Source organism: Polypterus senegalus, chromosome 9, assembly GCF_016835505.1.
Source record: "Polypterus senegalus isolate Bchr_013 chromosome 9, ASM1683550v1, whole genome shotgun sequence".
In the NCBI taxonomy this organism is placed as follows: domain Eukaryota; kingdom Metazoa; phylum Chordata; class Cladistia; order Polypteriformes; family Polypteridae; genus Polypterus; species Polypterus senegalus.
The window spans coordinates 90,565,197-90,709,375 of record NC_053162.1 but is presented as its reverse complement, the minus strand read 5'-3'; the positions used below and the strand labels follow the sequence as shown (position 1 = coordinate 90,709,375).

At 38.4% G+C, this 144,179-nt stretch overlaps 3 protein-coding genes across 5 annotated transcripts; 2 read left to right on the top strand and 1 right to left on the bottom strand.

The window, feature by feature from the left end:
• Positions 1-35,604: 35,604 nt before the first annotated feature.
• Positions 35,605-60,696, bottom strand: cotl1 (coactosin-like F-actin binding protein 1). Its single transcript, XM_039763469.1, has 4 exons — positions 60,358-60,696; positions 59,907-59,989; positions 47,874-48,031; positions 35,605-37,064 (listed from the first exon to the last, which is right to left on the bottom strand). The coding sequence occupies exons 1-4, from the start codon at positions 60,432-60,434 to the stop codon at positions 36,954-36,956; spliced, it is 429 nt and encodes a 142-aa protein (XP_039619403.1). The 5' UTR covers positions 60,435-60,696; the 3' UTR covers positions 35,605-36,953.
• Positions 60,697-68,130: 7,434 nt separating this feature from the next.
• Positions 68,131-75,308, top strand: klhl36 (kelch-like family member 36). Its single transcript, XM_039763468.1, has 5 exons — positions 68,131-68,245; positions 69,079-69,158; positions 69,478-70,551; positions 72,395-72,552; positions 73,704-75,308. The coding sequence occupies exons 2-5, from the start codon at positions 69,099-69,101 to the stop codon at positions 74,251-74,253; spliced, it is 1,842 nt and encodes a 613-aa protein (XP_039619402.1). The 5' UTR covers positions 68,131-68,245; positions 69,079-69,098; the 3' UTR covers positions 74,254-75,308.
• A 3,223-nt stretch (positions 75,309-78,531) lies between these two features.
• Positions 78,532-125,147, top strand: LOC120535546. 3 transcript variants are annotated; one of them, XM_039763465.1, is made up of 7 exons: positions 78,532-78,773; positions 83,926-84,134; positions 98,283-98,381; positions 102,632-102,733; positions 108,942-109,052; positions 114,720-114,861; positions 123,207-125,147. In XM_039763465.1, the coding sequence occupies exons 1-7, from the start codon at positions 78,620-78,622 to the stop codon at positions 124,826-124,828; spliced, it is 2,439 nt and encodes an 812-aa protein (XP_039619399.1). In that variant the 5' UTR covers positions 78,532-78,619; the 3' UTR covers positions 124,829-125,147. The 3 variants fall into 3 exon arrangements, with proteins under 3 accessions (XP_039619399.1, XP_039619400.1, XP_039619401.1); XM_039763467.1 differs by lacking the exon at positions 78,532-78,773 and adding an exon at positions 81,968-82,032; XM_039763466.1 differs by lacking the exon at positions 108,942-109,052.
• Positions 125,148-144,179: the final 19,032 nt, after the last annotated feature.

The following is a 144,179-nucleotide window of genomic DNA, read 5'->3' as shown; positions in this document are numbered from 1 at the left end:
CACTAGGAGTACTAATCTGTGCTGGCAAGAAGTAAACCTTGATGGAATAACAGTCTATTGGAAAAGTCTTAAACCACCACCACTGGTCCAGTTTGGAGATATTATTCAGGACAGTAAAGTGCCCTGATGCAGAAGGGAACATTCAAACTTAACACAGAAGGTAACCCAAGGAGAAATAAAATAGGTGGCAACTGCACCTCTCTGCTACTAATATAAAAACAGAATTATCCATCCATCCATCCATCCATTTTCTAACCCGCTGAATCCGAATAGGGTCACGGGGGTCTGCCGGAGCCAATCCCAGCCAACACAGGGCACAAGGCAGGAACCAATCCTGGGCAGGGTGCCAACCTACCGCAGTTAAAACAGAATTATGGAATTAATAAAAAGTATACTACACATTTTAATACAATAAAAGGTACAAGTTGTGGCTGTCATGGATTTTAATTCCATCGTTGGCTGTAAATATGTCACTAAGCACAACATACAAAAGACAGGGAGGTTCTAGGGAGCCTGGGACCACCAGATTAAACCTTTAGACCCCCTGACAGCATCAAAATCAAAATGAGTGGGGCTGCCCCCTAAAAATCCATTTTAAAAAGTTTACATTATTATAAATCACTCAGTGCTCATTAACAAATTTTTAAGAACACATGCTCAAATACAAATTAAGAAGAAAATAACACTGGATAATAAACATTTTGCTTCCTGGATGCATCTAATAGGTTTTGGCCTGCTGATCACAAAAATCTCCTTTAAGTTTTCCTGTCACGTACTGCATAATTGCAAGTGCAATAAATTGTGCAATTTGCTCCCATATTACAAGTATGTATGGGCAGTGCAACAACTACAACTGGATAATCTATGGAGATCTAAAAGTAACACCACACCTACTAGGACAGCAGCTTGGATGTACCCAGTAATGATGTTTCATTTGCAAATGAAACATCCATACTAAAAAGTCTTGTTGAAATTAACTAACCACTCTGTAAGCATTTGTTTTAAGGACAGGTAAGTGTGGAACATAAACCACTCGCTCACCCAACAAAGATATTTTTCCCTCCCCTTCATATAAAACATCAACTAATGAAAAATTTTGAGAAAGCAATGAACTAGGAAGATGAAGTACAAGTGATGCCAAGATTAACGAAAGCATTTTTGTTGGTCCACGAATCAGACACATCGTCAATGACAAACTATTTGAGGACCTGCTAGTGGGGATAGCGGAAATTGCATGGAAGGCATCTAAGGATGATCTTAAGAATTTTCCTACCAACTACAGAGCATCAGACTATGTGCAGCTGGTTGACAACATGCTTCAAGCACACAAAACCATGAAGTGCATTTTCTGCCTTCACACTTGGACTTCTTCTCTACTAATCTTAGTACAGTCTGTGCCACCAACGATGGAAAGTGATATCAGGGCAAGCAGAATTCATCAATGCTAGCAGACTGTTGTTGGACACTGTCACAAGAACCAATAGAAGTAAATATTTTTAGTTTCAATTGAACCAATGCATTTTTTCAGCATCATTAAGTGATTAAACACACTAAACTCAATAAAAGTTAATCTCATGCTTCTCCAAATTCCTATATGATACAGTCAATCTGAAATTATATTTGTGTTCATCTTGAAGTTGTCTATCATAATCACCACAATTGTTCAGAAAGAAAAACTTCTGAAAAAATGTATTGTGCAGTGTAAATGTTCAGGTGGTTTCTGTTCATTTTGGCCTACCTTACCAACAAATGCCATATTTCTTCTGTGTTCTTAACTTAACAGACCTTGTAACCCCAGACACAATGTCATTCAACACAACTCTGGGTTAAATAAATGGTTTTTATTTGCTTTTAACACGTTCCAACAAAGCACCAACCAAAATCAACACGACAATATTACAAACACTCAATTTCTTCTGTCATTCCTTCCTTTAAGTGAGTGTCACCCGTTGCCTCCTGGCTTCTTTCAAACTGATCCTGGGACTGTTTTCGGTGTCATGAAATAGGTCTTCCAAAGCACTTCTGGGTCATGTGAAAACCAAGGTAGTCCTACTCCAGCACCACCCTCTGGCAGCACCCAAGGAACCCAATAAGGCTGTGTTTTCGGACTACAATTCTGGATTGAGCTTCTCTCAGCTTCTTGTTTGCTCAGTCCATTCTGTCCCATTTGGGATGAAGATTATCAAGCATTCTGGCCGGGTTATGTTTCCACTCCCACCGTCTTTCGGTTATTTCCGTTATGGCATCCTGGTCAGGTTGGAAGACGATTTCTTGCCTTCCTCCTTTGCACTTACAGCCTGTAGTGTTTGCCTATGCCCATGTGGCATCACATTGATTCAACTCATGCAGTCACTTTAATTAAAGAACTAGCCATTTTAGCTCCAGACATCATTTTGTTTAACCTATCTCTAATCTGAAATGAAAAGTCATCTGCTTGCAAATTAGAGGTTTACTTCTGAAAAGAATAAAGAGGAAAATGAAAAGACCTTTAATGACAAAATGAATGTTTGAGCAAATAAAAGTAATTAGTAATATTACTGTTTCTTGTCAGTAGTCTTCTATCCAATGCCATCATTTGAGGCAATTATACATTTACTCTCCAGTACTAAAAACAGAGTTATAATTTATGCCAATTTTAATTGTATGATACCTAATCATCTTTATAACATTACAGAATTTCAATTATAAACTTTTGGTATTGTCTTCTGTAAAAGAGAGTAGTCAATCCCTCACTCACAACTCTGGTCCCATGTGCCCCCTATTGCAGTAGATAACTTTCAAGGAGCAACCACAACATTATGCATCGTTATATCAGCATTGAATTTATAATGCTACAGAACAGTTTGCACTCAGAGATATTTTTTTGCCTCATCAATGTACACTACAACCAAGCTCTTTCATATGCCACAGACAAAAGAGACGGGCTGCAGAATTTAATCACGGCAGGATATCTCTCGAAGCTGACGTAAAGGCTGTCCTCGCTTCGATATTGATGGCAAGAAGAAGACATATGTAATCACTTTAGAATGGAATAGAGTGGAAATCAAAAAGTAAGATAGCAGACACTATAGTGATTGATTCAAAGTGACAGAAATTTAAGAAGTGTTGCATAACTGAAGATAAATTTGAATTCACTATGACCCATCATTCAAATTACTTTACTTTTGCAAAATATGTGTTTGTTTCTATGTCTGTTAATTCCTTTAAGGTAAGCTCTGTTTTCATTATGAAGCATGTCTTTGTCAAATATCTGCCTTAACTGTCGAATGTATACAGTATTTGGAATTGACTTTGTCAGGCATTCCCCTACACCATCCTATATAGACTGGAAGTGCAAAACAATGGTACCTTAATCTTAAATTTCATTTTAAGAGCTTATAATAGCCAGGAATATTTTGAAAATCAATGTTCTGGTAGAGTAAATAGCAAATATTTAAACAGAAACCTGATGATGAAATTTTAGTCTGAAGTTCATTAACCAAAATCAGATCAATCTGTCCTCAAGCTAAAATCCGAAACCCTACATTTGTGCTTAAAATGAAGAGCCAACGATTAACCAAAATCCACTTATTACATTTAATTTAATCGCAGTTTAACCAAAACCCACTTTCAAAAACGTGTAGCAATGGTTAATTAGATTCACATTTTGTCTGCACACATTATTGCTTTTGTTTAGGCATGCAAGAGTCTGATTAATATATTGCATTACAGTTTAAAGGAACAAATCTTATGACACCTGCTGCCTAAATAATGACGGGAGAGGTCCAATAGGAAACATATATTAGCATAAGGGGAGGAGTCTAGGCAGGAATTGAAATGTTAAATATAGTGTTGGTAAGAAAGGAAAAGCGGCTGTTTTTATGGAAAAGTTATGACAGTAAACAGATGTAGAGGAGAAAAATTCAGACTACTTTAATAAAAATTAAGGTGAAGTCCTCCAGGACTTTGGATCACTTTGAAGATCACTTGGAATTTAAGTAAACCCTACCAATAGGGCAAACTGCTTTTCAAGTGTTTATTATCTGGACATCTGCATACACATTTCTGCTATTCTATACATTGTTTTTTCAGTCAATGCACTTATAAGAACTTTTTCTAATCAATGTTCATCATTTCACTAAGGATTGTTTATTTTTTAATGTTTTTTTTTATGTAGGTGTTAGGTGTTGGGGAAGATCTTGCTTAGGGGATATTTATTATATTACACTGTGTGTTATTTAACTTTCATTCTTTCAGTTCAACCTTACTTAAACCTAACTGTAATATGGTCAGTACATTGTGAAGTCAGTAAGGAGGTAGCACTGGTTACCCATTCTCTCTGTTATTTTTATTTTATATAATCATAGAGTTCCATATTACTCTACTTTCCCCTTTGTATTATTCATTTTGTAGCCGTTGTCAGTCTGCCTCAAATCCCATAGATTTCCCACTGTTTCTAAGGTATTGAACTTTATAACTTCTCCCCACCTTCCATTCTACATCTATAACCACAGGTAAATTACATAGAGTAAAAAGACAAGAGGAGTTAAGTTACAACTTAAATAACATATTATTTATAATATTCATAATATGATAACAATAAGCAAAGTACATTTGAATATTGGCAACCACATAACCTGATAAATGCTGATATGTAGTTTCAGGAGGCACATAGATTTGCAGTTACTTTAAATGTCTCTAGTTAAGTCATCATGGGCCACATGCCTGTCTTAAAATGGATTAGAAGTTCTGCTTCACAGTGTGGTCTTCTTTTCAGTTCATGGTGTGTGAGATTCCTTTTCATCATGATGGTGAATGAGAGATAGGGAGGGAAAAAGCAATTAGATTTATACATTCTTTGTCTAAAACTAGTGCTACAGAATGGCCTCTGAATTAGGCCAATCCCAAACAGCCATACTTCAGACCAATGGGGGCACACAATACCTTTCACACCTGCCACCTAAAACCATTTGTTGAGCTGATGCATGCCAGCTTGGTCGATTGACATTCCTGCGGTGGTTGATTGAGAGAGTCCTGCAGAGAGTCACTTGCCAAACTGGTTATTGGCACTTCCCCCAACCCTGTCATAAAATTACAAAGACTCAGTCCTAAAAGGTTGGTTAACCAAATTTCAAACCACCACTGCTCCTATTAATAATATAACATTAATAGTACATTGCTTTATCTAAGTTACAAATAAAGACTTACACAATATTCATCAACTTATATACAAAATTTCACACCACAACAAGTGATCAATGCAAACCTAAGGATCTATCTGTAATTCTGCATGACCAGAGAGTACATGATGTGACATTTAAACTACTGAAATAGTGATATCGCGTGCTACACACTTCCAATGTACTTTCCCAAGCAACATGGTGGCAACTGCACCACAAAATGGTGGTGTCTATGAAAACAGAATTGAGTTGGAAACAGACATAACTATTCTTTAACCACATTTAAAACAAGCCAACTGACAACTGAAATGAATGTAATGACCTGAAAAACTACAAGATCCTATTAATTATTCAAAGAAAGTACTGTATTGCCAATAATGAATTAAAAATGAAAAACATATTGGGTGCATATTGGATTTTCACAAGTTAGAAAAATGATTAGCTATTGGGCTAATAGAACTCTCCTTTAACTCTCCTTTAACAAAGTGACAAAAAATATATATCATTATGCAGTCCAACAACCTGAGCTCTGGCTGTTCTTATTTTTTTTTTTTTCCCAAAACCCAAAACATTCCCAGTTTAGTCGAATAATGATTCTGAATTGGCCAGGTATGATTGAGTGGATGTCCTATGATAGACTGACATTCAATGCTGGGTCGGTTACAACTAGGAACTCTAAGATCTTGTTATGAATGACCCAGAACTGGATATATAGTATAGTGATTAAAAAATTTGAAGTTACCTGTGTCTATTTAGTATATGATCACTTTATGTTCCAGTTTCTGCCTACATTAGAGGCCCTGTGATAAAATGCTACATCAGGTGAGTGACTTCACTTGAAAATACAAGTGCAAGCATGATGTCTAAGGCAGCTGTCCAACCGTTGCTGAAATATGTAGCATTATATCTAATTTAAGAAAACGCAAAGGAATGTGCCTATGACAGAAAAAAGACAGTATCTCATGGGAAATGACAGGTTGAGACACATACCCCCCTCTTCTAGAATTCTTCAGATTTAGACTTTGCACTTACTAGATTTTCAGTTTCAAAGGCTTCAGCCTCTCATCTTAACCACATTCGCTACAATTACGCTATGAACAGCATGTGTGGAAACAAAGGTCTTTTGCTCTCGCCTTGTGCCAGGAAATATATTTTCTGAACCCATTTTCTGCCACAGGATCTACAGGATCATGAGAAAGTAAGAGCCTATCTTGGCCATATTTGACATAAAGAAACAAAAATGTTTGTTTTGTGTTTTTCTGTATCATTCTCCATCATATGTCATTCTACAATAAAAGTCCAAGTGTGGTATAGTGGGTCTGTGGTTCAGAAAGAGTGAAGTTTTAATGAATAAATAATTAATTGGCCTACTCATTCTCCATGGGTTTTGTGTGCTCATGTAGCTGTGGGGGTTGGTGGAGTAATGGGGGCAAGATGCACCTGCACGTGAGGGTACAGTCTGTCTCAATTGCTTCATCGGCTTCCTGTGGTGTGTGATTGAAATGCTGCACCCACTGAGGCTGTAAATGCCACAACGGTTGGACAGGTAATCCTGGCCAGGGTGAAGAAGGGGATCAGACCAGGAAGAGAGGGCCAGAAAGGATGGACAGACAGCCCACCGGAAGTGGAAGATGTTGCCACGGATGGCATGCAAGATGTCAGCGGCCCCGGATATCAGTGCCCAGTAGGACATTCCGAGAGATACAGTCCGGCAGAACAGCCCTGCTGGGGTCAGTGGGTGCCACAAAATGGTGTTCCAAGGAGACATGCTCCCTGCTGTATAGGACTTCTGCATTACCAAGAAGTACTTCCAACGGACAGCAGGTCCTTAATAAAAGGGACCGCACTCCCTTAGTCAGGCGAGTTGGAACTGGGAGGATGGACAGCAATACTCATCTGGAGGAAGGTAGTGCAGTGGTGAGAGGTGAATTGTGGAGAGAGAATAGAGTAACACAAATAGAGTAATAGATCATGACAAAAGAGGAGAAAGAAAAAAGGAAAGGAGGTTAAAAGATGGAGAGACAAGGCAAAAGTGAGAAAGAGCTGGTGCTTATGGACGAGAAAGAGAGAAGGCAAACAGCCGGGAGGAAAACCCTTGAGGGAGCATGCAGTCAGTGCTCAGGGGCTGATGGTAACTCCAGCTGAGCAACCTACTCGGTTAGGGCAACTTGCCCGAACAGAGGCAGTGTGGCTGCAGAGGAAAGAGAGGCTCAGTGAAATGTCTTGCGAGTGAAGCCATGGCCTGGCAATATGAGTCGTAGGCTTTGGTATAATGCCCTGCCGGGGCCACAAATGACAGCAGGTTGGCTGCAATGACCTGACAGAGTTAAGCTAAGGAGACAGCCATTTTAAAGGAATGCACCCAGGCTCATGGTTTTTATGCACAATTTCCTGCCACATTTTTAACCTTGTTTTAAAGGACTCTTATTTATCTGATCTTAACCTTCACCAGCCCCTTATTGGATTATTTATTTATTGTAGTATTGCACTGCACTGTTGTGTCCTCATCTGCCGGCTCATCTGGTTACATTATTGATGGTATCTGGTTCCAAATGCTCCTAAAACAGAAGTGGGAGTGGGGAGCTGACTTGCACCATCACACCAAGTATAATATTTTGCAATTTTGCGTCACTCTGAGATTTTTGAGTCAGTTAGGGCAATTTTCCTACTCTAAGATGCTTATTAAAGACGACACAGAAATCATATCTAACATTGACCATTGCACTACTGTGCCACTCATTAATTTTTCAGGGTTTAGTTTGTTAGTTATCTTGGACATGCTTGAGTTCCCAGTGATATGCTTTTACTATGTTTATGTCTCTCTGTGATTAGTTTGATCAATTCTAAAAGCACTTGATTAGTTTCCTTTTGTTTCCCACTTGTATACAAGTTAAACAGAAATGGCTGCAAATTCAGATGTGGTTGCACTTTCAGTGTTCCCTCTTTACCCTCAACTTTTCAGATTAAGGAGCTGCCCTGTGTGGATTGCAAGCAAAGCAAGAGGGCACCATTTCAACTCTGTCAGGCTACACATGTTGCTTTGGGAGTGCGGACAAAGATATGGCAAAAGTTAAAGAGGCACGGCTATTTCGGCCAGGGGATGGAAAATTTGAAAGGCCAAGGGCAAGTTGAAAGACCAGAAAATGTAAAAAATGCAAAAAAAAACCACACACACACACACACACAAACACAAACACTGCCTTTACTAGAGGCTTGACAAATTTGCTAAAATCAATGATTTCTCAAATTGGAAGGCCAAGGGCAAGTTAAAGGACGAGAGGATGAATGTCAGCCTATTAGCTATAAGATGGCCAGAAATGGAGAGACAAAACTCTGTACATCAAAACATCATTGTTATCCATAATGTATCATCAATAGAAATCTAGCCAAGAGTCAAATTACCAGAGTAAACTACACACAAAAGTCCTTGAAAATATTGCACGGTATGTCAGCTTTTAAAATATCATGTATGAAATGTCACATACATGGCACAACTTATAAAAATCATATCCCTAGCAAAGGGGCACTGGACTATGGCAACCATAGAAAAACAAAAAATGGAAGAAAGTGTGAAGAGACCTTCAAATAACACAGATCACCAGGATTCTCTGCTTGTGAGCCTTATATACAGGCCTCACCCCAGGTAACCTAGTGTTGTGATGTGAAAGTTTGCATACAAGTTGATATTTTGTGTGTCTTTATTTGTAACTTAGGCAAAGCAATGTAATATTAGTGTTACATTAGTGAGAAGCATTCATGTTTACCTCCCCTTTTAGGACTGAGTCTCTTATCACCATTTTATCAGGTTGTATGGTTGCCAATATTCAAATATACTTTGCATATTGTTATTATTTATGAATATTATCAATAATACATTATTTAAAGTGTAACTTAACTCCTGCTTGTCTTTTACTACACCTAATTGCCTGAGGTTATAAATGTAGAAAGGAAGATGGGGAGAAGTTATATGGTACAATACCTTATAAACAGTGGTAAGTCTGTGAGATTTGAGGTATTCTGACAAAGGCTACATATTAATAATACAAAAGGGGAAAATAGAGTAAAATATTGCTCTACCAAGACAAAACACCTAGTCTCAAACTTAAAAAGGCAGGCTCTAAGGCCTGCATAGGCTTTTCAAGTTCAAAAACCTCTAAAAGCACAAAATACACAAAAAAAGCCTTTCAAGGGAGATGATGCCCACAAACCTCTGGCTTTAATTAACAAAGGCAAACAAAGAATCTTTATCAATAAAGAATGTATTTATATAAACAAAAAGATACATGGGCGGCATGGTGGCACAGTGGTATTGCTGCCGCCTCGCAGTAAGTAGACCTGGGTTTGCTTCCCAGGTCCTCCATGCATGGAGTTTACATGTTCTCCCCATGTCTGTATAGGTTTCCTCTGGGTGCTCCGGTTTCCTACCTCAGTCCAAAGACATGCAGGTTAGGTGCATTGGTGATCCTAAATTGTCCCAAGTGTGTGCCTGGTGTGTGCTTGATGTGTGTGTGAGTGTGTGTGTGTGTGTCCTTCGGTAGGCTGGCGCTCTGCCCAGGATTTGTTCCTGCCTTGCACTCATTGTTGGCTGGGATTGGCTCCAACAGACCCCCGTGACCCTGTAGTTAGGATATAGCGGGTTGGATAATGGATGGATGGATGGATAATGACAGACTAAAAAGATACATAAAACTGCCAAATAGGTAAAAAGGCAACCAATGCTAAAATGTCCAATCACAAAGAATCTAAACATAAAGCTAAAAAATGAACAATAACCAGAAAATCAAGATAAGAACGGCAATCCACAATGACGTCATGGTGTATTACCCTTAACATGCAAGAAAGTAGCTTTGAGGCACAAAAAGTAGAACATGTAATAATGAAACAATGCTTATGTGACAGAATATTGTTTTAATATTCATTACAACCACAATAAAAATAACACTTCAAATTAACAGAAACAAAAATAATAAAAAAACATGCATAAGCCATGGAACAAACCCTAGCTGTAGCATAACTGCAAAAATAGCAGCACCCAAAAACAAAAATGGGATGCGATAAACAGAAAAGCTAGCATCATCAAAATACAACTATTGTTCCAGATAAAAAAAATATGTTAAAATACTAGCACATTTATATTCTCTATGGTCAAAAATGTATGTATAACTGCACAATAAAGAATGTTTCTCAGTAAGAAAGTGTTCTCACAGTTTACTAAATCATAACAATGACAAACAGATAAAAAGTTTGCAACCAAGGACAAACAGGCAGAAAAACTTGCATAGGCAAAGCGGGCAAAAGGCAATCACAAAGACGCAAGATAAATGTAATCCAAAAAACAGGTAAAATGATAACACTGCCTTTACTAGAGGCTTGACAAAGGTGCTAAACTCAGTGATTTCTCAAATTATTGTTCTTGAATCATGTGACTGTAGTATAATTAGTGTTGTACAGCAACAGTCACAGATAGGCGGGGCCAGGGCAAAGGGCAGGACTTAGCTTCAGTTCATTCCTAACAAAGTAATGGTGGAATGCACTCTGCATAAACGACATTTCCAACTCCTCCTTTTAACGAAGATTTAGCCCACCTTCTTTCTGATTGTAACAAGATGTAGAGTGGCTAATGTGGTTAATGACTTAGCTCTGTCATTTTACAAATTATTTGTATTTTATTCATAATATTCTGCTCTATTAGTGTTTTTCTCCATTATCTTCTTTATTAGTTGGAAGCAATTTTGTTTACTTCCTTACTCTTTGTAAGCTGTTCCTGTATTTGTCTAATTCTCCCAGGAAGTATTGGAAGTCAATTAGGCAAAGTTAGAAAATTCAAGACAGTATATGGCAGTTCTCCAAAATAGTAACATTCTTCAACATAATTAGTCAAATTCATGGTTATGTAGGTTGGTGAGTATCCCAGCTGACTCAAACTCAAGGCAGTGATCAACCTTGAATTAATCCATCACAGTAGTCACTCGCACACTCAGCTACAAGGGGCCAATTTCAAATCAAGCTACCATGACACCATTGGGTTGTGGGTGGAAAAAAGGAATCTCCAGATTAAAAAAGCCATGAGGATGCAATGAGAACATTCACTATCCATTGTAACAACTCTAGGGGGCATGCCAGCTACCCATCCCGACACAGACCGACGCAGGAGGCACACTTATAAAAACACAAATGGTTTTTATTTTTATTTTCTTCACCTGTGGACAACGCCTTCCCCGTTCCCATAGGCACAACAGAGTCCCAATAAGCACAAGCCCACACAATTCTTCTTCTCTTTCTCTTTTCTCCACCACTTCTATCTGGCAAGCTTTGTCTCCCTCCTCCCTCCTCTGGCTCACCGAGTACTGTCCACTGGTCCCTTATATAAGGCACCCAGAAGTGCTTCAGGTCCTCCTTGCCCGACTTCCAGCAGTACTTCCGGGTGTGGCAGAAGATCCATTCACATGGGCTCAGGAACAGCTGCAGCGTCCCCTGGCATCACCCCCGGATCCCAACAGGGCTGTATCGTATTCCATCTCCTAGGAATCCATACAGGAGTCAGAGGTACGGCTGCCACCCAGGGGGGGCAGCCATCTAGTGTTTTGGGGGAGGTAGTGTTTTGTCCACACTGGAACCCCAAGTCCTTCCATAGCATTGGTCATCTATGACACCATACAGACAACAACCAGCTATGGAATTTTGACCTTGGACACTGAATCCTTAAAGTAGCATTACTAACCACCACCATGCCAATTTAGTTCTCTAAAGTCAGCCCATAAAATACATAAAATTAAAACTGAGACAAATTAGATACCGAAATTGTGCACATTTTTTGCATATCAAAATAGATGAAAAAACTGTTTAGAATAATTGAATTGTGAAAACATGCTGAACAACTTAACACATACTATCTTTAACTTACTTAAGAAATTTCAGCCAACACAGTTAATGCTTTGAGCAAAGCAATTGTGCTATAAAAATACATGTTGTTGTTACTGATGTTATGTTGCTAACCCCGAATGATAGGCTGAATGACAGATCAAAACAAGTTTTTCATGGTTTGTTCCTAACATTATCCAAATTTTGCCATGTGTTGATTTACCAGAGTGAAGTGAATTGTGAAAACACATTGAGAAATTGTTCTCACCCAATTTTATTTTAAATTTATTAAAGCTTGCATTGTCTAGAAGAAACCATTGAAAAGTTACAAATTGGAAGTAAAATAATCCTTAGATTAGCTTGATTAAACTTAAGGTGGCTTTGATTTCTGTTTTTATATATTAAAAAGGTTACAGTCAGCGAGTATAACCCTCACTCTAGTCATTCAGGACTGTTCAGTCAGTTTTAGAGGAAAAATTGCATTTCAGGCTCCATTTGTACTTAATGTTTGCACAGTGGCAATTCTTTCAGAAGATATGTTTAAACTTGAGACAGAGTAACATGCTGATAACACAGGAGCACAACTCACAAAAGCCACAGTGACATTAATCAAAGTCGGGTTATAAATGACATCATATAGGAAAGAGACATGGTTAAGTCAAAACAAGTAGTAAAAAAACTGATGCATATCTTGCAGAGAAAATTCATAGCCTACACGAGTCATTGACAAGGAGTTTTTTTAGTAAAGTTCAGAAAATATGTGAGCTAAAAAATGGGAATGAAAATAAAATTAAAAGTAATGGATACTCTGTATATGAAAATCTTACAGACATCCGGACAACACATAACTATATATTTTAATGATATCTTAGGCAATCCGGAATTTGAGTTATGTGTGACTTTAGACTTATTTTCTATGCTGAGACCTAGGATTTTAATTAGGGAATCCATTTCCGTATGTCATTCACGGGAATCCTGGGCTCTCGGGAATGACACAGTGCACGGGCATCTCACATGTCAATGATTTTAGAATGACCGACACTTATTTTTAATAAAACTATTGCAATATGTTGACACTAATAAAAGACTAACCTTAACTACAAGCAGTTCATGCTGTCAAATAAGTACATGTATCTAGTTCAGGGGTGCCCACACTTTTTCGGCTTGCGAGCTACTTTTAAAATGACCAGGTCAAAATGATCTACCTACATTAAAAATGCTATACTGTATATATATATATATATATATATATATATATATATATATATATATATATATATATATATCGTGTCACGCACACGCAGTAGGGACTGAGGACCTTAATACGCTTGGGAAGACATACGCCAGCAGGGAGTGGCGGGTACTAACCTTTCTCCGTTTATTTCTTACAGAAAAAAAGACGCACCGCCGCCATAAGCCTCCTTCCTAAAGCTTCCCGCAGTACGTTACTTCCGCCCTTCCTCCATCCACTACTCATGACGTCATCAATCCCATCTTCCACCATGGTTCCTTCCCAGCATTCCTCCACTTCCATCTCCTTCTCCATAAAATGTCCGCCGATGCCATCTTTGGTTGTCATGCACTTTGGGAATATTATTTCATGTACATTGACCTGTTTTTTTTAAACTAATTGTGGATTATACTTCAGTATACGGGGCCGGAATCCCCAAACCTTTATGTTGTCTCTTGCTTTATCTTTTACAATATATATATATATACTATACATATATATATATATATATATATATATATATATATATATATATATATATATATATATTGCATAGTTTTACTGTCAAATAATGCAAAGAGTATGCGACTAGTGTTTCGCCCTTTACGTTGCGCCATGGCGTGTGGTTCGTTTATTTGACAGCATGTAGATCGGTGTAATTACATTCATGGCATTCGTAGTCTGAATCACAATCTGAATGTATGTGTGCATGTGGGATAACCAGTATGTTAGAAGGAAAGAGATCTCAGACTGACCGCCCTGTATGTCAATCAAGTGGCAAATGCCATAGGGAGAATATATGATAGACTAATGTTTAAAAAAAAATTTTTTTGAATGCAACGCGATCTACCTGATCAGATACTGATACACTTGTTCTAAACAACGCCCGTGCTTGCCGTTGCTCTGAAACACCGCCATTTCAGCTTTTACTGATGTATCCAGTTTCTTGTCATCATTCTGTGATGGCAAGTTTCTTGGCACAGATAATGCGGATGCAACAGACTGACACATTGCAATTTATTTCAAGTTGCTGTTAAAAGCTGTTGTCTGACAGACGTCAATGAAGTCTGCCCTGTCCCGACATTCGTGAGCTGCCGAGTGCAGACTCCTCCCAGTCCACTGTACTCATTCTTAGTTGGAGCCGGGAGACTGACGATTGCTGCTGGTTGACTAAATTAATCTGCAAAACACTACACCATGGGCCAAAAAACCGTGCCATTTAATTATTTTCAACTATAACTCTGTTATTTCTTGATCGATTTTTACACTTTTACATGCTGTATATATGCGAGCTTGGCCATTCCCGATTTCCTGGAATGAAAAATGTATGGATTCCCTAATTTTAATATTGTGCACCTTAACAGAGTCACCATTCTTTATTTCTGTGAATACTTTATGGACCAATTAACACCTTATTATGATTGCTACAATACATTAGGTATGGTATTAAATTGAAAGAAGTTCTATATTTAAACACATTCTTGCTTATCATGGCACTAAAATGAGGTGATGTGTTGCATGTAGGCTGGGCATGCAAGCAAATACTTCACTGTATTCTGTGCACACACAGTATATTAAGTTTATTGGGAAATTATTGTCACATGTACAGAATCCAATTTAATATCTTCCTTGCATGTGCTAACTGACATCCTTTAATGATTTGTGCAGTGTTTCTTTGCAAAAAACAAAATAGCTTTTGCTTCCAGCAAAATTCATGCCATTGACACAAGAAGAAAGGTGTTGAGTTCCTGTCTGGAAGCGTTTTCATTTATTAATTGCATATGGGTCTGTCTGCCATTTAGCATTTAAACAGATCTTTAGTGAAGACTAAAAAAAAAATCACCAGACTCCTTTCCTGTCACACATAGACATTTTATTAAGCCATCAGACACGTGTCGTGATTGTTCTGGTAATATGATGCACACTTTGCCAATCCCAATGACAATATTGGTGATCACAATCCTAAAGGTGCATTGGAGATAGAAGTGAAAGTTGGAGCTCCACAACACTTGATTCCTGCAGAGGAGAATAAGGATATGAACGCTTCAGGAAAAAGAACAGGTGGGTTGGTAGATAATGGCCAGAGGATTGGCTTTCCATGTACTGCTTCTACTTATGGAAAAAAATCAAGTAATATGCATCATAATGCATATTGGTGTGTCTTAAAGTGGAAACATGTAGCATGTCTGTCTTGTGCCACTGCAGTGATGTGAACAAAGGAAATAAATTGAATTTTTGTGGCTGGTGTGCTTCAAAGAGTCAGGCCTACGGTTTTGGGCCATGACATTTGAACTGTTATGGGGCCCCTTTGCAACTAGCATCAGAGTCTTGGTAATCACTGTTATCTTCTTTAATGGTGTTATTCCATGGTACATCACAAATTTTTAAATAATTTAACCACTATATGTAGGGGTTTTAAAACCCCCTTCTCATACAGTAGGCACCCAAAAGTGTTTAAGTAATGTGGACTAAAGTTACTTCTGGGGTCCTCCGGGATTAAGGTGCCTGAAGTTTAAGCTTCATTAGTTTTATAATGTGTTTGCCGCAACTGCTTTAAAAAAATACAGAAGTGCAAATGATGTTTTAGTTAACAGTATTCCTTTTTTCCATTGAAATATATCTTTTCAGTGAGTTTTGCATTAATCAATTGTATAATTGTCTGTGAAACAAGTTTAAGTGATAGTTTTACAAAACTGTTTGGAAAATGGGATGTGTCTGTCTCACTCATCACTAGTAACCTTACTTTGAAACCTCTGTCTCCTTTAACTGAAGAATCTCAGAACACACCTACAAAGTTTGAAAAAAATCCAAAAGCCGGCTTTGTTTTGTTGTCCTAGATGCTTAATGATGCAGGCCTCTCCAGTACACTCAGATTGATTGTTTCTTTAAACGGTTATCTAGTTCGTAAAAAAATATGTCACGCTTCATCTAGTTTGGATTGCAGGTATTAACTGCTCTAGCTGCATACAAGTATCTATGCTGTTAATTTATTTTGATGACAATATTACTACTACTTCTTTGAAACATCTTCACAGAGATTCTTGATACAATTTAATTACCATTGTTAATTGCAGCTGCAATTTGAATTTTACCTCCTGAGAAATTAAGCTGTGTAAGGATAACACTCCTTGAGGTGCAGAATTACCTAACTCCCAAAAGCTGGACTGCTTTTTAATTCCAGCCAACATCTTCATCTTGTCTGCTGGCACAGTGAATTGTGAGCAACAGCAAAGGCGAGATTAAAAATGAACTGGAAAATGTACATGTTTTTGAGAAAATGAAATAAAATCAGTTTTAACAAAAGTTAAAAAAAAAATTCAGAAGGCTAAACTGTAAGTGATGTCAAAACAAGAATTGCCAAGAGTTTTTACCAAAACTATAAAAATATCACCAGAACCAAAATGCAAAGACTATGAACCGAATCAAGGAGTAGGAAGCTATGAGGAATTTACCACAATATCTAAAACTATGGGTTCATGACTAACACTAATTAGCTAAGTAACAACTAACAAGATTTAAATCAGTGGTTCCCAAACTCGGTCTAGGGCTGCAGGTTTTTGTGTTTTTACCTGGACCCGTAGCCTAATTAAGTGAGCTGTTATTTCCCAGTTTCTGTGTTTTGGGGTCAATGAAGAAATTACAGAAGTAAGTGTGTTACTACATTTTAATTAAAATTCAGTTATATTTGGATAATGTATTTATTTGTTTTTATATATATATATATATACGAGGGGTGTTCAGTTATAAGCATAAGCATAAGCTTATAAAGAGTGCAAAGCAGATCTAACTCATTGGACAAACACATGCATGTTTGAACTTGTTGTTAGTAGTGCTAGCTGCTCTTTCCCCCCCTTCCTGTCAGTTGTAATCAATATGTTGGAGCAGGAGGTACAAAGTAGTGTTATGCAACGGATAATTATTAGATGTTTGACAATGAAGGAATCATTCCATCTCAGATTTATTCCAGACTTTGAGGATGAGTGTCTCTCTCAGTTGTCGCAGATAGGGGGCGCTATCGCTCCCTTGAACCCCTGTCCAAGACTCCAGACACCAAGTAAAAATCCAAAAATTGAATTTATTCTTCTGCAACAGTGCACAAAGCACCCTCTCTTCCACAATACTCATTCAATTCCACAATAATCACAATAATAAACACTCCTCCGAATCCCAGACACGTTGCCCTCCTACCACACAGCTCAACGCAACGCTCTGGTGTCTTTCTTAGTCTTTTATATCCCTTGACCCAGAAGTGTTCCCACAGTCCTTCAGTTCATGAATCCTTATTACTTCCAGGTCAGATTAAAAGTCTTTCTTCACCCCGGAAGCACATTATTTCCGCAGTCGCTTTGTCTATGATGCACTTCCGGGTTATAGGGCACATGTGACTCTCTGGGCCTCCCTGCAGCATCCTCTGTTAGCCCCTGGGGTATCCAGCAGGTTTGTAAAGGAAAACTCCATAGTCCATGATTCCCTGCTGACATCTGAGGCACCTCCATGCTGCAGGGAGAGCTCCATCTGGCGGCCTGGGGTATTGGCCGTGATGACAAGCCGCCCATAGACCACACAGTCTAGAGTGTATGATTGGTGCAAGTCATTCAGAAAGGGACTATCATCTCTTCAGTCCACTTAAGGAATTTTTAGGAGGGATGAAATTCAAGTCGAATGAGAAGGTTATTGATGCTGTACGAGGATGGGTCAACATGCAGTCAAAAGACTTCTACTCTTTTGGAATTTAGAAGCTTCCTGAGTGCTGGAACAAGTGGATTGCAGTGGCAGGAGACTACACAAAAAAATAGTGTGTAAGTCATCTAATTGTATTCAATAAATAAAGTGCAGCTCATATATTCCTGTTTATATTTGAACACCCCTTGTATATACAGTACAGGCCAAAAGTTTGGACACACCTCCTCATTCAATGTGTTTTTTTTATTTTCATGACCATTTACATTGGTAGATTCTCATGGAAGGCATCAAAACTATGAATGAACACATGTGGAGTTATGTACTTAACAAAAAAAGGTGAAATAACTGAAAACATGTTTTATATTCTAGTTTCTTCAAAATAGCCACCCTTTGCTCTGATTACTGCTTTGCACACTCTTGGCATTCTCTCGATGAGCTTCAACAGGGAGTCACCTGAAATGGTTTTCACTTCACAGGTGTGCCTTATCAGGGTTATTTAGTGGAATTTCTTGCTTTATCAATGGGGTTTGGACCAGCAGTTGTGTTGTGCAGAAGTCAGGTTAGTTGGACGATCATTTATTTTTCAACAGGACAATGACCCCAAACACACCTCCAGGCTGTGTAAGGGCTATTTGACCAAGAAGGAGAGTAATGGAGTGCTGTAAATGGTCATGAAAATAAAGAAAACACATTGCATGAGGAGGTGTGTCCAAACTTTTGGCCTGTACTGTATATATATATATATATAGGCCTATGTATGTTCATCTATTTGTGTCCAATAGGACAAACTTTAAAAATCAATACACCTTGTCACTATATCTGATCTTGTACAACTCTGAAGGGAGAGTGTTCCCCGCATGGGGAGAAAAGCACGAGGCCATGATATCTCTGACAATCAGCAGCTACCCTCTAAAATACATGGAGCTCTGATCTCTCTCTCAAAAACATCAAACACTACTCCTTAACAATCTGTAGATGATAATGTCTTTTGAACAAACAGGTATTGCTAGCTGAGTGGAGGCAAGGTGCACTCCAACACGTGGCAAGACGCAGACTAACTTGAACAGAGGCTGGCGAGTGAATGAGGAAGGCCCCGCTCCCATGCTCTTGGCCCACAGCCACTCTCTTGGATTTGCATAAATACATTGGTACCGCAAGTGAACTATGGTACTTAGCATGATGAGAGAAGTCACAAAATCAACTGGAAAGTTCAAGCAAATTATAAAAAACAACCAGATCTAAATCCGTTAAGTAATTCTCTCGTGAAAAGCGGACAGACATACAGACAGAATGCGCTTGGACCATGAAATTTTTAAAACCATTTATTAGTGAGAACCTATGGGCCAAGGGTAACATTTCAAGTTTCAAGTCCTAATGGTTCAGGAGACTTCGTGATGAGTGAGTCAGTGGTACTTGGCTTTTACTTGGCTGGGATGGAAGGCCTGGGACCTCTAGAGTCATACCACAAATGATGATCCATCCTGGGACTCGTCCTCTGAAAAGACAAGATGTGGTTTGCGATTGCTTTTATCCCTGCCCTGTAGTCAACTGCTTACTCAGCACCATTATCTGAGCTGGTATAAAATGATATGGAGTACTAGCACTTACGAATGAACAAATGTCAGTGTATTGTGCTGAATGAAATTCCAAGGGGTCTCTCCCACACAACCAGCCCTTAAATGAACAATAATTGTATTGAGACACTCAAAGAACCAGAGGGATCCCACCTTTTCTTCAGTTAAAGCTACCACTCACATAGGGTACCACCACATAGGGGACCAGCACACTTCAGGCACTGGTCATACCTTGATAGAGCTGATGCTCCCCAAGCACCCGTGTGTGACACTAAACATGAAGTAAATAATTACAGAACAGCTCAAAATACTAAATACAACACATTAAGGCAACATACCTCTGAGTGCAGAATGCAGCTGGTAGAATCCTAACCTAATCCCAGGAAAAGAAAATCCAAACACATTTCTCCAGTTTTGATGTCACTACACTGGTTATCTGTGTCATTCAGAATTGACTTTAAAATATTGCTTATGGTTTAAAAATCCTTAAATAATCTCTCTCTATCTTATATATCGGAATGTCTGACACCCTATATTCCAGATCGTAACCTTAGATCCTCAAATGAGTGTCTGCTTAGAATTCCAAGATCTAAACTTAAAAGAAGTGGTGAGGCAGCCTTCAGCTGTTATGCACCTAAAATCTGGACTAGCCTGTCAATAGAAATTCGCCAGGCTAATACAGTGGAGCACTTTAAAAACTGCTAAAAACTCACTACTTTAACATGGCCTTCTAATAACTTCATTTTAATTTAATCCTGATACTCTGTATTTTCAATTAATTATCATAACTATTCATGGTGGTTCTAAAATCCGTACTGACCCCTACTCTCTCTTCTGTTTCTTTCCCGGTTTTCTGTGGTGGCGACACCACCACCTAATCAAAGCACCAAGATATTCCTACATTGATGGATTAAAAGCCAGAAGTCTACATGACCATCATCATCAAGTCCTTCCATGAGAACCTTAAATACAAAGAGGACTGTTTCATTTATTTAGGTAGAATGCCCAGAGGGGGCTGGGTGGTCTCGTGGTCTGGAAGCCCTGCAGATTTTATTTTTTCTCTCCAGCCATCTGGAGTTCTTTTTGTTTGTTTTTTCTGTCCTCCCTGACCATCGGACCTTACTCTTATTCTATGTTAATTAATGTTGTCTTATTTTAATTCTTACTTTGTCTTTTTTTCTCTTTTCTTCATCATGTAAAGCACTTTGAGCTACATTATTTGTATGAAAATGTGCCATACAAATAAATGCTGTTGTTGTTGTTGAACACTAAAGTTAAGTTGCAATATTTTACCAATGCCCAGTATTTACACTTACTTTAGAAAGTATTGCAAAGCACAATGCATCCATCCATCCATTATCCAACCCACTATATCCTAACTACAGGGTCACAGGGGTCTGCTGGAACCAATCCCAGCCAACACAGGGCGCAAGGCAGGAAACAAACCCCAGGCCGGACACCAGCCCACCGCAGCAAAGCACAATGCAAATCTTACAAATTGTCCCAAAAGTGTTTCTTGTTAAGACCTGATCTTCATTAGTTAATCTTTATACACAAAGACAAGATACAAAACTTCAGTCTTTACCTAATGCTCTATTTAATGCAATACATTAATCCAAAAGAGAAAACCAAAACTAAAGCTCTGAAGGTTACTGCATTGGAGGAGAGGAGACCCCACCACTGACAATACCTCAGCAAAGAACTGATGACAAATATGGCTTTAGAGAGTGGTGGCAAATGCAGCACTCTTGAGTAATTAAGGGCAAATGAAGAGCTCTTTAAAGGGTAAGAAATAAAACAATTGAAAAATAAAGGGGCCCAAGAAGAAAAAAACAGAATAGAAATGTTAATTGGAGATGGAAGGATCCAATTTCATTTGACTCAACCACATTTCATTTAAAGTGTGCAATTTCCACCACAATTGTCCAACCTTCACAACTTTCAGAGATGATTGCCAAAATTGTCAGCTCATTCAAAAGGGCTTTCAGTAAAATAATAAACTATACTATTTATTGCCATCTAAAGTCAAATAGGGCATGCAAAATACATTTGGAAAGAAAGAATTAGGAAATAATAATTTATGCAGCTGATATTTATTTTCATTTCATAAAATGATTTGATACATTTTGTCATTCTCTGTGAATGTTTCATCTTTGTAAAGGTTTTCTGAATATGTGGAATTAATTTTATTATTGTTTATTATATCTTGGGGCATTTTCACTTTGTTCAAAATATTTTACATCTACATGCGCAACAATATTGGTTCCTTTATGAGCACCACAATATTTAGGCGCATTGCTTGTAGTTGCCTTAAATGTTACTCCTACATGACAAGGAGGCTGTGACCTCCATGCCAGGTCAGGATGCCCCCATGGACTGGCAATACCTCCCCCTGGAGGCTAGATGGCTGCCCCCCTGGGTTGGAGCGGTGCCTCGGTTTCCCGCAAGGCTCTGTGGGAATTGCAGTTGGGTACAGCCCTGTTGGGTCCCACAGGTGCCGCCAGGGGGTGCTGCAGCTGGAAATCCTGAGCCCGTATGGGTAGTGTATTTGCCACACCCAGAAGTGCAGCCAGAATTCAGCAGTCAACCACCTGGAGCACTTCCGGGTGGACTATAAAGGGGCCAGCAGCTACAACTCAATGGCCAGAGTCGGGAGGAGGGGGTGGTGGTGCAAAGGAGAGTGTTGTGGTGTTTTGCTTTATTGCTTTGTGTACTTGGGACTATGTTTTGCCTGTGGGGGTCATGGGGAAGACGTGCCTCACAGGTGAAGAAAAATAAAATCAGTTTGGTTTTATAAGTGCCTCCGGTGTGAGTCTGTGTCGGGTCAGGCATCTATATAATGGTAAATGGCCTGTATTTGATATAGCGCCTAACTAGAGTTCAAGAACCCCCCTAGGCGCTTTACAACACAACAGTCATTCACCCATTCACACACACATTCATACGCTGGTGATGATAAGCTACTATGTAGCCACAGCTGCCCTGGGGCACACTGACAGAAGTGAGGCTGCCGAACACTGGTGCCACCAATCCTTCCGACCACCACCAGCAGGCAATATGGTGTTTTGTTTATATTATATATTGTAACAAAGGCGCTATATAGGCGCCTGACCCGACACAGAAAGACACGGAGGCACGTATAAAAAGTACAAAAGACTTTTATTTTTCTTCAGCTGTGGGACACATCTTCCCTGTGCCACACTGCCCAAACACAGTCCCAAAGCACAAAACTCACAAACACCACAATTCTCCACCACTCCTCCCAGACAAGCTTTGTCTCCTTCCTCCCAGCTCTGGCTCCTTGAGTGGTGGTGGCTGGGCCCTTTTATAGCCCACCCGGAAGTGTTCCAGGTGATTAACTACCTGGTCCTAATTGCACTTCCGGGTGGGGCTGAAGACTCGTCCAGCCATGGAGCCCTGCGGGCGGTTGGGGAATCACCATCGGCCAGGGAGGCTGCCACCAAGCGTCCCGGGGGAGGTATTGGACTGGCCATGGTAGCTCCCCCAGAACATAAGTAGTAGGGGCGTCCCTGCCGGACATGGGACCCGGCTGTCCTTCACAATATATATATATATATATATATATATATATATATATATATATATATATATATATATATATATATATATATATATATATATATATATGCTGGATTGGCTCCAGCAGACCCCGTGACCCTGTCTTTGGATTCAGCGGGTTAGAAAATGGATGGATGGATGGATGGATGGATGGATATATATATATATATATATATATATATAGTGACAGATAGGGGGCAGTATCGCTCCCTTGAACCCTCCGATCAAACGTCAGACACCAAATAAAAGTCCAATAATTGACTTTATTGTCACAGTACAATGCACAAAGCACCCTCTCCACCACAATACTCACACACTACAAAATACTTAATCAATAAACAATCCTCCGACTCCCAGACGCGTTGCCCTCCTACCACCCAGCTCAGCTCGCCATCTGGGAGCTCCTACAGTCCTTTTATATTCCCTAACCTGGAAGTGTTCACAATCCCCAGTCCATGTGATCCTGTATGACTTCTGGGTCAGGTAAAAAGTTCTTTTCTTCACCCCGGAAGTCAGTCGCTCTTCCTTTGACGAACTTCCGGGTTATAGGGCACAAATACGTCTTCGGTCCTCCCTACAGCTCCCTCTTGTGGCCCCTGTGGTATCCAGCAGGGTCGTGTATAAAAACTACATAGTCCATGACTCCCTGCTGGTCTTCGGGGCACCTTCATACTGCTGGGAGGGCTCCATCTGGCGGCCTGGGGGTATTGGCCGAGATGACAAGGCGGCCATGTACCACAGTACTCCTCTCCCAGCGAAAAACCATGGTTTAGAGCGTCCTGTCCCTCAAGGGACATCTTCCCCCAAGATGATCCAACGGTCAGACCTCAGCGATGCAGCTGATACTCCCGTGCAAACCTAGGAGGAACAGTGTAAGAATAAAAAGTTTGATCTCCTGCCCTCCTACGACAACCTCTACACTCGTGGCCCGGCCTGCGGCATTCATAGCACAACCGTGGTCCCCTTGATAGTCTTTCTCGTCGGGACTTGAAGTACTTGGGCACTTCTGGCTCCGCCCCTTTCTCCGCTGAGGAGAATTCCCCGGCCGCCTTTATGTTTTTATGGCCTTTTTCCACTTTGTCAGGAGACCTCTGTTGTATTTTCGAGATCTCCTGTTTAATCTGGGGCTTGTCCACAGTCTGAGTCTCTCTATGAAATAAAGAGAGACCCTTTACACTCTGAACACCTTTAGTTTTGTAACTGACCAGTGGTGGCGACTTTAGGGCCGCCTCGCTCCTGGAGTCAGCACTGTCCAGCTGCCCCGGATTGATTGGCCCTTCCCCCGACCATTCGGTTAACGATCCAGCCTCTCTTGTAGGGCGCGCTGTGTATTGGCATCCGCTATTTATTAAAAGCAGGCCTGGATTACACTGCGTCCCTATTACTTTATATACAGTACGGGTTTCACATACCTGTAACGCCGCATTCGTCATTACGGGAGGCTCCCCACCAAATCGCCGCATGTAACTCCTCACCTTCTCCAATGGTGCTTTGGCTGCTGCTCCCAATTCTCCAACGATCCTCTCAATGTTTGTCAAGACCTGCAAGAAACTACTTACGGGCTCGATTAACCTTTCGAGTTCCCGCAAGTCGACAACGTTATTTACTTCGGCCGGCAGTAGAATCACATCCTTGTTTGCCTTTACCCTGCCAGCTGGGAGCCAATGAGCATGCCCGCTTCTGGCACGTGCTCTGGTGGGTCTCGCGGAGGCTTCTGGGACTTGGAGTTCTTTGAGGGCCAGGTCGCCTCCTTCGGCGAACTGCGGTCTGTCTTATTTAATTTATTAACATCCCGACTAGCCATTTCCTGACCCTCCTTACCTTTTTGAGGGGTGAGTGGTGCTCCGCTCGCCTTCCCCTTCGGAAAGTCCAAGTCCGTTTCTTCGAAGGTAACGTCCTAAGCAGAGGGACGTGGACTTTCTCCTTCCCACAATGCAATGGGTGCGGTCACGTGTCCCTCACCGGCCGCCGACCTGCGGAAGTCCTTCTGGCTCGTCGGCTGGACAGAGAACGGAGCCTCTTCGTCGTTTTTTTCCTTTGCATCCCACAGGACATCCAGAGGATCTTCATTGAGGTATGTGCACGGAACAAAGTGTGTTCTTTAAAGATGTTATTCATCGAATCCCCGGCACATACCTCTTGGTAGTCGTTCTTCTCCGAAGGCCTTTCCCAACTCATGCAGCCGCTCTTCAGCTCATCCCGAGCGCCCTCTGTGACGAGCCTGGTACCTCCGCTGACGCTCTGCTTGCCCTTTTTCTTCCCCATTACAGACCTGGAAACTTCGGGTTCTGGCGATGTTGTGGTGAGTCCTGACGCCGTTGTCTTCTCGGGGTTCTCTGCCCACAGAAAATTTGTAAACAGGTCCTCTGCAATAGACACTAGAGTATCCTGTCCGACTACGCCACTGTGACAGTTTAGGGCTGTTTCGCTCCCTTGAACCCCTGTCCAAGACTCCAGACACTAAATAAAAGTCCAATAACTGACTTTATTGTCACAGTACAGTGCACAAAGCACCCTCTCCACCACAATACTCACACACTACAAAATACTTAATCAATAAACAATCCTCCGACTCCCAGACGTGTTGCCCTCCTACCACCCAGCTCAGCTCGCCGTCTGGGAGCTCCCACGGTCCTTTTATATTCCCTGACCTGGAAGTGTTCCCAATCCCCAGTTCATGTGATCCTGTATCACTTCCGGGTCAGGTAAAAAGTTCTTTTCTTCACCCCAGAAGTCAGTCGCTCTTCCTTTGACGAACTTCTGGGTTATAGGGCACAAATAAGTCTTTGGTCCTCCCTGAAGCTCCCTCTTGCGGCCCCTGTGGTATCCAGCAGGATCGTGTATAAAAACTACATAGTCCATGACTCCCTGCTGGTCTTCAGGGCACCTCCATACTGCAGGGAGGGCTCCATCTGGCGGCCTGGGGTTATTGGCTGGAATGACAAGCCGGCCATGTACCCATGTACCACAATATATATATATATATATACAGTATATATATATAAAGTCTTAGATCTGAAAAAATGCTATACAGTTTACACAAATAGAAGTGTAAATAGTTTATTTTTATCAATTAACAATGCAAAGTCAATGAACAGAAGAGAAATCTAAATCAAATCAATATTTGGTGTGACCACCCTTTGCCTTCAAAACAGCAGCAATTCTTCTAGGTACACTTACACACAGTTTTTGAAAGAATTCAGCAGGTATGTTGTTCCAAACATCTTGGAGAATTAACCACAGTTCTTCTGTGGATGTAGGCTGCCTCAGATTCTTCTGTCTATTTGAGTAATCCCAGACACACTCAATGATATTGAGATCAGGGCTCTGTGCGGGCCATACCATCACTTCCAGGACTACTTGTTCTTCTTTATACTAAAGATAGTTCTTAATGAAAATGGCTGTATGTTTGGGGTCATTATCCTGCTGCAGAGTACATTTTGGGCCAATCATTTGCCTCCCTGATGGTATTGCTTGATGGATAAGTATCTGCTTGTATTTCTAAGCATTGAAAAAACCATTAATCCTGACCAAATCCCCAACTCATTTTGTAGAAATGAGGAAAACTTGCAAGGAACCTTCACCATGCATCACTGTTGCCTGCAGACACTCATTATTGTACTGCTCTCCAATCCTTCCGTAAACAAACTGTCTTCTGCTACGGCCAAATATTTAAAATTTTGACTCATCGGTCCAGAGCACCTGCTGCCATTTTTCTGCCCAGCTCTTATGTTTTCATGCATAGTTGAGTCGCATGGCCTTGTTTCCATGTCAGAAGAGAGGCTTTTTGTCTGCAATTCTTCCATGAAGACCTCTGCTGACCACACTTCTCCAGACAGTAGACGGTGTACCTGAGTCTGGGTACTCGAACAAAAATGGACTGCATGATAGAGTTGCAAGGAAAAAGCCTTCACTGTGCCAACGTCACAAAGCAGCCCATTTATAATATGCAAAACAGCATCTAGACAAGCCTCAAAACTTCTGGAACAAAGTCCTTTGGCGTGATGAGACTAAAATTGAACCTTATGGTCAGAACCATAAATGCAAGGCCAATGACAAAACGTACACCATCCCTACTGTGAAGCATGGAGGTGGATCTCTGATGTTCTATGACTGTGTGAGCTACAGTAACACAGGTAAAAAATTGAAATTGATGGTAAGATGAATGCAATATATTACCAGAAAATATTGGAGGACAACTTGCATTCATCAGTCTGGAAGCTGTACTTGGGATGTACAACATGACAATGATCCAAAACACAAGGCCAAGTTGACCCTTCAGTGGCTATATCAAAAAAAAGTGAAGGTGTTGGAGTGGCACAGTCTCCTGACCTCAATACCAATGAGCCACTTTGGGGAGATCTCAAATATGCAGTTAATGCAAGGGAACCAAAGAATTCACAGGACCTGGAGGCCTTGTTGCCAAGAAGAATTGGCAACTGAGAAAATCAAGGGCCTCATCCACAACTACCACAAAAGACTGCATGTCGTCCTTGATGATAAAGGGGGTAATAAACAGTAGTAAGAATCTAAAGGTATGCAAACTTTTGAAGAGGTACCATGTCATTATTTTCCTTATTACTATGTTTTGTTTAAGGGTTGTGCTATTCTGTGATGCCTTACACGAGGGATGTTCAAAAAGTTTCCGCACTTTTTTAAACTCTATTTATTAAGAACTTCAAAAACAAATGACCTCACTTTTCTACATAGTCACCTTCATTTGCGATGCAATTTTCCCTGCGTCGTACCAAATTTTGAATGCCCAATTACTACTCCTCCCACCATTTCCAACGAAAATATAAAAGTGTGGAAACTTTTTAACGTCCCTCGTAGTTTAATTTGGATTCCATTAAAAGTAAACAAAATGTATTTTGCCTGATTGGTCATCTCTTCTTTAAAGTATGGTACACATCATACAAATATGAAAATTTATATATATTAGGTTGCCAGGGGTTTTAAAAGTTTTCTTTTAATTATTTGGCAACAAATTCTAGCTCATTATTTTTGACTTCATTTTAGGTTTACATATTTGTTTAGGTGCACAGTCATTTTGATTTCCTGGTAGTTGGCCCTAGCTTGTCTCTTAACTTTGAGTTAGCATTTTCCTGGTCCTTTCCACAAATTCTGGGCTGTCTGCCTTGCCAGTCAGTACACATGCATGCTGACACATGCATACAGAAACAATAGGAGTAAGGCTGATAATCCAAAATGAAACTAGACACCTTCTACATGTTGCAACACTGATCGTGCCTACAAGAATGACCTTATGTTTAACGTCTTTTCACTCTGTTTCCTAATTTGCAATAATATCCATTTAGCCATTCAAATTAATTTCAGGGTTTTGGGTGAATATACTGTTTTATTAACAGGCCATTCCCAAGGACCTGAACTGGAGTAACAGGTTTGCAAAATGGACAGATAAGTACATGAAGGGCGGTGCACAACTCCAGGGTGAGTGGTTGACAGCAGCTTTGCTGTCAGTTTGGTAGTTCTGGTGGATCTGGGATTCCATAGTGATGTCTCTGCTAGTAATTCAGATGAAAGCGTATGATGAAGTCAGGGGGTAAGGCTGAAGCAAGAACTTCTCTTTTTCTGACTCTGATAATTCACTGTTTGAAGAGATAAATTTGTTTTTCCAAAAATCATCACTGTTCAATGAATTTTTCTTTTTTCAAAAGAGATACTATTATATATTTTGAAGACTTTATATATTCATTCATGGTGGTACAGCAGCAAGAGGTAAGTGCTACTGCTTCATAGCTTCAGCATCCTGTGTTTCGTTCTCATCCTCAGTTGTTATCTGCAAGGACTTTATATGTTCTTCCTATACTGTATCTTGTGGCAAAGGTGCTATATAGGCGTCGACCCGACACAGACTGACAACAGAGGCATGTGTAGAAATAAATGAAAAGGTTTTTAATTTTTCTTCAGCTATGGGGCACGTCTTCCCCGTGTCCCAGAGACCCAACACAGTCTCAAAACAACACACAAAGTAAATCACCCCAAACCACACTCTTCTTCCTACACTACTCCTCCCAGGAAGCATTATCCTCCTTCATCCGACTCTGGCCCCTGGAGTGGTGACTTTCAGCTCCTTTTATATCCCACCTGGAAGGGCTGCAGGTGCTCATTCACCTACTTCCAGCTGCACCTCCAGGTGTGGCTGTGCTCCTGCCCAGACGGGCTCGTTAAGCCGTGCAGCTACCCCTGGCGGTGGCCACGGAGCCCAACAGGATTGAGCTCCAGTGTTCCAAAATTATGGTAAATTGGTGCAACCCAGGGGAACTGCCACCAAGTTTTCCAGGGGACGTAGCATGAATCCCATGGCTGCTCCTATGGATCTAGTGTCAAAGGGGCATCCCCGCTGGGCATGGGCCCCGGCTGTCCGTTACAATCTCTTTAGATTTTTCTCCCACATCCCTAGTGTTCATTGGAAAAAGCAGATCATCCATGGCTCTGAGATGAACTGAGTGGGTCCTATGATTGACTGGTGCCCTGTCCAGAGCTGTTTCCTGCCTTGTGCCAGGTTTTGCTGGGATTAGCTCTAGAAACACCATGAGCAATGAACTACACTGAGGGAAAAGCAACAGAAATAATAAAGTAGTCTTATGTGTATTTGCTGACCAAGTGCCTCATGTATAAACGGTGCGTACAAACAAAAATGTTGCATATGCCCGTTTTCACTCTCACATTGCGATGTATAAAAACTAAACTTGGCATAAAGCCATGCACGTTTCCATGCTAGCTCAATTCCTTGCGTACGTAAATTCTCCGCTTAGTTTTGCAAACTGGCGGCACCCAGCGTCAAAGCAGTGCTACTATTCCTTTGTCGTTTCCATTTAGTTTTTAGATTCACATCCCTGACACGGCTTTATCAAATACACTGAAAATTAACCGCATATTGTTTATTAGTTTAAGGCATCTCATTGTAATCAACCCGTAACCATATAATAGTGCACTTAATGGCCAAACAATTCTAAATACCATCACTGCTTTAGTGTTGTTATTCCCAGTGCACCGCCGAGTATTTAACAGCAGCTGATCAGATTATCTGTATACAGCATCTTGCACACACTGTCTCAGCCATGCGCATAGTCTATTTGAACTGTCCCATACGGCAAATGCTTCAGAGCCTTTCCTGTAGGGACCTCACAGTTCAGAAACAGCAGGGCGCAGTAAGCATCTTGTGGGAGGCAGGAACAATCTCTAGACAGGGCGTCAGCTCATTGCTAATACTGCACCTCTGTGTCCCCATGTTTAATACATGCTTTAATTCCTATCATCATGAAAATGATATCAAGTATACATCTTAATATTTAGATTGTTCAGAGAGCTGTAATATCATGAATGTAATGTATTCTGTGTTCTGTCGGTGGAAGACAAAGCCATTTAAAATGCACGTAGTGATTCACACACATAGAGCACATAGAAGAACACATAGACAGAAGTACTTAACGTGCTACTTTAGTTACAATGGGATCTGAGAAACTAGTAAATTAAATGAATTTAAGATGAAGTTTATGATATTCTACTTTGATGACAAAAATAAACTACATGATTAAAGAGGAAATTTCGAGATTAAAGTTGACATTTGGACATTTTTTTCAACTACGTTGCTATTTTTTTTCTTTTATCTGTACCCTAATACGCTTCCAGACTCAGATGGTGGGCTATGACTTGCCTTTTCACGGCAACTTTGATATCTGACCACTTCTTATTTATTTCAGACCCTTTGCGACTTTCTGAACTTGAACTTTCGAGTTTCTCCGCCACTCTGTTACTCAATCAGCTTCCTTTTGTTGTTTATATCACTGCTTAAATCAACAAATAGTATGTTTTTCCTTGACTCCACGTGGTATTTGCTGAACTTCTTCTATTTCCCCTGTGGTTTTGCCATTGTCTTTTCACACAACGCTGAGCTTAAGGGCTATTTATATTGATTTGCATATTCAAAGAGGCGTAATTCTGGGAGGAGTTGGAGAGTGGCGACAGGTGTGTGCACGTGCGTTACTTTTCACGCTGACTGGGATTTATGCATTTGGATATTTTTGTGTGTACGCACATTTCCGCTTTTGTCCATATGCCATGTTTTAGCGTGAATTCTACGCATGGTGTTATGCGTGAGGCCCTAGATGAAGATAATACTTTTAACCTTTAGCCTCTTTTAGAATAGTTCAAAATCTGCAAGGTGAGATTCATGTCCAAAAATGTGCATATGAAATACCAAGCATAAAAGAGATTTGAGGTTGAAAGCCAAAATTATGTTTATTCTCTGCTTGTATTTTAAATGCAGAGCTGAAGGTGTATGGCATTTTCCACCAAAATCAAAATGTAAAGAACTATTCACACTTACAGCTGCACTGCTTTATTGGTCTTGTTCCTGCTTTATAATCCAAGAATATCTCAGTATAATCTGAAATCTGTGTATTGTACGTGAAACAAAAACTTTCAGTTCTGAAGTTAGATCTGTTGTTTTTTATGGACACATTTACTGTGTAACTTAGGCGTATGGTATGGTTATATTCGGTAGAATGGTCAGGAAATGTGTGGCCTTCAATAAAACAGGCTGAAGCACAACGCATGCTGTACTCTAAGAAAGTAGAGCTGGCATCACTCTCTTGAGCCCAGAACATCGATAGTCATAGACCAAGGATGGACTGGAGGACTGGAAAAGAGAAATCATAACTAGCACACTGCCATGGATACTTAATGTGCGTCACCACATGGATTCCAAGGTCAGCTTGTGCCCATGCTGGTGAAGTTGATCTCTGCTGCCTTTGTTTGTATTGTGAAGCAGTTTCTTTGGGTCCTGTCCTCATCTTTTAAATAAGCCAAAAAGCTCTGCTTGGTGCTCTGCTTACCGTGGGAAGAACTCCATTTCCTAGGAGCCCAAGGGGGATTACCTGCATAGGATGACTGGGGACGAAAGAGGCCAGCAGGAAAGTTGAAAAGAGGAGAGATAGTGTTTTTGTGGATCCTGTCCAACGTGTCATCTGAAAAATTAATTGTGCCCTGGATTTTTTCCCATTAGGATGAATGGACTGTCTCATGCCTGTCTGTTGTGTGTCTTCAGAAGGAACGCTCCTGCAAATCTCACCCCTCACCGCTCTGTACTACTGGTAGGACTGTTTCATTTATTTTCTATGGAAGCTGTTATCGGGATTGTCATCTTCACACCAAACCATTTCATCCACTTTTGCTGTATTGAACTGTATAAGGACATTGTAGTGAGTGTTTATTGTTGAGATTCATTGTTATGTTAACAACTGTATCGCTGTAGGGGAAAGGGGAGGTTTGTCTGATTGTTGTTGTTTTGTATTGGGTTTACGTTTAATATATCATATACTCAATCATTGGTTTCGTGTCTCTGCTTGTGAGTGTTTGCAGGTCGAGCCAAGGGTGGGTGTGTCCCTGGAATCTCCACCAAAAAATAAATAAATCACTGTCTTATCGAAAGGGTGAATCTTAGCGGCACTGGACTGCTGCAATTGTATCTAGTCTTTGACCCGTTCTGCTACCTAATATTATCTGGACTGAGACAAAAAGATAGGCAAGAATGGGATATTAATGATTCCAGTAACTAAAATGACATTAAGCACCCTTAATAAATGAAGGGGTATAATACTTTTGTCTTCTTATCCATTTCATGAGGTTTTGTTTAGTAAAGCTGATGTCACATTATGCGACTTTTAGTTATGGGGCATGTCACAAATTTCTATTCTCATTGCCAGGCCATGTCAGTTTAAAGGACTGAAATTTGCTGTTAGTTTACTTACTATTTACTGCGTGTTGACCTTCCAGCACAGTTGTGAATGCCACTAGCAGGCCTTGCTGTATGAATGGTTAACAGTTACATCAAATTCAGTCACAATCATGGCCCCTTTTTGGCTTCTGTTGTGTTTATGAGGATCAAAACACCCATACTCCTTATTTCTTATCTCTGCATTATATGCATCGTATGTCCAGATGAGCATTCATTGGTTGTCACCTCTCCTTCCCCTATAACAAAGTAGTTTTGAACTAGTTGGACTTGGTCGCTGGGCATGTCCCATTATGTGACTGTTTTCACAGGAGCACACCACCGACAGCAGGTTATGTAAAAGTGGAGAGGTGGCACTGAAGCGAAGAATCTGTGCTGGTATCTGGAAGGTTGACAGTTCAAATCCCATTACTGCCAGAAGGGAGCCTGCTCTGTTGGGCCCTTGAGCAAAGCCTTTAACTTGAAAATTGCTACAAGGGTGCTGTACAATGGCTTACCCTGTGCTCTAACCACAGTCCCGTGTGGCCCTAAATTAGATTAAGTAGATCTCAGACCATTTAATGCACTTCACCTCCCTGTGGCTCATTCTCTTACAAATGAAATTATAAAGCAATCTCAGAGGGATGATGCACTTTCAATATTTTTCTCCAAACACCTTATTCCATTTCTAAATTCTGCTTTAAATGTCACTTTTGCGTGAGAAGAGCACCTACGGCAGAAAAGCAGAAATATTAAAATCAGATTCACAAGACAATGGACTTTCTTACACAGTTCCAATGCAAAAATGTGGGCACCCCAACCAAATTATATACTGCATTTTATTGACTTTTGAAGTAAAAATAGTAAATTCAAACTCAAAAGTAAACAAACTAAAACAAAGGCATTTTTGTGAAAATGTTAATGCACAGTTACAATTTATTTGATGAACTAAAAAAATAAATAAGAAAGAGAGTGAATGTGGCATTTGAAAACATTTGGGCCCTCTACTAAGCCAATACTTCGTAACAAACCTTTTGGCTAAATTCACAGCTTGAAAACACTGCAGCCATCTAGGAGTCCTTAAATTCTACTTTTGTAAATGTGTTCCCATTCTTCCTTGCAGTACGCCTCCAGCTGCGACATGTTCTTTGTCCCTCCCACATGCAAGGCTCGTGCTTTTAAGATTTACCCACAGATTTCAGTGATGTTCAAGTCTAGTGACTGCTACGGCTTTTCCAAAACATTTGCCTTGTGTTTGTTGAGGTACTTTATAGCAGATTTTGAAGTGGGTTTTGGATCATTGGCTTGTTGTAGGTGCCACCCTTTTTTCAGATTCAGTATGTATGACTTTCTCCTCAAAGATTTGTTGATCTATTGAGGGTAATCCATTCTTTCCTGGACTCGCACTATGTTTCCTGTGCCATTTGCTGCTAGACAACTTCAAACCATAACAGATCCACCCAGTACTTAACACTTGGTAAGGTCTTCTTTTCTTTACATCTGTACCTTTTTTTCCTTTAAGAAACCTTTTTTCTGCTGCAAGTCAAAGAGTTTGATTATAAGTTCCACAGCACTTGCTTCTAAAATACCTCAGCCTTATGCAGATATTGCTTTGTGTCGTATTTAGTGATGAGACAACACTTTCATTCGGATTAATCTCCCATGATGGCCATATCTGTGTAAGTAACTCTGCACAGTACAGCAGTGCATCATAACTCCTTTCTCAGCTAAAATCGTCTGTAGATCTTCACGCTCGTATATGTTGCTTTGCCTTCTTGCACAGTATATGAGCTGTTCGCGGTCTCTCCGTATTCTTGGTCTGCCAGATCTTACCTTGACCTCCATGATTCTCCTTAACAGCCATTTCCTAGCTAGCTGGAAGCAGTTTAACCTCCTTTTATAGCTTCCCCTGCTTTATAAACATCAGTTACATTACTTTTTCAGATCTTTTTGAGTGTTTAAAATCGTTTCAAGAGTAAACAAATGCATTAAGATCTGGAACGGTGATCAATGGACAATTCCTAATGAAAATTCTTGACCAGACGAATGACCTAACAAGTTCTGAGACCAACAACTGAAAAGGTGCACATACACATGCAAATGCAACATTTCCCTTTTTATTTTTTACATTTTTAGTTCCTCAAATAAAAATGAAAAATATATAAGATATAAATCTTAGCTTTGTTTCTTAAGTTTTTTTCTTTTTACACTATAAATGTCAACAAAAGATGTAATTTGGCGAGAGGTGTCCAAATTATTTCAAAGAACTGTAGAAGGAAAAACCATAGATCATTATCAAAGAATTAGTACTAGAAATCATAACCAAGAATATTCACATTTATTATTTTACTCTGAAGGAGTATTTCCTTTATTGTTAGGTAAAATACAGACAAACTATGTGCTCCCAACCCTGGTTCTTAAATATACAGCGTATGAAAAAACATCAGATGATGTAAACGCAGTAACCAGTTGCACAAGAACGCATCCATGGTAGTACCATACGATGTGAAAACACTGCATTTCATCATCAGATGGTTACTAAAGAACAGAAACAAATTTACTTTTTGAAAGAAAAGTCTGACAAAAATCTTGAAACAGTACCAAAACACACCCAACATACTGAAGATCCTACCTAATAACTGGTTTCCTTGCAATGCATCACACATTTTTTTTTTTTACCACTAGACTTGAATAGAGCTGCTGTATCATGAACACATAAGTATAAATTGCAAAACTTGAAAAATATGACTGAATGATAACATAAAAAATTCTCAGTCATTTTGCTTTTTTATAAAATGTTTATTTGAAATGACTCATCTTTTAACAGACCTCATTGGAGCCTCCATATAACATAGACTATTCTCAAAGTAAATCCAGACAAAAGAGCCATAAAAAAATATCTTCACAAAATATTTTCATTTGGATAATGAGAACAATGTGCCACTGGACATTTTAAATGTCTGAATAGGATTCCCCTCCCTTCCTGAGGTCAATGCATCCTGTCACTTTCATGTTTATGTCTATCTATTACAAGCATATAGATAAAACTGTATATTATGCACATTTACATGATGTATCATTTAATTTTTTTGTTAATTTTCACTTCTGTAATTTCTATATGTGAAGGCTGGCTAGAACCTAAAATGAGCGAAATATGAAAATGTGCTTAGAAAAACTTTTCATACATGATTTTCTTGTGCCCATATTTAAGGCAAAAATGAACAGGATAGCATGAACAGCATACACTAGCACACAAATTGGCAATAAGTTAGATCAGTTAAGGGCACGTGGAGGAAGAGGTCGGACCTAATACATTTGCTTGCTTATTTTCATGTTTTCCAGTTTTATACTTAAGCTATAAAAAGGAAGAAAAAAGTGACAGCATTACATCAAACTGGTGTTTTTGAGGTTTAATTCACTCAGGGGTTTAGACTTCAGCATCAACTCATTTTCAGAACAAAATAAACATTTCAAATGCCTGACAGAGTTTGGAATTACAATTTTCCACATTACTAACAATTCTTTATTTTAAAGTTTGTATTACATACTCCTGCAAGAAAAAGGTGATCAAATTTGTCCTGGCCAATCTGCCTTCAAATTTGAAAGCTGCTTTAGATTACGCTAGGTAAGTGGCTGCGCAGTTGGTGAAACAAGATAATTGGTATTTTGTACCTGAGTATGCATATCATTGAATTAAAAAAGACCCAAATACCTTATAAGAAATAATGTGCAGCAGTACATCATGAAACTCCCAATATTTTACAGCAGGAACTATAGAACTTAATAAAAAAAATTAGGGAACTAAAAAAAAAAAAAAACATTTGGGCAGTGTGAACAGAAAACAAACAAAAGAAAATGCAATTTTCAAACTACAATCAGAAATCAGCAATGGGGTAATCCAGTGAGAACTCAAAGAAAAAATAAAACAGCAGGTGGAGGAAACAGTCTTTAGAAACTTTACTTGAGGGTGAAATGAAGACTGAGTCAAGGAATGAATGCTGGATTGTGCCAATAATTGATGTAGTTTTCACAAAGTGGAACATTGTGACAGATCTTTATTGAACAGAATGCAGTCCAATATGCTGTCCAGAAGCAGTGGAAGCACAATTCAAGCAGGAACAACTGTCTTATTCAACCTGAGCATCATAATTTGCTCCACCGGCCTTCTTCAGCTCGTTCCGGATGTAATCCTCCTCCAGTTCTCTGAGGTCGCTAATGACAAACTCCTTAGCAAAGTTCTAAACAAAAAAAAAATGGAAATAAGAATGATAAGTGATGATACAAAAGCAAAATACCTAATTCCATCCATTTCTGGGTCACAGGAAGCTGTTGGCTATCATGTCAGCAATACGGGCAAGGCAGAACCCAAGCCTAAAGGATGCACCACGTAGATCACAGAGGCAAAATCTGTAAGCACCAATTAAACTTACACAAGAGGAGAATGAACAAGTTAAAAGATTTAACAAAAAATAAATCTTATGGTACTGTGTGTTTACATTTAATAATCAATAAAATCTGATCAATTCATTTGTAAGAGGCTGCAGTGCAAAAGGTTTTAAAATTTGCAGTTCTTTTCTTTTGAGAATGACGAATGGTATATTAAGAAATCAAAAAAATGAAAACTTTTTAAATTCGTAGGAAAAAATAATGTAATGTAAAATACAAACGAAGGCTGTTATGATAATATCAAATATGTATAGATTATCAGACATTACAGATTTCCATACCGGATCAGTCTAGGCCCGGGTTAACAATGGCCGCCACCAGTACTGTTAGCCAACAGGGTGCTGGTGGAAATTAGGCTACTGTTGGCCATTAGAAGATGAAGAGGGGGAAGGCGTGTCTGAAGGCAGATGGAGAAGAGGAAGGTAAAGAAAATGAAAGAGAGGGGAGGAACATTGAATGTTGGTGGTATGACTGGCAAAGGGACTAATATGATGAAGAGAAGGAAGGTTGATATATTGTACGTGCAACAGACCTGATGGAAATGGAGTAAGGCCAGGTGTTTTGGAGGTAGGTTCAAATTGTTCTACTATGGTGTAGATGGGAGAAGAAATGGGGTAGGTGTTATCCTGAAGGAATAGTATGTCAAGAGTGTTTTGGAGGTGAAGAGAGTGTCAGACAGAGTGATGATTATGAAGCTGGAAATTGAAGGTGTGAAGATTAATGTTGTTAATGCAAATGGTCTGCAATTTGGGGATTTCTGAAGTGAGTTGGATGAAGTGATGTAACAGAGGAGATGAGGAGTTGATGAATAGACATGATATCAAGAAGAGGAATGCAGAATGTCAGATGATAGTGGATTTTGCAAAAAGGGTGTACACAGTTGTGGTGAATACATATTTTAAGAAGAGGAAGGAACACAGGATGACATACAAGAGTGGAGAAATTTGCATACAGGTAGATTATATCCTATGCAGGAGGATCAGTCTGAAGGAGATTGGAGACTGCAAAGTGGTGGCAGGGGAGCGCACAGTTAGACAGCAAAGGATGGAGATAAAACAGGCCCTGGGTGGGAGTGAAGAGTTAGCAGATAGCTGGGCAACTACAGCAGAAATGGTAAGGGAGACAGCTTGGTGTGACATCTGGACAGTGGAAGGAGGACAAAGAAACCTGGTGGTGGAATGGAGAAGTACAACAGAGTATACAGAGGAAGAGGTTGGCAAAGAAGAAATGGGATAGTCAGAAAGATGCAGAAAGTAGACAGGAGTACAAAGAGATAAGGCGTAAGGTGAAGAGAGAGGAGACGAAGGCTAAAGAAAAAGCATATAATGAGTTGTACGAGAGGTTGGACAATAAGGAGGGAGAAAAGCGCCTCTACCAATTGGCTAGACAAAAGAATAGAGCTGGGAAAGATGTGCAGCAGTTTAAGGTAGTAAAAGATAAAGATCATATATACACACATCTACCATTGAGTAGATGGTAAAAAAGTACTTTGAGAGGATGATGACTATATTACAGGACACAGAGCTGGAGGTGGCAGAGTTAAAGATGTTATGGCATGCACTGGAAGTGACAAGGATGGACAGGATTAGAAATGAGTACATTAGAGGGTTGGCTCAGGTTGGACGGTTGGGAGGCAAAGTCAGAGAGATGAGATTGCATTTGTTAGGACATGTGCAAAGCAGAGATGCTGGGTATATTGGGAGAAGGATGAAGCTGCCAGGCCGAAGGAAAAGAGGAAGGCCTAAGAGGAGGTTTATGGACGGGTGATAAAGGACATGCAGGTGATGAGTGTAATAGAGCAAGATGCAAAGGACATAAAGATATGGAAAAAGATGATCCACTGTGGTGACCCCCAATAGAAGCAGTCGAAAGAAGAAGATGATCAGACAAATGTGATGCTCTAGACTTCATACACTTCATCCATTAATAAATTGTTTCCCCTCATTGCAAGGTCATCGTAATCTAGAATCTACCATTGCAGCAACAGGCACAATGCAAAGACAAACCCTGGTTGGGAAACCAGTCCACCACATGGCACACACTTCAGCAATGCAAAATTACTGTCACCTAAATGTATGGATTCAATCATCCAAAATCACAAACTACTCCAAAGGATTGCCAATAAAGATTATAAAGTCATTAGGGCGGACCTTCCACAGCTTGATACCACCTACTGTGCCAGATGATTATCCATCATCTCTGATGGCAGCCATTCAACGCATCCCCCATTTTCACTTCTGCCTTCTGGTAAATGCTACCAGAGCCTCACCACCAACACTGGCCAAAGGGTCAATGAATTATCGCTAATCTAACCTCATTTGCTTGTATACCTATCTGCTGGTTTATGTGTAAATATATCATGTATGTTACATTGGTACTGACATACACATTCTTCCCTCTAGTTCTATTTTGAACAATGTACATTAGGCCTTTCTTCTGTTATTCTTATTTATTGTATTTATTTATACATCATCTTATTGTGTTATTGCCTGTATATACTTCCCTGTCCCCATCAGCAAAAAAATGGCATGAGAATTTCACTATGCTATCTCTGTGTATGTGACAATAAAGATCTAATCTAATATTTAAATGCTACAGACTACATTCATTCACTTCACATCTTGTCAAAGTATTTGATGCTTTCATTGTATTCACTGGTAAATTATGTACCTAATATTGAATAATACATAATATCAAATGCTATTGTGTGTTTGAACTTGAAAGCATCAAGTCTTAGATATGAGCCTATAAAGGAATCTTGTTACAGCAAGAAGGTATTGCATTTCATTATGAGCATTATACCCATTTCAGTCAGTCTTCCTATTTTACACAGTTTTGGAATAGCACAGCTTCTCCCAGTATGGTACGAGAGCCTACTTTAAACTACTATTTTTACATAAACTATGACATATAATGTTTAGGTTAATATAATAAAGTCAAAATAAACTAGTCATACTTCTATCCACAATAAGACGCTTGTTCAATTATAGGCTTAGCCTGTCCTGGATGCCACTGGACACAAAATATGAATTAGTCCTAAACAGGACACCAGTCTATCGTAGGGTGCATTCAATAACTTCACTAACAACTAGTTAATTTTGATAACAAACACACTATGCCCTCTTTAACCGCACAATATTTCAAAGCATCCTATAATTAAAGGATACTTTCATGGAATAGGACTTCACCAAGAATAATAACAAATATATCAAATGGAATGCAGTAAAGTTCAACTTGGCTTCTGGTATCAATAGACCTGAATTACCGTATAATAAGTGATTCTAATGTTCTTGCAAAAGATGGAAAAAGGTATTATATTTAACTTTACATTAGGATTAAATTATAGTCATTACTAATGTATTATTAGACTTCAATTATTCTAACCAGAATACAAAAAGATAAATAAAAATCTGGAAACAATTCTCCACCTCCAGCTTGCCCTTGTATACCTAAAACAAGGGCATGATAGTTGATTACTACAACAGTTCTGTCAAAATGCTCTCCAAAATGATCCAAATTTTAAAAATCCATAATATATATTGATCTTGCAGTTTTACATATTAGCATGGCTACAGTTACTCTAAGGAGCTGCAAAAGCAGTAACTTTTATATGCTACATAAGAACACATTCAAGTTAATTTTTAAAATGAAGCCACTAAATGAGTAACAACCACTGACTGTCAACCCCATCCAAGGATGGTTTCTGCCTTGCTTTTGATGCTATCACCAGGTCCTGAAACTCCAGAAGCAGAATAAACTGTTTCTGTAAATGGATAGATGGATGACCTTTAAAATGTAATAATTATACAAATTATCAGGTTTTCAACAGGTATTTTCAAAAGCATTCTAACTTTAATACAAAATTGATTCAGAAGTTATGACTAAGTGCAAAGGAAGGTAAAGGAATTTATAGCTTTTGTTATGCCTTAGTGACAGATAAGAAAAAAAATATTACAGAGGCTGCCCATAACATGATTAAGTGAAAGGGATTATGGCAAGGAAGAACCTTAATGTTTATTTTTCTCATATCTATATACAGTGATAAACTGAAATCTGTGGACGATAATAAACAGAAAAGTGACAGACAATGCTTTAAAAAACAAATTACAACCTAAATGGAGAAAAAAATTCTTACAGTGGTCATACACATTTTAACAAATGCATTTTGGTTGTAGCTATGGCAGCTATGTGCTAGAATTGTATTCAGACAATAATTTTATTTCAAGTTTAGAGTGCTTTATTGTCATTAATAAAGAGGAAACTGCACTTTATTATATGTAGTATGTGATGTTTTAGTTCAAATATATGCTTAAGTTTGTGTTGCATGTTATTTTATTCTAATTAGGTCATACTTAGAATAGTGTGAAGTGTACAATTTGACTTGAATGAATAGCAAGTAATATGTTGAGCAGCCAAATCAGACTACACAAGAGAATATGCAGGGTTGGTAGGTATTATTTCATTAGAATTGCCACCAAAAGAATTTTAATATGGATTTTTTTTTAGTTTTAGTTTAGCGATAGTCGCTGCTGCCATCTCACTGATCCAGCAACCTTGGGTTGAATCTTGTGACTACATACTGTTTACATGTTTTCCCCACATCTGCAAGGGTTATCAATTGGGTACACTGGATTTCTTCCAACACAATAATCTAAATTGGCCACAAGTGGGTATTTTCATGAGTGGATCCTATGGCAGGCTGCACCCTTGTGCCCAGTACAATTATAATAGGTTCTTTCTTCCCATGACCCTGAATTGGATTATGCAGGTTTAAAAATGTTAATGTGTATGATAAACACACTAGACCAACATGTGTATTTTAGACATAATATCCTTATCAGAAATTCAACCCTGGAGGCTTGTTTCTCTTATTGCAGATCCTGCACTAATGGGTGAAGTAAAATGTCAATCCTAGGGTATAAAACTGTACTCACAATATTTTCATTACAAGCTCAATCTGATCGGAAAACTGTATTTTATTATTAAAATTTTACAAACAGTCAAATAATTACATAGAAGGAATTTACAGTAAATAGAACGTGATAAAGGAAGTTGCACCCCTTTATTTTTATACAATTTCTTTAACAATGTGCAGAAAGTCGTATGGAAAATGCATAAACGCTGCATTATAAAATACGTTAATACTTAAGTTTTTTTCTGTAACATGAAAAAGACTGGTTTCAGAATTTTACCTAAAAGCATTAGAGAAAAGTTTGACATTGAAGATCTGCTGATATGCGATGGTAAATAAACTTTAAATAAACTTTACTGTACAGTGATACATCACCAGTGGTGCAAGTCATACTGTTCCAATTAAAAATTTCATCAGCTTGTCACAATTTATAACATAGTGATTTCTGGCTGTTCCATTTATTAATTTCAGAATTTTTTCAGATCTTTCCTATGCTCCATTTTGACATACTTTCCAACTCACCAGTGTAATTCATATCTACTTTTAAATTGTACAGGTACAACATATGAATAATCTAATATATAAGACTAAATGTGTGTTTGTCCAGTAACCAATCTCTGCTAAATTTTAAACAGATTAATCATTTCTACAGAGGAAGAGTATAGGTGATATAGTTTATCTGGAAACTTTTCTGATTGGGAAATTTAGAAATGTTCTTAGGAGATTTATTTAGTGTTTATTCAACCCTGGTCAGCGCCAGGTAGCTGTAAAATTTTAGTATTAGGATAGTGGTAATTACACTGCAGTGCTCCTTTTATGCTGTCACTATATAAAAAAAGAAAAGTCCATTTAGTCAAGGAGCTCTAAAGAACAAACCAAATACAAAACTGTGGATAAGCATCTGAAAACATCTGGATAATAACTCAAAAAAAATGATTGGATTTATGAAAACAAATGCATATTGTCTGGCAATAATATCACATTGTCAAGCCCCAAGGCTGCAGAGGCCCCTTGGCCTGCACAGCATACTGATATTTTGCCTTGCAGAGATCAGTCTGGACTGTTTAAAATACAAGGCGTACTATGAAATAGAACAAGCGTGTCCTGGATGCATCTTATCGCAGTGCCAGGGTGTCTGTTTATTAGAAAATAAGCCTGGAAGACTGGCAGAAGGAAAAGAGCTACCGTCTGCTAGGTGCTTTGCATAAGGCTTTAATGCTGTGCAGCAGGATAAATCTGTAATATTTTAAATACCCAACTAAGTAACTCACAGCAGGGGGAAGAAAATAGGCTTTGCACGCTGAAGAAAAAAAAAAAAAAGAAGGAAGGAAAAACAGTATTAATTTTTGGTTTCATGATTGAACAGTATTAACTTAAAAAATTTTTGAGGTAAAAATATCTGCCAATATTTCTCATGAGAACCTGTTTAAGATATCCATCATTTTAACATTCTCGAGCAAGGCCTATTAATTTGCAGTTGCAATTCTATCTACTTGGAAGAGATAAAAACTCAAGATTCTCCTCCACAACAAGCTATTATACACCCTATTATACACTGAAATAGCAATATTAAAATGAGCCCATGCCAGCAATGTCCCCTTTGAAAGAACTATAAAACAATCTTTTAGAAGAATTACAAACCTAGCATAAGAAAACAAACCCCTTTTCTTTCTTTGTAGATTACATACTACTAATAATTCATTTTTGGCACAGAATTTTGATGTTATTTTCAATTCCTCTCTTGATTATATATCTTGCATAGAAAATCTGAATACATCCAACTTTACAAAACATCCCATTGTTTGTCCATTCCTTACCTTTCCTGATTTGAAGAATCTTGTTTGTGCTTCCATCACATTCTGCATTGATTTCAGACACTCGCTACCGGCGGGTATCCTTTCTCATCTATTATCTCAGCTCTAGATGGTTCAATACCCTGCTCTGTACTGGCACTTAACATCTATTCTTTTCAGCCTCCACTCACTTCCTAGGTCTTCTAGGATTTAATTTAAAATCCTGTCAACAACCTATAAAGTTTAAAAGGAATTAAGCCAGACTACACTGGTAATCTTCTACATCACTACTCTCTAGTCTATTGATACCGACAGTCTTGTCCTGCCCAAATCAACATATTCTAAATGAGTGACACAGCTTTCAACTCTATTGCATTCACACTTTAGAATAGTCTCCCTAAAAGTGATTAGATCTGCTGACTCAAGTAATTGTTTTAAAAGATAACTTAAAATCCATCTGCTAAGAAATATATTTAACTACATCGACAGCCTTAACATCTCAGTTTACCACTGTGTACAGGTCTGTATAAAGTCATTTTAATGTAAATCTGTATCTTAATCTGTACTTTGTTCAAAGTCTTACAGTAGTACTGTGTAGGTTATCCATGTTTGTAGCACTGCAGTATTTCACAGTTTGTGAGCCTTGGTATATAATTTCAGTGACAGCAGAGACTGCAATGCACTTATTGAACTGACCTCTTTAAAAATGGAGCTTGCAAAGTACAGATTATTATTTTAAAAATACAGTAAGCTCAGCAGTAAAATTGAGGCTGCCATTTTCAGAAGAAAATATTTAAAACAACCATTACAAAAATACATGAAGAGCATAGAGAAAACACACATTCATATTTTTCAATAAACTGACATAAAAACCATCCTCATAATGAAGTATAAATGTCCATTCTTTGTTTGTTGCTACAGATAATTCTTTTTCCACCTTTGTCTGTAAGAACTTTTACAAAGTGTGTCATCTTGCGTGCGTGTATGTGTGTGCTTATATACAGGCAGTCCCTGGGTTAGGTACGAGAGAGGGACTGTAGGTTTGTACTTAAGTTGAATTTGTGTGTAAGTCGTAACAGGTACATTATTTTAATAAATGCTATTGTTGACCAACTGTAACCAAGTGCTCTGCCAATGAATGATCGACTTTCACCTCTCTCTGACTTTTTATTCTTTCTACTTTATTTTCAATGGTGATGGTTTTTCTGTTCTTTACTGTATCACCAACACTTGCATCAGATTTGTGTTTCAGAGACATACTTGAAGGGTGAAGACAAAAGGTTAAGATGAGCTCTTCTGTACAGCACTGTACACACTATCAGTGTAAGGCACCAGTCATCAACACGTCTGATGTACAGTGTGGTCCAGATCTAACTATGCAATTTTCATTACGCTATAAAACTTATTCAGTATATAACATAGAAAATCACCCGAAAAATCACGGACCATTGAGAAGTGTGCGAACTGGCGACACAAAGAATCGTCTTCGCGCAGAACTGGAATCGTCCCTACATAAATCAAAGTCATCCAGACGATCTGGATTTGCATAATTAGATCTGGACCACCCTGTACTGACAAGGGACAACTTCCCGATATGTGCACAGCAGCCTTGCTATTTACAATGAATGGGGGCAGTTCATCACCAGCTCACCTCACAGTCACCTCCACTACAGTATGCTGCCTGCAGCGTCCGCCACCCCACCACCCCCATTCAACATGCAGCCATCCGAGGCACACTACAATGCTACCCCCTGCAGCCTTGTTCACCCTCAATGGCCTCCGTTCAGCCACAATCGGGTCACCGCTTGCATCATTACCAGCCGCCCACCAAGAATGAACGGGCAGCCGTGTGTGGTGGGCGGGCAGTGAAACCGCTTGCCACTGGGAGCCGCCCGAGGGACACTACACTGAGTGAGCAGCGAAATCGTCCCTCTCCAGCCTCCGTCCAGCCACCGCTTGCAGCATCCCCAGGGCGAAGATGATGGAGCGGCAGTTACTGAGGCGCACGCGTCGCAGCTGCGGCATCGTTTGTATGTCGTAGGTCGGATGTCCGTAACATGGGGACTACCTGCACATATGTACACAAACTCAAACACACACAAGCTGAGCTGGTCTAAGACAAATCATGGATGACTGGTCAGGTGATAAAACTGAAGTATCAGAAAAGCTTCATTTAATTCCAGGAAAATTGCTTTTACACAAAGGTTTCCTTTAATACTAGCAGCTGGGCATCCCCCAAGATACATTATGATGAATGACCAATAAGTTGTTTCTATCAAATTATGTCAAGAGGTGAAAAATAATGGTGAAAATAAACCTACCACTAACTGTTTTTGAAACAGACGACATTATATAGTTTCATTTCTTTTGTAACTGAGCTTAAATGTTTCAAATCCTTATTGTTTTGTTATTTGTCAACAGTATGACAGAGCACTTTTTTATATAAAAAATGCATGCATAACAGTTTTGTGTATTTGTGTGGCTAAAGTCAATTGCTTTGAGGTTCACAACGACGGGGGATTGGAGATTTCAGTTTGTACAACTTGCCATTTAGAGCTCAGTCATTTAGTTGTTTCCCCCATAACTACAGGAGTATCCCTAATTCAAAATTCCAAAATCTGAAGCACTCCCAAATCCAAAACTTTGAGCACCAACATGATGTCAACTAAGTTGCTTCTATTTTGTTTTATACATCTGAGAGGATGGGAACAATAGATGTTCAGATTACAAAAGGATTTATTTATTCTGAGTGGTGGAGTGGGATGGTTCTGGTCCCCTGAAGCTTTAAGTGCCAGGAATGTACAACAAAGGATCGACGACCTTAGGGTGACAGTTGTCCCCTATGAAGCACCACAAAGCTAGGACACATGACTGATGACAGGTGTTGGGGTTTCCCGTAAAACAGTGGGCACCACAAAGTGCTATCACTTGATTGACTCGCAAATATGCTATGTGGGATTGGGAATTGTACCTGTAAAAAAAATAAAAAATAAATAAAAGGTGGATGGGGTGTCACCTTTAAACCTATGCTTGGGTTTGAGCATAAAAATACCTGAATGTCAAAAAAAAAAAAAAACAGGAAAATGCATATACCAAAAGGAAAAAAAATCCAATTTATTAAACCAGGAGTATTTCCACGCGATTTACCTCTATAAAATCACATTCACCTTGTAATTGTGTGTATGTGAAAACACCTCAAAAATTATATTGACATTACAGATGCATTGATTGGACGGCACAGCTTATAATTAACAAAATAAGCTTCATTCTTGCTAGGTGCTATTGCAAAATGAGTGCAGTAAATTGCTCCGATTATGCTAGGAAAACCAGACACTACTGCAAATTGTTTTTTATGTTAGCAAAAACATATTATGTTTTAAGTATGTACACTCGCACTAAATGAAAACTGAAAGTAGCACCTCATCAGTCAGTTAATGGCTCCCAGCATAATGAAATGAGGGTTGGTTGAGATATTCTTCACCTGTTGGCTAGTTCTCTCAGAAGTGACAACAGGTAGCCTATATAAACTGACAAAAAAACCAAACATTCTTCAGGGCAAATATGCAGCATTAGAACTCTTAAAATGGAACTGTACTAGAGTCTGTATATCACATTCATCACTTCTGAGGTTTAATAGGTTTGTCATGTCAATGCACATTATAATAGCCAAGTCATATGAATTATTATAGATTATTATTTGGTGCATTTACCTACAGAATCACGTGTGACCCAAGATATCTCATTATTTATATGCAAATATTCCAAAGTCCAAATACATCTGAAATCTGAAAAATGTATTTTTCCAGGCATTTCAGATTAGGGACACTCAACCTATAATAACATTAAGAATGTGAAAGACAGTTCCTTAAATCAACCATGACATTTCACAATCTTACCTGTACCACATCCTTCACTAGAGTCTTGTCTGTGCTTATTTTGGCTCTCTGCAGTCCACTAACATTTTCTCCAATCCAGGTAATCAGAGTGAACTTGGCCCGCTTGCTCATTGCATCTCCAGTTGTAATTCTCACAAAGCCAAATAGCCGATTGTCTTCTAAAAAAACATAAAAATGAATTACTAGTATAGTTAAAGCTTCCTTGCATGGTCAGAGATACACTTTTTGACATTTTCTAAAATTGTGGGTGGGAGAGTGGTGCAGAGTTTCAGAGCAGCTTTTTAGCTTCTAGTCCCATCACTGCCCATGTTTAGATTACACATTTCCCCAGTACACTTTTTTTTTTTGCATCACAAAAATGTGCATGACAGGTCAACTGGCAAATATGAACTAACCCACAAGAGTAGTATGAGTGTGTGGGTGTGCCATCCAATTGACTGGCACCCCATCCACTGCTGGTTCATTCTTTTCAGTCATTGCTACTAGAATGGGCTCCGTCTCCATGACACTAAAACTAATTTAATAAGCTCATAAAATGCTTAGACAGATGAATTGTTATCATTTCCTAATTGTTTGCAAACAGAAAAACTTCCATCAACAAAATTCAAACAATGTATATTGACTTTAGTATCTCATTTAGCAAAATTTCAAAACTGACACGTATCCATTATACACAGAAAAGCTAAGCAAATTTACCCAAAAGGTGTTCTGAATGGAATTTATACCGTATGCTACGTTTTCTCTCATTTGAACTTTTAAACTTTTGCTTCAATCATTATAGTTTTTTTTTTACATCTATAATAAACATAATTGAGAAACAAGCCAAATAAATTGAAGAAACGTTGAGGTTTTTTTGGTATGAAACTACAAAATATTGGTTAATCCACCAGCAGCTGTGGAGATTCTAGCCAGCACTGTATATTAAAACAAATAGCAATCATCTAAAATGACAGAACAGTCCCCAAATTACTGGGTACATACATATCCCTCTACAGCTCTAGTTAGTCCCCAGGACCTACAGAAAGACCATTCAGCAACCTTAAACTATTATTCATGTTGATGTGACACAACAACAGCCAAAATACTGGACTTGCCCAACCATGCCCAGTATTACTTCCAGGATGGAATTACAATTGTATAAGGAAAAACAATCTAAGAATTTGTATACCTGCACTCCTGAACTGTTCCAAAGCCAGAGGCTAAAGACAACCTCTAGGTTGCTTACTGAGTGGAAGAGTCACTGTAGTCCCAAAATGTCTTTAAGAAACTGTATGCCCTCTAGGGACCACAAGGCGTTGCAATCTTTGACATCAATGTCTTGCCCAAGGTCTTTCAGAGAAGTGAGGGACAGAGGCTCCAGTGTTGAGGTGCCTGTCACTGGTATTAAAATTTAATTGCAGGATGTCTTGACTGACGTGCCTAATGTTCTTCCCTGTACTCTTCTTGCATCTATATTCCCTCTTATGTCCACTGTATACATCATAATGGCTGATTTTTTTCATTTATTAATGATAAAGCTGTTTTGGAAAGTAAAGTGTATTGGAATAAAATCACAAATTACTGCTGCCATATCATTGCTCTTCAAGTGCGCAATACAGCAAGTTACTAACCAAAGGGGGCAAAAGCAACCACCCACATGTTCTTTACATACTGACTTTAATTATTAAGATGAGTAATATGTTTAAATATCATACTAGCCAGGCTTAGTGGCTAAAGGAATGATTACAATGACTTTCACACAGAAATATTTCCAAATATGTTAAAATATTCCAAAATCTTAAAATATTTTTGCTTTTTCCTCAAAGATCTTACTGACTTATCCTACTGCTTGTGTTTGTCAAGTATTTTTTCCTCATCCTTAATTTTGAAAGAATATATGGCGCACATCTGACCTAGAGTAAAGGTGCTCGTAAAGGTCTTTCCTCCAGACAGAGCAAGATCTTTATATATAACTAGCAGTGTAAGCCCACGTTGTAAAAAGCACACTGTCCTATAAAGTATTGAAATCATCAGAAAAAAACTGAAATGTAGAGATGTCAGGTAATTGGAAGGAACTACTTTGGGCATCTCTACCCTGGGAGGTTGTGTGTTGCCAACGTGCTCTCATCGCTTGTGTGTTAGCGGCTAAGCAACTGTCTTTCTTTGGAGGTTTCTTTTTGCCAGCGTGCTCGCCTCATTTGTGTATTAGAAGCGGGAGGAAAAGTAAAAGGGATACCATTTTGCTGATGTGCTCGCCTTGCTTCTGTATTAGCTGCTAAGCGAGTGACTCTTCAGAGGTTTCGCTTTGCCAACATGCTGGTCTCGCTTGTATATCCTCGTAGGTGGACCCCTTATCCCACCTCTCACTTTCGGGCCGGACAGACACACACACTTCCACACATAGACGTTTATATATAAGATATGCTACTGTGGCTTCCCCTACCTCTTCATATCTTAAATCATTCATGAGGCAGATTGAAGGCTTAGGTGCCAGCTTAAGTGAAAAATTAAGGAAAACATACTAAGTAATTGCAACACAAACACTGACTAAATCAGTTTTAGTGTGAAAAGATGCCAAAGCAAGAAGAGAAGAAGCGGGACACTAGGGTGGAGAAAAGAAGAGCTGCTCAGGAAGCAGCAAGCGTATCAACCTCTGAGTAAACGAATGTTAAACGTACAGAGAAAGAGTATGAAAACTATGAATGCTCAAGTCCGTGCAGTGCGACGTTACTGGTTATTTTATAATTTTATTTAGTCTGGGTTTTTTTTGTGGCTGCTATGCATCTAGAATAGGGATGTTCAACTCTGGTCCTGGTGGGCCATAGTGGCTGCAAGTTTTCATTCTAACCAACGTCTTAATTACTGAACCGTTTTTGCTGCCGATTAACTTTTTTACCTTAGCTTTAATTGGTGTGACTCAGACCCCTTAGTTGTTTCTTTTTCCTTAATGAGCAGCCAAACAATATTGAGAAACAAAACAAGCCGCCATATTACCAGCTAACCTGAAAATAAAGAAAGGTGAAGGTCTCAGTCATGTTGACCTGCTTAGGTCACTAAAACATCTTGATGCTGGTCTTACAAAAAACAGAAAATCAACAGCCTGCTGTGGTAATATATTCAATAATGGCTTTAATTAACAGCAAGAATTGGCTTCTCATTAAGAAACTGGTTGAGGTGAAATTGCCTGGAGTTTGATGTTCCAATTTAGCCGGTCACCTGTTGGCTCATTTCACATCTCATTTCTGTTTGGCTGCCATTTAATGAAGAAACTAATCAATTTAGAGGACTGAATCCTTAAAAACACAGCTATTAAAATGAAGGGAAAAGTATTTAATTAGCAGTGAAAACTGCTCACTGATTAGGAAAAGGGTTAGAATGAAAACCTGCAGCCCACCAGGAGTTGGACACCCCAATCTAGAATATTTGCAGGCAACGTGGCATAGTGGCTAATATGTTGCACTGTAAAACATCTCTTTGTAGGACACTGATACTGTCAATTAACCTATGAATTCTATGCTCAGTTGTACTGTTGTGATTAGACATACACATATAAATGGAATTTCTGATCTTGCAATTTCCACTACCAAATTTTGAAGTATGGAAATCTACCCTAGCATCAGACAAAACTGTAGGAACAACCAAGAGACAGGAGCACACATACAACACAACCACAGCCTCCCATACTAATGTAGATGAATGAATGATCATTTAGATGTGTGCCTCTTACTCTCTGGACTTCTGTGCAAGTCTTTTGTGAAGTTTCATCAATTGTCATATTTAAAAATATTTTCTCTTTTGCATTTGAATGAACTGTACCTGTGACTATAGTATATTCTCAAACTGAATTTTCCACATCAATGATACGAATTACTGATTCTACTGTATTAATTTCTCAAACTAAACAGTACAGTGGAACCTCGGGTCATGAACATCTCTGACCATGTACAAATCGGGTTACGATCAAAAAGCTCGCCAAACTTTTGCATCGGTTCACGACCACGAGCATTGTTTTAACCTCGTATTTAATGAAGACTTTTTTCTATTGGATTTTAACCTCCACTAACTTCTGTTTACAGCGATCGGTTCATAGCGTGCATTGTTGCAATGTTTCTTTTCTTGGTTGTTTATTAAATTACGGATTTTTCAAATGTTCATGTTTTTCCCTGTGCTTAAAACTCATTAAACAAAAGTGTTTACAGCGAGCTGTTCGTAAGGCTATAGCGTGAATTCTTGCAATGTTACTTTTCTCTGTTCAAGGTTTTCTCAGTGTTATTCAATGTTTTTACATTTAGTTTACTATTACGCTGTGCATTCTATGGTATAATTATTTTTGTGCTTAAAAATCTTTAAAAAAAATTATTATAACAGTTCATACGATCTGCAATGGATTAACTGTATTTACATACAATCCTATGGGGGAAAATTACTTCGGGTCACGACCAGAGTTTTGGAACGAATTACGGTCGTGACCCGAGGTTCCACTGTATACTGTTTATGTGAAATTTTCCTTGTCATTGTATTTAGTGATCTTGTGTTCTTTCTTTTCACTTTGAATATAAAGCACCTTGCTATAGTAATATCTGTGAAAAGCTCAAAAAGATTTACTGAGTGAAAAAAGGTACAAAATAGTATATCTAGCATATATTTGGAGTGAACCTTTAGAAAATGCATTGCAAAGATGTGAGAAGTATAGCATATATTTGGAGTGAACCTTTAGAAAATGCAGGCAGAAGATGAGAGAAGTAATCATAAACCACAGAAGCACTGAGGTGCCCACCTGTGGAATATTTTCATAACATTTAATAATAAATGTGATTATTGCATAATGTAGTTTAACCAGATCTTGATATGTTGGCCTAATGACTCAGCTGACAGAACTTACACTGGCAAAAAGACTATAAAGCCTTTAAAAAAAACTGCTTAAATTTGACAAAAATGGGAATTATTACAAAAGAAAGGCTCAGTTCAGAGAGTCACTGAAATTAGTGACCTTCATTTAATGTACACATACTATGTTTAAGTTTCTGCAATTACCACGGAATAACACCTGATGCAAATACTGAAATGTAATCCAAGACATATTAGTTTCTGCAGGAAGCAAATGTGACCAGACAATAAGTGAACAGGTTTCACAGAAATTACTGAAAAGTTGAAAGACAGCAGGCAAAAACTGGAAAAATGGAAAGCAAAACGTTTATTTAAAAATGTGTTTTTTTCAGTTTCCCTAATTCTTTCAAAATAACTCATTACATATTGAATGCAGAAGAACCTTAAATGCATGAAAACTCATTTAAATAGATGCTTAAGTTTTTAACTTGGGTATTTACTTTTCTGTGAATAATAGTTCATTAAATTTTATATATGTCAGCAGGGCACTGTTCTTTAACTTATTCACATCTGCAGCTCTGTGACCTGGATAATATGGCTGTTAACATTTACTGTATATCTTTAGTCAAGAAACCACTGGAACTGAAAACCTGTTACCAAAAAAACAAATATTGTGTGTATTTTGGTACAAAAATGTTTTTGTATGGCAAATGCACCTATCTGAACTCTGTAGAAAAGCAAACAATACCCAACATACAGCTACACTTTATTTAAAAAGCTCTTAGATTCACATATTAACATTTCTCATTCAGGGCATAACAACCCACTCTGCGGTTTCATTCTGAAATTACTAATGCTGCCACTGTGGAAGAACATTTTAGATAACTACTAATCAGCATAAGGGGCTGAGTGGGGGCTCTGAGGCTAAGGATCTGCACTGGTATCCAGAAGGTTGCCAGTTCAAATCCCCGTCACTGCCAAAAGAGATCCTACTCTGCTGGGCCCTTGACCTGCGCTCTGACCCCAAGAGGTATACAAAAACTAACAAATTCCTAATACAAGAAATTGTATACAGTGAAATAAAGAACAAAAAAAAAATGTAACAACTTACAATGAACTCTTAGTTTACTAGCGAAGAGATGCGATGACAGCTGGCTGCTAATAACAAGGAATTGTAATCACTAATTATTCCAAGTAAAAATCACTTAACTTGTCTACTTATTTGTATGACTGGTAATCAATGGAACTTGTGTGTTTTACCACACCCGAGCATACTTAATAGATGTTTAAAAAAGAAAGGTAATATATGAAATAAATAAATAAAGCTTGAGGATTATTTCTGCCTCCTAACGTATCATAGTAGTGGTTTGTTGGTAACAAATTAAGAAACTTCTATAATCTTGCGTTGTTCTGACTGCTTTAACTCTTTTAGGGCTAATGTTGACTTTTGTCAACAGCAGGGGTCAAAGTTAGCAGAGGGTAATAATCAGCTGTAGACTTTGACAAAACTCACCATCATGTTGCAGGTTGACCCTCTTTGCTAGGAGGGCTGTTAGACTCATTGACTTGACATCGAATCCCTGTGTGTGTGTGTTTGTGTATGTGTAAGTAGTATAGAGTAAACAACATGTAGAATGGCATTGACGTCGGGCAAAAAAGCAAAGTGAATGTGCAAAGCAAAGGACTCTGTGGGCATTATTAATTTTTTTTGCTTTTTGCATATTATTGCGGATTCAGAATGACTTATTAAACTCCGATTTTGATGCAAGTGATCTAGAAATCAAAAATGAAAGGCAGGTAGCCGTTTCCTTTCCAGAAAATGCCTTTCAGAATATAAATGGTTAGACAAACTGGTATGTAGTAAGTATGTAAGCTGTGTTACAGCCGATCTTTGAAAGCTAATGTCCATCCATCCATTATCCAACCCGCTATATCCTAACTACAGGGTTATGGGGGTCTGCTGGAGCCAATCCCAGCCAACACAGGGCGCAAGGCAGGAAACAAACCCCCGGCAGGACGCCAGCCCACTGCAGGAAAGCTAATGTTTAATGTTAAATGCATTTAGCGTTTCCTTTGTATGCTTTTTAGAAAACTGAGTTTTTGGGGAAAAATATTCAGACCTGGGAGAAAATGAAAAAATAATTAGCCCTGAAAGAATTAAGGGGATTTTTAAAAAATAATTTCAAAAGGTAGTAAAAAAAAAAAATAAAAATATAGCAAGTACTCAAACATTACATAGTCAAAAAAATATGCACTTGTGGTGTATGCATGATCACTGGGAATTTTTAATGAATACACCAGCATTTTTAATGAAACCAGCACCTACTACAAGAAAGAAACCAAGTGAAGTTGATTCTTTGGATGTTTAAGACACCTTGATTATATACTTTACAATAACAAATGGTTGAATCATTAGTTACACTGGTAAAATATCATTACTAACTTCTTCCTTTTAATTGCACAAAAGGCTGCAGCACTTTGGAAAAAATAAAATAAATCACGACAACATGCATAACATGCATCTATAAATTAATCACTGCCATTTTAGGAATAAATTAAACCAATAAAGTCATAGCAGATATCCTAAAGGCTAGCATGCATTGTTTGCTACTCTCTCCATATAAACCCAGAGAGAGGAACCCACACCTACGTCACAGCCCAGAATTACACAGCATATTATAAGCAAAAAACCTTATAAGGAAGAAAACTGCATGTCCTTAAGATGCAAACACACACACAAAAACCACCACAAATCATGTAAGTTTAACAGATATGTAACCTGCAAATCCCATATTTTTGTGTGTGGTGATTTCAGCAAAGAAATTTCTTTTCATATAGATGCAGTAACACTGTTGTCACTTTTACTTGCAGGAATATTTACATGGTTACTTCCTCACTTTTGGTTTCTTTTAAAATAATTTTAAGAAATTACATTTCCTCTGTAGCACTAAAGGAAGGGCAGCCACAAATTCATGAGTCTCAAATCATTGTTTTTCATGTCAGTTCAAACCACTAAAATTGTATGTCACTGTAAGAAACTACAAGGAAGCACATTAGACAAAAATCATTCATAACCATTTTTGGAGCTTTTGGCAAGACACACTCAGTGCTTATTATAAGCCCAGTTTCCAGATCTGTTAAACCATATACTGTACCATGGATTGGATAATGAATGGATGGTACAAGTAATTAATTAAAATACTTAATTTTATAAAATGCTTGGCAAATACTAAGGTAGTCAATCAAAAATATTGTGCCACCTTTGACTGTAGAAATATTTTCCTCTCCTCGTATACAGTGTCCACCCATTTATTTTCTAACCATCTTATCAAGTTCATTGTCACTCATAAAAAGAAACATTTAAATTGGTGCTGCTAAATCATCCACTTTTGGGGTAAATCTGCATAATAAAGTAGTGTACGAAAATGAATTACAACAACTGGGGTACACATTACATGCGTTTCTGTTAGGTCAAATGCTTAGCATTCCCTGAATTGACCATTTTCAGTTTGAAACTTCAGTGGGGAATAACTTTTATGTATTCCTTTCTCAGACATACATCTCTGTCAGCATGCAACATAAGTGTAAACAAAACATGTTATTTATTAGTGAAACTTTTCCTAGTTTGTGACATTAAGGAGTCTAGCCTAACCATATACTTGACAAAATCCCGACATGAGGCCATATTCAGACTTACACAGAACAGGCCAACCTAATGCATGCTTAGTTGGGAGTCTAATCCATAGACACAAAAAAGAAAGTCAAAATTGAAATACTACCTCTCTGTGACCATGTACTGAGAAACTTTATGAAAATAATACATGAATAAATATTAAACCTTAGAATTTATCAATTCTTTTACAAGGGGTGTTTTCCTTATAGATTAAATATAGTACCAACAAGAACACTATACTATACAGTTGTTAATATTCTATTTTAAATCTATATATCTTACCCATTTGTACTGTCATTATGTATATATATCTATTTTTGGGTTTTACAAATATACCTCCATGTAAGAATGTCAAACTACAGATAGGCAATATATCAGGAGGAAATCATGTTCATTACTAAAACAAAAGCTCTGGCATTTTTGTGAGTTTCAACAATGTATAATGACTGTGAAAATGGATCTTACAGTATACCCATTTAATGAGCACACATACAAGTGAAACAACATCTGATGCCTACCAGACACTTGACATTTAAAAGGGCTAAGAATTTGTGTGTCCGTTGTTCTGCTCAAGTTGTGCACTAAACAAGTTAACCATTTAATCTGACTAAAAAATCAAATTTCTTTGAAGAAAATAAAATTGTATTATTACAGGTGAACTTTAAACATTTCTGCTTTGCTTCAGCTCATTCTCCTGAATTTTCCTTTTGTATCTATTAAAACCAATGTTGGTGATTTTAGTACTGGAAAGTCTGCAAGGCTTTTATTTTCAGTAACCAGGATCTTTTCAGTCCACCATAATTACCAATGAACTCTGGGGTCTAAATTTAGCAAAGCACTGATATGCGTTTGTGTCTGGTAAAATTCAGTAGTTTTAGCAATTCCGGGGGGACGACAATTTTTTAAAGCATGCAAAGACAGATGGTTAAATGGAAGAACCATTCCTTCACCTCTGACTGTCTCTCTAAGGGAGATCAAAAAAGCTATACTGGGTAACTCTCTCAAATAAGAGGACACTACATTACTAATAAAGAGAATGCATAGGCCATTATTAAGTGAAAAAAATTATCTGTAGAAAAAGATCTTCTGTGCTGTACTATCAAATAAGCACATCTACCTTTTTGTCTTTTACACATCCTACTTTTACTCATTACTCTTCAATTATTAGTAATAGCTGACTCATGAAGAATGACAGCATAAGGAAGGCTTTTTAAGCCAATGTCACTGCTGCACAGTCACAGAATACTCTCCATGGTCCTTTCATTGGCATCATTTCTCAGTGGATATGATGAACCCGGAGACATCATAAAACTATATTTAAGAGTGTATGCCTCAATTGAATAAAGTCTACCAGTCGGCCCTATCGAATTACTTACAGGGCAACCTTAGATTCAGATTTTTTTAGTTTGCTATTATTGTTAGTCATGCCAGAATTTACCAATAAATTTACCATGTATAAGAAAGATCCATACCCCCTGTCTAGTCTGCTGAAGCAAATTAATTTATCCAACAATAGAATGGATTTTGTAATCATACTCTGATTAGACGCATTTTTTTTCCCCCCAAGTAGCTTGTTTACGATAAACATGCATAACCTGTGGATGCTTTCAAAGTAAAATCCAAAAAAAAACTTCCAGTTTATGTGAACACCCTAGTAGATTACTTCTTTACTCTGACAGATTACAATTTTAAAAAAATAATTAAATTGATGGCTATGGTGAACTGCGGTACATGAGGTGAAAAGAAGTCTATGCAAAGAATATTCTAGGCAGAAGAACTCTAAAGAGAAACCAAACAAATCATACCTTACTGTTATGCTTAACATACTGATTTATGCAATGCCTGGGAATCAAAGATCCATCCTTAAGCAAGATTTTATGTTTAATTCTTAAAAAGTTTAATATTTTAGTTGAATACTTGTGTATAATAAATACTACTATATGAGACTATGTTAAACAAAAAGAACAGTGATTTAACTTTCATAATTTAAAACTTTCAAAAAAAATTGACTTTTAAAGCTTCTGAAACCTAGAAGGAGTAGAGATAAGTCTTACAAGTGGAATTGTTAGACCCTTCAACCAATTGACTGTTATCAGGTTAAAATTGTTCTAATGTATTTTTGGTTTCATTTAGTGCTTTGCTGTGTTTTAAATGTCATCTTCTACACGGTGTAGCAGCCCTAATATAGGTATGCAATGCTACCAGATTTGCAGCAGTACTGAATCTTCAGCCCAGATCCTTCTGACCACACCCACATTTTTAAAAGAAAACATTTGAGAAGAATGTGTAATTATATATATATATATATATATATATATATATATATATATATATATATATATATATATACACATACACACACACACATATATAAATATATATATATATATACACATATATATATATATATATATATACACACACACACACATACTGTATACACTTTTTTTTTTTTTTTTTAAGGTTTCCAGTTACAACATGACCTGCATAGCACCTGCATTTCTTCCCAGCAAGCAAAGTATGCTTTGCCTCTAACAATCCTAAAGGCAAAATTAAACTGACAAATGTAAGAATCATGACAGAGTATGGTACTAGTACAAACATGGAAACTAAATTAACTGATGAATTGCTCATATTAATGTTCTCATACTGACAAGATTCTAATATTAAAAAAGGGTGCTATTGCTTCATCAAGACTCTGTTCTTTTAAAGGACCACAGAAGACTGAAAAGATCCTGCCTCCTTCCTAACCACATTAGCAAGACCCTTAATCTACCCTGCCTAACCACTACATTAATGTAAATGGACATTTAAAATAAGATAGTGTAAATAAATCAAATTAATCAACTATTATACACTGTTCTAGTAATTCTGAGAATTTGTGTTAACCATTGAAATGATTATTTGTTGGAGTATAACCTTTAAAAGGTAATTTAATCTCTTTTAGACTTCTGTCTGAAACTAAAATACAATACACTGGTTAACGGTGAATTTATAGATTAAAAGAATACTCCGGAAAGTTAATCGAAAACCTTTACTACAGAAAAATAGATGTTTGAGGGTGGTGCCCTCCCCGTTGTTCACTAAAAGAGGAAGAGATCAGCAATAGGAACTAGATACGCTTGTGGCCCCACCCGTAATTCTCTTGCACAAGTATTGGTTTTGCAAATAAATTAGTTTAAAAAATCATTTTTCCAAAAATGGTAATTCCTACTTCTTTTGCTAATACATGCAAATTTTCTTTCAGGATATGTTTATTACGTTTTATTTACATTAAAAAAAAATCACACAAGTAACAAGAAAACTGGGAGGGACGCAAAACTCAAGCCATTTTAGAAGGCAAGAATTCCTCTTGAGTAAACAGCAGCGATAGCTTAATTATTATCTTTACTTCCTTGGGGTCAAAGACTGCAAACCATTGGAAACTCCAACATATCCACACTGTGGTACCTTATTAACTAGTTTTGCCTTCTTCGGTGTAGGCATGAAAGTGAAGAGCATAGGCAAGCAATACTAAGCCACTTGGTCTGCTCTATACGGTGATCGGTCATTACCTTTACATTTCCTTTTAAATTCCTCGTAATCTGTTCCGAAGCCACCTGGTACTATCGTGTTGTTTTCATATATGAAGCAGGCCCTGATAGAGAAAAGTAAGATATTTAATTAAAAGCGTGAATGCTCTTCATTAAGAATTGCTTGTTTCCAAGCGTTAACAGTGCTGAGTGCGCGAAACAAAGCAAGTTAAACAATACATTGCACAACAAATCCTTTGGCATTTCACGAATTTTTACCGGAAAAATAAATGTCGATCTAGCCGTTAATGAATCGACACATAAAATATACAAACATATAGAAATATATATAGAAATAACGCCTTTCTATGATGAAAAACATGTTTGAATTAGGCTGTCATTCTGCAGCGCGTCAAACAAGTTCGCGATTGAATGAATCTACCAACACCAAGAGTAAAGCAAGCCGGCTGGCCCTCTCGCAGCAGCTACTCACCAGTTAGTATCAGTCGTATCGTCTCGGACCAGGTTGTAAGATTCTCTGCAAGCCTCTTTATCGATTTTTGTTGCCATTGTACAAGCGCTGTTAAAGGAAAAAAAATAGAACGAAAATAAAGCACGCAAGGCTGCTAATGAAATTAGGAGTAGGGAAAAAAGATGATGTAAATTATGAAAGCAAGTGAGCCAGCAGTTGGAGGAGAAAGCTTTGCCACAGAGGACGTGCCCTTCCAAATAGTGAATGATAACTGAGGATCTTCAGACGTCTCTAGAGGCTTTTCTTCTTTCTTTTTTTTCCACCGCTTTGGGCGTTGGTGGCTTTACTCAACCAGGTTGTGAAAAAAGGCCCCCAAGGCTAAACTCACTCACCTCCTAATGGCCAAATTGGGCATAGAAGCAAATTAAATCCGCCAACTTTCACTGTAATAGTTTCATTTGAAATGACTGCCCCCTGCTGTCTATGATAGTTATTAATATATAACAGTTGTAAACTCATTGTTGTAAAATTCATATTATAGATTTATAAACTGAATATATATAGATACGCATACGGAAAGTATTCAGAGCTCTTCACCTTTTTACATTTTGATTTGTTGCAGTTAAATTTTTTCCTCACCAATCAACACTAAATACATCTGAATGACAAATCGAAAAAAAGGATTTTACAGAAATTCTTACAAATTTATTACAAGTAAAAAAGCTGAAACATCACACTGATTCTTCTCTGCAGATCCTCTCAAGCTCTATCAGATTGTATGGTGACTGTTCATGGGCAGGTATTTTTAGGTCTCTCCAGAGATGTTCAATTCGGTTCAAATCCGGGCTCTGGCTAGTCCAATCAACGGTCACAAAGTTGTCCTTTAGCCATTGCAGTGCTGTTTTTGCTTTGTACTTAGGGTGACTGTCTTGTTGGAAGGTGAACCTTCAGCCCAGTTTGAGGTTCCAAGCGCAGTGGAGCAGGTTTTCCCTAAAGATATATCTGTACTTTTGTTCGGTTTAGCTTTCTGTTTACCATTCCTTGCCACTGAAATACAGCCCCAAAGCATGATGCAACCACCACAATACTTCACTGATGGAATAGTATTGCACAGTTGATGAGCAGTAACTGATTTAACGCAGACATGATACTTAAAACTGAGGACAGACAGTTCAATCTTGGTTTCATCAGACCAGAAAATTCTGTTTGAAAACTCTTTATGTGCCTTTTTTTAAACTCCAGGCTGGCTTTTGTGCTTCTTTTACTGAGTGGAGGATTTCCATCTGGACACTCTACCGTAAATCCCAGATCAATGGTATGTTGCAGTATTGGTTTTCCTTCTGTAAATCTCTCCCATCTTTACAGAGAGTCTCTGGAGCTCCTCCAGAGTGATCATCAGGTTCTTAATCACTTCTATTACCAAGGCCATTCACTTACGATTACTTAGTTTGGCTGGGCTAACAACTCTAGGAAGAGTTGTGATGTTCTAAATGTCTTCTATGTTGTGCTCTTGAGGACCTTCAGCCAGTCATTTCCTAACCCACTTAGTCCTGAACAGTGTCACAGGGGTCTGCTGTAGCCTATTCCAGTCAGCATAGGGTGCAAGACTGGAACAAACCCTGGACAGAGCGCCAGTCCATCGCAGTATAAACACACACACTAACCACAAACTTGGGCCAATTTGACATTGCCAGTTCACCTAAACTGCATGTCTTTGGACTTTGAGAGGAAAGTGGATCACCTGGAGGAAACCCATGCAAACACAGAACTTTTTTTTAGTCTTCCTCAGAACTGAGCTTCAACACAATCTTGCCTCAAAGCTCTGCAGGAAATGCCTTGAACCTCATGGCTTGGTTTTTGCTCTGATACACACTGTCAGCTGTGGGACTTTTTATAGACAGGTGTGGGCCTTTACTACCGTAATCATTTTCAATGAAGTGAATATTCCAAAAGTGGGCTCCAAACAAGGTATAGAAATATTTCAATGATGATCAATTGAAAGGAATGTACTCGAGTCAAAATTTCAAGTATCAAGGCAAATGATCTGAATATTTATGTGTGATATTTCAGTTTTAGTAATCTGCAAAATATTTCATATTTTGTTTTCAATTTGTCAATCTGGGGTACTATTTGTTGCTTGATGAAAGAAAAATAAATTTAAATGATTTTAGCATAAGGCAAAACGTCAAAAAATGAAAGGGTCTGAATACTTTCTGAAATAATATACGTAATATTTTTTTGTGGAAGTATTGTTTGGTAGTTCCATGTTTAACAAAAAGCTGTGTATGTATGGTTAAATTGTGAATCTAAACTGGTACAGAATGAGTGAGTGTCAGCATAAGTGTATTCAATTCAATTCAGTTTATTTTTGTATATAACGTGATAGACTGGCTCAATGTCCAGGGCTGTTTCTTGCCTTGCACCAGGTATTACTGAGGTAACCTCCAATTTCCCTAGAATCTTATATTTAAATAAGTGGTTAGAAAACGGATGATTCACATTGTAAATGTGAATGCTCAGAGATTGTACACTGAATTGATGTGTGGCTGTGGCATATAAAAATAACACTATCCAACCCACTTAATGCAGTTCAGAGTGTAGATTCTATCCCAGTAATGCTAGCACAAGGCAGAAACAAACTAACTATGTACAGGGCGATTTCAGGGGATTACTTTGAACTCCAAAGTTTGGAGATTTAAGTGGAAAGCCACAGTACACAAAACAAAATTCACCTAGAAACCAGAAATACATGCAGACTTCTCACAAACAACAACTAGGCACAGACTTAAAACCTAGAATACATAATATATAATAAATGAAGTAGTAACACTAACCTCTAATCTACTGCACTGCCCAAAAAAAGTATTTAACGAAATTATTATATGTGTAGTACACTGTTTGAGTCTAGACATATGCATGCCTATTTACCAATCCATTTATTAAATTTTCTTTTTATATTAGAATAATATGGGAAACAGAATACTATCCACTGGGGTAAAGTCAGGGACCATTTCTAAATTGGACCTCTGTCCACTGCAGTTAAAATTGACATACACACCGACTCTTTCGTGTATTAAGTCAATGCTATGTTGCAAGTTAAAAAAAACAAACAAAAGTCCACATGATGATTGAATGTACCTCTAAGATAACTTTACTGCAGAACTTTTATTCTGTCTGTTGTTACTGGTATCGCTCTTTAAAGCTGGACAGTGCCAATTACTGAATACAGACGTGCAGCACATTTATTATTACACAATCCTTGGTTGAAACGAGGGCCAGGCTATTTCTGTTTAATGGACTGCCTGTCATGAAATCGTATGCTGTCTCTCCCCAATTGCTAAGGGTGATCATCACTGTTTACCTAATTTGAAATTACTGCTAATTTAACTTAATTAATCTTTACAATGTTTTCATGTGAAGTACAGAATAAATTTATATTATTATACTAGTACACCTTCTATGGTTTGTTCCCCTTCTATACATGATGCTGCTTGGGCAGGCTTAAGTTTCCTATGCCCCATTCAGAACATTGATGGATGGATATATTATTACGTTTACTGCTTATTTGCTAGACACCTTAACTCAAAGCAACTTACAGAATTAGTTTAAATTTAAATTGTTAACATATTATGTTGGGTGGAAATGCAGATTGTGACACATGGCAGCTGGAAGGTCTAGCAAAACACAAAAGGAGAGAGGGGTAAGTATGTACTAGTACTGACAATGCACACTATATTATGCCAATAAAGGAGGAAGAGTAGAAACAAGGGGCAGAAGGTCCTGTTACTGGGTGTTCTGAAAAAGCAATAGATCAGAGCACCTGAGAGTTAGAAAACGAGAGGCAGCCGGTAGTGTTTTGGGACTAAAGTAGTGTATACTGCAAACAATTTCAGTTTGCACTTAAGGAAAAAAAAAATAACATACCCACAAGATCTTAATAAATAAGAAACTTATAATAAAAAATAAAAAAAACACATGGATTTATATGTTATGAGATTGATTTATATGTTAACTGAGATTGTTACTTGGATGAGCTATTCAACATGCAGCATGTTTAGGGTGCCACTAGCGGATTTTAGAAAACACTTAAAAAAGGAAAAACAAAAATCTTGATTTGTCATGTCATTGTCCAACCCGCTTTATCGTAACACAGGGTCATTTTGTAGAAAAATCAAACTGACAGGGAATACACAAGACTCTCTGGAGCATTGACTGAGTACTATCATTCTCAGGCACATTTAGGCTTTGAGTGCCTTCAAAAGGGGTTTCAAAGGAAGGCTATTCCAACATATATTTGTACAAGTGGTGAACTGCTTGGTTATGTGACTGGTTCAGTACTGAACGGAGAATCAAATGTTTGGACAGAATTGGCAGTGTTTCGATTTAAATCCCAGCCTCCTAACTAGTAGGCCAAACAACATGCAAACATATGCTTATTATAATATTTTTATTAAACCTTTTATTCACATAGGTTTAATGTTTTTTTTATGGGGAATGGTCTGAGGTGTGCACAGGCAAGTATTTAAATGTGCCACAGTGACATTGTTGTTTTCGTCTTTCATCTTTAAACAAAAAGACAATGATCTAGAAGAACTGTGAACTCACCCCAGATTCTACCTCTAGCCCTACCCCTTCCGGTTCCAGGTCTTAAAAGCTTGTTTTAAATCCAGCATGACACCACTCGAGGACCAACCATAGAGGAATGCACATTGGCGTGAGCCACCCAATGCCAAATTAAACAGTTATCATATATTACCTGATGCTTCTTACAATTTTTTTGTATTTATTTTTATAACCTTTATGACACATTAATTAAATGTATGTGGTATTCTCAAACTCTGTCTAGTGGGGCTCCTCTGTGTACATCTGATTTTTTACAAATGATTTCTCAAAGACCTTGAAATTGCAACTTAGTGTTTAATGTTGCTTCATAAATCCAAGATCCTAGTTTGAATCCCAACTTGGTCACTGCCTGCATGTGTTTCCTCCTTGCACTCTGATTTTTCTTTCACATACCAAGGACATCCAGGTTAGGTAGACTTGTTAGTCTTTAATAGTCTAGTGTAGGAGAGTGTGGGTGTGTGTGAGTGTTCCCAGAGATGCATTGTTTACCCACCTCGATCAGGACCCTGTCTGAAAACCCCTGTTAGAAAAAGGTCCAAATACCTGTAATTTTGAAATTTCAAAATAATATCTGGAAATAAATGGATGGTTGAATAGATGGACAGAGACATACACTATAAATGGGTGGTTGTATAGAATTTTGAACTAGTAAAGGAGTTCTCATTTTAATTGACTCTCTTTTTTTATTTCAAAGACTCTAAAGCATGTAGACTCAAACATTCATAAGAATTACCCATTTTATATGTCAGTACAAATGTATTCTTCCAAATTAAGAATTTTTTATTGATTTTGCATTGATGAAAGTCTTCGGTTCCTCTGCAGACTTGCATATTTATAGCTTTCATCACTCAATTGCATTCATTTAGAACAAAGTAAAAGACAAAAATTGAAGTAAACATCCTGCTTTATCTAAAAGTAATGGGGCAAGATTGTTGCTAAATGTCTTATACCAACACAAATGGTTTATTATTTCTGACTCTACAGATTTAGAACTGTAGTAAGTTATATGCTTAATAAAGTGACACAAGCTGACCTTTCATTTAGACTCTTTCTGAATGAAAAAAAAATCAGTCACACAATTCCCATTAAAATAAGATTGGGAACCACTGCTTACAGCTTCTTACTAAAAGTTTGAAAACATGGTCCTGACACCTTAGTTGCGCTGACAGTTATTTTAGTTACCAACTCCTACTTTTATCATTCACTCTGTCTAAATGAATATTATATGAGAGATCTCAATGTGAACATAATTTCTACTGCATAATATTATGGAGCCCCAAAAATCTGTACCAGAATAAGGTGTGTATGGAAAATGAATGTATTAAATTAGTAATTCTGTGGATTACAAACTCTGAAATTAAAAACGCATATGAACACTATAAATTATTTTATTTTGCTATCATAGATTCATATTGTTGGTTAATTCTATTCCTCAATCTATGTTTAGTTTGTTAGCTCTGCAGCACCCAGCAATGCCATACTTTTTAAAAATGAATTGAAGAAAAAGAATTGTTTTCAAAATGGCTGAGAATCAGTCAACCTAATTTTGTCTAGTATTTCTTTCCAAATAGCTACATGATAATGAAATTTAGAAAATGTAATATGCATCTCTATCTGCACAATGTCAATTGGTACATTAAAAATAGATAAAAATTCTTAATTCATGAATTACAATAAAAACAAATAAAAAGAATACATGGCTTAATGTATTTTGTAGAATAAGGTAACTTGATGGGAGTTGTAAAAGCTGAAACAAGATGATTAATAAAACATGTAATTTAAACTGTGTCAGAAATTCCATTCTGAATAAACAAATAGATTGATTACTAACAAGAGTCCAAGAAGAGAATGTCTGAATTAACTTTAACTAATATTTGTATTTTGACCTTATTCAGTTTAAGGTTGTGGGGTGCCTGTTCTTATTATACAAGCAGCGCTGGGCACTTGAGAACAATCAACATTGGATGCAATGCTAGACCAACAGAAGCTACACTCATGCATGTTGTCACACTCACTTACATGGGGCCAGACTTATTTTAGAGTTATTATTTCACCCAAGATGCACATGTTTAGGATGTAGGGCGAAACATAAGTACCCCAAGAAAAACCCATGCAAAAATGGAAGGTGTGCTCTCCACATATTTAGTAACGAAGCCCAGGACTCTACTGTGCTGGGTAGTGCCTTACCTCAAATTATGCCAAGGTTAGTCACCTACTCCCTGTGACCCTCAACGAGGTTGCCGGAATAAAAGATTAACGGATGGAGGAAGTGAACTTATCAAACCTGTTCTTAAATGTTATGAATGTGCTTTACTCTGTGTTGTATTGTAAAAAAAAGGGCATCATAAATAAGGTCTTAACTATATAATACATTTTTAAAAATGTTAATTGATTGAGTAGTGCATCGTACATTCCAGGATATTTTATTTATTATAAGGTGCTAAAAATATTTTTTAGATTGCTTATATTTTTATGGTGTGCCAGAGCAGGATACTGTTAAATGCATCGTCATTAGAACATGCTTATTATAGCGTCATAACGTACTATATATTAATTTGATATACAATCGTTGGCAAAAATAAAGAAAAAAACTTTATCAAACGACAGTTTGTTTCAAGATAAACAGGATAAGCTCGAAAAATCCTCGGAATTAAAACTGAATCTTTAAACCCTAGATGCACTGGTCCTAAATTAACATATACTGGTCTTTCCTTGCAACTATAAGCTACGCATAACATAAAAAAAAAATTAACAGTAATCTTTAAAGTGTAAGTCTACATTTTTTGGTGTGGTCAACATTTGCATACGTATAATTGAGTCCAGACGCCACTGCTTAGTCATCATCAGTTTTATCCACGGTGCTTTAACGCTTTTATAAAGAGCAGGCCGTTGTTGCCGTCTTTAAACACTTAAACAGTACGCGTAACATATGTAAATTTCAACAGTATGCAATTTCCATTAGACAAAAAATAAAATAAGAATTAAATGTCTTTCCCGTTAAGACTGCATCATACCTGCTATCTCTGTCCAGACTATCGTTACTAATATCATCAGTAGATCATCACTGACTCCTATCGTAAGAGTGGAGTAAATGCAGGAGGGCGCGTTTCCTCCGCCCAATATCCGGCAAATCAAAATGATTGGAACATTCCTACGTCAATCAAGGAAATACTTCCTGGATGAGATCATGGCTGCGGCATCGGAATGGGCAAATGCCCCGAAACTAGTACACGGAAAGCATCCCGTATAACTTGCTATGAGTCAAATAAAAAACGCACCTGAACTGGTAACGGATGTTTTTAATTGATATTAGCTGTAAACGGGTTTGTCACTAACATAATTGTACAAAGATGCATCTTGAGCTAGGATAGAACTCATGCTCTTACAGTTTTGATTGTTGTACCGTTGAGACATGCTCCGTTAGTCTCTTAACGAGCGCCGTAGCATTGTAGAGGAAAATGAAATATAACGTGTAAGTAAACAATAGATACGGAAAATAAATGGTAGGGAAAATGGAAACAGGCACGCTACTGACTGTACAAATAGCGTGATTATTTAATGAAAAAGTATCGAACGTTTGACAAACTATCCCCATAATTGAACCTGTTATTGATTAAGCCCCCCAAAAACGTATCGGGAATATGGTCACTTTAAGTGTAATTATTTAATCAAAAGATTTACCAAAGAAAAATAAAATGTAGTATTAGGCTATATCCCTCTGTCTTTAAGAGCCAGAAATAGTATGCTTGCAGTATTGGATACAATTGAGTTGCTGGCAGAGAACTTGGTTAGAATGAATTTTACTTCCTTCTTCATGAAGCACACATGATTGTGTGGAGCTGCAACATACAGTTACAGATGCATTCAGCAGTGCTTGTAATAATTAGAAATGCATTCTTTTTCATGTTTGTTTTATGGCAATCTTTTATTACTTTATGTTGTATATGGAGTAGTGTTTCACACTTTGTTTAAAGCGTTAATGTTTATGTATTATGCCATTGAGGAGTATAATCTTCCCACAAATTGCACATGTCAATCTCTGCTTATAGATTTGACAAGCATATATAACTGTTGCTGAATCCTGCTGTATTTATTTTTTTCCTCCCCATATCATGCCAGGTATTTTGTTACAGTTATCAATGGATGGAACTAGGCCATCACGTGTTTCTCGTCCTCACCGAATCAGTGAATCATCGAAGGTTGGTTGATTTTATTTAAAAGGTTTAGCTAAAAAAATAAATAAATAAATAACCGAATCTCTTATAATATTTGGTGCCTATTACACTAATTTGCAATATGTTTCACAAATACTGGCAAATTAGATGTCATGATAGCAAACTATAGTTTTTTATTTTTGTATAATGCAGCATGTATCATAGAGGATTGTTGTTGTCATTAATGACAATAATTTAAGTTTTTATTTTGGCATTTTTTTGGGATTTTCCTTTTTTTTTTTGGATTAGTGCTTAATATCTAAGGTCATCTTATAATAATAAACTCATGGTTAAATTTAATTAGGTCTATCGACTGACAGAGCATCCAAGTGCAGTGCTGCAGGGGCTTAATGAACAAAGACAGAAAGGACTGTTCTGCGACATCATCTTGGTGGCAGATGAGCAACATGTTCCAGCCCACCGCAATCTGCTAGCCGTTTATAGTGACTATTTCAAATCCATGTTTACCATTGGTATGCGGGAAGCTCGACAACTAGAAGTGGAACTAGTGGGGGCTTCCTATATTGGCCTGAAGGCAGTCATTGACTTTTTGTATAGTAGTGAGCTCCCTCTAGATGGAGGCAATATTGACTATGTGTTAGAGACTGCCCACCTTTTGCAGATTTGGCAAGTAGTAGACTTTTGCTGTGAGTATTTGGAAAATGAAGTAAGTGAGGAGAACTATTTGTATCTGCAAGAGCTGGCCTTTATCTATAGCCTGGACCGCCTGGATTCTTTCATTGATTCCTTCATCCTCCACAATTTTGGAACTCTCTCCTTCACCCCGGACTTTTTACAGAATATTCGGGTGCAGAAACTTTGCTTTTACTTGGCTAGTAACAAGGTGCAGCATGACTGTGAACATAATCTTCTTCAAGCTGCTCTACAATGGTTGACCCAGAGCCCAGAAAGGGAATCGAATGCACGACAAGTGTTATCAAATATTCATTTTCCCCTTATTCCAAAGGCAGATCTACTGGACAGGGTAAAGCCAGCTGTCTGCTCTCTTCTCCCAAGAGAAGCAAATTGTGAGTCTTTGATTGAGGAGGCCTTGCACTACCATAACCAACTCATGCAGCAACCTTTGTTGCAGAACCACCGCTCAGCCCTTCGAGGTGATCCTGAAAGGCTGTTGTTTGTTGGTGGAGAAGTGTCAGATCGTGGAGAGGAGCTCAGTGATGATGTTTGCTTCTTGGATCCTACTGAAGGCTGTTGGACTTCTGAAACCCAGCTTCCTGCACGGCGGAGTCATCACTGTGTTACTGTTATGGGGGGATTTATATTTGTTGCTGGAGGAAGCTCATCCCGTGACAATGGAGGAGATGCAGCATCTAATCTTCTTTATCGCTATGATCCAAGGTGCAACCAGTGGATAAAGGTAATTTAGTTTCAGATCAAAATTTTAAATCATAATTAATTTGTTCAAAAAGGTTTATTGTACAGTGCATCCGGAAAGTATTCACAGCGCATCACTTTTTCCACATTTTGTTATGTTACAGCCTTATTCCAAAATGAATTAAATTCATTGTTGTCCTCGGAATTCTACACACAACACCCCATAATGACAACGTGAAAAAGTTCACTTGAGGTTTTTGCAAATTTAATAAAAATAAAAAAATTGAGAAAGCACATGTACATAAGTATTCACAGCCGTTGCTCAATACTTTGTCGATGCACCTTTGGCAGCAATTACAGCCTCAAGTCTTTTAGAATATGATTCCACAATCTTGGCACACCTATCCTTGGCCAGTTTTCACCTATTCCTCTTTGCAGCACCTCTCAAGCTCCATCAGGTTGGATGGGAAGCGTTGGTGCATCTCTCCAGAGATGTTCAATCGGATTCAAGTCTGGGCTCTGCTTGGGCCACTTAAAGACATTTACAGAGTTGTCCTGAAGCCACTCCTTTGATATCTTGGCTGTGTGCTTAGGGTCGTTGTCCTGCTGAAAGATGAACCGTCGCCCTAGTTTGATGTCAAGAGCGCTCTGGAGCAGGTTTTTATCCAGGATGTCTCTGTACATAGCTGCAGTCATCTTTCCCTTTATCCTGACTAGTCTCCCAGTTCCTGCCACTGAAAAACATCCCCACAGCATGATGCTGCCACCACCATGCTTCACTGTAGGGATGGTATAGCCTGGTGATGAGCGGTGCCTGGTTTCCTCCAAACGTGGCGCCTGGCATTCACACCAAAGAGTTCAATCTTTGTCTCATCAGACCAGAGAATTTTTTTTTTCTCATGGTCTGAGAGTCCTTCAGGTGCCTTTTGGCAAACTCCAGGTGGGCTGCCATGTGCCTTTTACTAAGGAGTGGCTTCCGTCTGGCCACTGTACCATACAGGCCTGATTGGCGGATTGCTGCAGAGACGGTTATCCTTCTGGAAGGTTCTCCTCTATCCACAGATGACCTCTGGAGCTCTGACAGAGTGACCATCGGGTTCTTGGTCACCTCCTTGACTAAGGCCCTTCTCCCCAGATCGCTTAGTTTAGATGGCCAGCTAGCTCTAGGAAGAGTCCTTGTGGTTTCGAACTTCTTCCACTTACGGATGATGGAGGCCACTGTGCTCATTGGGACCTTCAAAGCAGCAGAAATTTTTCTGTAACCTTCCCCAGATTTGTGCCTTGAGGCAATCCTGTCTCGGAGGTCTACAGACAATTCCTTTGACTTCATGCTTGGTTTGTGCTCTGACACGAACTGTCAACTGTGGGACCTTGTATAGACAGGTGTATGCCTTTACAAATCATGTCCAATCAACTGAATTTACCACAGGTGGACTCCAATTAAGCTGCAGAAACATCTCAAGGATGATCAGGGGAAACGGGATGCACCTGAGCTCAATTTTGAGCTTCATGGCAAAGGCTGTGAATACTTATGTACATGTGCTTTCTCAATTTTTTTATTTTTAATAAATTTGCAAAAATCTCAAGTAAACTTTTTTCACGTTGTCATTATGGGGTGTTGTGTGTAGAACTCTGAGGAAAAAAATGAATTTAATCCATTTTGGAATAAGTCTTTAACATAACAAAATGTGGAAAAAGTGATGCACTGTGAATACTTTCCAGATGCACTGTATTTGTATCTCATTTTAGTTCTGCTACAGAACATTTGTGATTTCTGTTGGAAAGAAATTATACATTGTTTGTTGGGTTCTAAATATTAACAGTACATCATTAGTAGTATTAATAGTTGCCTGTTTCTCTTAATAAATACTTGTTCTTCTCACCAGGGTGCACCAATGAACCAACGAAGAGTGGACTTCTACCTGGGCACTATTTCAAATATTCTTATTGCAGTTGGGGGCCGGAATGACAATGGTGCCCTCTCCTCTGTGGAGGTATACAGCCCACATGTGGATAGCTGGTCATATGTGGCAGGACTCCCAAGGTACAATGATAACCAGACTGACAGATATATTAAATAGTTATAAATACATATTTTATACTACAAAAAAATTTCATCAGTACTTAGACATTTATCCATTCTAATTTTACCAGCATACTTCCTCAAACCCACTATATCCAGTTGAGGATCACTGCAGAATGGAGCTTTTCTTGGAAACACTGTGTTCCAAGCACCAGACAGACCTGGAAGTGGTGCCAGTCTATTACAAGGCTCTATCCTCATTTTTTAAATAAAATTTTTCTTCCAATAAGTTGTGGTGTAAAGCTTTGGGTAAAAAGAGAGACTACCATTTAATAAAGTGTTGATTTCTTGGAGAAATAGTGACATAGTAGGTAGTGGTACAACCTCTTAGCTCCAGGGAGCTACAGTAATGTTCAATTACCATGGAGTTTACCATTTGTCAGAGTATGTGTGTGGGTTATTTCAAGGTGCAGAGGTTTCCTTCCACATGCAAAAAATGTACAAGTTAGGATAATTAATGACTTTGCATTGGCCTGATATAGCTGAGTGTGTTTGTGTGTGTGTGCACTTATGTTTATAGCAGTGAACATCTTTCTCATCCAGAGTGACAGATGCTGCCTGTCAGCTCTTTGGTTCCCTGTAACCTTGTAGTAGAAACGTAGGAGCAGAAAATCGGTTTTCTTTGTTTCTATGTTTTCTTTTTTATTTTAAAGGTAACTTGCTAAACTATTCTTCCTTCCACAGTGCTACATTAGTTAAAAAAAAAAAAAAAGAATTGTTCATTACACAATGTTCAAGGTAACAATGAAAAAAATAATTGCATAACGAATTGTGCATTGTTGCCATCTAGTGGAGAAGTTAGGAGTTATACTCTGGGCTCTTCTAGTAGAGGGACTAGGCATTTGTTTGTTTTAAGTTTAACTGAATTCTCTGTCCTGTAAACATCTGGAAAATTGTGGAATATTTTTTCGCTGTAAAATAGAAAGGTAATTTATACAAACTGCCACCTTTAACGTCTACAGATGTCAGAGAGACAAAATAACAAAATCACATGTTTGTGTTCATGTGGGCAGAGCATTTGCTGAAAAGAGCAGATTTATTTCCCATAAGTCAGTCTGCCTGAGATTTTCTTTTCTTTATTTATTTACTTATTTATTTATTTTCAATTCTAGGTTCACTTATGGTCATGCAGGTACAACCTTCAAAGATTTTGCTTACATCTCTGGGGGTCATGACTATCAGATTGGACCATACAGGAAAAATATGCTTTGTTATGACCCTCGCACTGATGTCTGGGAGGAGAAAAGGCCTATGATCACAGCAAGGGGCTGGCATAGTATGTGCACTTTGAATGAACACATTTATGCCATTGGGGGCAGTGATGATCGTGTGGACACCATGGAGAGATTTGACATTTTGGATGTAGAGTGTTTTAGCCCACAGTGCAACCAATGGACACGAGTGGCACCATTATTTCAGGCCAACAGTGAGTCAGGAGTTGCCGTGCTTGCTGATAAAATTTACATCTTAGGTGGGTACAGCTGGGAGAACACTGTGTTTTCTAAAGTAGTGCAAATTTATGATCTGGAGAAGAAAAAGTGGACTAGAGGAACTGACCTTCGTAAATGTATTGCTGGAACCTCTGCCTGTGTATGCACTGTGAAACCTAAGAGTTCAGAAAAAAAGTTTAAGGCCAAAAGGCGTCAGGTTCGTGGAAGGTGAATTTTCCATTTTATTTGTTATGCAGATAAATAATAAAGTGTATTGTTTATACTGGACATGAAAAGCACATGCTGGAGGCTTTATACAAAATGTGTGTTCTGTTGTTTTATTCTTGGTTGGATTTACTATGTTGAGAAAAGTGTAACACTTAAAGCATAACATATTGAAGTTCTTTAATTTTTTTAGCAGTTTTTTAACATGGAGCTCAGAGGTACAGGACCAAAGTGAATGTAGAGTTAAAAAGAATCTATTTTACCTTTAATTACAACTGGTTTGTAATTTGAGTAGTTCAAAAAAACAAAGACTTCTTATTTACAAATATTATTGACTGTTGGTTAGTATACTGATGTAGCAGTTTCCTATAGAATCAATTAAAAGTTTTAAGTGTGATTATTAGGCTTACATTGGAGAGCCAGTTGCACCTATCTATTTAAAGTCATTTGTGTGTAATTCATTAGATTTACCAGTGTTGCCTTTCAGCTGAAACTGAAGTTTTACAACTTTTTTGAATTGTTATAGGTTCAGTTTCATTATAATATTATTGCAATTTGTTTTTAAGTGTCTATTTGAACTCAGAACTGATTATAACATTGCTTTATGCAGATTTTTTTACAGAGCAGTGTTTGATGTGATTTCATTTACTGTGAATTTAATTAAACTTGTTTGGAATAACATCTAAAATAAAAAGAACTGTTTCATTCTATATTGACTATTGTATTCCAAGCAATGCTGTATTTAGAAGATACGTACTTTTGGAGTGTCAGCTTGTATTCATTTAGAAAAACAACAAGTTCTTGCAATGCCTTTTTTGTCATTAACTATTGTAGGTATTTGTTCCAAATAAAAGAGCCATCCAGACTTACTGCATTTCATATACCATATTACATCTAGTTCAAAAGCATGTTTTAAGGATAATGCATTTTTTTTAAATTGTGGTTCAATATAGTTGCAGAATCTCTTCACTGAAATATTGTGGTTCAGCACTGTGGAATTAGTTCTAGAGTTTTTTTTGGAATGTACACTTTATATTTTAACATTAAAAGATAGTTTTCAAACTGCTGGTTCTGATTTTATTTCTTAAAAAAAGCAAAACTACGAACTCACTTTTGAACAGGATTTTTCAATGTTTATTATTACTGTAGCTTACAACTCACAATTTAAAATCACACTTGTCTTATAAACCCAGATTTGCTAACACTTTTTAAAAAATATTTTAATTTTCAAATATGATAATATGTACTCTTATTGGTTAAAACTTTTAGTACACTTGAAATGACTGCTAGTATAATACTGTAAATGACAACATTTTTTACTGTTTTTTTTTTTGTTCTAACATGTAGTTTAATGTTAGTAATGTAATCACAAGTATGTATGAGGTTTCATATGTTGAAATCATAAATTGTACAGGGTTTAGTTTGAAAACAGAAAAATTCAGCACATTTAAATGTAATATAATTAATATGTTATTGGTGGCTTGAAAGTTGTACATTTGTCTTATAAAGTATTAAAAATGGGAAATTTTGTTAGGTTGCCTTTATAAATAGAACCTTATTTTATGGTTTAACCTTTAAAATTGTAGGTTAAAAAAGAGTAAATAAATGGAAAAATAGACTTAAAAAAGGGCAAGACTGTCATATGTTTAAAGTGCCCCAGGTAGAAAATTTATGAAGCCTATTTAGGTAAACCATAAGTTACGGTGGACAGTTTTGTCTAATATGCAACTTTCTTCACACAGTTGAAATGATGGTTTGCAATTTAACAAGTTCTGATTATCATTTCATCCACATGGTTGAGCAACTGGGTTTGATCATATCTGTGGTCACAGTAATGTTTCTGTGCTTGGTGTGGATATCAAATCAGCAGCTATTACAGGAAAATATGCCCCAAGTTTTTTGGGGGCTAGTATGTATGCCTTCAAATTAAAATTTGCTTTTAAAAAATGTGTGTCACTGTCATAGTCTTGAACGGTAAACAATAAAGTTGGTACTTGTGCTCCAGATTAGGAAGTTTAATTAGTTTTATATAGTTAAATTTTTTGGTTATTTTTTTAAGATCCTTTTCTTAAAATCCTAAAAAGCAGCTATTGTATATCACTATTTGTAGAAGACATTAAGTTGTTGGCACCCTGTAAAACAAAAAAAAAAAAACAAACAAATAAAAGTGGCACTTGGTATACCTTAGGAAAAAATTACATTTATGATTTTTTAAGCAAATTATATTTGAAGGATTACTCTGTTAACAGTGGCCTGAGTTCTAGTTCTAGAGCTTAATTTCAGGTGGCCATTCAGCTCAAGTAGTTGGGCTACTTCATTCAACAGTGTTCTGGTTCATAAGTAGTTTTCAGCTTTTGCTCCCAAAGTCCCAATGATCCCAAGGTAGTCCATCTATGGTTACTAGTGGGTGGTAGTTGCTTACCAGAATATTTAACCACAAATTGGATAGCACCCACATATTGATATCCTAGCAGAGATGTCCAACTGTACAGTGTAATTCTGTTCAAAAATTAGATTAGTTTAAAAATCTTTCTAAAATGAACAGTAAGGAGAAGCCGACTAACACTGACAAGCAGGCATGGTATCCAACATTTCTGATTGTTTTTAGAAGGCCTTGCTTTTCAGCAACACAGTTGAAACTTTTCATTGATATCATTTAAATGAAAATAAGTTATTAAAACAGCCTAATCAAAGAGTTAAAAGAGATCTGTTTGAGATAAACCTAAGTAAAGTATCCTGCAAACCTGTAAATGTACAGTCCCCATATGTTAATCCAAGGTTTGCAGTGTAAAATATGGATATTGAATGGAGCACCAATCAAATGGTACACTCATGCACATGGTCTTGTGTGTGACACACATACAAATATAATCGTATTGTTCAAGCTATAGACCAACTGATCATTGCTGTCACAACTGCATTTTTTTTGACACAGACCTGCAATTTCAGGGTGGGAGTATAAAGAGCATCTCTGAAATATTTTAGTCACTGTCCTGTAGCAGAAGGACATCAACTGATTTGGTACCATTTAAAAGTAAGATTTACCCAGAAGAATGACTCTCAAGAAATATGTTTGATTATTTGTGAACAATTACCAAAAATTACATAAAAAAACATTGGTGGCACAGTAGCTATAGAGTCCTGTGTTTAAGTGATGGCATGATTTAATCTATGTGGTGTTTACATGTTTTTCCCATGTCTATCAAGTCACTACTCTGGTACTCCGTTTTGCCTGCCATACCCAAAATAAATGCATGTTAGGTTAATTGAAGAAGCTGGATGCATGGATGTGTGCGAGTGTTAATGTTTGCATTAGTTTGCCCAGCAATGCGCTGGCCATCCATAGTCAGAGACATAAAACCATTAACATTGTACAACCTGCTTTACGATGCTTTTGTAAAATATATTCTAAGGTGCTAAACAGAGCCGGTCTATCTTTGGCCACACCGAGGTTGCACCGTTAATGAACCTCAAGCGGCGTCTGGCTCTAAAATCCCCTCGCTGTGCAATGGGACGCCGATTTGCTCAAATAAAATTACCAAGTTGCCTGCAGCTAGTGTAAACTTTAGAAATAAAAAATAATCGAATATCTCAAAGTTTTCTGTCTTATACATTCATCCGTTTTCAACTCCACCTAATCTCAGTCTAGTTTAATGTAGATAATGCCAAAACACATTACATCAGCACCTGGTGTCTGATAGGAGCCAACCCTGGACAGGATAACTGTTCCTGAATAGTGAACATTCACTTGTCGTATTTTCAAAAGTGCTCCGGCTAGAATTGCATTATTCTATTAAGAGCTTTGTTACGTTGGATTTTCATAATATCAAAACTCCTTCCTTCATATTTCCAAGTATATATCAACAGGCCGAATGGTGGGGTGGTTAAATGGCTAGACGCTTTGTGGACTATTATATCTCCAACGTGGCATAAAAATTTAATCTTAGCTTCTGCGTGCACTAATTTTTTAATCTCAATGAGTGAATTTTTACCATTATTGCCTCTAGACTTCACATTGGGCTTTGCTCAGTTTATATTCCAAACCGTTCCCATTGTGGTTTGAGGTTAACTGATTAAACTCGTCCAGTAAATTACATTCAGGTGAACTCCTTGTATTCTTATTGCGTATTCCCTTTTGGCTATGAACTGATTTGAGACTGCATTATAACAGATATTCACGAAACTGTCTTCGTTTCCGCGGCGGAATCAGGAGGAGGAGATAGAAAATGCGACAAACCGTGCGTGATGACGTAACAGTGACGTGTGGACGCACGGAGACTTTTTTTAAGGAAAACAACTTGGTCACTTGTTTGCATGGAGAAAGTGCGCGAAGCATCTGCTAACAGCAATAAGAAATTTGTTACATTTGTAAAATGTGTGAAAAAATGCACACGTGCGAAGCCGGAAAGGAGCGCCGAAATACTGCTCTGGCGCAGCAGATGAGAAAATGCGCCCGGGCGATGCCGTTTCTGAAAGCATGGATCCTGGAGTTTGCATGCCGGCACAAAATACTTCAAGTCCTCAAAGGTACTACTACCCTAAAATGCTGCCTGAACTCAGTATTTGTTTCACATGTAATTTAGTGAAATTGAGAAGGTATTATTGCAGAAGTATATATAACGAAAGTTAATGCGCATCACACACTTTTTTATGCATTAGTAGTGACTTTCGGAAACAAGTAGAATAAGCGTAATATATAAAAGGCTAGAGGAAAAACAACAATAATTTGCAACATTCTTCATCCAGACAGTGATGAATCTATTGTACCTTGTCCCGTTTTCGATGTATGGAAACTTTCAACACGAGACGTGTCCAGACAAGTTCATCTAAAAACGAACACCCACCACGGCCCAAACATCGTGGTCAACGTAGGGCAAACCATAACATTGATGAAGAACACTTTACAATCTCTGAGCACAAAGTGATGTACATGTAAAAATACAGGAGATTGTATAGCTTTATAGGCACTGTGGTGCTATGCTGTTTAAAACAAGATGGACAATGCATCTACAGTACTAACTGTATAGGTTCAAAAACAAGCCTTGACTCAATTTTTGACCCTCACTTTATCTTGTTTAAAAGTGCTGCTAAAATCTGAAGAGTGATTGGAAACAATTTTGTTTTGGTGTGATACACACTGTTAAAGGTAATTTTATAAAATGATTTTTCGCTGCATTTGACCAGTGATGTTAAACAATTGTACAGTTGCGCAAAGTGTTTTTAACAGGGACGAGGTACGTTTTTACACTGGGAAGCGATTGGTTGGAATTGGTTGCCTACGTTTCCGCAATATGATACTTGATTTTCATAAACAGTGTTTGCCATAGAATAACCTAAATGAAGATTGTTCCAATGGAGAATGAAATGTATGGTTTCTTATCAAAAACACTTAACATGTCAGTTTAAAAAAAATATATTATTTTGGATATACAAATCTTCAACCCCATTTTCATCCTTAAGATTTTTTAATATGTAAAGGCTGAAGATGAAACAATTGTGCAAGACATTTTCACATTTCTGTAAGGTCAGGGTGGGGAACATGCCGCACCCGCCACCTGTCAAAATAGCTGGGGATCCTGGTTGGCAACCCCCCAGGTAGACGTGCGATCTAGTACCCCCTCTGGAAATGACCACCTATCAGCTGCAGACTGGTGTTATGTAGGTATCCCCTTGGCCTGGTCCAGCTGCTTGGGTCCTCAGAAATGGAGTTTGTAGCAGTCTTCAGAAAAAAAAGAGAATCATAAATAATTTTGGACCTAAATCACATAACACTTTTTAAATGCTTTAGTAGCAAAAGTAAGGTAACTATTTGTAATGTGGCATTACTGTATTTTGCTATTAATGCTGTAGTAAAGTTGTTGATTGAAAATGCACTCTTTGCAAACTTTTGAAGCACTGCACACTAACGTGTATACAATCACCTAAAATTCCACCACATATACCAGTATGTGAATGAAAGCTGGGTAAGCAGTACCATGGTAGGCGTGACAAAAATAACCATTACATGTTTATGCTGTAGTGCATGTACAGTTAGGTCCATAAATATTTGGACAGAGACAAGTTTTTTCTAATTTTGGTTATGTACATTACCACAATGAATTTTAAATGAAACAACTTGGATGCAGTTGAATTGCAGACTTTCAGCTTTAATTCAGTGGGGTGAACGAAACGATTGCATAAAAAGTGAGGCAACTAAAGCATTTTTTTAACACAATCTCTTCATTGCAGGGGCTCAAAAGTAATTGGACAAATTAAATAACTGGAAATAAAATGTTAATTTCTAATACTTCGTTGAAAACCCTTTGCTGGCAATGACAGCCTGAAGTCTTGAAGTCATGGACATCACCAGATGCTGGGTTTCCTCCTTTTTAATGCTCTGCCAGGCCTTTGCTGCAGCGGCTTTCAGTTGCTGTTTCTTTGTGGGCCTTTCTGTCCGAAGTTTAGTCTTCAACAAGTGAAATGCATTCTCAATTGGGTTAAGATCAGGTGACTGACTTGGCCATTCAAGAATTTTCCACTTCTTTCCTTTAATAAACTCCTGGGTTGCTTTGGCTGTATGTTTTGGGTCATTGTCCATCTGTATCATGAAACGCCACCCAGTCAGTTTGACTGCATTTAGCTGGATTTGAGCAGACAGTATGTCTCTGAACACCTCAGAATTCATTCGGCTGCTTCTGTCCTGTGTCACATTATCAATAAACACTAGTGTCAGCCATGCACGCCCAAGCTATCACACTGCCTCCACGATGTTTTACAGATGATGTGGTATGCTTTGGATAATGAGCTTTTCCACGCCTTCTCCATACTTTTTTCTTGCCATCGTTATGGTAGAGGTTGATCTTGGTTTCATCTGCCCAAAGAATGTTTTTCCAGAACTGTGCTGGCTTTTTTAGATGTTCTTTAGCAAAGTCCAATTTAGCCTTTCTATTCTTGAGGCTTATGAGTGGCTTGCACCTTGCAGTGCACCCTCTGTATTACTTTCATGCAGTCTTCTCTTTATGGTAGACTTGGATATCGATATGTCTACCCCCTGGAGTGTTGTTCACTTAGTTGGCTGTTGTGAAGGGGTTTCTCTTCACCATGGAAATGATTCTGCGATCATCCACTACTGTTGTCTTCCGGTTGTATTCCGTGGACGTCCAGGTCTTTTTACGTTGCTGAGTTCACAAGTGCTTGTTTTCTTTCTTAGGATGTACCAAACTAGATTTTGCAACTCGTAATATTGTAGCAATTTCTCAGATGGGTTTTTTCTGTTTTCGCAGCTTAAGGATGGCTTCTTTCACCAGCATGGACAGCTCCTTTGACTGCATGTTGTCTGTTCACAGCAAAATCTTCCACATGCAAGCACCACACCTCAAATCAACTCCAGGCCTTTTATCTGCTTAATTGATAATGACATGATGACGGACTTGCCCACACCTGCCCATGAAACAGCCTTTGAGTCAATCGTCTAATTACTTTTGAGCCCCTGAAATGAAGGGATTGTGTTAAAAAATGCTTTAGCTGCCTCACATTTTTATGCAATCTTTTTGTTCAACCCACTGAATTAAAGCTGAAAGTCTGCACTTCAACTGCATCTGAGTTGTTTCATTTAAAATTCATTGTGGTGATGTACAGAACCAAAATTAGAAAAAAGGGTGTCTCTGTCCAAATATTTATGGACCTAACTGTATGTATCCATCAGGCTATTGAAAAGAAAATCAGATCACAATGATTACTTTTTATTTATCAAAACCCATGACTTAACAGAGCACAATGAAAGTTCTGAAAAATGCTCAAACTCAAGGTAAGAGATATTTCATCCCCTCCACACAATTATTTTCCAGAGTTTTGTTACCTTTACTTTATCCAAAATGTCGGAAAGAAATTGAAATGCATTTGAAAAAAGTTCCTCTTTATGTATTCACATCTGATATGTGTGATATATTGGAACTCTAAGAAACATGTTTGAGCATAACACTTTATTATGTTGATAAGGAATTTACATTGAAAATAATGAGTTATTAATTATGATGTTACATATATCACACATTGGGATCCATTTTTTTTAATTTAGGCTACAGTCATTATAATTAAGAGAGGGAAAAATTACCAGAACATACCCAGTGTAACCCACACAATGGGCAAAGTGTCTATTTAATGTTGTTAAAATTGATGAATTCTTTAAAAATACCTCTGAATTATCACATATTTGATATTTGAAGTAGTCTTCCAAAACATCATAAACTCTCTTTTACAGAATGTGATAAAATGAATGTAATTCTTGAGCTCTTATTTGTCACCCTTCAAAAATATTAGTTACAGTAGTTCTCACAGTTCCATCCAAGCAAAAATGCATGCCTGAATAATTCTAAAAAATATCTTGAATTTTTTTAATCTTGACAGAGGTTTTTCACATTAAATTGATCTAAAAAAAATAAAAATAAGGCAAAGGCCTTGCTCTAATGAAATTATATTTGATTTACCCTTTAATTTCAAAAATATTTTCAGTTTTATTTTGTTGTCTCTCAGCCGATATAAATATGATTTAACAGTGCCATTTGCCACTTCTTCTGGGAAGGTTAGTTTAGAGTCTTCTAAAGACCCAAGGTTAACTGTATTGTTTATGGTGTTTTAAAAGCTTTTTCAGAACTACACTTTATACATCTGCACATTATCAAAAAGCTTAATTTAGATGTGGACTTCACAAAAAAGGTACTGGCAATGGTAATCTTTCTATTTCTGCTTCATAACAGAGTACAGGAACCAAACCTGGATGTGGTATATTCATGCACAAATTCATTCTGATCTGTAAAGTATTACTGGTTAGTCTAACAGTAAAATTTAGTTGCAGCAAAGTAAAGACCCAGTTATCATTCAAGAGTTAAGTGTCAGCAATTATAACGCATTAAACAGTATGGCAACTAAATAGTGACTACAGTAACAATAAAAACAAAGCCAGCATTTTAAGAAACATTGAATGTGATGAATCTACTGTACAGAGATTAATAAATAATGCATAGTTGTGCAGTGTTGAACACAATGTACATTCCAGTGTTAAGATCAAGTTAAAAACATAAGGCGAGAAGCAGTGGCAAGGCTAGTCACAGCATATATGGTTTGTTCAAGAACAATTGAGGGAATGATATCATCCTTTTATACACAGACTGTTTTACTTATTGTTCTAATAAAATTAATCGTAACAGTCCATCCATCCATCTGTATTTACTAAATTAAGCTGCTGAAGTAAACCTTAATCAGGCTATTTTCACCTACCATTCTCAAACCTGTTTAATCCATTAATGGTTCATTGGTAAACAAAACCTATCCTAGTAATACTGGAAAATAGTAATATTTTATTGATTTAAATGAATTTGTAATGTACAAAATCTGTGTAGAAATGTCATAATGTAATGGAAAAAAATGAGTTTAAAAAGCCAAGTCAATTACAATAAAGGAATGAAGTTAATTAGCAATAAAAACTGGAAAGGTTTAGAATAAAAACCTGCAGCCGCAGTAGCGTTCCAGGACCACGGTTGGAGACACGTAGCTCTGAGTGACACTTGGAAACTAACAAAAGTTTCGTTCAGTATATAGAAGATATTAAAATCTACTGAAATACAGTAAGTAAAGATGCAATGATATATATTTTTTGTATTTATTGATTGACTGAATTACTGAACCTTCTGTATTCTTACAGGTTTACCTTTTGACATGCTACAAGATCTTGCAAAGAATGACATATTAGGTCTTCGACTTGTTGTCTTAGCCTTCTGGTCAATGCTTCAGAACCAGACCTTGGAAAACTTGCACAGGTTATTGGACTTTCTGGAGATGATTCATAAGCAAATACCTGATCTTGTCAGTTACAGACATTATATAAAAATCAGTATAGGCCTGAAAGCAAAGGTAAGAGTTTATCTTATATTATGTTCTTTTACTTTCTCCATGAATATTGCTATACAATAATACCATCCAGTATAAAAACTGTTGGAGTTGGAAGGTGAAGGCACAGAAGAAGCTGCTGCTCTATATCAGACACCGGATTACTTTGGACAACATCAAATTAAAATTAGCATTATTTAGTTTCAGTAACATTCTGCTTTTGTTACCTATGCATCACACATGTTTAGAGAGCAGAGCACACATACCTAAGCAAATCCTAACCAGACCACAGGGAAAATGAGCATACTTTATCTCTCCACTGTAGTGGTAAACACTGGCTTCCAGGATAAATGTTATCGCCACCCCTCAATCTAATGTATGAGATACTGCTGGCTCAAATATCTAATGAAGAGCACCTGTGGCTCATTTTATTTTTATATGTGATGTCCACAGTTTGTTCCAACTCAGCTTTAAGACAGACAGAGGGTTTTTAAGTAATTAACAGTAGTTGGGACACCTGTGCAAATTGTTTTCTTCAATTTGCAAGGTTTAATTTACAGTAATTGCTGCAGAAACGTCTGCATGCTGTAACCTATTAGTTGTACATTGAAGAAGGCCCATTTGTAATATTTTGAAATTTCAACTGATTACATTAGGAAAAACTCTGGAAAAACCGAGGTGTTCTAAAACTTTTGACCAGTAGTGAAGATTGTTAAATATATGTGTGTGACACTCTGGGGCCTGTGGGGGTCTTAATCTGCATGCTGTAACTCATTTTCTAAATTACATAGATCATATAGAATAGTTAATACTTGTCGTTGTGATGGTGCAGGCCAGCTCCAGCTCCTCTTCCTTTCTGGAAGCCTCACAAACCTGGCACCGCCCTGGTACCTTTGGGGGCCACGGGTACAGAGCTTTGAAGCTCTACCCTGTAGGGGCCTGTGGTTACCACCAGGGGGCGCCTCTATGCCTTTGGAGCCCTGGACCTCAGCACTTCCACCACACCCGGAAGTGCTGGTGGGAAGAAGACTGGGGACACCCAGAGTGCTTCCAGGTACGCAGCGGCTCACTGGGGAGTGCTGGTTGAAGATTGCCGGGAAGCACCTGGAGCACATTCGGGTGGCTATAAAATGGGCCGCCTCCCTTAGTATAAGGGCTGGAGTCGCTAGAGTAGTGGACAGAGCTTGATGGAGGAGGCAGGAGGCGGCCTGAAGAAGTGAAGTCATTGTGCTTAGTTGCCAGGACTTTTGGGAAGGACTTTGGGGACTTGTGGGGTTTGTAGTGCACTTTATTCTGTAAATATGATTGTAAATAAATGTGTGTTGGGTGACATGAACATGTCTGCCTGTCTGTGTCAGGGCCAGTCCACAAAGCTCAGAGATATTCAGCAGGATGAAACTAGGGTGTCCTGGATAATAAACTGTCTATCAGTCAGACTGCAGTTTGTGAGACAAAAGGACTGGTGTTTCTAATATAGATTTGAGAAACAGTGGAACAGCATAAGGGACAGTACTGCGTCCTTTTCTGTTCACTCTGTACACCTCCGACTACAAATATAACGCCAGGGGCCTCATGTATGAATGGTGTGTAAGCACAGAAATGTTGTGTAAGAACTTTTCCACATTCAAATCACGATGTATAAAACCTACACTTGGCGTAAAGCCACCCACTTTTCCCTGGTACCTCATACCTTGTCGTACGCAAGTTCTCCACTTGGTTTTGCAGACTGGTGGCACCCAGCGTCAAAGCAGTGCTACTGTTCCTGTGTGGTTACTCTTGTACTTTCCTGACGTGGCTTTATCAATACACTGAAACTAACTGCATGTTATTTATTAGTGTAATGCATCTGATTGTAATTAACTTGTAACAATATAATGGTCCAGGGAATAGCCATATTTTTCCAAATACCATAACAGCTTTAGTGTTGTTACTATCACTGCACAGTCTTCTTCTTCTTCATTCAGCTTCTCCCGTTAGGAGTTGCCACAGCACATCATCTTTTTCCATATTACTCTCACTGCACCACTTGGAGTATTTTTATCACTGTATCTGAGTGGGGAATCACAGCAGCAGCTGATCAGAAAGAGAATTATCGGTATACAGTATCAAGCATTTATATTATACAGATAAAACTTTAACTTCATTTAAATAATCTATATTCTTCACTGGGACTGGCGTGAAGGATAGAATAATTAAATATGTACTACGAAGATATTTCAGTGTTCCTTAAAAGTTTTGAAGAATCGACGCTCTATGCTTACAGATGGCTTAACGTCTATTACAGAGCTGACTGTGTGGCGATCAGTTACTTGGAGAAAGAAAAGCAAGGACTGCAGGGGCAGCCACACCAATATATATTGAATATAAAACAGAAATAGAAAACAACGACACAGCTAAAAATGCAGCGGCAAATTTCGACAAAAGTTAAACGCTTGTGTCATGAGCACAAGGTGGCTATGCAGCCTCCGCAACAGACGTGGCCATCCACCGTACATAAGATACCATATTGACATTGACGGGCGAAGGGGCCACCGATTCTTTCTCTGCCCAGGGCCGCCACAAGCCTAGAGCCGCCCGTGAGTACTGGTGCAATAATTTCATCGAAGGTCGCGCACAATCACTGCACCGTGAAACCCATGTTTAATAACGTGCTTTAACTCCTATCATCATGAAAATGATATTGCGTATATATCTCAGTATTTTAGTTATTCAGAGAGCTGTAATATCACGATTGTAATGGATTCTGTGTCCAGTCGGACGAAAAGAGCCAGTTTAAGAAGCAAGTAGTGATTCACATTCATAGACCACATAGAAGATCACATACAAAAGAAAGCATTTAACGTGCTACTTTAATTACGATGTGATTTGAGAAACTGGTTAATTAAACGATTTTAAAATGAAGTTGATGATGTTCTACTTTAATGACAAAATAAACTACATGATTAAAGTGGAAATTTCGAGATTGAAGTTGACATTTCATGCTTTTTCCCCTCATTTTGTGCCTTTTTTTTTTTCCTCTGTACCCTAATAAGCTTTCATATGACACTCAGACAGTGGGCTACGACTCGCCTTTTCACGGCAACTTTGATATCTGACAACTTCTTTTTTTATTTCCGGCAGTGTGCGACTTTGTGAACGTGAGCTTTCTAGTTTCTCCAACACGCTATGTCACTTGATCAGCTTCCTTTTGTTGATTATACCACGGTTTAAATAAACAAATAGTATGTTTTTCCTTTGCCTCCACCTGGTATTCGCTGAAATTCTAATTTTCCCCCGTGCTTTTCCCATTGTCTTTTCACAGAAGTCTGAGCTTAAGGGCGATTGATATTGATTTGCATATTCAAAGAGGCATAATTCTGGGAGGAGTTGGGGCGGGAGAGAAGGCGCGTGCACGAGCGTTACTTTTCACGTTGACTGGCATTTATGAAGCGAAAGAACGCGGAAGTTGGAGTACGCACAGATTCCTGCATCTGTATTTTTCTGTGCGTAAGCACATTTCGGCTTTTGTGCTTACGTCATGTTATAGTGCGAACTCTATGCACGGTGTTATACATGAGGCCCCAGTTCATGTTACTTGCAGGGTGGTTCTGCATTTATAGGGTGTATTGATAAATGGAATGAGGTTTATTATAGGAGTCAGGTGGAGAAGTTTGTTTCTTGGTGAAGAGAGAATTGTTTGCATCTTAACATCAGCAAAACCAAGAAACTGGTTATTGATTTTCAGTGCACCCAAGAACCTCTGTGTCCGGTCACTGTACCAGGAGTGGATGTAGAAGTGGTCCACTTCTACAAGGGTTATGGGGGTCCACATTAATGAGAGGTTGAACTGTTCTTGGAACACAGAGAAACTATATAAGAAAGGGCACAGCAGGCTCTTTTTCCTTAGGAGACTGTATTCCTTTAATGTAGGAAGTGATATTTTTCACATCTTCTGTGACGGCTAGTGTGATTTTTCTATACTGTGGTGTGCTGAACATTACTTCAAGAGAGGCCCACTGAATCAACAAGCTAGTTAGCAAGCTCATTTATGGGATGCACTGTGGAACCACTGGATGTAGTAGCGAAGGAGAGAATTAAACCAAAAAACAAGTGCTATTATGAACAATGCTGCACATCCTCGCTCTAACACAATAACATGTTTTTTTCAGCCAACAAATTATTCAGCAGAAGTGCATCAAGAAATGCTACTTTATACCAACATCAATACGTCTGCATAAAGCTTCACTGTGACAACCAAGTCAGAGCTTTTCTGTTTTTAATTTTTTTGCTTTGTAGTCATTCTAGTGTGTGTTTAACCCCTAAGTGTACATGTATATTTATTTATTTACTTAGTTATCTACCTATTTATGTATTTATATATTTAAAGAGCTTCTGTAAAAAGCCAAATAAAGTTCTATCAGTCTATCTATCGATCAGAGATCTCATACCAGATCTAGAGAACACTCACAAAGATAACGCAACACTCCAAAGGAATACAGTATGGAGGAAACTAGCAGCATCTTTATTACACACTGTCTGAAGTAGCGGCTGATTAACTCGCCGTCTTTTTACTGAAGATTAACAGTTACATGTATGTTGACACGTTTTTCTATTCCTTAAATTATGCCATGTAACTATTTTCATGCTTCACTTTTCCTTTTGTATTATGTTTTATTCAGTAACACGCTATACTATAGTCCAAATATAAATGTAAAATATGGTTTTGATTTTTTTAATGGCATATTTGTTTATGTTTATGTCTAACGGTCTATCTGATGCATGCAGAATTTATCTTAGCAGTACCCACCATACTAAGTTAAACCTGCTCACATTGTGGTCTGTTAGAATGCAACCTTGTTCCCCATCTCTTAACTCCAAAAAGCACACAGCAACTGCATTTAGTATTGGTCTTTATTGGTCGTCCACAGCTCGCTAAGTCCGGGTTTATACTTCACGCAATGAGACGCATGCTGCAGCAGACGCTCCTGCTACGCAATCATTTTACTGTTTATACTTGCACGCGTACTTTACGTACATCCAGAGGAATCCAACAGGTGGCAGTGCGAGATATTATCACAGTGAGAACAGGTTCGGCTTCTCTGTGTTGTGAATTGCCTGGAACGCCCATTAAATTCCGATGAAACCAAATCCCCAGTATCTCTGAAAAGGATGTTTAATGATTAAATCCACAAATCCAGGAATGTGTCCATTCCAGCAAGCATTGGGCACGAGGCAGAAACAATCCCTGGACGGGGCCTCCCCTCATTGCAAGGTGAATACAAGCACACACATACACTGGAGTCATTTTAGCGGCACCAAATCCCCAAATCTGCATATCTTTGGAAGGAAACTGGAGCAGAGTGTGGATCCCAGCAGGAAATACTAGTGACGTGACTCCCTGCAAGACAGCAGTGCTATCACTCCGCCACCGTGTCACCTCCTTGTGTAATTATTAACAGTATTCATTATTTAAACAAAATTAACGATTTATCTAAAATGTAACATACATACTTTAATGCATTTCATCATGAAAGTGATATCAAGTATAAATCTAAAGATTCTAAATTTGCAGAGAGTGTTCTATGTGGTGATCTATTGCTGCTTGCCGCTGCTGTCAGGTCCAAGAAGCTTGTAGCAATTAAAAACTGGGATGATGTTTATGACGGTCTGCTTTAATGATAAAGTAAACTACTGTACGAGGTTAAAGTGGACATTTTGAGATTAAAGCCGAAATTTCCACGTTCATCACAAAGTACATGTTTTCACCAATCCTTAATTTTTTTTCTCTGTGGCTCAAATACAGCACTGTACATTAATTATATTGCTGTTGTGAAGTTGCAAAAAAAAAAAAAAGAGACAAAAGATGGTATGTGAGACTTTTAAAATGTATCATTTCATTACAATTGGGAATATGCAACGCTTGAATATAAAAGCACCACAAATGCATCTGTATGTCAGCATTTTGCTTCACCACATCAAACCATTCATCAAACATCGAAGCACGTACATCCAACCTACTAGGATTCGCATAGGGCTTTCTGTCACATGTACATAGTAAACAGAGACTCTGATGTAACGTTCCGACTTTTATCATACTGCCCACCCCTAACCCCCCACTTCTTGCTGGTACCGCAACTCTCGCGCGCGTCACATTAATTCCTGAGGAACTACTCAGAGGATGCGTCAAATGAACGCTGGGAACGGGTGGCAGAGATGATGTGTGCACGTACGCTTTCTGAGCGTGAAGTATAAACAAGCCCACAAGGCACACTGCATTGCACAGTGGATCATGGTCAAGACACCTGAAGAGTACCTCAGAAACAGTGCAAAAATACCCTGTCTAGTTTCAGTAACTGTTATTTTACAAGCTGTTTCCTTTGGCCATAACTAGGGATGCTCCTATAGATCGGTTGTTGATCTAAATTGCTTTAAGTGCAGCAGCTTACATTTTTAATTGGGTAAAGATAAAGAAGAATTTGAAATTGCTGCTTAGTAAACAGTTGACATGTTAAACCTGTTAAGCATTAGTCTTATGTCTTTTTGATAAACAACTTATGAAACATTTGATACATTTGTTGCTTTTTTAATTTGTACTGTTTATTATTTATTTCTGTATATCATATGGTATATATTTTGGTAAGAAACAATTACTACGTAATTAAAATGGTAATCTGTATTTTATAAATACACCTCAATAATTTTAAATGTCTAGGTGATACACTGAAGAAAAAAACCATATCTTTATAAATATAGTGTATATTTTAACAGCAAAAAAGCTGGAGTGCAATTAATGAGTAAACCTAAAACTACTTGTATGTTTGCCTTTAGGCAGTATTTAATTGCCAATATTAATTATATATGTGTGTGTGTGTGTGTGTGTATGTATATAAACTGCTCAAAAAAATTAAAGGAACACTTTGAAAACACATCAGATCTCAATGGGAAAAAGAAATCCTCCTGGATATCTATACTGATATAGACTGGGTAATGTGTTAGGAATGAAAGGATGCCACATCGTTTGATGGAAATGAAAATGATCAACCTACAGAGCCCTGAATTCAAAGACGCCCCAAACATCAGAGTGAAAAAATTATGTGGCAGGCTAGTCCATTTTGCCAAAATTTAATTGCAGCAACTCAAAATTGTACGCAGCACTTTGTATGGCCCCTGTGTTCTTGTATACATGCCTGACAACATCGGTGCATGCTTCTAATGAGATGACAGATGGTGTTGTGGGGGATCTCCTCCCAGATCTGGACCAGGGCATCACTGAGCTCCTGGACAGTCTGAGGTGCAACCTGGTGGCATTGGATGGACCAAAACATGATGTCCCAGAGTTGTTCTATTGGATTTAGGTCAGGAAAGTGTGGTGGCCAGTCAATGGTATCAATTCCTTCATCCTCCAGGAACTGCCTGCATACTCTCACCACATGAGGCCAGGAATTGTCGTGCACCAGGAGCCACTGTACCAGCATAGGGTCTGACAATGGGTCCAAGGATTTCATCCTGATACCTAATGGCAGCCAAGGTGCCTTTGTCAAGCCTGTAGCAGTCTGTGTGACCCTCCATGGATATGCCTCCCCAGACAATCATTAACCCACCACCAAACTGCTCATGCTGAATGATGTTACAGGCAGCATAATGTTTTCCATGGCTTCTCCAGACCCTTTCACTTCTGTCACGTGCTCAGGGTGAACCTGCTCTCATCTGTAAAAAGCACAGGGCACCAGTGGTGCATCTGCCAATTCTGGTATTCTATGGCGAATGCCAATCGAGCTGCATGCTGCTGGGCAGTGAGCTCAGGGCCCATTAGAGGACATGGGGCCCTTGTGTCACCCTCATGAAGTCTTTCTGGTTGTTTGGTCAGAGATATTCACACCAGTGGCCTGCTGGAAGTCATTTTGTAGGGCTCTGGCAGTGCTCATCCTGTTCATCCTTGCCCAAAGGAGCAGATACTGGTCCTGCTGATGGGTTATGGACCTTCTATGGCCCTCTCCAGCTCCCCTAGAGTAACGGCTTGTCTCCTAGAATCTCCTCCATGCCCTTGAGACTGTGCAGGGAGACACAGCAAACCTTCTGGCAATGACACGTATTGATGTGCCATCCTGGAGAAGTTGGACTACCTATGCAACCTCTGTAGGGTCCAGGTATCGCCTCATGCTACCAGTAGTGACACTGACTGTAGCCAAATGCAAAACTAGTGAAGAAACAGTCAGAAAAGATGAGGAGGGAAAAATGTCAGTGGCCTTCACCTGTTTAACCATTCCTGTTTTGGGGGTCATCTCATTGTTGCCCCTCTAGTGCATCTGTTGTTAATTTCATTAACACCACAGCAGCTGAAACTGATTAACAACCCCTCTGCTACTTAACTGACCAGATTAATATCCCATAAGTTTCATTGGCTTTATGCTATACTCTGATTAAAAAGTGTTCCTTTAATTCTTTTGAGCAGTATATATATATGTATATATATATATATATTTGCATTGTGAACCTGGCCTGGAAACAGACAGGCGGACATGTTGTTAAAACACCACCACAGGTTTATTTACACATACTAATACTGATCACAAAGACCCCAGTCCATTGGTCACTCAGACCCCAGTCACGTACACAATTACCCCAATCACACACAGTCCTGGCCACAATGCCTTTTCTTCGGGCCGCATCCACAGCTCTCCTGAGCTTCGTCCTTACACCCCCCGACTCTAGCCTCGAATGAATGGAGACGGCCCCTTTTATTCAGTACCGGGATGAGCACCAGGTGTTCCCGGCATTCCTCCTCTAGCCATGCCCCAGCGTGGCGGAAGTGCCGGCTGTCCTCCCGGCAGCTCTCCGGGTAATGTCCAAAGTCTTCAAAAAAACAGTATGATAGCTTGTAATTTTAAAAAGTATTTTATTTTCTTTTTTACCATGTGTATTATGGGTACATATTTTTGTACATATTTTATTAGTTAACCTATGTATTTTTAAGGAAATTTTAATTATTTTAGTATTTTTATAGTCACTGAACAATAAACCTACAGAATTTAATTTTGTTAATAAAAATAAACAATTAACACCTGTGGTCTATAGGTTAATTATAAAAATACCAAAGATAACACTTAAATATAGAACATAATTCATCTACAGTGCATCCGGAAAGTATTCACAGCGCATCACTTTTTCCACATTTTATGTTACAGCCTTATTCCAAAATGGATTAAATTCATTTTTTTCTTCAGAATTCTACACACAACACCCCATGATGCCAACATGAAAAAAGTTTACTTGATGTTTTTGCAAATTTATTAAAAATAAAAAAAACCGAGGAATCACATGTACATAAGTATTCACAGCCTTTGCTCAATACTTTGTCAATGCACCTTTGGCAGCAATTATAGCCTCAAGTCTTTTTGAATATGATGCCACAAGCTTGGCACACTTATCCTTGGCCAGTTTCACCCATTCCTCTTTGCAGCACCTCTCAAGCTCCATCAGGTTGGATGGTAAGCATCGGTGCACAGCCATTTTAAGATCTCTCCAGAGATGTTCAATTGGATTCAAGTTTGGACTCTGGCTGGGCCACTCAAGGACATTCACAGAGTTGTCCTGAAGCCACTCCTTTGATATCTTGGCTGTGTGCTTAGGGTCGTTGTCCTGCTGAAAGATGAACCGTCACCCCAGTCTGAGGTCAAGAGCGCTCTGGAGCAGGTTCTCATCCAGGATGTCTCTGTACATTGCTGCAGTCATCTTTCCCTTTATCCTGACTTGTCTCCCAGTTCCTGCCACTGAAAAACATTCCCACTGCATGATGCTGCCACCACAATGCTTCACTGTAGGGATGGTATTGGCCTGGTGATGAATGGTACCTGGTTTCCTCCAAACGTGACACCTGGCATTCACACCAAAGAGTTCAATCTTTGTTTCACCAGACCAGAGAATTTTGTTTCTCATGGACTGAGAGTCCTTCAGGTGCCTTTTGGCAAACTCCAGGCGGGCTGCAATGTGCCTTTTACTAAGGAGTGGCTTACGTCCGGCCACTCTACCATACAGGCCTGATTAGTGGATTGCTGCAGAAATGGTTGCCCTTCTGGAAGGTTCTCCTCTCTCCACAGATGACCTCTGGAGGTCTGACAGAGTGACCATCGGGTTCTTGGTCACCTCGCTGACTAAGGCCCTTCTACCCCGATCGCTTAGTTTAGATGGCTGGCCAGCTCTAGGAAGAGTCCTAGTGGTTTCAAACTTCTTCCACTTACAGATGATGGAGGCCACTGTGCTCATTGGGACCTTCAAAGCAGCAGACATTTTTCTGTAACATTCCCCAGATTTGTGCCTTGAGACAATCCTGTCTCGGAGGTCTACAGACAATTCCTTTGACTTCATGCTTGGTTTGTGCTCTGACATGAACTGTCAACTGTGGGACCTTATATAGACAAGTGTGTGCCTTTCCAAATCATGTCCAATCAACTGAATTTACCACAGGTGGACTCCAATTAAGCTGCAGAAACATCTCAAGGATGATCAGGGGAAACAGGATGCACCTGAGCTCAATTTTGAGCTTCATGGCAAAGGCTGTGAATTTATGCACATGTGCTTTCTCAATTTTTTTATTTTTAATAAATTTGCAAAAACCTCAAACTTTTTTCACTTTGTCATTATGGGGTGTTGTGTGTAGAATTCTGAGGAAAAAAATGAATTTAATCCATTTTGGAATAAGGCTGTAACATAAAATGTGGAAAAAGTGATGCGCTGTGAATACTTTCTGGATGCACTTTATGTGTCTAGTTATGCAAGAGCTTAATGCAAAATGTTTTTTAAAGGAAAAAAAAATCTGAATTGGTATCAGAATCAGCCAATCAAATATCATGAAACCAGTCATCAGTATTGTCCTAAAAACAAAAAAAAAAAAAAACTGGTCGGAGCATCTAGCCATAACAGTGGTAAGATGATTCATCTGAATGACCACTGTGGATCATCCATCCATCCATTTTCTAAACCCACTTTATCCTGAGCATGGTCATGGGGAAGCTAGAGTCTGTCCCAGCAAGCATTGGGCACAAGGAAGGAACAATCCCTGGTGTATTTATTATTAAATTAAATGGATTGATTTTTGTCCATTTCTGTTTTCAATAAATTATTATTCTTTATATTGTAGCAAAGTTTCAAAAATTAAATGCAGCTAGAAGCAGTATTCACTGAGGTGGTCAAAAAACTCCTTGGTGGCAGGGCCCCGGGGGTGGATGAGATACGCCCGGAGTTTCTCAAGGCTCTGGATGTTGTAGGACTGTCTTGGTTGACACGTCTCTGCAACATCGCATGGACATCGGGGACAGTGCCTCTGGATTGGCACACCGGGGTGGTGGTCCACCTGTTTAAGAACGGGGACCGGAGAGTGTGTTCCAACTACAGAGTAATCACACTCCTCAGCCTCCCTGGAAAAGTCTATTCAGGGGTTCTGGAGAGGAGGGTCCGTTGGATAGTCAAACCCCAGATTCAGGAGGAACAGTGTGGTTTTCGTCCTGGTTGTGGAACAGTGGACCAGCTCTACACCCTTAGCAGAGTCCTGGAGGGTGCATGGGAGTTTGCCCAACCAGTCTACATGTGTTTTGTGGACTTGGAAAAGGCATTTGACCGTGTCCCTCGGGGAATCCTGTGGGGGGTGCTCCGGGAGTATGGGGTACCGGTCCCCCTGATAAGGGCTGTTCGGTCCCTGTACAACCGGTGTCAGAGCTTGGTCCGCATTGCTGGCAGTAAGTCAAACCCATTTCCAGTGAGAGTTGGACTCCGCCAGGGCTGCCCTTTGTCACCAATTCTATTCATAACTTTTATGGACAGAATTTCTAGGTGCAGCCAGGGTGTTGAGGGGTCCGGTATTGTGGACTCAGGATTGGGTCACTGCTTTTTTCAGATGATGTTGTCCTGTTTGCTTCATCAGGCCGTGATCTTCAGCTCTCTCTGAATTGGTTCGCAGCTGAGTGTGAAACGGCTGGGATGGGAATCAGCACCTCCAAATCCGAGAGCATGGTCCTCAGCCAGAAAAGGGTGGAGTGCCCTCTCAGGGCTGGAGGCGAGATCCTGCCCCTAGTGGAGGAGTTCAAGTATCTCGGGGTCTTGCTCACGAGTGAATGAAGAATGGAGTGTGAGATCGACAGGCGGATCGGTGCAGCGTCCACAGTGATGCAGGCTCTGCATCGGTCTGTCGTGGTGAAAAAGGAGCTGAGCCGTAAGGCAAAGCTCTCAATTTACCAGTCGATATACATTCCTACCCTCACCTATGGTCATGAGCTATGGGTAGTGACCGCAAGAATGAGATCGCGAATAGAAGCGGCTGAAATGAGTTTCCTCCGCATGGTGTCTGGGCTTTCCCTTAAAGACAGGGTGAGAAGCTCAGTCATCCGGGTGTGGCTCAGATTAGAGCCACTGCTCCTCCGCATCGAGAGGAGTCAGATGAGGTGGCTCGGGCATCTGATCAGGATGCTTCCTGGACACCTCCCTGGTGAGGTGTTCAGGGCACATTCAACTGTGAGGAGGCCCCAGGGAAGACACAGGAAACGCTGGAGGGACTCTGTCTCCAGGCTGGCCTGGGAGCGCCTTGGTATTCTCCCGGAAGAGCTAGAAGAAGTGGCTGGGGAGAGGGAAGTCTGGGCATCTCTGCTCAAGCTGCTGCCCCCGCGACCCGACCTCGGATAAGCGGAAGATGATGGCTGGATGGATGGATGGATAGAAGCAGTATCCTGCATTATTATGTTTTCATTCAACTTCTACTACTAATTTGTACAGTATATTAGAATTATGTTTGTGATGTAGCCTTAGCGTTGGTAACAGAAAACTACAAAACCTCATTATGATTTTCAGTTTGTGGCTTGGGATATAATGATGTCGTGATAATCATTCTTTCTCAAACATGAAATCTCATTCCTAGCTGGGAGAAGGTGTAGGATACTTCATATATACTTCTTTTGCCTTTTCTGAGGTTGGACAAATTCTTATCCTTGTGTGACGTTTAGTGCAAATGCCTTGGAGTAATTCTGAGACTCTTGATAAATTACCAGCCCTGGTCTCTGCTTCTCCTACTAAATGAGCACATGCCTCCTCTCATCTTCTGAGTCTGCTTTTTATGAGCCAGTGGTCGAGAAATTGCTTTAAAACCCATACAAGATTTACTTCCAGGACAATCCTCAAAAACATGTCTAAGGTAAGGACTACAGTGTTAGAGCATCTCTGGTGGGACCAGGTATTTCTACATTCCTGAGCCCTCATATATCATTAAAAAAATTCATTACTTTCATTACTGTATATCCCACTGGGGCCCCAAAAGCTCCCACTTGGAACATCCTTTTGCCAACCACTGGCTTGGGGATTTCTATTGTTCAAATATACTACCACATCTCATTTTCCAAGTAGCAAACTACTACATAATCAAACATAGATAAGATAGGATAGATAATCCTCAAATTGGACCCTGCAGAACTTGAATATGTAACTGAAAGTTCACCATACCTAGTGAAAACAATTGATGGTTTAAGGCTTTTTATGTAGTCATGTTTACAGAAGTAAATGTGAAATAGGTTGTTTCAGTTGCTTACATAAAATAAATTAAAAGCTGAAATTTCAGAAAAAATTAAGGAACATCCACAACATTTAAAATAATTTTTTGTAAATTAGTATTTAATCAGTTTTTAGATAAATGAACAAAGTATTTTTATGAATCAATATTGTACTGGGGGGAAAAAAGATTCCTTAAATATTTATATGGTTCGTTAAAGCAACTAACCTGCCTAAGTTGCTGTTTTGTAGAGCTGTATGTAATAGATGCCTGTCATTAGCTGAGATGGATTCTTTATTTTTCATCATTTGACTCGGATGCATTTAATCTGGTGATCCACATTAATTGCAATAATTTGGATTCCTGTGTGGCATCCTTCTTTTTTATTAGTTAGATGTCTTAAGTAGGCATCGGTCTGTAATTCATGATAGAGTTGATTTTGCTGAGGTTAAGTGATACCTTGATGGCTCTGTGTTTTTGACAAATTTGAGTTGATAATATTTGTTGATAGTTTTTAGAGTATACCATATCTCTAGTTGAAACATACATCGTAATGAGAAAAATCTGTAGTGCACTACTTGCAGCAATAGTGTGAAATTTTTATATCTTAACAGTTTAATAAACACTTTTTAAAAAAATCTGTCTTATGTATTTGTATTTTTTAGATTATTCTGAATATGTTTGAGAGCCAGAAGCATTTATTGAATATAACAAACCTTCTCAATGATTTCTTCCCAGAAGAGTTTTTTCTGGATTCTCTTGCTGTAAGTACATACTCTTTACATATACAGTAAATGTTATTTTGGAAGTGTGTGGGACAGAAATTACCATTTGGTTAATTATGAAATCTGTAGCATATGTATAGAAAACAAATATCTGATTTCCTATAGCTCTTTGACTCAAATCTACTTTTGTGTTCAAATGTCTTGTTCCTCTTTGGTTTCTTTGCAACTTTATATTGGATATGTATTTGACATGTTAATATTTAGGTTTTCCAATATTGTTTTTGTCCACTAGACCAATGCTTAGACCTTAAAGATCTTTACCGACACATAGTTATGGCTACTTTTTTTCACGTAAATGAACATAAAAGGTTGGAGCATTTCTGTTTTAAATTAAAACTTATTTAGCAGTATGCTTTTTCACTTTGAAAGGGCTGTGTTAGGAAGGCATTTAAGACCAGTGAGTAAAACAGTCCAAAGCTGTAAATGCTTATCCACCTAAGAGTATGTTGACAGATTATTGCAGGCCCACTGTAAAGACAATATGAAAATGATGAAGCTCTTCAAGCAAAGATAAACATTTGATAATGTCCTATTAGCTTTGTTGTCATAAAAAGACTGCAGCCTCACACCATATCAAAAAGAAACTGAAATAGTGACTGATGTTTTACTGTGACAGCTGTGCAAAAGGATGTATTGTCTCTTTTTATGTGCTTCTTTCTCTTTCTGTTAGTCTCAGTGATATGTTATGGTTGCCTGGCAACACACACAGTTTACATGAACCTTTTCCAAAGAGCCCATGTGGAGCACAAATTGTAGGTGGGCAATTTCAAGGTGAAGACTCTGGCACACTCCGTGTAAAAAGTATTCACACACCCAGTTATAGTTTTTCAAAAGTTCATGGAAAAATCATATGTTGGGTGGTTTTACTTTTTATAGGCACTAAAATGAGTGACTGTTTTTGCCAGACACTAAACCGTGTCACCCTTTTTATTCAGTTACAATGGACAATTTTGTGATATACTAATATCTCACAAAAAAATATATATATATATATATATATATATATATATATAGTGGCAGTAGGGGGCGCTAGTGCTCCCTTGAACCCTCAGGTACCACGCTAGACACCGGATAAAAGTCCAAGACTTCTTTATTAAATGACAACGTGCACAAAGCCTCCTCCACACTACTCAAACTAAATAAACACAATTATCCTCTCTCCTCCTCGCCCAGACACTTCGCCCTCCTACCTCCCAGCTCAGCTCAGTGTCTGAACTGGCTCATCATCCTTTTATAGACCCTGACCCGGAGGTGTTCCTGTCCAATCAGACCACAGTCTCTTATTCCTTCCAGGTCAGGGTAAACAGTCCTTTTCTTCAACCCGGGAGCACGTCGTTCCTTCATGTCACGTGACCATGACGTACTCCCGGGTTATTGGGCACATAAGAGCCCACGAGCCCCCCTACAGCGACTCCCGGTGGCCCCCAAGGTATTCAGCAGGGCTGTGTACAAACACTACATAGTCCATGAGGCCCTGCTAGAACTTGGGGCACGATCCTGCTGTCGGAAGCGCTCCTCCTGGGGGTGAGGGCCAGAGCACGAAGCCGGCAGTCCTCCACAATTCCCCCCCTTAGCGACGACAACCTTGGCGGACCTTGGCTGCGTTGTCCATGCCTCCCAGCGAACCTTGGGGGAACGGTGTATCCTTTATCCGCCTGCTCCCCTGTCCTCCGGGAACAGTTTCGCCACTCGTGGCCCGGCCAACGGCAGTTGTAACACCGACGATGTCCTCCTGGTTGTCTCCCTCTGCGAGACCAGAAACACCTCGGGAATTCCGTCAGCGTCATCTCTGCCCCTTTCTCTGCCAAGGAGGGGTTTATGGCCGCTTTGCTGCTCTCAGCCCTTCTCTCTGTTATGTCAGGAGCCCCACGTTTTATTTTGGGGATCTCCTGCTTAATCTGGGGCTTGTGCTCAGCGTGAGGCTCTCTATGGAAAAAAGAGAGCCTCTTTGCTGTTTGCACGCCTGTTGTCCTACATTTATTAGGAGGCGGCGTCATTAGCGCCACACCGCTCCGATGAACAGCACTGTTCAGCTGCACCGGTGCGGTCAGCGCTTCCCCCAGCCCTCCTGTCACCAAAGACAATCCACACCGAAGACCATTTGGGATCTTGAGGTCTGCACCGCTCTGGAAAGCCACGTCACACGCATGCAACGGGCCGATTGCTCCGTCCCCCGACCAATCAATCATCGTCTCCTGTTCCATTGTCAGGCACAAGGTGCTTTGACACCCGCTACTTATTAACCGCGGCGTCAGCTTGCACTGTGTCCCTTTATTCTCTACGATACAGGCCGGACTTACCTGTATTCCCGCATCGATCACCACTGGAGCTTCTCGACCCAGTCGCCGTAGATATTTCATTAGGCCATTCAGCGGCGCCTCGGCCATCACTCTCCCAGCTCTTCCACTCGTTTCTTCAGCTCATTCAAGTCCTGGGAGAAACGCTGTAGGGGCTCGAGGAATTTCTCAAGACCCTGTAAGTCCATAAAGTTAGTTAATACGGCCGGAGGTAATTTCACTTCCGCAATCTCTTTACCTGCCCGCCAGGAGTCAATGAGCACGTCCCCTCCTGGCATGTGTTTTGCTGGGTCGCGCAAAGGCTCTCGAGTCTTGGAGTCCATCGAGGATTGGGAGGCCGTTACTGGCCGGCTGCAGTTCTCCTTTCCTACTACAACGGAGGTTTCGTTCAGCCACCTCCCGCTCCTCGTTACCTTTTTTAAGTGTCGGCGCTGCTTTCGCTCACCTTCCCCTCCTTTTCCCGGAGGGTCGGACTCGTCAGGGAATGGACGACCTCATCGGAGGACTCCGAGCGCCCTTCGCCTTCCCGGCATCCACCGCGGGTAACCAGGCTGTTGTCCACATATGGGGGCGTCGCTAGTCGTCTCACTTCCTGGCTTGCCTTCTGGGGAATGCGGCCGTCTTGCCGGAACTTGTGGTAGGCATCCGACACACCACTGATTTTCTGGACGCGGGCGTCTGAAAAACAGGAGAAAAAGCACCCCGTAGCATCGGCCGTTTTCCCTGCACCTTCCTCCGGACTAGGCGGCGGAATCCCCGATCCTCCCAGGGAGTCCGATGCGCTCTGTAGCTGTCCGCGTCCCGACTGTTGCGTCACTTGGGCTTGCTCGGCCCGAATTAGCGCCTGGTCTTCCTCGCTCCCATTCAGGTATGTCCAGGCCCTCTCGGCGTCCGTCAGGTTTTGTACCCAGCTGGGACTGACCTTTTTCTTCCCGGACTTTTTCCCCATCGTGCTCCGACGTAGAATGAGGCTCAACAGCAGCGCTCTCCGTAGTGGGTGGTGTTTGCACCTCCGTGCGTTGATGCGTGACCTTCCTAGGGTTGTCTGCCCACACAAATTTTGTTTTAAATGCAGGTCCCCTGCCAACAGACGGCCAGAGAATCCTGCTGACTACACCAGTGTGGCAGTAGGGGGTGCTAGTGCTCCCTTGAACCCTCAGGTACCACGCTAGACACCGGATAAAAGTCCAAGACTTCTTTATTAAATGACAACGTGCACAAAGCACCCTCCACACTACTCAAACTAAATAAACACAATAATCCTCTCTCCTCCTCACCCAGACACTTCACCCTCCTACCTCCCAGCTCAGCTCAGTGTCTGGACTGGCCCATCATCCTTTTATAGCCCCTGACCCGGAGGTGTTCCTGTCCAATCAGACCACAGTCCCTTTTTCCTTCGGGTCAGGGTAAACAGTCCTTTTCTTCAACCCGGGAGCACGCCGTTCCTTCCTGTCACGCGGACCGTGACGTACTCCCGGGTTATAGGGCACATAAGAGCCCACGAGCTCCCCTACAGCGACTCCCGGTGGCCCCCAAGGTATCCAGCAGGGCTGTGTATAAACACTACATAGTCCATGAGGCCCTCCTGGAACTTGGGGCACGATCCTCCTGGCGGCCTGGGGGTGAGGGCCGGAGCATGAAGCCGGCAGTCTTCCATGAGTATGTTAATACATACAATCTGTTAAATGTAAAATCAAGTGTAGTAAATAATGGCATGCTTTGTAAATTTATATAACTTAATCTTTGTCGGTATATGAATAGTATAGATGTACTGTATAAGTAAGTATTTAATATAAGTCACGCGTTCTATTTTCTCAATTGACTATCTGTCAGTTTTTGGAGTTAATATTTAATGGGTTTTTAAGGTTGCTAAGAATAATGTGCAAATTTATTAAAATATGTCATTCTAACTCGTTTTCAACTTGTATCTAGACAAAAAGAGATGTGCAGAAAGTGAAGCCATGTCATCAACAGTTCCGTATGCTGATTTTGAAAATGATTCACGATGAGAATTTCCGCCAACAATACATCGAGGTAAGAGGTAGATGATAAAACTACAGATACCTATCTACATTCTCTGATATATGTGTTTTTCCATCAATGACAATTGCTTCCTTTTTTAATTCCGCTCATATTATTCTTTCAACATGAATTGTACTGATTTACAGATAAAGGTACAGGTTGTTCCCACACCAAGACAAAAAGAAGACAAAAGCTTTCAACCAAGACTGATGCAGACTACATACGTTGAATCTCCTATCTTGTTTTCCTTTTGGTGTGAGAACAACCTTTACCCTTTTTCTTTTCTTGGAAGGTGCATTCTGTTTCAACTCTTCACTGACCAAATTTACTGATACTTCATTTTTAAAATATAAGACAAAACGATTTGCAGTAGCACATAAAACACAGTGCAACACATAAGATGCCACACAATGCCTACATAAAAATTAGTGGTATTCTTCCACTTATTAAAGGAAGAATGTCACCATCTCCTGGTCATCTGTTCTCATTTGATTATATGCACTCATATACACAAAACCTTTTTTGCATGAGCCCTCACTCCGAACTCTCTTCTCTACTGCATAATCTGAGGTGAAATTTCTTTAAACCTGCTTCCAGGGTTAAAGCTAGCTATGCTCTGAAAACATTTATTCGGTCAGGGATGTACTTTCTTTGACTACATGGACTACGAGCAAACACTTGCTCTAGTGGCAGCTGTGTTCCAGTACCACTGAGTCTTTATAAGTCTCTTGGGCAATTTCACAAATGCCCATTACTTTAAAACTGTCAACATGGTTCTGTGCTTATAAAACAGTGTGTTTCCAGATCTTTTATTTATATAAAATATATATAGCAGCAAAAGGCGCTGTATGGGTGCCCGACCCTACACTGAAATAAATGTTTTATTTCTATTTCTTCTCCTGTGGGCAATGCTTTCCCTGTTCTCACAGGCACAACACAGTCCCACAAACACAGCGCCAAAAACACAATTCTTTTTCTCTCTAAATCCTCCACTCCTCCCTGGCAGCTTTGTCTCCCTCCTCCCGACTCTGGCTCCTCAAGAAATGGCTGCAGGCTCTTCTTATAGCCCACCCGGTAGTGCTTCAGGTGATAATTAACCTTATTCAGGCTGCACTTACGGGTGTGGCTGCTTTGAAGCCCACACAGGCTCGTTAAGCCGTGCAGCTCCTCCCGGTGGTAGCCATGGAGCCCAACAGGACTGAGCCCTGAAGTCCCACGCCTGTGGCCCTGATGTAACCCAGGAGGGCTGCCTCCACGTGTTCCAGGGGACGTAGTGTGCATTCCATGGTTGCTCCCCCGGTCCCAGTGTCAAAGGGGCTTTGGCTGTTCGCCTGTGTGTGTGTGTATATATATATATATATATATATATATATATATATATATATACACACACTAGCAAAATACCCGCGCTTCGCAACGGAGTAGAAGTGTGTTAAAAAAGTTATGAAAAAGAAAAGGAAACATTCTAAAAATAACGTAACATTTGCTTTCTATTCGTTTGCATAAGCACAGTCCTTCACCAGCAATTTTGTGTAGGTACTTTAGACTTAGTTTACTGTTCAGGTACCCATTTCCTTTATTTAATCTGCGGCTTCTCCGCTGTTTTTTTGTTCGTTTATTACGATTATAGTTATTTCTTGATTCCCTTCTTTGGCTGACTGCCTGCCCATATAAGGCGCTGCGGTGTCTTCTTTCCTTTCCTTGGTTTGCAAAGGAAGCAGCCTTTTTATTTAATCCACGGGTTCTCTGCTGTTTTATTGTTCGTTTATTATGATTGTCATAGTTATTGTGTAGGTATTTTAGACTTAGTTTACTATTCGTGTACCCATTTCCTTTATTGTTCCAACCGTACCCCCATTAACGTGTCTATCGAGGTGATCACCATCGATCAAAGAACTATCACTTACCGAGTGGTTTCCATGCCCGGAGATGGCGCCTGCCTTTTCCATTCTCTGTGTTACATATTGCACGGACATATCAGGTTCACTTTTATATCCGGAGGGACATTGTGTCTTATGTATTGAATGATTGGGACAGGTTCAAAGTGTGGACTGACCCCGCGTTTTCTCATTAAACTTGTATCTCGCGAATATCGTATTCGTGCTTTGTTTCCGCAGTAGCTGCACTTATGAATATGCTTGAATGCGTCACTCGCGTCATATTCTTTTGCTGCCTTCTCAATTTTGTAATGCGTTTTTTGTTCAGCGCTCTTTGGAGCTCTTCCTTGTTCTCTGTGTAGTGCGTTCACAGTCAGTTCATGTGAGCCGCTCAGAGTACTTGCATCGAAGGTTCTCAGCTGTGCTTGTGCTGTCTCGTGCGATGTCCACGGCTTTATTTAATGTTAACTAAGACCCGGCACTTAAAAGTTTCTCTCGCACTTTCGCTGAGTTTGTGCCCTGACCATCTCATCTTCGTTTGCATAAGCACCGTCCTTCACCCGCGAGTATTTAGCGGCAGAGTGTTTCTATTGAATTAACGCTGACAGATGGCCTTATATAGGCAGGCACTCAATTACGTGGGAGGCGTGACGATGAGGGATGCAACTCCACCTCACATGGCGATCGAGCTGCAGGCTATAGCCGCATATACTGTATGTACATAAGTAGGTTCCAGTTATGACCGTTGTACGTAGAATTTCGAAATGAAACCTGCCTAACTTTTGTAAGTAAGATGTAAGAAATGAGCCTGCCAAATTTCAGCCTTCTACCTATACGGGAAGTTGGAGAATTAGTGATGAGTCAGTGAGTGAGTGAGTCAGTCAGTGAGGGCTTTGCCTTTTATTAGTATAGATAGATATAATATATAACACACACACACACACGAGGGGTCTTCAATAATTTATTTACCCGAGTATGAAAGAAAGTACCAAGCAAGTTGAAACAAGTCTCGGCATGTTGTGACATGTCTAAAGGTTACTCATGCACAGTTGTGGCTCAATGCGAGTCTAATATTCCAAGAGACAGATTGTCACGATAATAATTGAAAATGTGTGTATGTATAATTTATGAAGGAGGACCCAAACGTTCCTGGAATCGGTCAATAGCACAAGATTATGGTGAAATTGTCAACTATGCTGCTAGGTATCACATGCCTACAGTCTTGTTAATCTGTCTACTGAGTGACAATTGTGATTTTTTGATCAAGATGTATATTTCTGATATTCTTCAATTGTGTGTGTGGCTTCTGCAATTTGTTTTTCTGCAAGATGAAAAAATCATGTCAGGACATATTGAACCTAAAGATAACAATGATTGCATTTTTCAAGATTAACATAAATGACTTATTCATAAAGAGTTTCTTCCCCGTTTACAGACTGTTAGTCAGCAACATTACACTATACCTCCAATGTGTCTGTTGGCAAGCATCAGAAAAAAAATGTCCAGAGAAGTGGCACATGCAAAACAGAATTCTGTGCCCTGACAACATACCTACACACACACACTGCATTGTCAGTTGAAGAGTTTTTGACCTAAAACAGATGTTGCTTCACACGTCACATATTTACCACATCTCATTTCCTGTGACTTTGTTTGTTATTGAATTTAACAATGAAATGAAGGGAAGATGATTTGCTGCCATGCTATTGTATATGGATGCTACAAGTTATTATTTTGTAAATGATTAAACTATTGACTATTTTATTGATTAATCAATTGATCTAATGATGTCCACATAATTTAAGTAGTCATATGAATGTGTGCTATTTTTAAAAAATGAATAATTTTAAATATAGAATTTGAAGATATCATGATAAAAAACACAACTAGAATAACTCCAGCAAGAAGACAATAAGACAACTGTATCAATAATTAAATATCTCTCTATTATATAAAAAAAATCTTGGGACAAGACCTGTTCAGAGAGACGAGACGTGACTTTCTCACAAAGACACTTTCACATCCCGCAAGACAAGACTTTGTGCCAAGAGATTTAACCACGCCTGGGGCCGTAAAAAGACCAAGAGTAGATCACAAAGTAGAACGTCGTAAAGAGTTCAAAAACGTTGGCGCGATACACATGCAGAGCAGGTTAGAAGTAATGGAAGTTGGAAAATTCGAAAGTCTCAAAAAAATTATAGTAAAGATCACATTAGTGCAAACAAACGGAAATTATTATTACACTGTGAAATAACGGAGCAGTGAAAAGAGATCAAATATATTGTTCGGATTTATATTTTAAGTCGGTGACTTGTAGATTGTCTAATTCGTGTTGCCAAGAAGGGACAGTTGTGTCTCTCAATTAAAAAAATAAAAAATCTTCCTCTTCAAAGGGGGTGCGTCTTGGGAGTGGGACTCCCAACAGGATAAAAGGATGTCTGGGGGAGAAGAGAGAAAAGGCAGTGAGACAAAAGGACAGCTGCTGTACAGGCTTTTAAATGTTTGAAACACAGCACAAGATGCAGATCATGTGGCACGGCAGCAGCAGCAAACCAGCAGCTGATCGAGCAAAGAAGAGATTTAAAAAAAAAAAATAAAAATTATTTGTTTCCCCATTGTATCACCGTTTAAAGAGAGGGTTTCGGAGGAGTGCCCGCGTCTCCTTGGGGTGCGTTCAGCCCCCGTCTTCACATCGTGAGCAGCAGAAACGCGAAGTGACTGACATGTAACACAGACAAGGGAGTTTTGGGGGGGGGGATGGGATTTGTTGGTGAGTAAAGCCCCTAAGTTTAAATAAAAAAGCATAAATGTAAACATTTTTTTTTTTTATTAATAATGGACTAGATAATATAAATGTATGCTAGCAGTCCAACTTGAAACAAGTCCAAATAATTAGGGTTTTTGGTTCTTTTCAACCTCAGTGTTACAATGAATCCACTCCAAGACTCATTTCACATGTATTTTTTTTAAAGTCCATCTTAAATTGAAATAGCTGTTATTCTTAGACGTTGTGGATATAGCTGCAAGGTTATATTTGGCATATAGCGGCTTAATAATGTTTTTTATTATACACATTATACCAACTGAAATCATATTGCAGGAGAAAGGAAACATATCTCTTAAAGAGAAGACTGTGATAAAACTAATATTATATACAAAACCAGCATGTTAAACCTTTTAGTAACAGTTTGTTTACAGAGCTGACTTTGGCATAGCTTCATGCTTTGTTCTGAAGGGGAAATGACTGCACAACAAGTAATTTTTATATGCCCTTTACTTTTTACTGCCATCATCATGTTTAAATGTTTATTTATTATTTTCTGTATAAGAACTTAACAGCACTAAAAGAACTATTGTCGGAAAGCTAAGTAAGTGCAAGTGAGTTACTTATGGTATTGTTGGCCTTTTCTGTTTTATACTTCTGTCTGTTTTTTGCACAGTGAACAACCATTTTCCCTGACTTTTAAGTGAAATACATCCACGCATAGGAGAATTTTGCCCAGTATTTGGATGAACCTTCTTCTGCTGAATGTGGTGCAGCGGCTGCCATAATTAGCCTACTTAAAAAGTATAGAGAGTCCTAGCATGCTGGTGTGCATGTAAGGAAGGGGCAGGGACATCTGATCGATTAAGAAAATAGAATTTGATTACAATTTTTAGTAGCTTAGTCGATTACATCACTTAATTACAGTATCCGTCCTCCTCTCTCTGGCACACTAACAGTGAGAACTTTCAGTCAATGGTTTATTCAGCAGAAATGTGTCAAGACACGCTACTGGGGCTCCTTTATACCAACAGCAAAATGTCCGCATAATGCCTCACTGTCACAGCCAAGTTAGAAGTTTTCTTTCTTTTTAATTTTCTTCCTTTTTTATTTATTCTGGTGTGTGTTGAAACCACCAGATCTATCTAATCTAATTTATCTAAAATGATAAGATCTGTCCTCCTGTGGCTAGTGCCTTGATCTTAGGCTTGACTGAAAGCTTATGAGTTGATGAATTCTGGGGCTAGGACCTTGATCTTAGGCTTGATCAAAAGCTTATGAGTTGATATATTCTGCTAAGTCAAAAAATTGGAGGTAGTGGTAAACTCTGCAAACTGACCTGTACTCACAGATTTTTTTATGACAAGTGACATGGCAGAAGGAGAAAGAAGACATCTGCTTAGTATCAGATAAATCACAGAGGCCGATGATGTAACAAGGAACACCATAATAGAAAGTAGAAGAGGCAGTATCAATCTAGAAGTTGATTTAAATTCTTGTTTGTTTGTTTATTATTGACTGACTTTCAACTGCAGATAATTACAACCTGTTTAGTATTATTATTATTTTTTTATTCCAGAACGACTTGAAAAAGGAGTATGGAGAGCTATTTACAGCCGCTCTAGGAAAGAGACTTGTAGAATATTTTGAAAGACTTGAAAGTGTATTACCAGAGCCAGAACTGAGTAAGGTAATATATATTAAAATTGCAGTTAAGTAATTGTTTTAGTCATTTTTAGCAGGCCTTTAGCAGAATAATTTTTGAGAGAGCGGTTTATAGGATCACAAGAATTCTTCCCTTTTATTTTCCATTTTTCTAACAATTTTGATCAAATTGACCCAGGTTGTTGGGGAAGGTTGATGGAAACATCTGAATGAAAGAATTAGTGAACATGTGTGTAAATAGGTTTTTGGCCACCATGTGTGAATGTTGTGTAAAATTTGTAAACCATATACTGAAAACCTTTTATATACTTTTATGTAAACCGTAATGCCTGCAAGAAAAAGTAAATTCTTTTTAAAAATAAAGCTTGGGAAGTTTAAACAAACCTGGAAATTTACAGTTAATGAAGTTCATAGTCCAAACTTTTCAAATGTAAACATATGGCAAAGTAAGAGTAATGGTTGAAAAAATTATCCTTAATATCTTGAGGATTATGGCTGAGACTACATTGGCCATTGCCTGTTGGCATATCACTTTGTTGATGTATATGCCAGACATGCCTTTGTTTTTTCTTTCCTTTTTTTAATTTTTATTTATTTTTTAATCTTGTGCACCTCACAAGAAAGCTGTCAAGCACTCATTAAGGTGTTTTTTGCATTCTTTCCACCTAATTAGTTCTGATTCAGTGGTTAATTCGTTCATTTGTTTCTATTTCCAGTTACATTAGTTCTGTAAACTTTCAAGCAAACTAAATGCATCAATTAACACCCTATGTTCTTGTTGTGAACTTCTTTCATTGGGCAAAAATATTTTTTCCTGGCGGGAAAAATTTAGAGGGTCAACATCATTGTGTTTGTGCAATGCTGTATTTTCCCTAATAATTTGGTTTATTTGAAAAACACAAATATATGATGTTCTATATTTAATTTCTAGTAGCCACCATATGAACGTAACTTCAACTTAGTTTATCTCACATTACCTGTCTGTTGCCCTATGTCCTGTCCTAAGTGGTTTTTTTTCTATTAAACATAATCCATTTTGACACTGTGTAAGGTTATGAAACATTCTACAATGTGGTGTTGGTTGTTTTTCAAATTTATTGAGAAACATTTCAGTTATTTTAATTTATTTTCCCAAATATCCATATGATCAGCAGTCAGAATTAACTCATTATGTACCTCCTAAAAATCAGGTCTGGTTGTAGTGTACTACATCTTTTGAAAACTTCAGCAGCTAAAATAGGAGACATCTCTGACTAGCTGTCACCAACAAAAGACATTAAATAGGGCTACTCAGACTATTACTCATATTTATTTTTGCACCACCCATCAATTCTTTGTAATGAACATTATTAAAAATCTCCGGGAATGTTAACTTACAATGCTGTGATCAGTGTAGTGTACTATCTTGTGAAAGTAGTGTGAAAACAACTATTATCTAAAAGTCTTCCTATATTTATGCTTTAAATCAAAAATGTGCTTTGCCAAATCAGTTGTGCAAAGATTTTTCACTTTGAAATGTGAGTGTGAGCAAATTTATCGATGGAGCCCTGATCTTACCTGAATCTCTGAAATAGTTAACCATACGGCACAGTGCAAGGAATGGCTAGTAGAAAAATATGGGTAAAGGGAGTCATTGCTTTACTAATAAGTAATATCATTGTTAAATATTTGTTCTCATGTCAGTGGTGGTGTTTAATCACCCCCATGTCAAACCCAGATTTAGCGATAGCTACTGTTGATATTGTAATCTTGTGACTAGTCACTATTATAAGGCATCCAAACATTTATCCCAGAGGCCATTCAGCTCAAGGCAAGAAATCACAGTCAGTACACACAAAAACCAATTAACACTAGAATTACCAGAGCCTACGAAAAAACTCGTAATTCCGTCCCACCTTAAACTGCTTCTTAAATCCCTTCACACCTCTCCGCCAGCGTCCTTTGTCTTCTAAATGTGCTGATAAAGAGAAGTCGGCTATTCCATCCCCCCACCAATTTAGAACGTGCAAGAACTTCTCTCAGCTCATGCCTTGATTGAGTATCTGGGAGTGAAGTGGAGTTTTAGAGTGGAAATAATAGATCATTGTTTGGAACACACGCATTTCATGTCTGTTCCGTTTCTACAGTAATCTGTGTCAACACATTGTTAAAACAGAAACTTTTTTATATTCTAGTAGTAGATGACAAAATGTAGGCATAAACTATATAATGTATGAAGCCTGAAGTCCAAAGAGCAAAGAAACATTTTCACAAGAATAACACAATTGCACTTTTATTCAAACATATAACTGCAGAAACAAAAAGCCGCCTTAACATGCGACATTGACACCAGTTTACCGTAACTGACACCGTGGCTCAATAGACTCAGCCCGCTTGAATCAAAGGGTCGCGGGTTCGATCCTCGCCCCTCCGTTTGAAAGTAAACTGCTCTTGTCTTACTGTTTTAGAATAAAAGCATACATTTGATTTCAGTCTGTAATAGCCGGTGCAGTTTATGATCCTTGTAAAGGTTAGCTTTTTTTTTATTCACTTTTTACTCTCTCAGTCGCGTTCAGAATCAATCCATACAACCCCATCTGACACGGCTGTTTTCACTAAAGACGCGCTATAGCTCTGCAGTGTACCACGATGCATACTAAATCACAATCACTTGAATAAAAGTGCACTTTTGTTATACTTTTACACCAATATATGTTCCTGTGTTTGAACGACACGGGCAGATGGGGAGTGTCTGATGATTGCATATAGCGCCGAAGTTACTGGTCTTTACAATTCTTTCCTCTGCATGTCCTGTAGTACAAAAGAAAAAGCATACAGCAACATGCGGGGACTGGCAGGAACACTCAATAAAACGAAAAGCAAGTGACGGTGAGATACGAAGAAGGCAGCTTCGCCAGCGTTTGTGTGTCAGAACCTTGGGGGGCGGATGATTGTGCGTTAGTATGTGTAGTAGTAGTAGTAGTGGTACACTGCAGAGCTATAGCGCGTCTTTAGTGAAAACAGCCGTGTCAGATGGGGTTGTATGGATTGATTCTGAACGCGACTGAGAGAGTGAAAAGTGAATAAAAAAAAAAAAAGCTAACCTTTACAAGGATCATAAACTGCACCGGCTGTTACAGACTGAAATCAAATGTATGCTTTTATTCTAAAACAGTAAGACAAGAGCAGTTTACTTCTCAAAACGGAGGGGCGCAGGATCGAACCCGCGACCCCTTGATTCCCAAGCGGGGGCTGAGTCTATTGAGCCACGGTGTCAGTTACGGTAAACTGGTGTCAATGTCGCCTGTTAAGGCGGCTTTTTGTTTCTGCAGTTATATGTTTGAATAAAAGTGCAATTGTGTTATTCTTGTGAAAATGTTTCTTTGCTCTTTGGACTTCAGGCTTCATACATTATATAGTTTATGCCTACATTTTGTCATCTACTACTAGAATATAAAAAAGTTTCTGTTTTAACAATGTGTTGACACAGATTACTGTAGAAACGGAACAGACATGAAATGCGTGTGTTTCAAACAACGATCTATTATTTCCACTCTAAAACTCCACTTCACTCCCAGATACTCAATCAAGGCATGAGCTGAGAGAAGTTCTTGCACGTTCTAAATTGGTGGGGGGATGGAATAGCCGACTTCTCTTTATCAGCACATTTAGAAGACAAAGGGCGCTGGCGGAGAGGTGTGAAGGGATTTAAGAAGCAGTTTAAGGTGGGACGGAATTACGAGTTTTTTCGTAGGCTCTGGTAATTCTAGTGTTAAATCTAGTGGTGATAAAGTCTGGCATTTGGCTTTTAGAAGAACTTGGGGAGAAAAAAAGTACTTTTATTTTAAAAGCGTTTTAGCTTGGGTTTTAATCTAAAATGCTACCTATCCTATTGTTGTAATTCTCCTTTGAGTTTTGTTTAAAACACAATTTTAGTTTGAAAATAAGAGTTATTGGTCATGTTCCTATTTTGATAATATCCATTACTGCTTAATAGGGAAGTCAAAAAAATTATACTTTTGTACTAATTCTGTACTAAAGTTCCAAAAACAGTATGGTGCCAGCTTTTTTTTCAGTATTGGTAATATTGAAGAAGTCAGTACTGCACTTGTGCATCTGCAGGTAGACAGTGTACTCCAGAAGGTACAATAATACATGAGAAAAATAGTAAAAACATAAAAAATGCCTCCCCTGTTGTAATGATACGGCACACCGTCATATTAAAAAGAAAAACTGCAGGGCTCATGTCTTGGGGGGGAAAAAAAAAGATAAAACACACAGGATTAAGTTATTTTCACTTTTATCCCATTATGGAATTAATTCAGAAACAGCTCTGTGCTTGCTTTGAGAATGAAATAACGTCACCGATCAAATGAGGTGTAGTTGTTTCATAGTAAATTAAAGGTTTACAAGATGAACTGCCTTTATTGTCCTACACATGCCTGATAAATGAACAGAGGCTTTGCATTTATTCTCCGATATAATGAGCACTTCCACAGATATTCATCAGTCCAAACATCTATCCATTTTCTAACCAATGTATGTTGGAATGTAGAATGTGGAAGGACAGCCGGTGCTAACAACAGTTGTAGCAAGAAACATTAAATCAAAATTCAAATCAAGTACCTATTTGGCTTGTCTATACCAGCAATAACATGAGCTCCATGTGTTAATACCAAATTAAAATGTATTAAATGCTTCAATGCTTTGAATGACAAAGCACATTTCCCTGGTAATATGTGTACTGTGTTAACAGAAACACATAATAGCAAATATTGCAAACCTAGCTGATTGGTTGACTGACAAGCCAGACTTTAAAAACCATTACAAAAACAACTTTAAAGAGTTGGTTTAAATGGAAATATCTGCAATAATCTTGGAATTCACTAATTCACCAGTACATATATAATAATGTTTAAAATCCACACTAAATAAAACAATTTAAACAGTATTTCTCAGTTACTGGACAGAAAATGTCAGAGAATGTATTTAGAATGTGCACATGATAAGATAAATCAAGAAGTTCAAAATGTATAATTTTTTTTAAACCTTGCAGTGAAATCCAAACCCCTACCTCCCCCAAGGTTATAAACTACCCATTTGTTGTTGCACTGTAGGGAACCTCATCTCTGCCACAAATTAAAATTCAAGCCATACTTTGTATTTTGATATTTATCAGTGCAAAAACTACTTAAGTGATAGTTGGGTATCCACTTGATGGATGTGCCGATATTTTAAAAATCTGCTGTTACTGTTAGTATTTTTGTATTTTATACTGTATTACAGAAAAAGGCAAAATTATTGCTAACTTTAATAAATGGAGGTACCTTAATAAAAAGCCATTTAATTAGATTTCTGTTTTTGCTGTAGTTATCAAGTATTGTAAATTTTCATTGGTATTGGTAGCGAATTCCAAACTTTTGGTATGGTGACATCCTTAATATAAGAAACATATCAACTCAGAATAACTATTATATAATTGCACATTACAGCAGATGACTGCAAAGGGTAAACTGAACAATTTGACCTAGGTATGTTAAAATGGAAATGGCAGTAATTTCACTGTGAAATTCAGTGAGACCCCAGAAAATACAACAAATATACTTTTAAATTACAAATATTTCTTAATTATGCTGATTTGCGCCTTACATATTACACATATTATTTTGTGTTTAATATATTTTATTTGCTTTCTATTTGGTTTCTTATATAGTTTGTGGTGAGTGAAATTGAAATTGACAGCTTGAACGAGGAGGAAATGATACTGACTGAGCTTTTACAAAATCACTGCATCCCATGCATTTTACAAAAGTTTCTCGAATGTATTATGGAACTGGAGAATCAAAAGGATTCAGGTAAACATTTTCTATTGTTAACTTTATTATGTCAAGTGCAGAAAACCAATGCTCTGGAAACACAGAATATTCAAATTCTTCTGGTTTTTGATTGAACAGAAAGACCACAATTTAAGCTAAACAAATAAGCTATACTGTTTCAACCTGATGTTTCATATTCATTTTATTACACTCATGAAGAGATCATCTTTTGTAATTTTAACATAAATTATTTGTTCTTTTTATACAGAACCAGTCAGAGTGAATTGTCTATTAAGAATTTTACGAAACAATGAATTATTTTTCACTACAGGTGTTACTAACAAGTTCTGTTCCTGTGGAAGTTTATAACCCAGTTACGTATGGGAGTCTGAACTTATACTGTAAAATGTCCTTTAACAGGATTCAGCAAAATGCATAATGGTTTATTGCTTATATTACTGAAAAATGTTACTGAATTATGAATAAGATAATAGTGAAGTAATATTATTGTACTTTAAATTACTAAACACAAATAATTTAAATCAAGGTTTGAACCGTAGGTAGTATGGCTTTTTGACCTTATGCTCAATCATCCTGCAGTCTTTTACACCGCTTCAGAGAGTTTTAACAGACATAATGATGATATGGAGATCCACCATGACTTAGGACTGTCAGATATATGATACCTCTTTTTCAGAATCGATCAGGGTTTTTTGCTTCCCCCTCTAAGCCTCTATAGTCACAGGTTGTTAATTACATGGTTGGTACAAATACTTCAGAAGCTGGTAATTACAAGCAGTGTGTACTTTCTCCTTAGCTAAGTGGTTATCTACAAATCTATTTACATGTGGGGAAGCTAATTGTATGGCCTCATGTGCCAGTAGTTATATTTGCCAATTACAATCAGTGACCCATGTAAAAAAAAAACGTACAAAATTATTTAAAATGGTGCCGGTATTCCATACTGTATTGTACTTTGTCACATCTCCCAACATCAGTGATAGCTGCCACATACAGTATACATTCACATCAAAACCAGTTTGTTCCATTCATATTTAAGAAATGGAAGTCACTGGTTTAAGATTCAAGACTATTCTAACCAGAGATCTATGATTTACTACTTTTTATGCCAATCAAGGAGAAAGATAATTTCAATATGTGAAAAACTGCATTGTACAAAAACAAAGAAAATAATAGAGTAGACATTTCATTAAATTTAGCGTAATTCTTCAAGAAGAACATTAGAAAATATTTAAAAGTTGCTATAAAATTGATAGCAACAGTCACTGTCATCTAGAATTATTCGGTTTTCCTATTTGGACATCATTCAACTTTTGTCTACAATTAATTTCCTTAAGAAATAAAATCATCTTTCTCATGTTATTCTTTACCACTTTCATCTGCATCATCTTTATTCTTCCTTATTTTTTTGTTTTGCCACTCTTTATGTTTTTAATTGTCATTCTCAATCTCGCTCTACAAATACCCATATAGGTATTATACCTCATGCTATTTGAATAAATGGTTCACTTCCGTACTAGAAAGCATTGTTTTCTGATTGCATGGAAGGACTGTTTGTGAACCCCTCTCAGCCTGCATAATAATTTACTCTACTTTCAACAAAAAGGTAACAGTGGTATGTCTTTCATTTCCTAGGAACATCTGAGTACTGCGGTGTTTTCCGATTAAAGATTTTTAGTGAAGCACTATTTAGTTGTATGGAATTAAATCAAATGTGAAAAACTGGCTGTGCAAAAACTTGGGTACCCTTGTAATTTTGCTGATTTGAATGCATGTAACTGCTCAATACTGATTACTTGCAACACCAAATTGGTTGGATTAGCTTGTTAATCCTTGAACTTCATAGACAGGTGTGTCCAATCATGAAAAAAGGTATTTAAGGTGGTCAATTAAGGTGTGCTTCCCTTTGATTCTCCTCTGAAGAGTGACAGCATGGGATCCTCAAAGCAATTCTCAAAAGATCTGAAAACAAAGATTGTTCAGTATCATGGTTTAGGGGAAGAAAGCAAAAAGCTATCTCAGAGGTTTAAACTGTCAGTTTCAACTGTATGGAATGTAATCAGTAAATGGAAGGCCACAGGCACAGTTGCTGTTAAACCCAGGTCTGGCAGACCAAGAAAAATACAGTATCGGCATATGTGCAGGATTGTGAGAATGGTTACAGACAATCCACAGATCACCTCCAAAAACCTGCAAGAACATCTTGCTGCAGATGGTGTATCTTGTCAATAGACGGACACTTGAGGGCACTGTTGCTCTGTGAAACCCAACAGACAGATGCAGATACAAGTTTAAAAGCACCCAGAAGTATTTTTTTCTTCCTTCAAGTGCCCCAAAGCACCTCCACCACCATAAACACAATAATGCATATAATAATTCCTCCTCTCCTCCCAGCAGCTTCATCACACTCCCTCCCAACTTCGGCTCCGACTCCACCAGTCCTTTAGATAGTCCTTGACCTGGAAGTGCTTCTCCTCATCTGTTCACGTGACTTGTCAGCACTTCTGGATCAGATGGAGAATTACATTTTTCTTCAGCTCGGAAGTACTTCTGTTCTTCCGTCCCCATGACTTGGGAGCACTTCCGGGCTATATGGGAAACAAAAATCTCCTTGTCTCCCTGCAGCGTCACACAGTGGCACCCATGGTATCCAGCAGGGTTGTGAAGCCAAACTACATCTTCCATGATGTCCTGCGGGAATCCGGGGCTCCTCTAGGCTGCAGGGAAGACGCCATCTAGCGTCCTGTGTGTGTCGGCCGGGATGAGCTGCTGGCCGTCCATCACAATCTGTACATCATTCTACAATTCAGCGCAGTTTGCACAAAACATCTGTATGGCAGGGTGATGAGAAAGAAGCCCTTTCTGCACTCTTGCCACAGAGTTGCTTGCCATATGCAAATGCACATTTAGACAAGCCAGATTCATTTTGGAAAGTGCTTTGGACTGATGAGAGTTATTTGGTCATAACAAAATGCACTTTGTATGTATGAAGAACAACACCGCATTCCAAGAAAAACACCTGCTACCTACTGTCAAATTTGGTGAAGGTTCCATCATGCTGTGTGGCTAGTTCAGGGACTGGGGCCCTTGTTAAAGTCGAGGGTCGGATGAATTCAACCCAATAACAAATTCTTCAGGATAATGTTCAAGCATCAGTCACAAAGTTGCAGTTACGCAGGGGTTGGATATTCCAACAAGACAATGACCCAAAACACATTTCGAAATCTACAAAGGCATTCGTGCAGAGGGAGAAGTACAATGTTCTGGAATGGCCGTCACAGTCCCCTGACTTGAATATCATCAAAAATCTATGGGATGATTTGAAGCAGGCTGTCCATGCTCGGCAGCCATCAAATTTAACTGAACTGGAAAGATTTTGTATGGAAGAATAGTCAAAAATACCTCCATCCAGAATCCAGACACTCCAAGCCTATAGGGGACGTCTAGAGGCTGTTATATTTGCAAAAGGAGGCTCAACTAAGTATTGATGTAATATCTCTGTTGGGGTGCCCAAATTTATGCACTTGTCTAATTTTGTTATGATGCATATTGCATATTTTTTGTTAGTCCAATAAACTTAAATGTCACTGCTGAAATACTATTTCCATAAGGCATTTCATATATTAAAAGGAAGTTGCTACTTTGAAAGCTCAGCCAATAATAAACAAAAATCCATAGAATTAAGAGGGGTTCCCAAACTTTTTCATATGACTGTACTGTTAGTTTCATGAGCATGACCAGTAATGCTCATTTACTGTAATGTGAGCCTTACTAATTAAACAATTTGAAATTAAATGTTTGTGAACAGAAAAAACAGATTTTATACAGGAACTCTTACTTATCAGTTCACTAAATTCAAGACACTCTTATTACTTATGTAAACATTGCACATCATAGTAAAACCATATCTTTTTCCATTGGTTAATAATTTAAACTAACCATAGAATATTATCAATAGTGTTGATCGGTGAAATTCGCTGAATTGTTTTTTACAGCAAATATGCTGTGTTAGCTGGTGACCTTTGCCAAATATTTTCCGGGAAATTCACTATGCGACCGTTGAGGTCAACATTTTTTTCCAAATGATCCTTTGCTAAGCCAGTGTGACATCACAGAGCATGCTCAGAACTCTAACACATGCTTACTATAAGATAATTGCCAACATAGCTGTCACGGGATCACAAGCACAGAAAGAAAAAAAAATGGCATTTCAGGTACTGAGATGCAGTTAAACCAACACCATCGACCAAAATGATTGACAATGCTGTGTGATGTTTTCACCATATTGAACCACACTTGTTTCACCAGTTGTTTCCACTCTTGGTCATTTCAATCAACCCCCCACCCCACACTTCTTTGGTTGCCAGTGAACTTAAAAAGGTTAACATGGGTTCTGAAGCCACAAAGGTTAAAAAAAAAATACTACTAGATTTCCATCCCACATGCATTTAAAAAATACATAAAACAGTTGCAGTGTTTTTATCTCTCGTACATTTGTTGACCATAATGAGAATATTATGAGGACTGCCACCAGATATATAACTCTGATCCCTATGTTAGCTGGCAGCACATCACTGCATGGCTATTTATACATGTAAATTAGCCATGTGCCCAGTTGCTATATTCCAAAACAAGCCTTAAAGGAGCCTACCCCCTCCCCTCATCAGAAAACTCAGGATGTTTTTGCGAAATAATAAAAACAAAATATTTATTACTATTTTGCATGTGTTTCTTTCTTCTTGATGGAAGAAGAAAGTGTAAAGCACCTGTGCAGATACAGGGGAAACAAAAAAGACAGTCTAGCTGCGTTTGGAGCTGGGACTTTAAACAATGGAACAAACCAGTCCCACACCACCATTTTTTGGCACAGCCAATGTGTACCCCAAGATTATAACTTTGTGAACACAATGACCTATATTTTTTTAACTTACTGCTCGTCTGTGGCTACTTGTTATATTTTGTTTGTGATACAGTATTTATTTTGTCTGTGTCTTTTGTTGTTTGAGGGTACAGAGGTTAGCACTGCAGCCTCACAGTTCAGATCACAAACAGTGAGATGCAAAAGTTTGGGCAACCTTGTTAATAGTCATTATTTTCCTGTATAAATCGTTGGTTGTTACGATAAAATATGTCAGTTAAATATATCATATAGGAGACACACACAGTGATATTTGAGAAGTGAAATGAAGTTTATTGGATTTACAGAAAGTGTGCAATAATTGTTCAAACAAAATCAGGCAGGTGCATAAATTTGGGTACCACAAAAAAGAAATGAAATCAATATTTAGTAGATCCGCCTTTTGCAGAAATTACAGCCTCTTAACGCTTCCTGTAGGTTCCAATGAGAGTCTGGATTGTGGTTGAAGGTATTTTGGACCATTCCACTTTACAAAACATCGCTAGTTCATTCAGGTTTGATGGCTTCCGAGCATGGACAGCTCTCTTTAACTCACACCACAGATTTTCAATTATATTCAGGTCTGGGGACTGAGATGGCCATTCCAGAACGTTGTACTTGTTCCTCTGCATGAATGCCTTAGTGGATTTTGAGCAGTGTTTCAGGTCGTTGTCTTGTTGAAAGTTCCAGCCCCGGCACAGCTTCAGCTTTGTCACTGATTCCTGGACATTGGTCTCCAGAATCTGCTGATACTGAGTGGAATCCATGCATCCCTCAACTTTGACAAGATTCCCAGTCCCTGCACTGGCCACACAGCCCCACAGCATGATGGAACTAACACCATATTTTACTGTAGGTAGCAGGTGTTTTTCTTGGAATGCTGTGTTCTTTTTCCTCCATGCATTAACGCCCCTTGTTATGCCCAAATAACTCAATTTTAGTTTCATCAGTCCACAGCACCTTATTCCAAAATGAAGCTGGCTTGTCCAAATGTGCTTGAACATACCTCAAGTGGCTCTGTTTGTGCTGTGGGCGAAGAAAAGGCTTCCTCTGCATCACTCTCGAATACAGTATCTCCTTGTGTAAAGTGCGCCGAATGGTTGAACGATGCACAGTGACTCCATCTGCTGCAAGATGATGTTGTAGGTCTTTGGTGCTGGTCTGTGGGTTGACTCTGACTGTTCTCACCATTCGTCGCTTCTGTCTATCCGAAATCTTTCTTGGTCTGCCACTTCGAGCCTTAACTTGAACTGAGCCTGTGGTCTTCCATTTCCTCAATATGTTCCTAACTGTGGAAACAGACAGCTTAAATCTCTGGGACAGCTTTCTGTATCCTTCCCCTAAACCATGATGGTGAACAATCTTTGTCTTCAGGTCATTTGAGAGTTGTTTTGTGACCCCCATGTTGCTTCTCTTCAGAGAAAATTAAAGGAGGAGGGAAACTTACAATTGACCCCCTTAAATACTCTTTCTCATTATAGGATTCACCTGTGTATGTAGGTCAGGGGTCACTGAGCTTACCAAGCCAATTTGAGTTCCAATAATTAGTTCTAAAAGTTTTGGAATCAATAAAATGACAACGGTGCCCAAATTTATGCACCTGCCTGATTTTGTTTGAACAATTATTGCACACTTTCTGTAAATCCAATAAACTTCATTTCACTTCTCAAATATCACTGTGTGTGTCTCCTATATGATATATTTAACTGACATTTTTTATCGTAGCAACCAACAATTTATACAGGAAAATAATGACTATTAACAAGGTTGCCCAAACTTTTGCATCCCACTGTATATACATATTTAGTAATCAGTCCAGCATAGTTGGCAGACTTTTCCTTTGCCCTCAGGGACACTTAAAAGATCATTGCACAATTATAATCCACTCAGAACTTGACCATTTTCTCTTGCCCCTTTGACTTCAGTGCATTTCAAACGTTTGGCAATGTTTGCAATCATTTCTGTGATTTCCCCGATCTCATAGCAAAGCGAATTCCGTGAGATTTGATCATTACTAATTATCAAATAGTGAACTGTTAGAAAGCAGTTGCTATCCAAGTCCTAAATCTTGTATGTCCATGTTCAGTGAGGGCCATTGTGGGTGGAATTGTCACTATAACTAGTCACTTAGTCAGAAATTTCAGCATTCAATTTGTACTGAACCAGCTCAGGTGAGAATGAGCCCGAAAATTAAAACTGAGCTCCTTAGTTCTAAGTGTTAGATCTGTTTCAAGAGGGTTATAACGGGATTAAATCGCTGCACTAGACTTGCCTGCAAGCATCAGTGTTCACCTCTGTGTGCTTGCGTGCAGCCAGTTCAAGCGCAGTTGGCTCGGTGATTTACTGAATTTAATCAGTGTTGTCAGTTGCACCTTGTACATATAATAATAGATTGTTGCAGTAGTATTTAAAAAAAAAAATTAATAGTTTTTACAGTTAATTGGCAGTGTGTAAATGATCAGTGTTGCAGTAATTGTGATACTCTTTGCATGAAAAAAGTGTTCCATTAAAATTTCACTTTTTCTTGGTGAATTGTGACATTTTCTTAAAAAGTGCAACAAAATAGTATTTGGCATCCAGGGGTGCATTAACTCCCAAGTATGTTTAAGGGTTAAGTGACCAATGACAGTAAAAAAAATATGAATTCACTCAAACTGCTCTGAACAAGCAAAGCCTATAAGAAATGTTTGGTTTATTTCATGTGAGCGAGTAATTCACAGTTCTAAAGTTATTCTTAATGTTGAAGACGTGAATTGTAGTCCTGTTGTGTCCTTTATTTCCAGATGATGCTTCATTCTAAAGTATTGTTGTTCTATCAATGCCACCAGTTTTATAAGTTATATCTGAAGGTAGCAGTGCTATAAAACTCAAAGAAAGTTGTCATTGCTGCTTTGGATGAATGACTTTTTGGTATAAATAGGCTATAGTATTTAAAGAGAATCTGCACTGTAACAAGTTTACTGAGTTCTCTTATCAAGTTTCCTGTCATTCATTTTATAGTAAATACAGTTATCAGATAATTGCATAATAAGTTTACAGTTTGACAACTGTTAAAAATATGATCTTTTTAAACAGTACATTTTTTGTTTTATGTCTGTTTTTCATCTCTTCCCTTTACAGTTTCTTTGTATTATAACATATAAATATTCATGTTTTTTTATTTCTTATTTTTCTGTACATGCTATTTGCATGCCAGTCAAGGTGTTAAAAAATGTTGTAGGACTTACATACCATTTTATTTATAATTGCTGTTCTTGTATTCAACTATGAGGCCCTGACTAATATGTTTTTACAGATGCATTTTGATACACAAGCAATATTTTAGGGGACTGGACTCTTTAAGAAGTATTTTAAAGTGCATTTTAGGATAATTATGAAAGGAGTAAATGTTAAGGTTTGAAACTGAAAATCAGCTGATCTTTTATTGCCCAGAGAATGATTTATTTTTTTGTGTTTTTCAATTTAGCATTGAATCTGATCAGATGTCAAGAGAACAATCACATCTCACATACAACAAGTTTAAAAGTACACTTGAAGACTGTGAACCATGCTTCTGTACTGTCAAAAGAAAATGAAAATGAGTATTGTAGCCAATGTGAAGATGTACATAACCGTGACATATCTGAATCAGACTGTTCAAATCAATCTGAAATTTTAAGAATGGAAGATTTACCACAAAAAATTGACAGAATCGGTTCAAAAGTTGATTGCCAGCAAGAAGGTCCTATAATGGAATCTGTTGAAATTGTGGATCTCCATTCTTACTCTAAGTGTAGTGATGATCTTTTTAATGATTCTGACCAACAAGTAAATTCTAAGGAGACCTTTCCAGTAAGTGGGAATACAGTGGATAAACCAGTTCTCTGTAATCAAGAAGGTGAAACAACTCTGGAGAAACCATTAACAAATGTTACTTTGAAAACAGCATCTGCTAGTAATATTGCATCTTGGCTTGGTAATGTTCCACAAAGTGTTGACTGTGAAGACTTTGAAGATATGGATTTGATCTGTCTTGGGGATGCCAACTGTATGTATGTCCAATATGTCGAAGAGCTGCCAACTAATCCAACCTCTTTACAACTCAGTGAAAATATTCCATTAACTGATAGTGAAACTCCAACAGCAGCAATTACTTCGACACCTGTGTTTTCAGTACTTAATATGGATTGTTCCTCATTTGAAGAATCAGATGAAAATCTATCCCCCCCCGATCCATTTCAGTCTCAGAAACAAAGTCAATTTCGAGCCCACCAAGATAAGAGCCCACCTAAACAAAACACTTTGGAAAAAGAAAACAGAGACTCAGGTAATGCTGAAACCGGTATGCCTTTCAGAACTGTGGAAGGGGTGGTTGAATTATTTAGGGCTGTAAAAAAAATGCATCCTATTGGTTTGACTTGTCCAAGCAGGTCCTTACAAAAAGTTAACAATTGTGATAACATCAAACATGCACCAGACCCATTCTGTGGCTCAAATTGTTCAAATGAAAGCAACACTGGCATAATTCAGAACATCCAGGTTCACAGCTATGGTAGTGAAGTGGATGGAATTGGTGAGTTATGTGATGTGAGGACTCTGCCATCTGGAAACTCTAGTCTTATGCAGAATACAAAATGGGACAGATCTGCCAGTGATGATGCTTTACTGGTTAATGACGTCAGATATGAGAGACTTCCATCTAATAGACAGAATCATCTGCAAGAAAGTATTAACCTTCAACCTGTTGTCCTTTTGTCAAGGCTGGTTTTTGACACTCCTTTCCATGGGCCTTCCACAGGGGACAAAGTCCACTCACTTCTCACTAATAAGACAGAGTCTAGTTGTGTACCAGATTCAACCACAACAAAATATCAAAATTGCATTGATGAAAACTATAAGTTTCTCCATCGGTCTGTAACTACACGCACCAGGACTTTTGCAGAGAAATCTGCAAATGTTTCCCCAGTTTCCACCAGCGAGTCATCCTTTACAGATCTTAGTGATGCTGAGTACAAGCCATATGCTTGTTTAAAAGTAAGAAAAAAATCAAGGCTTCAAAAACGTAAAGTAAAAGTGACTTATAAAAGACAAAAATTAACACTTTTGTAATTGTTGGCCCTAATAATAAATAATTGTGAAAACCACATGAAGTTTTCTTTGTAACAGTTTCTGTTTAGCTGTCAGACAAGATGTTACTAGATATGTGTTACAAATAATTCGGCCAGGTATCCATAATAACTAAACAAGACTCAGGTTCATTTTAATGTGTAACAGCATTAAAGGTATTTTAAAAACTAGTGTGTTGTTTTCCTGAGGTGTATCTTTAAAGATAACCTCTTTTTTTAATCTAAAAAATTGACAAAAGCTATGTATGCACTTAATTGCTGTAGTGCTTCGTGCTACTAATAAAGTTGTTCTACAGTTTTCATTGAAGTGTTCAAATTTAGTATTTCATTATTAGAATAATTGTTCTCTTGCATACTGAAATGAAGTGCATAGTTTAGGGAAACAAATCACATGCCTGCCATCTGTCTAATCTTACTGTAGCAGAGGCACCCAATTAAGAGCAACAACTTGTATAATAATATTTATTCAGTTTTCAAGTTTTAATCATTTTTGCCTTTCATGGTGCTTTCTTTCCTATGTATGCTGACCTTCTTCACCACTATACTACTTTTATATGTCCATTTAGGAGGATTTTATACAGACTACATGTTCCATCTAAATTCATCTAAACCAGTTCTTCATGAAATTGGATCTAAAATTTAACCTAATTATTTTTCATTAATGTTGATCATCACATCAATGTGTATTTATGCTTGTAATTCAGAAGATCATTCCAATCTCTAACCCGGTTGATTCTTCTGTTGTGATAAAATCCATACACAATAGTCTTCAGTTTAAACAGTGCTTCATTTGAGCAAGTTCACAAGCTGTTACACATAAGTCAATAAATCATGGCAGTTCTGTGTGGGCCAGTATAACATCAAAAAACATATAGATTTCTGAAGTATCAGCTGAGGTAAATTTTCTAGACTAGTATTGTTGTGAATTATTTTGTGCCATGATCGTATCAGTATAATAATACAACTAACTTAATCCAAGACATGTACAGCAATATGTTGTGATGCCGTGTCCGAATGTCTTTTTTGCAACCTTATTTATTTGCATACTCTTCTGACTCTTTTATTTCAATGGTCACACAAACATCTCTGGACCATATTTCCAATATTTACTGTTTAGTTGGGTGTTCATGTTTCTCTGTTAAGCCACTTATTCTTGGCATTCACAAGCCTTTTGTTTCTTTTACCATAGACTATATCTTCATTGTCAATTCTGAATCACCACTTTTTAAAACTGTCATTATATGGTCACAAAATTGAAGTTGTGATTATTTTTTGTGTAAAATGAAAGGAATGACTACATTGCAATGATAACATCATATGGTTAAACAGCAGAAATTTAAAAATAAATTACCAAGAGGTTGACCCTTACAAAGGAAAAGGTTCAACTCAACTATAACTTCCAAAGAAAAACAAGAGTCTGATCAAACAAGATGTACCAAACAGAAAATTTATTAAAGAGTTTGATTTTCAGCTTGGAAGTGAAAAGAACAAATGGCAAGTGTGCAATAATAGGGAAAAGCGTTAAATGCCTAGGAAGTGAAGATGATACCTTCAGAAAAGTTATCTGTCAATAGACTACTAGTATACAGTAATTTGCACATAACAATGCTCTTATACAGGTATAATTAACTCAGTCTTATGTTTTTTACACAAGGTTCTGTTAAATTAATTCCTCGACTATGCACTTCAAAACATAATTTTAGTAATCTTCATAAACTGAAGATGAATGATTTGAGTTTGTTTTATTTTCAGATTTGGCTGAATGAAGAGCAGTAATCACTAGAAAACAGTTAATAAAACTCTGGCAAATGAAGAAAAAGATTATTTTGGACAGTGAGTTCCCAGTTTTAGTTCATTTGTAGCCTTTCTTGAGTCTTTTTTTTTATTTATTTTTTTTTTTGAAGTTCAGTTACAAATTTTAATATGTAAAATTAAAAACAATAAAAATAATGCTAATGGGGAAATATTCTTTGGGTGGTTAATGAACATGAACTGTTTCAGAGCAAGCATAATGCACAAGGCACTTTACATAAAAATGAAGAATGTTACAATTAAAAATTGCATTGAACATCATATAACTAAAAAAACAAATATGATAAAAACATTTATTGTACTGAATATTAAAAATTATTCTGATTTATATTATCGTGTTTTTTATTTTAATGTAATTGAAATAGGTAGGCAGACTAGTTTATACAGTTGTTTAGCAATGTTCCTGAAAAAATGTAATTTGAGTGTATCCAGTGGTCTCTCTGAAACTTGAATGTACCTGTGATCAGTCATATTCAACTCATTGGCCTCATTGTATAAGTTCCCAATGCTAGTGGTACATGTCAGAAGAGAACCATTTCATGGGTTTTTAAAGTTCTCAAAATGAATGTGACACTACTAAGATTCTTTCCTGATCAGGTTATACTTCCAAACTGACCGCCCAGGCAAGACTGACCTTTGTTAGAGAGGTGACAAGGAACAGAAGGAGCACTCGGAAAGAACTATAGATTTCTGTGGTTAACAGACAGCACCTGTTGAGAACAGGTAGAGATTGGGTCATTCTCATGGTTGTTGAAAGGTCTCTATACCATCTTACTCACTGATCATCCAGCTATCAGCGAAGGAAGACAGATGGATTTTATTGAGGGGTTAAGAGGAAAATCCAGGACAGAATCAGTGTTTCATCTTCACAGGGAAACATGTCAGATTTATTTTGTGAGACTCCACTCCTTCTTGTGTCGCCATATATGTGGCACTTTTACAAGTGGATATTGGCAATATTTGCAATGTAGTCAAGAAGACAGCAATGATTGCGGCACTTCAGTGTGGTCACCTCTATAGGAGAGTGGCAAATAAAGAGCTGTTCTTTTCAAAAATACTGGGTAATGTTGTTATTTAAAGTAATTTGCAAAATGTACTTTGAGAACCCTCAGGTTAAGCATGTTGCTGTGTCTTTAACCTCTATAATGCAAGCCTTGCACATTTCGCAGTGTAGTTGCAGTGTCATGCTTTGGTCATTCACTTCAGTAGTAACTGGAAACTGAGTGAGGAAGCATAGATCTGTAAACTGAACCAAATATTTACAAATCCTGTAGTACAACTACATTCTTTCTACAAAACATCTTCAGATGGGGTGAATGTTGCTTTCAGTAGAACATACAGTAGACACAAAACCTGTTTCCATTGCATCAACAGACTTTCTTCAGAATAAAAAGTAATGACCATAGAATGGTGGCTCTCAAGGCCTGATTTAAAGTCTATTGAAAACTCTTATGAGATTGAGTGCCACACAAAATTGTTTTCCACAAGTGAAAAGCTGAAAACAATAGACAAGCTAGTTACAATTCTCAGCTTTACAAAACCCAGCAGCTATCTCTTAGACAGAGACCAAGAGACTACAGCAGCATGGTCCTTAAATGATAGCTGATTATCAATCACCACCTCAAGGTTGATTACCAACTTGATAGGTGTTAATGATAATGAACTAAGCAGAACAGAGGTGGGATAACAAGAAGGTCTGTCTTTGCCAAGTTGAGCTGGAGATTGTGCTTCTTCATCCAAGTTGTAAAAGCAGTGGGATGAGCAGAGATTCTAGCTGATACGGTGTGGTCCTCCGGAGGGAATGACAGGTATAACTGTGTATCGCCAGCATAGCGCTGATAAGCGAAACTATAGGCCTGCATGATGGGGCCTTGTAAAGAGGTGTATAAGGGGAAGAGCAGAGGGCCCAGTACTGATCCTTGGGTCACCCGTGTGATGTTGCATCCTTGACATCTGTCCATGCCAGGACAAATAGTAAGAATCAAACCACCTGAAGGCAGGCCCACTAATGTCAAAGTCAGAGAAAGTGGCAAAGAGTATCTGGTGGTTAATAGTGAAGGCAAAGGAGAGAACTAGCAGGATTTAACAATAAGAAAAGAATGGCTTTACTGTTCACCACCTCACTCGTGAAGGAGTTCAACCAACAAATGTACCATCTTGCCATTGCAAGTGGTGTTCAGTTCACCTAAACTCCAAATATGGCCTGCAGTCGGTGCTGGGATTTAGGTATGGGATTTGTGGTGGACCTTTCTAAGTTTGGGTAGAGTCTTGATGAGGCAAAAACCAGGCCTGGAGTGTACCCTTGTTTCCAGCGAGCACTTTGGAAGGATGGCTTGTCTTTTGCATTGTAGAGGATTGTGAGGTTATTTATTACCTTGTGCCCATTCTACCACAGCTTCACCATCTTTATTGGTTTGACTATATCCCCAGATGGTATTGTGACTATTACAGTCACCTACTATGAGGTGAGCTTTTGGTTCAAGCTGGACTGCCTGGAGCCAATTAAATAGGGTTGGAGGAGGCTTGTAAACCGAGACGATGTTCAGGTGTTCCATTTCCACAGCCAGGATCTCAGTCCCCTCGTTTGTAAAATTTCTGCTTGCCAGGATGGTGGATTTGTTTCAGACATATATCGCACTTCCGTGAACCAAGCTTGGATGGAAGATAAAGTCCATTCCTGGTATTGTAGGAGGTGCAGAGGTCTTATGGGTCTCCTGTAGGCATATAACGTCAGCATTGAGTGATTTCAGGAGTTGCGGTTTGTTGGCAGATATTCCTTCAGCATTGAAGGTATCAGCTGTAAACTTGGATATCGTCGGGGCCGAGGGTTTATCCTTTTACCACTCCTGGATGTGTGCAGTGGACTGTGTAGTTTAGCTATTGGTCTCTGTCTGGCATGGGCAGATTAACTGCAGCACCACAAGAAGGTTTGCTACATACCCCCAACCTAATGTGTGAGAACTGCTAACCACAGTGTGACTGTATTTTAATTTAAAACTTCGGACATGCCTTTTTTCATCTACAGTTTTGCCTGCCTCTTTAGCAATTTAGACCCCATTCATGTGTGTTGCCATTAACAAAAAATAGGCTTACTAGTTAACAGATTTTAAAAAAGTTTAGAAAAAACAAGGCCCATAGAGTTTTGTTTTTAATGGGCCTTAACTGATTCCCATGACAGAGACTTCATTTGGAATTGGTTAAGTAATCAAAATGATTTTAACATAAAGTGTCCTTTTCTAACAATAAAATGTCCTTTTGTAACATAGCCATTGCCAGAATTTTCACTTTGTGTAGAATATCCATTATGTCCACCATCAACCAGTTCAAGTATAAAGAAATACTAAAAAGTGCAGGAGGCTTGTGTTCTTTTTTTATTTGAAGAAAATAACATTGCATACACTCATGTCAGACCTCTGCAACAAATTCATTCGAGTCAGACTAGAAAAACAAAAATATCAGAAGATTACAAAGGAAAGCAACAAAACAGAATTCAACCCCCACCTGAGAGAAAGAGAGGAGAGCCAACAACAGGGGCAAAAACAGTTAGAAGAAAAAAAAAAAACAAAGAAGGGAACATAAAGGCTTATTCTAAATATGTATTAATTAAATCTTGCCATATTTTTAAAAAGTTTTGAATAGATCTTCTAAGTGAGATTTTTTCCAATTTCAAATAGTATATAACATCAGTTACCCACTGACTTGTAAAAGGTGGGTAGGAATTCTTCCATTTAAGCAATACAAGTTTACGTGCTAGTGGTGTGATATCAGCGATTACAATCGATTTGTTCTTCTCCACTGGGGCTACACCAAACACAGATGTTAATAAGTTAGGAGTGGCTGTGACGCAAAGGCTGTCTGATAAACATTCAAAGGTTTTTGTCCAAAATGATGGTAATTTGGTGCACTCCCAAAACCTGTGGTATAGTGAACTAGATTGGATTTTGTCCTGGATACATTCTGGCCAATTTTAAAGTAGATAAATGTGATCGATTTTAAATTGAATGATTGAATGCTTTGTGCATATGGAGCTAGAGAATATTATGTGTATGGCTGCTTTCCACTTTTTTTTCTGAGATATTAATTTAAAAGATCATTTTCCCCCCATAACCCAGGATCTTTGAAAGGAAGAGGCTTTGAGATGTTTTTATATATTGTTCAGATTCTGTCCGAGTCTGATCAGGAATTCTTCTGGGATAAAAATTGATGGAAGGTATGAAAAATTGGGTAGGTTTATGGTAGCAAAACTTCTGATTAGAAAGTAATGAAATACAGTAATTGTGTTGCTGGAAAGTTTAATTTGGAGTGTAATTGTTCATGAGATGCAAAAAATATTATCTAGATACTGTTCAGAAGGCTTATATTTCCTTTACTTCAGGATACTTTTTTTCAGATTATCCAAAATACCATTCAGCAGCTTGTCATCAACTACAATCTAAATTTCTATTGGATAAAGTATTGTGCCGAAATAGTAGGTTTAAGAAGTTGAAAAAAGTGAGGGGTGTGAAGGCTAGGTGGTGCCAGTAATCCACAAACCTCAAGCATGAACACACAAACACAGTCCTGGATTCAAATCAAAGGGGTGTTTATTATAAAACAGTTTATTTAAACAATTGAACAGTTCTTCTTCCTTCTCTTGTCTTTTTCTCTCTCCACTACATAACTACTCCTCCAGTCAAGTGTTGCCTGTCTGTGCTCCCAGCTCCAACTCACTTGGACAAGGTAGTGCGGTTCTTTTTGTGTATGGCCCAGGAGTACTTCCAGTACCAGGGTTTTGCCCATTGGAAGCATTTAAGGTGTGTAACTCCCTGTAGCACCCCCTGGTAGCACCTCTAGAAACCCAGCAGGGCTGCACTACAATTCCTGGTACCGATATCCAGGGTTGCTGCCATTTAGTGCATAGGGGGAAACAATAGACAGGAATTATTGTTCTCCCCTGTCCTTACACATTATGGGCATCTTGTCCAGGTACAGTCCCCAAACCCACTCCAGCTTCCGAAGGTCCCTCCATTATTTTATATTGACTGCTCACAGAGTATGTTTTTGTCCCCCCCAACCAATTCAACATTTGTTCCGTTCTGGCCTCCTGTCCGGGTAATAAACCATCCCTTTGGATAACAAGAGTCTTATCTCTTTTTTTTATAAGCGTATCTTTTTTTATTTGAATATTTGTCATTAGCTAATTTCATTAAATTGTAACTTTGTGTTTCCACCCTAACTTTAATAGCAAAACATTCTCAATCCTCATTAATCCAGTTCGGGCTGAAGCCTCACCTAGCAACACTGGTAGGAAGGCAGGAACCAGTCTTGATCTGGACACCACTTAATCACATAGCCTAACTTTAATGAAGCTATTAATTTGTAAACAGAACTTAAATTAATGTATCTGACATTCACAAAACTAATCATTTAACCATGTAAGTTGTTTTTTTGTTTTTGTTGATGTTTGATTTTCTTACTTTATTGACTTACCTCAGTGGTACGTGACTTTTACCTCAGAGTACAACTGTTGCGTAAAAAATCTCCACATCAGTGGGCTGAAGCAATTAGAAGCTTTCTAGGAAATCTTCCTACGTGCACTTTCTCTTTTTAAACATAAATAATGATGGGTATATTTTTCATAAAAGGTGATAGTGGTGACAGTGTGCTATTTATCTGTACATTTGTACAATGTGATTATTTTGTAAGTTTGTTGAGTCACTCAGACTTTAAAAATTTATAAGAAAATCAATGTGACCTAGAGACTAGAGTGGGGCATGCTGCCGCAAGGTTTCTGATTAAAATGCTGCCAAGGACACACAGTATGGCCTTCAGACATATCAGTTAAATATTGGTCTCTTTGAGGTAATATTTACCATGACAGGAATTGTATGAAAAATTAAAAAGTAGATACATACCGCCTGGTATCATTAGGAACATGGACTGCACAAGCACATTCAGTCATATTTAGAGTTATCAGTTGACCTAACATTCATGTTAATATCCTAAAAAATTGTGCATGAGAAGAACATGCATATTCCAAAGGGAAATCATATCACTCCATTCATTGTTCATGTGCTGCGGAAAGTTGATTTCCATTGATTTTATGTGGTTCAGGTTTAGGTCCCCCAGTTGTTGATGCAAAGTTAACAAGTTACCATATATACTCACTGTGACAGATAGGGGGGCTCTGTCGTCCCCTTGAACCCTCAGACCAGACACCAGATAAAAGTCCATTAATTATTTTTATTCGGACAATAATGTGCACAAAGCACCCTCCACTCCACAATACTCATAAACAATACTCAATAACAAATACAATTAACAATCCTCCTACTCCCAGACGCGTTGTTCCCTTCCTCCCAACTCAGCTCGTCAATCTGGGATTTCCCAGAGTCCTTTATAGTCCATGACCCGGAAGTACTTCTGAGCCCTCAGTCCACATGATTATCCAGCACTTCCAGGTCAGGTAAAACCTCCTCTTCTTCAACCCGGAAGCACGTCATTCCCTCTGTCCAATGTGACTGGGACGTACTTCCGGGCTGTAGGGAAAATACAAGTCTCTGGGCCTCCCTGCAGCGTCCTCTGGCGGCCCCGATGTTATCCAGCAGGGCTGTACAGGAAAACTCCAATGTCCATGATGCCCTGCTGGAATTCGGGGCACCTCCATGCTGTAGGAAGGGCTCCATCTGGCGGCCTGGGGGTATTGGCCAGGATGAGCTGCCAGCCATATAAGTCGGGTCTTGAAACCCGAAAAATTGATCATAAAATCAGACCCTGACTTATAGTCCCGTTCAAAAATGTGACCCTTACATTGTTTTTTCTTTACATCTTGCTTCCTCCAATCTCACACCAGTTTCTCAGACGCATTGAATTTTGTTGTAGCAGCGCAGATATCAATTTCTTTCACCACTGCAACGACTTTTAATTTAAAACTAGTTTCATATTTTCTTCTGATCGAACACTCCATCATAGATAAGGGGTGCTCTTATGATAAAGGTGAATGAGGGTGTGAGATATAAAAAAACACAAAGCAGTGCAAATGTCACTTCAGAATAGTTTAGTTATTACCGTGTGGTTACATAGGCACAATACATAGAAAAAAAAGGCTGTGTGCTCCACGGTTACTCTCTCAGGTGGGCGTTAGTAGATCATAATCTCTTGGACCAACAGCGTGAGTTTTCCGCATTCAGTTTATACGACTGACATTATAAAATACCGGAAATTATATGGTAAAATCAAGCCCTGACTTATCCACAAGAGAACTTAAATGTGAGTATATACGGTACTTCTTTCGGCAAAAGAGAACTACTATTGAAGGTAGGGATTATTACATCTTGGTTTTTATGCGTAAGTGGGTAATTTACAATTCATCATTACAGCATATCTGTAAGGAGGGCAGGTGTAGAGATTAACCATCAGCACTCCACTTCTTATATTTTTGTTATCAATGCTGTACTTTTTTTAATATAGCTCCTTGTCACCTTTGTGCTAAAATTAATAAGGATCTGTTTTAATTTAATTTAAACTTTTTTGCACGGAAAATCATATGCAAATGTTAAAAAAGCAATTACAGTAAAGAAAAAAATATATTTTCTGTGCAGAAAACTCTTGATCTTCATCGCCAGGTCACATTTGAACTCTGCCAGTATGTGTTGGATAACCATTGTGACAGATGGCCGGGGCACCCTTCACCACATCTTCCAGGGAGACAAGGGTGGGAAGTCCAGAATCTTGCCCTGGATGCTAGATGGCAGCACCCCTGAGTTGCAGCGGTGCTTCGGACTCCCCCAGGGCTTCATGGGGGTTGGAGTTCTGTGCAGCTCTGTGGGGTTCCCCAGGCGCCGCCAGGAGGTGCTGCAACTGGAGCGGCTGGCCCCTTTTGGGCACTGGTTTCGCCTTACCAGGAAGTGCAGCCGGATGTCAGCAATCAACCACCTTAAGCACTTCTGAGTGCATGGTAAAAGGGAGCCAGCAACCACCACTCAGCAGCCAGAGTCGGGAGGTGGAAGACGAAGCTTGCTGAGGAGGAGTGGTGGTGAGAGAAGAAGGTGCTTGGTGACTATACTGTGGTTTGGGATTGTGTTGTGGCTGTGGGGTTCACGGGGAAGACGTGCCCTCCAGCTGAAGAAAAATAAAGGTCTTAGACTGACACCAGAGGCACGTATAAAAACACTATGTCAGGTCGGGCGCTATACAGCGTCCATGTCACACCATCCTGTGCCAGTATGTATCTTGGAACCTGGAACTCAGTAAAATCAAAAGGGTCAGTAAGATCACAGTTTTAAAAGTTCAACAAATATGTAAAATTGATGCAGATTAACTGAATAGACATATTTATTGTAATAAGAGATAAGAAACAATATGAAACTTTGGGGATTCCACCCCTTATAGTGTCGGGTTTACACAAAATAACTCAAACAACGAGTAATTATAAAGCACTGAGTCATAACATAGACTGAAACTTAAAACAAATGCTCTGGCTTTTTAATTGAGAGAAAGGAAGAGGTGTGTCTTCAGGCAGAAGTGAGGTGGACAGGGTTGTGAAATGCTGGGGGGAGGAGGGTGGGAGGAGCTTTAGGCAGGTCAGTCTTCTGGAGGTCTGCCGGATAGGAGGAAGAGGCATTTGTACAATGAATCAACCCCACACTCTGTGTTTTATTCCCACTTAAGCCCTTAGACAGCTTCCCATGCACACATGTGTGACATCATCTATTACAAATGTGCTTAAACCCTGAGATCAGAACCCAGAAGAGTTGGATGCTAGGCAGGAACAGGCCCTGGAAAAGACCAACCTCGCATAAAACACAGTCCCAGTCATATGGATATAAAACTCTTGGAAAGAGCTGCTTGAGAAAAAAGAGTGACAAGTGGAAGATTACATTCTTTTCCAATTTTTTCTTTTAAAAATGGTTCAAAATGGTCATCAGGCAGGATCAGTTTCACCAAGATAATTATTTCTTTAAACTGGCATGCAAAACAAGTTGTGAGTTTTTAAGCAGGGAGGAGAAACCAGACGTTTATGGTGAAAAGGCAAATGTTATTATGTTGGAGAGTCTTAACTTTGAAGCAGCAAAGAACAGATATTAAGTAAACTGCAAGCTGATCTTGAATAACATGGCTGCCACGAATTACCATGTAGTATCAAAACAATGGTTCATAAAAATGGTACTGATGACAAAAATTACTTAAATCCTGACAGTAAAGTTAGAGCTGTCAATGAACAGTGTTGTATTTTTAAAATGTGACTGAAAAACATGAGTATCTGTTAAAAAACATAGATACAGGGAGAATGTTTACTTGCTATTCTTGGAAAAAAGTACCATATGGGATTAATAAAGTATCTGTCTATCTATCTATGGTGCTTTGTGCATCCATTTCACAGTATATATGATAAAAGCATCACAGATTGTTTTGTTCATTTTTAGATGTGTTTGCATATAATACAAAAAAGCACCTACCGCCATTGTCACTCTGTCTGTCTGTCTGTCTGTCCATATGATTTTGGCACGTGGATTCTTCAAGGAAATTTATCATGAAAAGTTCAATTTTCATTAAGATAATCTGAAGTACAAAGCTCTGTACAAATATATGAAATTTCAAAAACTCATGAAAAGCAACAACATATTTTCAAAATTGTCTGTCTTAAAATAGAATAGCCTTCTGTATGACTTCAATTACAAATTCATTTCCAATTTCAAGTATTCCTTGACAGAGGTCACTTCAACTTGTGTATTTTGTACATCATATTTTACTCATCTGACAGCTGCTCATAAATGAAATATCTGTGAAGTCACACGCGGTAACACCTTGTACTTAATGCTATCCTTAGAAATTCTCACTATCTCTACTATAAATACTGTCTGTAGAAACCTGCTGCTTGAACATCCTGGAAAAGAAACATGACCTTCATGATACTGAAAGAAAGTAATGTAATCAGCTTAATTTATATTGAAATGCATGGAAGATGCATGTTAGGATGTTATTTTTAAATAACTTGAGTTGGATTCTGCTAACTATGAATACTATTTTAACCACCACATTCCTATTTGCGCTCAGTTTTTAACTATATAATATTGTAAAATAGTATTAAAAACATTTATTAATTGTGTACACTATTACAGGCAATTATTACTGTTATTTTTAAATCTGACAATTAAGAAAATAATGAGCAAAAATGTCATAACTGACTAATTGTTGATAAAACGACAAAACCATTTTTAAAATGCTAAATTAAGCAAGTCTCAGAACACACGTGAATGTTATGTCATGTATAAATTTTCTAATTTGTTTACTATTCAGTGTACAAGTTTCATGATGTCCAATATTTATTTTTGTATTTTGTATTTTCTGCTAATTATGAGCTAATACATTAGGCAGGCATTCACATCTAGTCACAAAATATTAAACAGCATTATAAGTCCTTGTGGACTCTACTATTACAACTCAAGACTAGTTCAGAATAACTTTAACATTAGAATTACTACTTCAGCTACAGGTGGAAGCTCCACACAACTGTTGTTCTCCTGTGGGGCAACTGGGACCTTTTCCTGAATAAGATCAAACACAGTTGCATAGGATATGACAGGAGCTTCCACCTGCAGCTGAAGTCACTTCAGTATGCGTGAACGTTGTGAGCATGCCTATGTGGATCAAACACAGGAAGCTCTGCAGTTTACTTGTGACTTTATGCTGTAGGAAGATACGTAAATAAATCAAGGTAAATAACATTCAATGTGGTGTTTATATAAGTAACATATAAATGTTTTTATATAAAGACCATCACAAAACATAATCACAAACTGGGCTTTGCATGATACCTTGGTGAGATCTGTAAGCCACGCTTTTTCTTTGAAGGACAGGTGTGGGGCAGACTGACTGACAGGATGATGCCTGACCTCTTGCTGCATCCAAACGGTGCCATCTTTCACCTTTACGCCTGAGCTATGGGAGGGCACTGAGCTATGGGAGGGTACTGATACACGTGCTCTATCAAGGACAACAGCGCAGCGTTGCCAGATCGCTTGCAGTGTTGCCAGTCTCATTACTTTTCTGCCACACCTCGTATATGTGTATATACAGTATATATGGAGATATGTATATATGTATATATGTGTGTGTATATATATGTATATATATATATTTATATGTATATATGTATATGTATATATATATGATGTATATATATATGTTTATATATATGTGTGTGTGTCTGTGTGTGTATATATATATATATATATATATATATATGCCAGCAACACTCATGACAATGACAAAACAATTACATTGTCAATTATGTTACGTTATTATTAAAATGTTTCCTTTTCTTTTTACTTCTCCGCTGCCAAGCGCGGGTATTTTGCTATATATATATAGATAGACATGACAACAACACTCATATCAATGACAAAACAATTACATTAACAATCATCTTACGTTATTTTTAAAATGTTTCCTTTTCTTTTTCATAACTTCTTTAACACACTACTTCTCCGCTGCGAAGCGCGGGTATTCTGCTAGTTACTGTATATATGCCAACTGGGTTGTGACAAAGAGTATAATGTAAATAAGTGATTTATTTGAGAGTTCGCTTTCTAATACCCATTTAAGTATTTTGCCTACTGAGAAATGTAATGTTTAGTTTTTTATTCTTTTTTCTTTTAAGAAAACAAGAATATATTCAAGTTTGCATACTGTCCTGCCACCACTATAAAAAGACGCAGCTTCCTATCAGAAGCAGAGGCACTGTACATTTGTTTATAAATTAGCCTGCTTTCACCAGTGCTGATCTCCCTCTCCCTCTATTTAAACACTTTCATGTTCACATTCTCCATCTGATCAAAGTTCATAGCTTCAAAGAACATAACTGGCAGGGAGACTCATTGAGCAATCAGAGACATGTGTGATCTAACTCTTTAAAGAGCCCTGTTGAAATCATCTTTATGATCATCATCTTGATCAACAGATATCCTAATTCCAAAAGTGGCAAAAATCCGCTTACCAAAAGAAACAAGTTAGTTCCAATTGAGCATATTTTAGGAAATGGGCATTAATATGTAACAGTATTTTAAGTTTCAATCAACATCAGTTGAGGTTACCTGAAGGCAGACTTCACAGAACTGCTCATGAGCCTAAGACAGTCTGTGAATCTTGATAATTGGAATATGTTTCTAGCAAGTATATCTAATTCATCTTTGTTTGGACATGAAGTGGTATTTACTTAAATATGTTTTTGTGTGTATTTTGTAATTTATTAGAGAATATAAATAACATTCTATATCTGGAAACCATGCACAGAAATATTTAATCATGTAACACTTTAGAGTCCTCAGCATCTCATTGCTTTTACATCATTTGTGTTAAGTTTTGAATTAATGACTTGCAATGGTGTAGCTGCAGATAAACACTCATTTGCTTAACTTGTTTATTTGTTCAATACACAAAGGACCACCAAACCCTCAGTTTGCACCAACTGCACTTTGTGACAGCAGTAAGATTTTAATGTTCAAATCAGCAAAAGGAGTCAAAAGTAAAAACGTGCCATGGGTTGATATGAGGGAGTCAAAGAAATCTTTCTTATAAGCTAAAGATATTAAAATTGAGTGAAATAAACACAGTAAGAAGTGTCAGAAGCCAGTAAAGTTTATGGGTAAGCAATGCCAAAACAAAAGACAAAATTATAGCTGAAAAACAGAAGAGAAATCATAGCCAGAATATCAGCAAAGACTACCTAATGAACCCTGGAGTTGTTCTTTAAATATTCCACAAACTGGGATGACCAGGAAGTGTACACTACTGGCTTTCGTGCCTTTGACCTGGCAATGTCCCACACCACACATTTCCAGTTAACATTACTTGGTAACAGCTTGGTAACCAAACACACAAAATGCTAATCCCCATAACACAAAGATTTTAGGACATGTCATTAAGTCCTGGGATGTACTTAGTTGCTCTCCTCTGCACAGCTTCAAGTGCTGCTATGTCTTTCTTGTAATGTGCTGAGCAGAACTACACACAATACTCCAGATACAGTGTTACTAGTGTGTTATATAGTTTGAGCATAATCTCCCTTGGCTTAAATTCAACAGTTTTTATGATACAACCTACCATTTTATTTGCCTTTTTAATTGCTTCTGTGCATTGCTTAGTCGATCAAAATGTTGTGTCATCATATACCCCTAAATCCATTACCGAGGTTGCTTCCTGTATGACAGTATCTCCCATCTTGCATTTATAATTTATGTTCCTTTTGGCTACGTGTAGCGCTTTGCACTATTCTACATTAAACTGAATTTCCCATGTTTTTGTCCTATTTTTAAGTTTGCCCAGGTCTTTTTGAATTCTCTTTGCTGCTTTTTCAGTGTCTGCCATTCCTCCAATTTTAGTGTCTTCTGTGAATTTGAGAAGTTTACTAACTATACCAGAATCAATGTCATTAATATAAATCAAAAAAGTAATAGTCCAAGGACCGACCCCCTAAGGGTCTCCACTGATGACCTTGCTCCATCGTGGAGCATTCTCCTCTATGTACTTTTTGTCTCCTGCCGGTTAGCCAACTATAAATCCAGTTTTGTAGGTTACCTCTGACGCCTACAGCTTCTAGTTTCACAATTAATCTTTGCTATGAAACTGCATCTAATGATTTTTGAAAGTCTAGGTGAATTATGCTGTATGCTTTGTTTTTATCAACTATTCTGTTTGCTTCTTCAAAAAAATCTATTGGTTTGGTGGGACCTTCCTCTCATAAATCCATACTGGCTGCTTTTTAGAATATTGTTTTTTTTTAGGTAATTTTCTAATTTATTTCTTTTATAGTTTTCATAATTTTGCATGGAACAGAAGTAAAACTAATTGTAGCTTCAAGGATCCATTTAGTCTCATTTCTTGAAGATTGGAGTCACAATTGCAACTTTCCAGGCCACAGGTTCTTCTCTTTTCTGAAGTGACTGCTGAAATATGCCTGATAAGGATTTATAGCTGGTGTCTTTTATTTGTTTCAATGCAAATGGTAAGATCCCATCAGGTCCAGGGTTTGTATTGATCTCCAACATATTGACACTTTCAAGCACATCTGACTCTTCTATTTTAAAATCTATTTTTATTTCTGTATGAAGCATTCTAGTACTTTCTTCCTTAATGAATACTTGGGTGAAATATGTGTTCAGTTCATTTGCTATTTCCTTCTCATTTTCATAATTAATCCATTTGCACCCCTAAGGTTTCTTAAATTCTCTTTTATTGTCTTTTTACTTAAGTAGTACTAAAAAAATTGGTTGCCATTCATTTTGGCTTCTGTAGCAATTATTAATTTCAGTTTTAATGTTTCAAATGCTTTTTTAAACTCTTGCTGTGGTTTCCATTATGCCCCTATGTCAGAATTATCTGGCTTTTTAAAAATGTTCTTGTAGAGTGATCTTTTCAGTTTTACTTTTTTAACAATACACCTACTTAGTCATTTTGGATGATTTTTTTAGTCTTTTTGTTTTATTAATTTTTGGAATAAACTTTTTTTGAGCCTGAATAGTGTCCCATCCAAAATTACCTGCCTAGTTATTGGGGTAAATCTAGCCCCGACTTCACGCTGCATTGAAATAAGTGGGTCGAGAAAATGAGTGAATGACCTTTCTTTTAACATAAATATTTTATTTTGGGCAGCCAAAACTACTGTAGAATATAAAAAAGTGGTATAGTGATATCTATGCTCATTTGTATCATTTCAATATTTATCTCAGAAAAGGAAAGATGTATTTTGTCATTGCAGATATTCATGCATAATCTCAATAGTGATTTTTTTTTTAAACTTGCTTTTCCATTCCAGGGCCACTGGAAGTCGGGATCTTACTAGGTAGCAATGACTTATCGGAGATGCTATCTTTGGAGAAGGTGCAACACTCACATATCACGAGACACTCACACTGAGGCCACTTAAGCGTGAGACCTGACTGCATCTCCTCCAAATGTGGTTGTTTGCCTACATAAATAAATGAAGAACATTGAAACACCATAATAAATTGTACTGCAGATATCACTCCATCAAGGAGCTGAGCCATGTTCCAGGCTGTATGCTTCTCTAAATATTGCACTTCACTGCTTCTCTAATTATTGTCTACAAAGCTGTTTCTGGGTCAGGATGGTGGTGCATTGGTTAACTGTGCTGCCTTCCAACTTCAGAGTCTTGGATTATAACCTAAATATGGTTGCTTTTTGCGCCGGCTTTGTAAGTTCTGCTTGTGTTTGCTTGGATCTCCCTGTGGATATGACAGTTTTGCTCTCTCGTCACAAAGCTGTGTGTCTATGTGTGCATATTTGGTTAACTGCCACTCCTAAACTGACTACACATAAGTTAGTTTGGGTGTGTGCATGAGTGTGCCCTGCAGTGGACATGCACCCATTTCAGGGTTGGTTTCTGTCTTGTGCCTGATGCTGCCAGGATTGGCCACCCCAACAGTCTTGAAATAGCATCAAATGGGTTTTGTAAATTGATGTGTGGAAGGAAAGCTTGTAGTCTTCTCTTACCTCAAGAATGCATACAGTTTTAATCAAAAGCAGTCGTCTTTTTACACACAAGAAAAGAAAGGAAAAATTGGATTGGAACCATAATCTTGTATGTGAAAATGACAGGAACTGCCTGCAAAGCTTTCTTTTGTGGCTCTTTGAAAAACGTAGAAAAATATTTTGAGTTTTCCCTCGAATCCCCTCTGCTTCCCTGACCCCAGAGACCCACCAGCCCCCACCCCGTCTTTGGTGTCTGCGCGGCCTTAGAGATCTTTCTGTTGACTGTTCACTGTTCTTACATAACACTGTTAGAGCAAAATGTTTCATACTGATACTTACTGTGCATTCACCCCAGAAGCATTGCATAAGCTGTAATGTGTTCAGCCGCCAAGATAATACAAATATTTGTGATCTTAAAAGGTGAATCAAAAACATCAAACAACTAAGACTATTCACCAGAACCAAACTACTTATATACAATTTATTTTTTATAATTAATAATGTCTCAAGCTTCTTAACAGCAGATTAATATGGCTTAGTTGTTTCTATATGTCTGTGTATATTTTGTTGAAAAACAGAACCCACTCTTGGAGTCAAATATCTTAGCCTTTAGGCCACCTAATCAAACATCTACTTTCTTTTCAGCTCTAACTATCCTTCTGCATTTGGATTCCGATGTGTGCAGCACAGTATAGTAGCCCTAACACTGATGCAGCTAATATCCCATGGTTGAGAAAAAAAAGTATCTTAAAAATAGCCAGATATCTAGTCTCTTTTCACCACACATCAGTATTACTGATGTCTAAACAAATTTAAAAAAAAATGTAAAAAGCAGGTTAAATTGCAGTTGTTTTAGTGAAGCATTCGCTGCTTTCTCATAGAACTGAAGGTGGCTAACCTGTACCCTTGTGTTACTCTCTTCCTTTGAAGCTATCCTGTCTATGAAACCCCTGGGTCATCACCATAAGAGCAGCAACATTCACTGCCATTCCCTCTGTATACTGAAGAAACTGGGTTAGAATAAGACAGTGCCTTGACTGGAGTCTCGTTTTCTCATTCCATTTGATGTTGGTCTCCTGCTTTTATCATCCTAGTGTTTGAGCGTTTGACTGTTTACAATAACTTCATTTTGATTTCATACTTCGTTTTGCATCATCTGTATCATACCTTTTTCATGTTTGGCTTTTCCATACCAGTAGTTGCTTGATCTGAAGGAAAAAAAGGTAAGTTCTGCAATGGCATGTGTCTTCTTACAGTATTGGGACATTTATGTTGGAGGGCTCAACCTGATTCTAATTTCACTTAATGTTCATATGTTTACAGGGTCAATACTGTTACATGTACAGAGTACAGTGATATTTTCACCTGCACGTGAACGTACAACATGTCACAACTCTATGGCACCACAATTTAGTTTATCGTTTTATATGGTAACACCTGGGTGTAGTTTACTGATCATCAGCATTGTCAAACTGATTATTCAAATACACTGATATTTTTAACATTTATTCAAGTGGAACACAGGATGATAAGGTCATTTGGTGAGGATGTTGTAATGAGAGGTGATCAAAGCAACAGACTTAGTCACTGGTCACAGTAACCTGATTTTTAATCAGTTCTGCACATAATGACCTTAGTCACTACTGTAAAAATTTAGGGTTTTTTTCTTTTTAATGTCCGTAAACTGTAAATGCACTATATCTATTGATGTTGCCTTTCTTTCCTACTTAAATTTAAATTAATGATATTATGCTACAAGAAGGGGGTGGCGCAGTGGGTAGCGCTGCTGCCTCACAATTAGGAGGCCTGGGTTCGCTTCCCGGGTCCTCCGTGCATGGCGTTTGCATGTTCTCTTCGTGTCTGTGTGGGTTTCCTCCGGGTACTCCGGTTTCCTCCCACAGTCCAAAGACATGCAGGTTAGGTGCATTGGCAATTCTAAATTGTCCTTGGTGTGTGGGTGTGTACGTGCGCCCTGTGGTGGGCTGGCACCCTGCCCAGGGTTTGTTTCCTGCCTTGCACCCTGTGTTGGCTGGGATTGGCTCCAGCAGACC

Coding starts and splice junctions, on each gene's coding strand:
- cotl1 (XM_039763469.1), bottom strand. CDS start 60,434: ATGGCAACAAAAATCGATAAAGAGGCTTGCAGAGAATCTTACAACCTG. Junction 48,032..59,906: donor ATTTAAAAGGAAATGTAAAG/GTAATGACCGAT, acceptor ATGTTTTTTTAG/AAGACAATCGGCTATTTGGC. Junction 37,065..47,873: donor TAGTGAAGGATGTGGTACAG/GTAAGATTGTGA, acceptor TTTTTTGTTTAG/AACTTTGCTAAGGAGTTTGT.
- klhl36 (XM_039763468.1), top strand. CDS start 69,099: ATGGATGGAACTAGGCCATCACGTGTTTCTCGTCCTCACCGAATCAGT. Junction 69,159..69,477: donor GAATCAGTGAATCATCGAAG/GTTGGTTGATTT, acceptor AAATTTAATTAG/GTCTATCGACTGACAGAGCA. Junction 70,552..72,394: donor GGTGCAACCAGTGGATAAAG/GTAATTTAGTTT, acceptor TCTTCTCACCAG/GGTGCACCAATGAACCAACG.
- LOC120535546 (XM_039763465.1), top strand. CDS start 78,620: ATGTGTGAAAAAATGCACACGTGCGAAGCCGGAAAGGAGCGCCGAAAT. Junction 98,382..102,631: donor TTTTTCTGGATTCTCTTGCT/GTAAGTACATAC, acceptor ACTTGTATCTAG/ACAAAAAGAGATGTGCAGAA. Junction 114,862..123,206: donor GGAGAATCAAAAGGATTCAG/GTAAACATTTTC, acceptor TTTTCAATTTAG/CATTGAATCTGATCAGATGT.